Source organism: Ochotona curzoniae, unplaced genomic scaffold, assembly GCF_017591425.1.
Source record: "Ochotona curzoniae isolate NIBS_2020 unplaced genomic scaffold, NIBS_Ocur_1.0 scaffold_4937, whole genome shotgun sequence".
Taxonomy (NCBI): Eukaryota; Metazoa; Chordata; class Mammalia; order Lagomorpha; family Ochotonidae; genus Ochotona; species Ochotona curzoniae.
Genome location: NW_024467126.1, coordinates 971101 through 1081248, shown reverse-complemented (window position 1 = coordinate 1081248; position 110148 = coordinate 971101). Strand labels below are relative to the sequence as shown.

Here is a 110148-nt window from a genome sequence, read left to right as displayed (position 1 = left end):
AGCCCTGCTTGCTCTTTCCTATGGCGAGGTGTGTGTGGGGGTGTCACCGCTACCTGGAGAAGGCTGAGGCTGTTTTGAAAAGCTTGGCTGATTGGAGAAGCTGGGCTGGGAGTCCCCTAAAGGTTCTGAAGGACCCAGCTCTGAGAAGTGGGGGGCCAGAAGAGGGGTGCGTCCCAAGCCCGGGACTGTCCACAGCAGCTATGGGCTTGTCCTGCAAAGGTGGAGACCAGGGCACCCCAGCTCCTCCCTAGAAAGCATAGATTCTACAATACCCGTCAGTGGCCTCAGATCCACATAAAAGCAGCACCTGTCCAGCTCAGCCCGGACCCCACTCCCTCAGCCCCCCAGTTCTTGTTTCGGATGGCCCCCAGCTCTGCTCCCAATGAGGTATCAACTGCAGCTGGTCCCCCTCGTGGCTTCCCCAGGCCTGTCCCCTCAGTGGGTTCCCTGCTGTGCCCCTCTGGTCCTCAGCCCCCTCCTGCCCTTCCCCCTCTTGAGGCTGTAATATCCATTTCATGATTTGGGGGCTGAGTTGCTATAACAACAGACGGCGATTGTGTTGTGAAGAGCAGCTTGCTCCTGCACGGCCCGCCTCCCGCACTGCCTCTGTCCCTGCCTGCAGCCCGGTCAGTCGGCTCCCGGCCCCACGGCCCCCTGCCCCCGCCGCCCCAGCCTGGCTTCTCCCTGGATGTGTGTGTCCAGGACTGCCCCAGCTGGCATGTGACTGCCTTTTCATGGTTGCCCGAGTGAGCTTCACCTGTGTGGTACGTGCATGTCTGTGCACAGACACGCATACTGTGTGTGCACATGGCAGAAGGGAAGGTATTCAGCTCGTCACTCCAGTGTCTCCAGTGGGTGGGTGCCCCTGTGCATGGGGTCGGGGGTCTCTCTAAGGGGGAGGTTTCAGCTGCATCAGGGGTCTGAACCTTGGACCTGACAGGGGCTGGGGGAGGGGCAGCACCTGCTAGGTGACCTTCCTGCCCTTGATGGGCAAAGCTGGGGGTGGGGCCGGAAGCAGGTGCATCCCCACACCTTGTGCAATCCCAGGGCATGCCTGAGTAAGTCTCTTTGAGTCACTGCACCTGTGTCTGCCTGCCTGCGTGCTGGCACTTGGATGGACAGTCGGTGTGTGTGTAGGCAGTGAGAAGAGGCGCGGTAGGGGGTGGGCAGGGCAGCGGGCTGGGGTGGGGGTGGTAGGCCAGCGAGGCAGTTTCATGTCCACAGGCCCTGACTCAGCAATTCCGATTCTTTGGCTCCTCCAGTGGCCTTTGTGGGGATGGTCTCTTCAAGGTCAGTGTGAGCCCCTAGTCCAGCACCTGGTTTGTGGTCCCCCCTTCTCAGTCCCTGCCACCTGGCTCCCTCCAGGCACCCCGTCACATACTGGGGAAGGAATCCTTGCTCCCCGGGGCTGGGGGTGGGGCAGAGAACAGCTGTGTTTCTGCCCTTGGTGACTGACCACCCTGGGCAGGGCCTCTGGGGCGGGTGCCAGACTTGATCCTGTGTGCACAAGTTGTGTATATGTGTTCTTGGGTCTTCCTATGGGTGTCCTACCACAGTGGGGACATTTCTGGGTGTCCCTCTGGGGGACATGCAGAGCTGTGCATGGCTGTGCGTGGGTGTCCTCGTGCGCACACGCGTGGTCAAACAGACACGTCCCCACCTATTGCCTCTTGCTGAGGAAAAGCCAGCTCCCAACAGCTGTGCAGATCCCAGACCCTGTAGTGGGAGAGAGGGGCCGGGAGGAAGCCAGCAGAATACCCTGGCACCCCGTGCCACCACCCCACCCCTCCACACACACCCTGCCTCCTTCAGAAGCCCAGTGGCCAACTTTGTAGGTTGGTGTGGGGTGCACCTTGCTGAGGGAGTGAAAGGGTGCCCTCCCCCACACACACCCCTACCAAGAAGAGCTGTACCCTCATCCTACACAGTGAAGAGAACACAGGAAGGGGCTGCTGCTAGCTTCTCTCAGCGACCACGCATGCAGCTGCAACCCATCCCCAAATCTACTCCTACCCCAGCCCAGGGTTACTACAGGTGGCAGGCTGACTACAAACCTGGATTCCCACGGGGTATGGTTGGGAAGCCTCAAGCTCCCAGGTCAGTCCCATTGGTCTTTCCCCCAGCAAAGCCCTAGCTCTGCTCGGGACTGGAGGCCTGGGAAAAGCCCGCCCCCGATCGCCCCCCAGCAGTGAGACGGGTGTGTGTGGGGGTCTTGTTACTCAGCCTCCTCTAAGCCCAAGCCGGCTCCGGGGCGCAACCAGCAGAGGGCACTGCGCCCCCCCCACACACCAGTCCTGCTCCCTCGGAGCCCCAGGTCTGAGCGCACAGCCTCTGCCATGGTTTGTCCTAGCCCTGGGCGCTGCCACACGGACCCGCCACCGGGGCGGGAGGGAGGTGGTGCGGGAGTCAGGGCCCCGATCTGATGGGCGACGGGCTAAGGCGCTTGGGTTCCGGGAGAAGACCCCGAGGCTGGGGTGGCGGCGGCCTGGGCCTGGTTGGAGAGTCGGGGCGACGGGGCTCACGGCCCTGGGGAGGCGGGGAAGGAGCTCCATGCCCCGCGGCCCGGACGCCTGGGTTTCGCACGGGAGAGGGAGGAGGACCCGGGGAGCCGCTGGGCTGGCGGCCTGTGCGCCTTCCCATTGGCGGCGCCGCTCGCCCGTTAGCGCCGCGTGGCCCAATGCGCGCGTGCGGGGGGCGGGCGCTGGTGCTGATGCTGCCGTCAGTCGGTGTTGCAGGGATGCGGCGGCGGGAGCAGCCGCCCTGACTCGCGCGGAGCATCCTCCTCGGAGCGGCACCGCAGCGGGGCGGGCGGGGACGCGGCGGGGAACGAGAGAGGCGCGAGGCGGCCGCCGCCGCCGCTGGCCCCGGCTCTGCCAACCCGCCGGAGACGGGACGGCCCTGCGGCTCCTATTCTCTACCCTCCAGCTCCTGACGCCTCCAGAACCAGGTATGGGAGAAGGGGGGCTGCGGCGGAGACGGGCGGGGGGCGGGAGCCGATCGGGGGAGGGGAGCGGATCGGAGGGGCGGGGGAGGCAGGAAGGTTTGCGGGGGGGGGGGCGCCGTGGTGAAAGGGCTGGCTGGGTGACAGCAAGAGGTGAAGGGGCTGAGGGGCGGGCAGTGGGTGGGTGGTCGAGGCTCCCTGTGGAAGGGGCATTAGTCCTGAGCTGGGGCGAAGGGAGGGAGGGTCGTTGGGGGGAAGGGATGGAGAGAAGGAGGGGCATCCGGAGGGCTGTGAGGGGAGCACTGAAGGAGGTCCCCAGTTTGTGCTCGCTCCCCACCCCAGGGTGGGGGCTGCCAGATGTGCTGGACCGAAGGTCTGGGGAGCTGTGGTGCGAGGGAGGGTCCGCGAGGGAGAGAGACCTGCGAGGAACTGGGCTTCGTGGGAGGAAGAGAAGAGGAGGCAGGCGAGGAAAGGAGTGGAGAGGAGAGGAGAGGAGCAGGGGCCAGGCCAAGGGCCGAGCATCAGGCTTCCCTGGGGGAGGGGAGCCCAGGGAAGGGGAGGTTAGAGGGAAGCAGCGAGGGGAGGATGCCCAGGGGCTGGAGACAGAGATGGATCTGTGAGGTAGGGAGCTGGGCAAGATGGGGGCCGGAGAGCAGAGGGAGCCTGCGGGGTCGGGGTGGAGGGAGGCTGGGATGAAGACGGAGGGAGCCTGGGAAATCCGGGGGAGGGGGTTTGGGGCAGAGGTGTGGTGTGTGTGTGTTCGGGGGTGGTTGGCGACACGGTGCTGGTCAGGGCGTGCTGCAGGCAGAGAGGAAGCTGCAGGGCCCTGGACCGGCTTCCCCCAAGCCTTGCCTGGGAGGAAGGGGCTGGTCCTTATGCCCATGGGCTCTGTGGGTTGGGGCACAAGCTCCTGACTCCTTGGCCGGGGTGAGGGGATGGTGGTGGTGGAGGGGGGGCTACTGGAGGTAAAAGGGACTCTAGGGAGGTGTGAGGGCCTGTCACCTCCTGTCCTCTCATGCCCCTGCTGGGTCCTGGAAGAGGGCATTGGGTGCCTCGTGGAAGCACCAAGGAGTGTCTGGAGTGCCGACAGAGGCTGTGTGGACCCTGGGTGATGGCATGCATCCTGGGGGCTGCGTCTCCCCATCCTCTGTGCTGCCTCTGGGGCTTCCGTACACTGACACCTCCCGCCCTCCATCTTTGCCTGCCTTGGGAGGTGGGCCGGGCCAGGACCTCCCATGCAGCCCAGCTCCATCCTCTCGCCCACCTGTCTCCCAGGTGGGCAGAACCTTTGGGGGTTTGCATTCTCTGTCTTTGCCAGACAAGGAGGGAGAAGGGAGACAGAGAGGAGGGGCACTGGCTGGGCTCTTAGCTGAATGGAGCCTTCAGTTTGATGGGTCTTAGCCTCTGGGGTCCCTAACTCCTCCTGTCCCCAGGAGTGGCTCTAAGGAATGCTGGACAGATCTGGGGCTGCACCGGACCCTCTCCATTCCCTACCTTTCCCCACTCTGGGTGTGCGTGTGCATGTGGGAGGAGGGGAAGGAGCAGGGAGAGGGGACCTGCTAGGGGCTTCCTGCCCACTAGGGGAAGTCTTCTCAGACTCCAACTGTCCTGAGATTCCCCCCAGGTGGGCGGGACTGACCGGCTGGCAGAGGCTGCCAGTTCTCTCCAGGAGCCCAGGCCTGGGCCCAATCCCTGCATGAGGGACGCCAGAGAGGAGGGGCAGGATTCCTCTGGAGTTCTGGGGGACCTGGCTTCCCTGCCAGGCTCTCAGTCTGCATCCTGGTCTAACTGCTCTGTCCCATCCTTGCCAGTGACACAGACATCTGACATGGATCTACCTGCTCAGCGGCACCCACCTAGACACACACCTCCACAGGCACACACACTCGCATACACAGTCCACGGCCCATGTGCCCCGCCCACAGAGACTGCCACACCCCTGCCTGCTCAGGATTGCTTCCTCCTTCCATGAACACAGCACACACTCTGGTCGTGGCCGCTGCCTGCCCCCAGAGCCCCCACAGGGCGCTGCAAGCCCTCAGCCTCACCGCTACAGCCCCCTCTTCACGCATTCCCTCCCCAGGCTGACATACCTGTGTCCCTGCTGCTTCACTCTCCGGCACCCCCACCCTCCACCCCAGGCATACAACTGCATGCACAGACTCTTTCCCCAGGGCACCTAGCCACTGCCCCCTTGCCACCCATCCTGAAGTAGCATGTGCTTGCCTGCACCCTCAGCCTTTGCGTGTGCATGCACGCTGGCGGCACACATGTGCACGCTGACATAGCCTCCTTCATTCCTTGTCTCATGCCTAGTCCTCTCTCCCACTTCCATTCTCTGTGTCTCTTACTTTGGTATCCTCAGAAACCCTCCAACCTCCTCCCCCAAATCAGGACTGTGGCCCCATCTGGGCTCAGTCACACTTGATCTCCCTTGGCCACCTTTTAATTTGCAGGTGCACACAGCCCCGCCCCCACGCCTTGACTCCCCTTTCCCTGGTATTAATCTTCACTCGCAGGCTCGTGTTGGCAGCACAGACACCCGGGTGCATTCATTCCAAGATCTCAAGCCCAGCCCCTGTGGGGATGTCCCGGATGGGTCCTCCCCGCGCCGTGCACCACCTACGCTCCTGCTCCATCTGTCGGTGTGTCTCCCCTGCCCAGCTCTGCCACCCCCACAGGCCTGTGGGCTCTTGGAGGCTCATTCACGGATAGTCCAGCACACATTTCCTGGTGCCTCATTATCACTGACAAAGCGGTTGCATTGCCGCCTCCACCATTTAACAGGGTGCAGGGAGGCAAGCACTGTGAGCCCCAGTCGTCTCATCTGTAGGAGGGGCGTCCTCGCACCTACCTTGTGGGGATGTGCGGACGACTGGGTGACATGGTTGTGATGCTGCTGATAAAACCAACAACATCTGTATTTCTTGTGCACCTACTGTGTGGCTGGCCTGTGAACTTCATTTCTTCTGATGTATTTGTCAGGCTCACAGAGCATCTTCCTTAGACACACATACACACACACCTGCTAGGACTACCTTTAGGAGCCTGTGCTGGCACTTCCTGCTTCCTTACAAGGCTGCTTAGAAGCCATCTGGCTCCTCGGCACTGCTGGGGTGCCCCAGCTGTGCTGTGGGGGACACTTGGCACACGCCACACTCCCACCGCTGCTCCCTGCTCTCCCCTCCCATCCCACCACACCTGTGCTCTGGCCCTCGGGCTGTGGAGTCAGGCTGTCACGTCCATTCCCAGCCCACTGGTTCTTTCCACCCCACACACCTGCAGTGGCATCCTGCCTCATCCCCTGCAGCCTCCACGTGTTCATCCGTGCTCCTGCTTCTCTGCACATACACACAGGGGACCCCCAGGCATTCCCGCTCACACCCGTTCGCTCTCCCAACCCTGTTGGTGCAGTTGCAGTTTGTCTTCGGCCCCTCTTATCTCTGTTCGCTTCCCTCTGGATGGGACTGGATGGTGGGACTGGGCACCCAGCAAATGGAAGACTTTGGGGTGGGGAGCGGATAGGTTCCACTGCACTTCAACCTGAGCCCCAGTTCTGAGTGACCTTGGGCAGAGCTCACAGCCCTCATCCAGTCCAGATGAGGCTCGTGGAAGCACGGGGCACGTGTGCTCTAGGTCAACTGTGAGAGGGTGCCAGTGAGGAGTTTTCAAAGTCATGGCTGGCACACGCAGACTTGTCCACACTTTCGTCCCTGCCGGGCACCGTACTAAGTGCTTGACACACAGTCTGACTGCTCCCTCTGACAATGCAGCTGTTACCTCTTCCACATCTGGAAGCTAGGGGGGCTAAGTGCCTTGCCACAGGCCCCACAGCCAGAGCTGGCATTAGGGCCCAGGTGGCAGAGCCACTGCCTCTGCACACAGTGAGGCTGTGCCAGTGGCTGGGTGTGGACCTGCTAGGATTTTCCCTGCGCTCTGCTAAGAGCTTCACAGCTGGAAGGCAGGAACAGGAAAGTGAGATGGGAATGAAGGGGGTACCCCCCCAACCCAACCCATCTGCATCCAGAAGGAACCTCAGTTGGCTGTCTCTCCCTCACTCCTTATGATGTTGGGCCCCCTTCCTGTACCCCTCTGAGCAGTGCTCATCCTACATGGCTTGAACACCTCCACACACGGGGAACTCACCCCCCGACACACACCCTGAAGGCAGCCTACTCCACACTGTGGGATGTCCTGGATTGTCAGCAAGTCACTCCTTAAGTTCAGCTGAAAGTTCTCACTTCCCTCTCCCCTAAGCCCTCCTCCCCATATTACGCCCTTCTCCCACCTGTCCACTGGCTGCCTGCTGGGGCCACCAGAATGTGTGTAAACGCAGCTCTTCCTCTCCAGCACTGGGGCGGGACGGGGGGGGGGGGGCGGGCTGTTGTCTCACTCCCAGCTGCCATAAGAGGATGCCGGCTGCTGGCGTGAGGAGAGGAGAGCCAGAGCGGGGAGGCTGGCGTGGGTGTGAAGTATGGCCCTGGACACAGAGGGCACCATGCCAGGAGAGGCCTGCGGGCCAGGGGCGCAGCTGGGGAGGGCCTGGAGCCACTTGCCCCACTACCTCACCACTGCTCGGAGGGGCCGGCTGGTGTGGCAGGTGCGGAGGCCTGTGGTCAGGAGGCACGGAAGCTTCAGGTCTGGACTAGCAGGTGTGGTGGTTTGCAGAAGGGGGACATCTATGGCCTTGCTTTTCTGGTGATTCTTGGTCATTAGTGCCCCTCTCTCGGATTCATTTTCTGCCTCTCGAGCTTTGTGGGCTACAAAGCGTCTGTCTTCAGGCCAGAGCCCCCGTTGCTGCCAGCTGCCTGTGGGCAGTGCAGGAGGACGAACAGGCAGAGACCCAGGGGCCAGCCGACCTTCTCCACTGGCACTGTGACCTTAGGCAAGTGCATCTGTGGCTGTTAGCTTCCTCACTGTAAGACTGGGTGATAAAGGCTTCCTCTAGAGTCCAACAGTGCTCGGCGGGGGTGGGGGCTGGGGCAGCCTGGTGCCTGACACAGAGCGGGGAGCCCCAGAATTATCTGGAAGACAAGGAGGAGGTTGTTGCGCTCAGAAGGACCCAGGAAGAGTTTGGGACAGAGGCCCTGCAGCCACTCTAGTCTCCCCGTCCTGGTCCCCTTCCAGCGGCACCAGGCACAAGGCATGTAGGGGTGCTCTGTGGGTAGGGGGCGCCAGACAGCAGAATGGGTACAGAATCGCAGAAGGTGGGGTCTTCAGGGGCTGTGGCGGGTGGTGGGTGGGGGCTCTAGTGCTGGTGCCAGTGTGCAGCAGGGTACCCTCTGCACTAGGCTTGGGTGCTGGGGAGACACTGTGGGTCTGGGAGTGTGTCAGACTGTCTGGACTCTGGGGATCCAGGGGGACTTCTACCCCACAAGAGTTTGGGGTGGGGGTCAGGGAGTGAGTGGAGGAAGACTGGGTCAGCAGGAACCCTGGAGTGCGACCCGGGCTGGGGGTGGGGGTGGGCATGCAGCGAAGAAGACAGGGCAGGGAAAGGAGTGGCAAAGAGCAGCAGGTGTCCTGGGCACCACAGGGCGGGGTTGGGGGGGAGGACCCAGGTGTCCGCTCACAGCTCCCTTGGGGGATGTTTCTGACTGTGAACCTCCAGCTGCCCCAAGAGTCCCCAGGGAGAGCTCCGTGGTGGGCTGACCAGCCCTGTAGCCCCTGTGCCCACCGGCACCAAGCCAGCTGTCCGTGCTGCTGCAGAGCCTAGGGCTGCGGGGAGAATGAATAATGAGCTGGAGGGGCCCTGCAGCCCAGACCCTCCCCTCGCTCCTTCCCGAACGACCTGCCAGCAGTCGGCCTGGGGCCCCACAGCCATTCTCAGCCACGCAGTGGTGGCATCCACCACTCTCTCCACACCCTAACCAGTGCAGTGTTCACCCTCCTGACTGTCACACCCCTCTCCCAGCTCCCCACTAGGTAGTGGTCCCGTTCCTGCTGGCTCTCAGGCTATGGCCTCCCAGCCCTCCCCTGCCCAAGCTGCTCAGGAGCCCCTCTGCCTGCTGTGCAGGCGTGGCGATGTGAGTATGACAGGAGGAGGGGGCGTGGGGGTCACAGGCCCCACTCTGTCCCTAGCAGGGGGATGAGTGGTCAGTGGCATGCAAGTCTATTCCCTCCACAGAAGAAATCAATAGCTAATTAATTCCCTCCCCAAATAGTGTCTGGAGTTGGGGCAGGGCCTGAAACGAGGCGGACAAAGGTGAGGCCAGAGGGAGATGGAGACCCCACAGGGGCGGAAGGAGGGCCATGGGTGACCCCCTGGGCTGAGCCTCCTCAGCAGGCGACAAGGAGAGGATCTCTGGCTACTCCTTTCGAAAAAAAGAAGGGCTTGGTCTTTTCCTGCCTGAAAGCTGGGGTGTGTATGGGGGGTGCGCGTGTGTTGGGGGGTGAGGGCGTCAATCAGGCTGGGAGCAGGTGTTGCATTTAATTTGATTGGCTAATTAGCCCGTGCATGTTAATTATCTCCATTACCCAATGAGGAGCGGCAGTGGCAAAGCTATATATAACTCCGACAGTGTTTGTAGGGAATGGGGGTTGTATGCCTGGGCCTTTGTTGCCCACTGCCTTGGTAAGGTGCTGGGGCACGAGACGTGGGTCTCCCAGGTTGGGGGGCTATTAGTGGGAGGGCAGGGGTCAGAAGCAGCCCAGTGCAAGGACCCAACAGGGGCCGGCTGAACTTTGGGGATCTCTTGTAGGTGGCTTCTCAGATGGCCCTCTCAGGCGTTTTCTGCCCCACTTGCTTCAGCACTCAGGTCCCTCCAACCCAGCGCCACCCCAGCTAATCCCCACATTGCCCTTGGTTCTTCCCCCTTCTCTCTCATCCCCCTCCCCCTCAGCCCCAGCCCCCTGCCCCTTAGCTCCTCCCCCTCCTCCAGGTCCCAACTCTCTGAGCTGCACCTGTGGTACCCAAGTCAGGCCAGCTAGGGACGGGGATCTGGCTCCCCGCTGAGTGGTTTTATGACCTTGGGCAACTCCCTACCCTCTCTCCATGGATATCCCCAGTGGGCAAGTGGGGGAATCAGAACTTCTCAGAGCCATTCAGTAAAATAACATTTGTAACAATGCCCCAGATGGGCTGCTTGGAGTTGGAGCTGATGGTCCCTGCCGTCTGGCCGCGCTCCCCACTGGGCCACCCTTTGCTGGCTCTTCCAGCTTCCCTTGATAGAGCGGCCTCCTTTCCTTACCCCTACCTCCCCCTCCTCAAGCTTTCCTGTCTTTTCCTCAACTCCGGCCCCTCCTCGCTTCTCTCCCAGCTTCTCGGCACCTCTTTCCCTCTCTCCTTCCCCAAAATAAAATCAATGCAATATTCAGGAGGGTTGTTGGATATAAATAATTACGACTTGGAGTTTAACGAGATGCAAATTCCCCTCCCCGGCGTGGGGTATAAATTGCTCTCTGACAGCCCGTTACAAGGGTAATCATTTCAGAAAGGCAATTTTATGCTAATGAGTTTGCTTGCCTCCTCCTGGTGGATCCCCCAAGACCTGGATGGGGGCGCACCCTGGGGAGGAGCTGAGAGCCCAGGTAGTGGGACCAGTCCTGAGACTGCCAGAACAGGGCCTGGAGACTTAGCTTGACAGGAGCCAGGATCTGGGCTGCAGAGCGGTGAGGCTGGGCCGACAAAGGGGCGCTGTGGAGCGAATCGGAAACCTGGAGTTGGGTCCCAGGGGTTGGTGGGAGCTTGGGTCTTTGAGTCTGGTGGCTGGCTGTTTTTCCTTGCCCCCTTTCTGAGCCCAGCTACTGTGTGAGGCCATTGATGAATTGGCACTTAATTAATCCCAATGAATTATTTAGCAACTTCATTATCCGTCCTTAAGAGCTGATGAGGGAGTCAGACTTGTGGCTGGAGGTGGGAGCTGGGCATGGCGGTGGGGCGGCTTTGCCCCCCAAGCTGTTGCGCTCGGAGTTCTGAGGCAAGCCCCGCCCCCGGGGAGCTGGCCGTGGCCCTGACGCCTGGCTCCTTGGCTTGGGGCAGGCCCAGGGCATCACAACTGGCTGCTTTTCTTTACCTGTCGGTATCCCAAGCCAATCACGCCCCCACCAAGAGTCCTTTCCCCTCCGACTCTGGGCCCCCCGTATGTCCGTCTCTGGTGGCCATTCTTGCTTGGAGACACTGTCTCTAGGTCAGGGCGGACCTCTTACCTGGCTGGGCACTTGGACATCCGCCAGAGTCCCTCATTAACCCTTTTCCTTCTGTTTCCTTGCAGGTCTCCCTATCCCGTCTTCCATCGGAACCCACGGCAGGGGAGGGGCGCTCTGCAGTCCCCGCCTAGGGGGAACCCAGCATCTGGCCTTCCGTGCACCTTGCGCCCCTCGGCCCGGCCCCATGGCACTGTGAGCCCGCGAGGGAGCCCCGCTCGGCGCGGGGGGCGCCCGGCCCCCTTCCCCGCCCCATGTGCCCACGGCTCTGAGGCCTGAGCGGGGCCGGGGGCCGGGTGGGGCGGGGGCCACCGGAGGCATGGCACCCGGGGGCCGGTGGCAACCGCCACCCTTGCTGCCGCTGCTGCTGCTGGCGCTGGCGGCGAGCGTTGGTGGCTTGGAGTTCGGAGGCGGCCCGGGGCAGTGGGCTCGCTATGCGCGCTGGGCGGGCGCGGCGAGCAGTGGCGAGCTCAGCTTCAGCCTGCGCACCAACGCCACGCGCGCGCTGCTGCTCTACCTGGACGACGGCGGCGACTGTGACTTCCTGGAGCTGCTGGTGGTGGACGGGCGCCTGCGGCTGCGCTTCACGCTCTCGTGCGCCGAGCCCGCCACGCTGCAGCTGGACACGCTGGTGGCCGACGACCGCTGGCACATGGTGCTGCTGACCCGCGACGCGCGCCGCACGGCGCTGGCGGTGGACGGCGAGGCCCGCGCCGCCGAGGTGCGCTCCAAGCGGCGCGAGATGCAGGTGGCCAGCGACCTGTTCGTGGGTGGCATCCCGCCGGACGTGCGTCTCTCGGCGCTCACGCTCAGCACGGTCAAGTACGAGCCTCCATTCCGCGGCCTGCTGGCCAACCTGAAGCTGGGCGAGCGGCCTCCGGCGCTGCTGGGCAGCCAGGGCCTGCGCGGGGCCGCTGCCGACCCGCTCTGCGCGCCCGCCCGCAACCCCTGCGCCAACGGCGGCCTCTGCACCGTGCTGGCACCCGGCGAGGTGGGCTGCGACTGCAGCCACACGGGCTTCGGCGGCAAGTTCTGCAGCGAAGGTGAGAGTCCTGTGCGCGGTTGGAGAGCGAGCAGGTGGAACTGCAGCACTTCCAGGCCCGGGGCGGGTTGGAGGCCGGTGGGCGTGACCAGAGATGCGAGGGTGGGGCTGATGGCGGGTGGGTGTGGCCTGTGCAGGGGTGCCACAGCGTGAGTGGGTCCTGGGAGAAACTGTGGGCGGGACCGTAGGCGGGGCTTAGAAGGGATGGGTAGTGATTGGCCCTGGCCGCAGTCTGAAGACTGAGTAGGAAAGGGCGGGGAAATGGCTGCTGCCTGTGGGCCCTGACAGGATGGCGGCCGTGGGGCCTGAGGCGCGAGGATGGTGGAGGTGAGAAAGGCGGGTGACTCCACAGATGGTGAGGGGAAAGTGAGGGAGCGCCAGGGAAGAGCCTGAGGCGGCCTCTTGGTTTTGACGAGGAGCGACAGGGTTGGTGGTCTCTCCTCAGGAGAGGCAGTGGTTGAAGGCTTCTGCTTACAGACATCAAGACCCTGGCTGGTGCCGGCTGGGGTAGGGGTCACCACGCGCTGCTTGGGACGGGGGTTGAGTATGGAGCAGGGATGGGGATGGGGGTCTTGTCTGGGCCTGGGCTGCAAGGATTGCTGGGGAAAAGAGAAGGAGGCTCATGAAGAGGCGTTTTCCCTTTGGGTCTGGCTGTGTGCCTGCGGGGAGGGCTTCCTTCAGCTTGGGGGTGAGTTTGAGCAGGTGTATGGGTGGGCTCAGCAGGGATGCACCTGTCTCCCTCCCTGGGGACGTGTGTGGCCACTGGCTGGAGTGGCCTGGGGAAAAAAGGGGACCACCTAGGCTTTGGAGAGCATTTTGATCGCTTCGCTTGCCTGGAAGTTGTGGAAGATGAACACGTTAGCTTTGATAGTGTCTTGGGAAAGGTGTGTGTGTGTTTGGGGGGGGTTCTGTTTGTACAAGGCTGTGAATCTCTTCAGGAATTGTGTGTGTTAAGCTCAGCCAGCACCTTCTCGCCTTTTCTCTGAGGAGTTCAGGTGCTCCCTAAACTGTGATATGGGTGTCTGTGTGTTGCCTGCAGGCAGGGCTCCTCACATCTAGCCATCTAGCGGCGTGGAGTTTATGTACGAAAGGGGGGCCGGGTGCGGTGGGAGCAGTAGTGTTTGTGTGGAATGCCGCGGAGCTGGGCGAGTGTGTGGCACATACGTGGCAGTGTGAGTTCCCTGAGGCTTCCCTGAGGCGAGACATCAGGAAGGGTCTTTGCAGGACCACCAGTTAATTTCCGGGTTCCCATGGGGGCGGCTTCCCTCCCCAGTCGGACCTTTCTAAGCCAATGATAGGAACCAGGCGATTAAGTGGATACTGGTGGGGGTAGGAAGGTTGAGCTATGGAGAGGCACACCGCCTGGTCAGGATGTCATTGGCTCACCTGGGCCTGGGTGTGTTCTCTGGAGAAGCGTTCATTCATCAGTCACCCCGCAAGCTATTCAATAAAGGGTGTGCTTTGGAGTGAGGGTTGTGGAGTTGTGTATTAAGATGTGTTTGAGTAAATGTGTGTGTGAGGGATGGTTGTGTATATCAGAGAGCTGTGCCACATGTGCATCAGGTGTTTTTAAAAAAATCAATTTTCTTTATGTGAAAGACAGAGAGAGGAAAAAGAGAGCTTTCCCATCTGCTGGATCACCCTGTGGATGCCCACGACCGGCGGGGCTGAGCCCTCCCTGGGAGCCTGGGGCGGGGCGGGAATCCAGCGACATGCTCTGTTCTCTGCTGCTCCCAGGTCTACATCAGCAGAAGCTGAATTGGAAGTAGCGTGAGATTTGAATTGAGCACTCCTGGATGTGGGATGCAGGTGTTCCAAGTGTGTTTTTTTGTTTGTTTGTTTTTTTAAAGATTTATTTTTGGGGGCTGGCATGATGGCTCAACAGGCTTATCACCTATCTGTAGCACCGGGATCCCATATGGTTGCTGCTTCGTGTCTCAGTTGCTCTTCTTCCCATCCAATTCCCTTCTTATAGCTTGGGAGAGCAATGGAGGATGGCCCTTGAGTCCCTGCACCTGCATAGGAGAACCTGAAGAAGCTCCTGACTTCGGATCAGCTCTGAAGCCTTGGGCCGTCCTCCACTGCTTTCCTAGGCCACAAGCAGGGAGCTGGATGGGAAGTGGAGCAGATGGGACATAAGCTGGCACCCGTATGGGATCCCAGTGTTTGCAAGGCAAGGATCTAGCCACTGAGCTATCACCTTGGGCCCAGGAGATTTTTTTCTTTTGCTTGGAAAATCAGTTACAGAGTGAGGAAGAGAAATGAGCAAGATCGTGTCCATCCACGGATTCACTCTCCACATGGCTGCAATGGCCAGAGGTGGAACAGTCCAAAGCTGGGAGCCAGGAGCTTATTCCAGGGCTCTCACTTGGGAACAGAGTACCAAGGACTTGAGCCATTCTTGGCTGCTTTTCCAGGCCCTAAGTGGGAGCTGGATGGGAAATGAAGCAAATGGGACAAGAATTGTTATGCATATGGGTGCCACTGCAGATGGAGGATTGGCCTATTGTACCACTGCACCGGCCCCCAAGTGGTGTCTTCACCACTGGGTTAACACCTGTCCTCCAGCTACGTGCTGGGAACTGTGAGTTCTGGCTGAGTGTATGTGTTTGATGCAGTGTGTGTGTGTAGACTTACCAGCTCATGTAAGAAAAGAAGGAAAAGCAAAGTAAGATAGTAAGTGAGAGTTAGACAGCTGAGGCAGCAGGGTTCCCCGTGCACGTGACATACACACACGATCCGTCACGAGAGGGGTGCTTTGTCTGTCACCCGAGACAGAGAGGTGTCTTCGTTCATTTCTGCCTTCCCTGTGCTTAATATAGCATCAGGTGCTTTGTGGGTGTTTGATAAAGATGTGTGGAATGAATGAAGATATTAATAAGTATTGGAGGGAATAAAGGCTTGGGGTAAGGCTGTGCGAGTGTTGGGAAAGGTGGATGTGTGGATTTTCAGAGGTGTGTTGGGGGTGGCCAAGGGAATCACAGATAAACTGGCATCCAGAGGAGACAGGCAGAGCTACACCGCCACGGCTCACCCCCCTCGCCCCACCCGCAGCCTCATTCCCTCTGAGATTTGCTGTTCTTAAAGTGATTTTGAAATGTTTATTACAAAGGGGAGGTGGTTACAAACCCATGTGGCCACTGATTCAGATAGTGGGAACCGTGTCTGTGGTGGAGGCGGGTGTGTCTCTCCTTGCTGTCAGCCTGCATGAGTGCCAGTGGATGGAGGTGGCCGCTTGATGTCATCTCAGGGACCCCGTGGGCGGGCGGGGGGAGGGAGAGGATGTTCTGGAAAGTGTTACTTGAGTAGTAGGCAGGTAACATTGATACATTTGTTCTCTGTTTTCCCAGTAGTTTGTAATGTCCTGTACTCATGCTTCTAGTAAATTCTCATCCAGCCAAAGGGGCCAGGCATGAGTCCCCACTGTTCCTGGGGGTGGGAAGAGGAGGAATCCAGGATCAGCCGGAGTTCCTAAGCTTCCCTGGAAATGATAGCCACTTTATTATTCTCTGCTTTGAGTGGCTTCTAACTTTCTGCAATTGAGGACTTAAAAAAAAAAAAGATTTATTTATGTTTATTGGAAAGGAAGAGTTACAAGAGAAAAGGAGAGACCGGGAGAAATTTACCATCCACTGGTTCACTCCCCAAACAGTCACAACTGCTGGAGCTGATCTGATCTAAAGCCAGGAGCCAGGAGCTGCTGGGTCTCCCTCTGAGGTGCAGGGGCCCAAAATCTAGGACCATCCTCCACTGCTTTCCCAAGTACATTAGAAGGGAGCTAGATGGGAAGTGGAATGACTGGGACTTGAACTGGTGCCCATGTGGGATGCCAGCACCCCAGGCAAAGGCTTACCCTACCACACCAGCCCTGAGGACTTTTTTTAAGTCAATATGTCATGCTACCCCTTCCAAAGAAGAGTTATTACTTTTATATCTGTTTTTGTGAAAATAGATGATGCAAAGCTACTATGAATTCAAAAAGCTTTTAGATGACTTTGATATTATATTTGGCATCGTGGTGAATAAAATATACATTAGGAAAAATTGCTCTAGTTTTATATGCAAGACACATTAATCTGCTTTCTGATGTCTGATGTGCAGATGGGTTTGTGGATCCTGGGGAATCATGGCTTCCTGGTCTCTGGTCTTGCTCGCTGCCTGAAAGCCTCTCTGCTTGGAAATTTGTACTTTTTTCCCCTCTGGGGGCGGAGCCTGGCCACACACACACACACACACACACACACACACACACACACACACACGACTGAAGACAGAGCTGAGTGTGAGTGGCCGGGGGTTTGCCTACTCACTGTTGATTCTTCGTTCAAGCTGGGGTAACAGAAACAACCCATGACCTGGTGTCATCTCTGTGTGGCGAAGAGGCTGAGATGTGACAAGGGAAGGCTGAGCGGGCAGGTGTGTAGGGGACATGCCAGGTGGGGACAGGATTTAGATGTCGAAGACAGAGTGGCAGGTCCACACTTGGCTTGGGAGGAAAATGGGAAATCAGTGGTCATGCCCAGGCTGGCAGGGCAGCAGCGCCCTATTTCAAGAGTTGTGTGTATTTCAAGCATTTATTAGTGATTTGATTCGATGGTTTGTAATCAAAGCCTCTCCTGTGATGGGCTGTGTGTCGGGGGTTGGGGTTCTGGGAGAGTCAGAAATAGAGACAGACTCCGTGCTGGGAGTTGGTTATTTAGTTGAAGAAGCAGAGAGAAGAAGCTAGTCCAGTGTGTGTTTAAGAACACTGGTTCTGTGCCCAGCCAGCCTGAGCAGCAGCTTTCTTTCCGTTATCTGTAAAATGGGATGATATTAGAATTGCCATGAGAATTAAATTAGCTAATTCGAATAATGGGCTTTGAGCAGTGACTGGCACAAAGGAAATGTTTAGTAAATACAGGTTGAAAATCTTTAGGGGAAACTCCAAAATACTCCAGGTGTGAAATTTGACACCTGGCCTAACTCAGTCAAATTTTGTGTAAAATTACTCTCATACAATGTGTATAAGGTGTACAGAGAGCATGCGTGGCTTTTGTGTTTAAATTTGGGAAAAAGGGCCCAGCATGGTAGCCTAGCGGCTAAAGTCCTCGCCTTGAATGTGCCAGGATTCCATATGGGAGCCAGTTCTACTCCTGGCAGCTCCACTTCCCATCCAGCTCCCTGCCTGTGGCCTGGGAATGCAGTCCTGGACGGCCCAAAGCCTTGGGACCCTGCACCCATGTGGGAGACCTGGAGGAAGTTCCTGGCTGGTTTCGGATCAGCACAGCACTGGCCGTTGCGGTCACTTGGGAAGTGAACCATGGAAGATCTTCTCTGTCTCTCCTCCTCTCTGTATTAAAAAAACCAATCTTTAAAAAAATCAGAAATTTGGGGGAAAAATAATAAATTTTGGTTCCAGTCTCAAAGCGATTTCATGATGAATATGTAAATAATTTAAAAATTAAAAAAAAAATCTGAAACACTCTGGTCCCCACTGGTTCAGGTAAGGGACACACAGATGTCATTGTGAAAATTCAGCCGAGTCAAGTGTACAGTATGCCCGGGGTACAGTTGGGCATGCAGCGTGGTGATCCGCTGGGATCCCTGGGCTTCACAACCGGGTTTATACTTGACTTTGCTACTGTGGCAACAGGTGAACACCTAACCATAGGCTTTCCTTATTTACGAAATGGATGTAACCATGCTGATCTGATCTGTTGGTTTAAGATTTCAGTGAATGTCTAGTTCAGATTTAGTGGTGAATCAGAGGTCATTGTTATTATTATATTATTATTTCGAGGATGGGGACCCAGAATGGGTCTAGGAAGGCCATGCTGACCATGCTGTGGAGGTCACTGGTAAGAACGAAGGAAGGGGAGGGGGAGATGTGGGTAAAGTCTGCAGAGGGGCAGCAAGAAGTGGGCGGCCAAGAACAGCATACCGAGCAGGAGAGGCAAGGTGAGGCCAGGTCTTGGAGAGTCAGCTAAAACCTGCCAACAGGCCTTAGTGGATGCTCACTGCGTACAGCACGTTGGCAAATAGAGCTGCCGAAGGATTTTGAGCAGGTACCTGAGAAAGGTTAAGAGCTGTAGGTTTAAGGAACTGGAGGATACATGTGTAAGGATTCTAGGAAGAGGCAGAGTGAGGCGGCAGGAGAGATAGCTCAGGTAAGATATGATTGTTTTGAGGGAATGGCAAGGAGCACTGGTGGAAGCTGACATGGGTGGAGGGCATCTGTTGCCGAGCTTGAAACTATGGGTCTTGACATCTGGGTGGGTGGAAGGGGAAGTCAGAGATGGTGAGGTTTCAGGTCTGTGGGGTTGGAAGGGCTGAGAGGGAGGGAGGGGTGGGCATGGGGGATGGGTTTGGAACCACATACATGGCTTCTGGGACGCCCTGGGGATTTTGGGGGCCCTGGGTGTCCTTCCACACAGATGTCCAGGATCCTGGACATGTGAGCCAAAGTGCTGAGCATGGGGGGGGGTCTGTAGATGGAGCATCCAGGGAGCTGAGCTGGAGGAAGGATGAGACTGAGGGCAGAGGTAAGAGGGCCAGCCATGGAGCATCTACAACACAGAGAATCAGATCCCGGGCAAGGGAGACCAGAGGGAGAGCTTACACCTCTGGCCATGGCTACAATCTTGGATGTTTCTTTGCTTTTTTTTTTTTTTAAAGATTTATTTTATTATTAATGAAAGATCTTTCTCTCCCTATCTCTCCTCTCCATAAACCTGATCTGCCTTTACAATAAAACTAAACAAATTAAAAAAAAAAATGGAACATTCCAAACTAGAACTGGGCCTGATATAGGATACTGGTGCTTGCAGGTGGAGGATTAGGCTGTTGAGTTACTGCACAGGCTCCAGGATGTTTCTGTCTTTTAATCCTTGGGATGACCACATAATGCTAACTCTCCTTTTCCTGGACAGTATCCGGGGGGCTCAGAGAGGCGAGAGCTGGGGTCTGAGCCCCGAACTGACACTGCTCAGTGCCCCACCTGCCTCCAGAAAGGACAGCTGTCTACTGACCGCCTGAGTTTGGTCATTGGGGCTTCCTAGGGATTGGGGGTGTTTCATCAGAAACCAGTGACCACCCTCAATGCCCTGGGCTACAGCTTGTCTCTCTCCCTCTCTCTTTTTTTTTTTTAAGATTTTTTTTTTATTATTTTTTTTTATTGGAAAGGCGGATATACAGAGAGGAGAGACAGAGAGGAAGATCTTCCGTCCGATGATTCACTCCCCAAGTGAGCGCAACGGCCGGTGCTATGTCGCTCCGAAGCCAGGAGCCTCTTCCGGGTCTCCCACGCGGGTGCAGGGTCCCAAAGCTTTGGGCCGTCCTCAACTGCTTTCCCGGGCCACAGGCAGGGAGCTGGAAGGGAAGTGGGTCTGCCGGGATCAGAACCAGTGCCCATATGGGATCCCGGGTGTGCAAGGCGAGGACCTTTAACCACTTGCGCCACCGTGCCGGGCCCATCTCTCTTTCTTTTTTAAAGATTGATTTATTTTTATTGGGAAGGTGAATATACAGAGAGGAGGAGAGATAGAGAGGAAGATCTTCCATCCGATGATTCACTCCCCACATGATCGCAACAGCCGGTGCTGTGCCGATCCAGAGTCAGGAGCCAGGAACTTCCTTCAGGTCTCCCACATGGGTGCAGGGTCCCAAAGCATTGGGCCATCCAGGACTGCTTTCCCAGGCCACAAGCAGAGAGCTGGATGGGAAGTGGAGCTGCCAGGATTAGAACTGGTGCCCATATGGGATCCCGGTGCGTTCAAGGCAAGGACCTCAGCCGCTACGCCACGGCACCGGGCCCTACAGCTCCTCTCTTAAGACAGCCTGTGTAGAGGCTTGCTTGAGTTTGTTGGTCTGCCATCTTAGCACAGAGAGGGGAATGGAAGTGGGACAGGGACAGGAGTCCTTGGGGGTCCCTGGAATCCTCCAGGGCTTGAGAGAATCACCCCCTGGAAAGCTGCCACACATCTCTGCGGGGACCTTTTTCCAACAGGACTCAGCCCCTCTGTCACTCCAAGCACAGCCTCTGGGATGGGACTTGGCTTGTCGCGGATGACTGAGGAGCTCCTGGTTCCTTATCAGGGACTGCTGCGGTGCTGCTTTGCTAAGGTGGGGTCCTGTCTGGTATAATGCCTGCCTGCTCTACCGTGCAGTCATTATGTCAGCTTCCCCCTGAGGAGGAGATGGCAAGCAATGACTGGCACACTCCTGGCTCTGGTTTGGATTTTGTGAACTTGGAGATCAGCATTGCCAAGCATATTAGAATCACGGTCGCTAGCATTGAGTGATTGATGGGGCCTAAGAGGCTCTTTTTTTGAGAAAGCAGTATTTTTTAAAAAGATTTACTTATTCTTATTGGAAAGGCAGATTTATAGAGAGAAGGAGAGACAGAGAGGGAAAAATTTTCCATCCACTTGTTGACTCCCCAAATGGCCACAGTGGCTGGAGCTGAGCTAATCCAAAGCCAGGAGCCTCTTCCTGGTCTCCCATGTATGTGCCGGGCCCAAGCACTTGGACCATCCTTTGTTACTTTTCCAGGCCATAAGCAGGAAACTGGATTGCAAACGGAGCAGCTGAGATGTGAACCAGCATCCATAAGGGATGCATTACGAATGCTTGAAGGTGGAGGATTAGCCTGTTGAACCATGGTGTCAGTCCCAGAAAACAGCAGTTTTAAACTTATTAGGGGCCCAGCACGGTAGCCTAGTGACTAAAGTCCTTGCCTTGCATGCACTGGGATTCCAAATGGGTGCTGGTTTCTGTCTTGGATGCTCCACTTCCCATCCAGCTCCCTGCTTGTGGCCTGGGAAAGCAGTCCTGGATGGCCCAAAGCCTTGGGACCCTGCACCCATATGGGAAGAAGCTCCTGGCTCCTGGCTTCAGATTGGCTGAGTTCTGGCTGTTGCAGCCACTTGTGGAGTGAACCAGTAGATGGAAGATCTTCCTCTCTGTCTTTCCTTCTCTCTGTATATCTGACTTTCCAATAAAAATAAATAAATCTTGAAAAAAGAGATAATGGGGCTGTTCAGCTTTGAATTCAAGCTTTGTTGATGACTAGCTGTGTGAACTTGGCGATGTCTTTATTCACATTGTCCTTCAATGGCTCGTTTTGTAAAGTGGAGGTAGTAACATAACGATTGAATGACTTAGTGTATGGAATCCTCTATAAATGAGCCAGGTAGAGTTTCAAGTGATTAAGAAATGCTACTGTGGTCATGAACGTTAATGGCCAGGGAACCTCTCAGCGAGGAGGTGGAATTTGGCTATGTTTTGAAGGATGGCTCCTAGTTACAGGGACGGAAAGCAAAGGACAGGCTTGCAGGGTGGAAAGGGGATTTGAATTGAGTGGGTGAGGGCATGGTGTGCCTACCAAGTGGGTTGTACTTTCTGGGAGTAAAGTTAAATCCATAAGGGCTGGTTTTGTGGCATAGTGGATAGAGCTGTTGCCTGTTACACAGCCTCCCCTTTGGGCAGCAGTTCATATCCTGGCTGTTCCACTTATAACTCAACCCTCTCTGTTAGTGGCCTGGGAAAAGCAGTGGTAGATGGCTCAAGAACTTGACCCTGTCAGTCAAGGAGAACCTTGATGAAGCTCTTGGTTTCTGAGTTCTGCCTGATTTAGCTTCAGCTTTCACAGACATTTCGGGAGTGAACCAGCACATGGAAGCTGCCTCTGTGTTTCTTCCTTTCTCTGTAACTTTGACTTTTTTTTTAAAAAAAAGATTTATTTATTCCTGGAGGTCCCCCTGGTGGGACCGGGTCTCGAGGTGTGATGGCCACACAGAGAAGAATTTGAGAATCAGGGGCTGCAAAGGCGAGTTGAGCCAATGCACACGTTATTGAATCTTACTGGGCAACTTATGCCATGATGTTTTTGCAGGGCAAGCTGACAGATGAAAGTTACTAGTTAACTAAACAATAGCGTTCAGACTGCCCTAACAATAGATCACAAGGGATTTGGAAAACACTCACCAGGTCTCAGGCAGCAGGATAAGCAAACATGAGATGCAGCAACCAATACTGGTAAACAAACAGAATCTGACAGAACTTGGTTTGTACTCAGATACATTCAGGCACAAGCACTGAAAAAAGGAAATGGCAGTGAAGACGCCTCACACCTCTCCAGGCACGCTTTGTCAGTGTGCTCAGAACGTCTGAGATTCAGGGTCCCTTGGGCTTCTGGTGGTCTGGTTCGGGGGAAAATCTCTACAATTAGCAAATCTCAACAATTTATTTTTATTTGAAGGGCAGAATTACAGAGAGATTAAGAGAAGTTCCAGCCACTGGTTCATTCCCCAAAAGGCCGTAAGAGCAGATGCTGAGCTGAAGTCAGGAATCAGGAGCTTCTTCTGGGTCTCCCATGTGGGTGCAGGGTCCCAGGGCTTTGGGCTGTCCTCCACTGCTTTCCCAGGCCACAGGCAGGGAGCTGCATGGGAAGGGGAGCAGCCGGCGAACCAGCGTGCATATGGAATCTCAGTGTAAAGTGAGGATTTAGCCACTGAATTACCTCGCTGGGCCAGGTTCCTTGCATTAAAAAAAAAAAAAAAAAAGATTTACTTTGTTTTAAAGAGTTACAGAGTAAAAAGGGCTCGGGGGACAGAGAGAATAATATTTTGTCAGCTGGCTCACTCCCCAAATGACCACAGTGGCTGGGGCTGGCTGGCCTAGGGGAAGTCAGAAGCCAGGAGGGTCTTCTAGGTCTCCCACAAGGGTGCAGAAGCCCAGCGATTTGGACCATCTTCTACTGTTTTCCCAGGTGCACTAGCAGGGAGTTGTATTACATGTGGAGCATCCAGGACTTGAACCAGCACCCAACATTGCAGGCAGTGGCTGAATCTGTTAACACCATGATGCCGGCTCCTCTCTTCTGTTTTTTTTTTTTTTTAAAGATTTATTTTTTTATTATTTTTTTATTGGAAAGGCAGATATACAGAGAGGAGAGACAGAGAGGAAGATCTTCCATCCGATGATTCACTCGCGATATACAGAGAGGAGAGACAGAGAGGAAGATCTTCCGTCCGATGATTCACTCCCCAAGTGAGCGCAATGGCCAATGCTATGCTGATCCGAAGCCAGGAGCCTCTTCTGGGTCTCCCACGCGGGTGCAGGGTACCAAAGCTTTGGGCCGTCCTCAACTGCTTTTCCAGGCCACAGGCAGGGAGCTGGAAGGGAAGCGGGTCTGCCAGGATTAGAACTGGTGCCCATATGGGTTCCTGGGCGTGCAAGGCGAGGACCTTAACCACTGCGCCACCGCACCGGGCCCATCTCTTCTGGTTTTTTGAAACAGAGAAAGAGCTTATGTCTGCTCTCACTCGGCTCCCCCGATGCCCACACTGGCTAGGTCCAGGGTTGGAGCCAGGAGCCAGGAGTTCAGTCCCAGGCTCCCACGTGGGTGGCAGGGATCCAGTTACTTGCGCCATCACTGCTGCCTCTGAGGGTTTGCGTTTAGTAGAAAGCTGGAATTTGGAGCTAGAGCCTAGAATCAAACCCAGTGACTTTGGTTGTGGGACGCAGGTATCTCCTGTTTTCCTCATCTGTGCCTAGGATTAACGGTACTGTCCACTGATAAGGGGGCCATGGCGTGTGGACGAGACCTTGTGCATGAAGGGCAGGCACGCCTCTCGTTCCCAGTGCCTGGCAAGTACTGTTTTTCATCGAACAGACACAGGGACGCCTTCTTCTGAGCCAGGAGCTGTGTGAATAGCTGGATTATGGAGACTTGAATGAGGCACTGGCCTAGCTCATGGATATTTTCTTTTTTTTTTTTTTAAAGATTTATTTATTTTTATTGGGAAGGCAAATATACAGAGAGGAGGAGACAGAGAGGAAGATCTTCCACCCAATGGTTCACTCCCCAAGTGACCGCAACAGCCGGTGCTGTGCCGATCCGAAGCCAGGAGCCAGGAACTTCCTGCTGGTCTCCCATGTGGGTACAGGGTCCCAAGACTTTGGGCCTGCACTGCTTTCCCAGGCCACAAGCAGGGAGCTGGATGGGAAGTGGAGCTGCCGGGATTAGAACCAGTGCCCATATGGGATCCTGGCGCTTTCAAGGCAATGACTCTAACTGCTATGCTATTGCACCAGGCCTGCTCTTGCATATTTTCAAAGACCTGTCAGAAGGCAGATACGAAAATGTGGTTACGGTATAGGTTGGGTTGGTGAGAAGATGACAGCACATACACGCCCAAACCTGGCACAAAAAAGGATGCCTGTGTTGTCCTGTGGTTGACACAGAGAGACATAACAGTTTGGGTCTCAAAACCACCTGCTTAGGTGGCTGTCTGTGGGAAGGGTGTGTTGGGCTTCAAGAACTAAAATGTGCAGACATGTGGCCTCGTGGGAAAATGGGAAGAAATTGGGGGTGGCTGGAGCCCGGGGTTGTTGCAGGAAAGAAGTTGGGAGGGAGGCACAGCCAAACTTCAGCTGGACTTTCACGGGAGGCTTGGACTTGATCCCCTGGCAATGGGGGATCTAGAGTCGTAGCTCAAGAAATGTCGGTCAAGAGCAAGGCCTGTGCTGACCACCGAGAGATGAGTGCTTGGTGCCGGAGAGGGGTGGGAGGTACAGGGCCAAGACCTCAAAAGTGGAATCAGGATGTCGCAGAATTGAAGAGACCTGAGACATTGCAGAGCGGGAATGACACTTGGGCATGAGACGCCAGAGCTGGAAATTCGGGGTTTGTGAGTCCCTAAGCCATGAAACGGAGCAAGTGCTAGGAGAGTGAGGAAAAGCCAGAGTGAGGAGGTGAGGAGGCTAGAGGATGAGCCTGGAGGGGCCGAGGCCAAGGGGCGGGCCGCAGGGCAGTCAGCAGAGAGTGAAGCGAGAAGAGGCGGATGCGTCTCTAGGTGCTGTCTTTGGAAGCCTAAAGCAAACCCAGCTGGTGCATTTTCCCTCTCCGAGCACAACCTGACACACACTTCTGGCAGGTGGACATTCTTTTGGAAATGGCTGCCATGTTGGGTCATCTGGGTGCACTGTATCGCCTTGTTTGCACAGGTGCTGGCGACCAGGGATTCGGTCCTCTCCTCCTTACCCTTTAGCCACAGAAATGCTGACATACTACTGCTCACCAGAGCTGAAGGGTTTATCCTGAGGGGGTCCCCTGAGTAGTCCTGCTCCCCTGATCAGTGCACCCCCATGAAAGTTATAATATGCATAAGCTTTGGGGGATGCAGCCGATGTGTGAAAGAGATCTGGGGGTACAGAGTTTGTGGCATGTGGGGATGTGGATAAGCTTGTGCATTTGTACATTTAGGAACTGGGAATCAGTTGTGAGGTAGACATACAGGTGGGCGGGTGGAAGGGTAGGTGACAGGTGGACAGACAGGCAGAGAAGATAGCTGTGTTTGCCGCAGGAGTGTGCCTGTGGGCATGGCAGAGAGTGTGGTGTGGCAGTGGGTACACAGGAATGTTGGCACCGGTTTCTGCACAGCCCATGTGTGTGCATGTATAGTAGGGAGAGGTGTTCAGTTTTAGAAAGTGTGGCCATCCACTAACCCTCAGTGCAAGCAACAGGCAGCTGATTGGAGTGGGAGACTGCGTGTGCTAAGCAGCAGTCTGTATTTGCGGGGTCTGGCCCCGTGTGTCTATCTTCCCCGACTGGGCTGTGTGCTTGGAAGCGCCAGCTGCACTCTCCCAGGTGGTGGGTGTTTGGGGGTCGCCTTGGTCCCCTGACACAGCACAGCACAGCACAGCCGAAGCGGCCTGCTGGAGGCGTTGGAGCTGAGCTGAAGGGAGCACCTTCCCCTCCACCTCCCTCCCTCCCGCTGTCTCTCCTTCCCTGGCCGTCCCAAAGCAGGGTCCTGCAGGGTTGCAGAAGGGCAGGCCTGCGTACACATGAGGTGTGGCATGATTAGTTTCAGGGGGTGGAGTTCCTGGAGCCCATTACCACTCCAGTGGCTATCCTGCCTGGGGACCCCATGCCTGGCCCCTCCAATGAGAAGGCATTTATTCTAGAATTACAGAGCCAGAGCCACAGGGGCCTTAGATGCACTCTAGTCTAGTCTATCCCACTGTTTTTTTTTTTCAGCTTTTTTTTAAAATTGCATTTTATTTTATGACATCATTTCGTAGGCTCTGAGGTTCCCCCAACCCCTCCCCGTGCCCTCCCTCCTTGGTATCCCACTGGTTTTTACGGGAGAGGAATGATGTGTGCAGGGAGGTAAAGGGACAGACATCGCACTGCACACCGTGGCAGGCCCTCTTCTCTGCTGGGTGCTGGGGGACCCTGGGAGTGGTCGGGTCCTTGTGTGCCAGGCTTTCAGTGGTGAGGGGAGCAGGGCGAGTTCTGTGAGCGACCATCCGCATCGCTGCCTTGCTGTGTGCGCCTATATGTGTCAGTGTGTCAACGAGCGCGTTGAGTGTGTCTCTGCTGAGCCCTGCCAGGCAGTTCGTGGTGTAAGCAGTGTCCCCGTGTCCCCGTCTGCCTGGCAGACGTAACGCGATGCAGGGGAGGAGCATGTCTGGGGGGAGTCGGAAGCGTGAATGCCCCATTCTCCCGGTGACCTTGATGGGTCTCTTCCCTGCCCCAGTCCTCAGTTTCTGGAAGTGTCCTGCAAAGTACAGGCATGGGAGGCTGGCTCCAGGACTAGCTCTGTCTCTGTCGGGTGCCCAGCAGGGCTGTCCCCGGGGGTTCGACCTTCCCGGCTGGGTGGCAGGGCCTGGGTGGGCACAATGGCTCCAGACTCCTCACTCCCCTCCGGCCCCTGATCTGTGGTACCCTTGCTAACAGCGCTCCCTTCTCTTCTCTCTCTCTGCCTCCTGCCTTCTTGCTGGCTGTAGAGGAGCACCCCATGGAAGGTGAGTGAAGCCTGTCAGTCGCCATGGGGGTCCTTGTGAGGGGCTGTCACTACTACCCCAGAGACCCCCTCTTCCCTGACCACACTTGGGGCCCCTTGTTGGCGGGAGGCTGCTTCGGCCCCACCTCTCCCAGCCCCCACTATGTTGATTTGGTCAGGGAGCTGGCAGGTGAGAGACGTCTTTTTGCTTGGCCCATGTCACGGGACCCTGCCCACTTCCTTCAGGGTAGGGAAGGAAGGGGACTTTAGGGGAGACTCAGAGAAGAGGGGTGGAGGGACTGGGTCTGCAGGACTCACTCTGAAATGCCCAGAGGTGAGGGTGTAGATACTGTTTTGTCCGCCGCAGCTTGGAGAGGTCACACAGGGTGGGAGGTTAGGCTGCCACCTTCACGCTGTGCTGGGAGAGGACCTGCTGCTTTGGGGGTGGAGAGCACAGGGCTGGAGCAGTGGAGGACACAGGCAGATGGGGGCCACCCCGGCGAGGACGTGCAGGGTAATGTGGCATCTTGTGTGCCCTGAACCCTGGGCCACGGTAGGGAGGACGAAGGCCAAGCCCGGGGTGAGGGCGGGAGGGAGCTTGTCTGTGGGCGGGCTCTCTGATAATTTCTCTCCGTCTTCTGTCCTGTCTGCCTTTTCTTTCTGGCTGGCTCTTGTCTTTCTCCAGGGCTGTGTGTGGTTGGACCTCTCTCTCTCTCTCTCTCTCTCTGGCTTTTCCCTTAGATTCCTTTCATCCTCTGGGATTGGGCCAAGGTCAAGGAGGTCCAAGAGCAGTGGAAGATGCCCCAGCCTGGCCCAACCGGGGGAGCGAAGAGGAGCGTGGTGGGGGTGTGGGAGTTTGGGGAGAGGAGGCAGCCGGGGTGTGGAGGGGGGCTCCTGGCCTGAGTGTGGACTGGGACCTATTGTCCTGTGGTGTCTGCGGTTTATCTTGTCTCCCTGGATATCTTGTCTCCTTAGGGAATTCCCAGATGCCCTGGCCCATGTGTATGAGTGTGTGAGTATGCGTATGTGTAAGTATGTGCGTGCGTGTGTGTGCGTGCACTCACAGGACTCTGTGGTTCTGGGGTGACCAGCCCCTGCATGTTTGTATGTGTCCCTGTGCTTGGGGCAGCGTCTCTGTGTCTTCCCTGATGCAAACCCCATCTCTGCGTGCCATGTCTGTGTGTGTCTGATCTGTGTTTGCATCTGTCTGTGTCAGTGTTTACCGGAGAGAGAGAGAAGGAGAGAGAGAGAAAGAGAGAGCCTGTGTGTCTGGGTGAACGAGGCCTTCTGAGGACTAGAGATAAGATTTAGTGCTGCTGTGACTTTTGCTCTTGATGTCATGTCTGCTCCCGAACAAAGGAAGAAACAGGGTCGGGGGATGAGGGATGGCAGGGGGTGGTGAGGAAGGCAGCAGCCGACAGACAGGAGGGAGGAGGGGGTGAGTGAGGAGGTGGGCAGAGGGGCGCAGAGGAGGGAGGAGACCCAAGGAGCTGGGCTGTGGTAGGGAACCCTGGGTGGGACAGGAAGGGTGGTTGGCTTTCAGGATCACTCCCTGGATGGCAGGCTTGGGTGGAGCACTGTGTGCGGCTGTGTTTGTGGCTGTGTAGGGTGTGTCCCCCAGGCTGGGTGATGTGTGTGACCCATCTCGTGTGTCTATTTGCCTGCCTTGTTCCCCTAGGGCCTTCCCTCTCCCTCCCGGGCCTTTGGTGGGAGAGTCAAGAGCGTGGGTGGGGATGGGGAGGTGACACATACAGGGCCTCCCGTGTGGCCCTGTACTCTGTCCCCTGTAGTAGCCCTGGGCCTGCCACCTGCCCCTCCTCCCAGCTCTGCCCGGCCCTCCTCCCCGTGTGGCACTGTGCCGGAGGAACCTGGACATGCTGCTCCGGAGCCACTCACTGGGCACCCCTTCTTTCCTCCCTGCATCTTGTAGCAGAGAAGGGAAACTCAGAAGCCGCCAGATAAAGTGCCCTGTGAGGGGACCCATGGCAGAGCCATCCATCACTGCCAGTCTCTCCTCCCGTGGCGAAAGGAGGGATAGAAGCCACAGGTGGATGTGCGGAGTGGAATCGCCTCTTCCGGCCCCCCACTACCCCATGGGGGGCCAGAGGCCAGAAGGAACCCAGCAGGCTTCCACCAGGGTGGGAGGGAGGAGGCAGGCTTGAGGCAGAGAGCCCTTGGGCCAGCTGGGGCTGAGCCAGGGCCTCCCCTCACCAAGATGGCCGGTGCTGTCACGCCTGAAGGAGCCGAGCAGCTGGTTGCCGTGGTGACAGAGGGAGAGTGCCGCATGCTAATGAGGCAGGCGGGGAGCTGGGCAGCGCAGGGTCTGCAGGAGGGAGTCGGGGTTGTCCCCCACCGCAGGAGGGACAGAGGATGGGCTCCCATAGCACCTGGAGCCTGGACTGGGTCTCCATGGGTGGGGCTCTGGGCCTGGGTCCAGGGGCTTTATAAGAGGATCTTGGTAGTTCCTCGTGAAAGGGCTGGTGACAGGGCAGGAACATGGGGACACTCTTGATGCCTGGGTCCCTCCCTGTGGTGTGCGTAAAGCCTTCCTCCTCCCAAGAGCTGTCCAGAGGCTGCCTTGAGCAGCTTTGGTCTCCTGCCACTGCCGGCCTCAGACCCCAGGGAGCTGCAGCCACCGGAGCGGTGCGTGCCTATCCCTGAAGACCTGTCCTTCAGGGGCCAAGGTCTTTAACCCCGTCGCTTCCGTCCTGGCTCCAGCTGTCTCTCCCTGGGCCTCCCATCTCTACCACAGCAGCTGGGATGCTTCCCAGGGTGACAGCGGTCCTGTAGGGCTGTTCTGTCCCTGACCTCTTCACCACACACCACTGCAGGGCCGTGAGGGGAAACAGGCTTGGTGTGGGCCTTGGACTCCCAGCCCAGCCCAGCATTGGGGCCTGGTGCTGCCAGTCAGTGTGGGCAAGGGTTTTCCTTACTGGGCCCTGTGGGAAGATGTGGGCGGCTAGGGTCCTTCATGGGGGGCCTCCCATGAAGGCCGAGTTGGAGGGTGTAATCCTGGGGGGAAATCCCAGCTGATTGGGGTCTCACCTGCTTGCCATTTTTCAGCCCTGGAAGCTGGGCCTCCCCCTGCCCCTCGCCGTGCTGTCCACACCCCTCTCTCTGGGGGTCTCTAGATTCCGTCTTCTCCATCAGTGTCCTCTTAGAGCACTGGATGTTGGAGGGCGGGGTGGAGAAGATTGCCTTGACAACAAGCAAACTAGCCCTTTTGGGGAGCACTCCTTCTAGACCCAGGTCCCTCGTGCCCCGTTTCTTTGCCAGGGTCATAGGGGTAACCAGCGTGGGGGGAATGTGGACGGGGGGGGGCTTGCAGACCCCAGTCCCACGCTAACAGGACACTCTTTCTCCAGGTGGCTTTGATTTTTGTGTTGTGTTTTATTTTTTCCTCCATCCGAATCGTTTTTTCTCGTTGACCGTTTTTTTTTTTTCTCTCCATCTCCTGGAAGAGAAAAAAAAAAAAAAGAAAAAAAGAAAAAGGAAAAAAGCAGCCTCCTCAGCCCGTGCTTCTCCTCCTTTTCCTTTTTTTTCCTCCCCCGGCAAGAAGAAAAAAAAGAAAAAGAAACCAAAATCTCTTCTTCCCCCTTACAGCGGCTCCTGCCCCGTTTCTCCTCCTGCCCCGACTCTGCCCCAACTCTGGAGCCCCCTTCTCTCTCTCTCTCTCTCTCTCTCTCTCTCCCTCTCTTGTGTCCCTATACCCTCCTTTTTCACATCGGGCCCCTTTCCCTCAGCTTCTGGGCTGGGGGTTGTTCCCCCCGATGTCTGTCACAAGTTAAATTGTTTTTAAATTGTGGCAGCAAAAGCTGTTTTTCCTCCCTTCTCTCTGACTGATTTTCATGACTTATGTTTTCTTTGTTTCTTCCCCCCCTTCTTTCTTTTTTTCTTCTTTGTCCGCCACCCCCACCCCCACCCCTTTCTTTCTTCCCCTCCCCTTTCCAAGGTCCGGCTCACCTGACGTTAAACAGCGAAGGTATGGTTTGAAGTTTTGGTTTGGTTTGGGTTGGATTGGATTCCCCCCTCCAACCTGCTCCTGGATGGTTCTGTTCTCCCCGTGCCTTCCCTGCCCGCCCCCTCCTCCACCTGTCCTGCCTCCTTCCTTCCCTCTGCCATTTCTTTATTTGGTTGGGGGCGCTGGGGAGGGGCGGGGTCATTCCTGTCTGTTGTCCTCCTGCCCGCCCCGCCTGCTCCATGCTCCATCTGCCCTGTCTCACCTTGGTTTCCGACATCAAGAGATGTTTGAACTCCTGCCGTTGTCTCCCGTCACCTTTTTTTCTGTTTTTCTTGGCAATGTATCTTGCTTTTTTTCCCCCCTTCTCATAGTGGTTGGTTTTTTTGTTTTTTTTTTTTTCTTTCTTCCACTCATTCTGATCATTCTTTCTTTTTCTGTGAGGATTTGAGGCAGCCTCAGTCCCCGTGCCTGGCTGCCCTGGCAGTCCTCTTCCATCTGCAAAGGGGGTAAAGGGGGTGCAGAGGAGCAGGATCTCTCCCTTTGCCCAGCGTCCCACTGTGTCTTTTTTTTTTTTAATTTAAGATTTATTTATTTCTATTGGAAAGTCAGATATACAGAGAGGAGGAAAGACAGGGAAGAAGATCTTCTGTCCGCTGATTCACTCCCCAAGTGGCCGCAATGGCCGGAGCTGAGCTGATCCAAAGCCAGGAGCTTCTTTTGGGTCTCCCATGTGGGTGTAGGGTCCCAAGGCTTTGGGTCCATCCTCAACTGCTTTCCTAGGGAGCTGGGTGGGAAGTGGGGCTGCTGGGATTCAAACCAGTGCCCATATGGGATCCTGACACATGCAAGGCGAGAACTGTAGCCACTAGGCTACTGCGCTGCCCACCTCCCCAAATGTGTCTTTTGAACATCTTACATCTACCTGACAAGGGAGGATGCTGAGGACCAGGAGTTGAAGCGACTCAATAGTGATCACCCATGGCAGGGTTCAGACTAGCCATGTGCCTGGAGCCTCCTTTCTACCAAGTCCCTGCCATCTTGAAAAAATATTAATAATAATAAAACCAAACTCTCTTAAAGCTACCCTGGGGCTGCACTCAGGAGTCCTAAGCAATGGGCTCTGGCTCAGGCTCCCCTGTCACGGGTCTCTCTGAGCTCAGGAGTTTGACCTGCTAGACTCTTGGGTGGTGCCGCACCTGCCCGGTGCATCCTTCTGTTGGTGGTTATCTCACACGGGAGCTGTGTGGGGTCCCTAGTCACAGAATCAAACCTGGGCAGCAAGAGTTGGGGGGTGAGGTGGGAGGAGCCTCCCCAGGTCTGAAGTTTGGGATGTGTTTGGATGTGGGGAGACAGGAGCTTGACCTTCTTGCAGGGATGTGGGATTTGACCAGAGACACAGGGAGAGAGGAAGTGTCAAAAGGGCGACTGGGACAGGTTCCCTTACCTGCTGCGTGCTGCGCAAGGCCCGCTTCTGGGACTGCTGGGCTGTGGCTCCCACAGAACCCTCAACAGCTGCCTTCCTCCCCCCACCACTTTCTAGAAGGTTGCAGAGATCAGAGTAGGTGTCTGTACTCTGGTTTAGTTAGTTTGTTCTGGGGCGTTTGGGATTGGAACTGGGGAAATTGCCCAGACCAGGGCGTTTCCTCCATTCCTCACATCCCCTCATCCTGATGCCGACTCAAGGATCTGCTTAGAGGCATGGATGCTCAGGGGCCAAGCACTGGAGGGCGGGTGGGGAGCCAGGCCGGCCTGGTGCCCAGGCATGGCAACGGCGGCCTGCAAGGCTGTGAGGGAAGGTGTGCCAGGTGGTCAGCTGGGTAGCAGGAAGTGAGAAAGAAAACAAGCCCGCCCACTTCGCTAGTGTGCCTCAGCCAATCAGGACCTCCCTTGGTGGGCGTAGCCCTTTGTGGGAGTGGGATGGGGGAGCCCTGGGAGGTCCTTGAGGAGCCCCTGGGTCTGACTGGCACAGCAAAGGGCAAGGGAGGAGTGGGAGCTCTCACTGTTGCGAGGGAAGCCTGCGCAGCTGCGGTGCACGCGGCGGCGAGGGCCCCCAGGACAGGCACAGGTCTTCTGTGTGAATGCCGGGTAAGGGTAGGGCGCCTGCCCACAGTGGGTTTTGGAAGGAGTTGAAGAATGTGAACCCTGGCCCAGTAAGGGTGCCGAGTGAGGAGGAGGATGGGAAAGGGGTTGGAAGCTGGGCCGCAAGCATCTGGGTTCTCCGAGTGGCCCGGTCACCTGCAGCTGCCCCTGCAGGGAGGCCCCTGCTCCTCCACGCAGCCCCTCCACTCGAGGCAAAGGGCGGAGGTCAGTGGTGGTGAGTCTCAGGGTCCGTGGGGCCCTGGGTTTGTCAGCTGGCTCCATCCTGAGAAGGGTCCTCAGAGAAGCCCCTCCTCACACCTGCACTTCCACGCTCACCCCAAGGCTTGGGTGGGACTGGCTGGCAACCTCCTCCCCACGCCTGTGCCTGACTCCCCAATTCTGCTTCTCCAGTAGGGTCCTTACTGTTCTCCGAGGGGGGGGCCGGGAGAGGAGGAGCCGGAGATGTACACCAGGCAACAAAAGGTCAGTGACACCACGGTCCCCAGTGAGCCCGGCCCTCACCCCGCAGCAGACTAACCGCACCTCCGGGGGAGCTGGGGCACACCCCTTGGTACCCCTGCTCTGAGCCCCGTGGGAACTGGTAGGCCTGAACCCTGTTGCCATTCTGAGTGACCCCCTTTCTAGAACATCCATTGCAGACCCCTCCCTAGAAAGTGTGGGTTCCTGTGTCAGATGGAGCTGTGGGGAGCATGTCCCCCATTGAGTCATGAAATCTGGAAGCCTGCTAAGCAAGCCCAGCCTAGGGAGTCTTGGCATCTCTGTGGTGTTAGCTGACACTGGCCAGGTTCACCACACGGCTTCTTAGCCGGTCCGGGGCCTCTAGGTTTTTAATTTGTTTGTTTTGTTTTTGCACAGAGGCTACCTTTCTTAGGAACGTTTCTTTTCTAAGAATGAAATTGATATGTCAATTTCACTGCCCCACGAGGGCACTCTGGTGGGGCTGTTGGGTCCCCATCCCTCCATTCCGTACTTCCTATTCTTGTGTCGGCCTGCATGGCGGCCAGTCCTGTCCTGTCCCTCTCCCACCTGCCTGGAATCTCTTTTAAGTCTTGAGAAAGCATCTATGGAGGTGGCAGGCGGGGTGAGGGTTTCCGCATGGGAAGTCTTCCTGAACTCCCCAGGTGAACTGGGCTTTTCCTGGGGCTCCCCTCGCTCTCTGCCTCTGGGCAGGTTCCTCACACACACACCTCCGTCGCTGTCCCTATGGCCTGGCCTGCTGAGGACAGGCCCGGGCTGTTTTCATCCGTGTACGCTGGTGCTCCACAAAGCCCCTGGTACACGCGCAGGCGCAGTGAGTCACCGGTCCCTGTGGAGCTTGTTGATGGTCCAAGAAGTAACTCCAATATGACGCGGTCCACGGGAAGCACACGGGAAGTCCAGGCTCGGCTCGGGAGGGTTAATGTATTCATTGCCCGCAGCACGCGAGCGAGCACGCACATACACGAAGTCAGGTCCTCGCACAGAAGTCATTCATTCGCGGCATAGCTTACAGTTTAGGAAGCTGCGCCCGTGTGGTTGTCTTTCTAGAAGCGGGCAGCAGCCCGCGAGGGAAGCTCCTGATTAGCTTCTTTTTCCGGAGGAGAAAGCCGGGGCTCAGAGCCGCTGTATCTTGGCCAAGGTCACAAAGCTGGTGGCGGAGCCAGTGCCCAGGTCTTCTCTCTCTCGCACATCGCGCTTCCTCTCCCGGGAGCAGTACAAGATGTTACTAGGCAGTAAGTGCCAAACGAGCAGAACAGACAGCTGTAGCGCCGGAGTCGGGAGGGGCCGAGGGGCTGGAGACCTTCCCAGAGGAGGTCTTTGAGCTGGGCTGGAAAGCACGCAGCTGCTCTGTTACCCCCCAACCCCCAGCTCCCCAACACACATCCGCTTTTCATGGTCCTCAGAAACCCCGGGCCACGGCAGCCACTGTTGAGCCACACCCGCACCTCCGCCGGGCCACAGGCGCGACAGGTGTGGGAGCCATCACATCACAGCTAGAACACCTCTTTGCATGCCAGGAACTGGACTTGGTTGTAGTGGCCCCCAACCACCCCCCAACCTCCTTCCAGACCCAGTGTTGTAAGGGGAGAGCGCCCCCTGGTGCTCGTCCCAGACCTGTGACTGTGGCCCTGAGACCCCCCTGAGGGAGAGAGCTCGGGTTGTTCAAAGTGAGGCCACCCGACGTGCGTGGCCCGCCCCTGCATTCTGCCATCTTCCTTTCTGCGTCTCTGCCCGCGTCCTCACTCAGACCATCCCGCTTCCCTTCCATCCCCGAGTTTTCTTTCCCACAGTTGTTCATCTCTCAAAAGCCTTTGCAGCTTGCCTTTGGCTGCCTGGACTCCCCCTACATCCCTGACAGCAAAGGGACTTGGGGCCTAGAGTTTGGGGCCACAGTGTGGCTGGTTGTACCTTCTCTCCCGGGAGGCCGAAGCAGGGCCAAGGAGTCGGGCCGTGGCCTCATTTCTCTGATCTGCCTTGGCAGAGCGGGCCAACCCGGACCCGCCTCTCCCCTTTCTCCCGGCCCCTTTTGTTCTGTCCCCGTCACTTTTTTTTCCCCCCTCACGTGGCTGCCTTATTCTTTCCTTCCCTTCTGTTGGATTTCTCTGTAATGATGTTGCCTTTGACTGCAGCTGAAGGTGAGGGAGTAGGCGGTGGAGGCCTGGCTGCTGGGAGGGACTAGCACATGTGGCAAACTCAAGGTCAAACACATTCCCTTTTCTGGTCCTTGAGCCCCCTGGCTCTGCTGGTGCCTGGGCAGCTGGCCTGGTTGCTATGGAAACAAAGTAGGCCCTGGAAAGCTATGGCTTTCGCTCCCTCGAGGTCCCTGTCCCCTTTCCTTGCTGGCCCTCATCCCATCGCCCTTACCTGTCCCCCCAGGGTTTGTGCCTTCTCTTTATCTGTCACCTCTTGTCCTCTCACGGTCTGAGCCATCTTCTCCTTGTGCCCGGATGTCCCATCTGTCTTCTTCCCTTCCCTGCCCCTCCATCCCCATCATCTTTCTTCCCACGCTCCGCTTCCGGTCTGCCGGCTCCCTCCCCTTTGTGTCTGCCTGCCCGCTTTCCACTGGCACCTGGGGTAGACAGACAGGGAGAGATCCAGAGTGTCCCAGTGTGGCCCAGGCCTCCGCCAGCCTCACTGCCCTGTGGCCTCAGGACACTGGGCCTTGCCAGCTGCAGGGAAGGCTGTGCCAGGCACTGGGATGGCAGCTGGTGCCTTGGCATCCACAGGCAGAGAGGGCCGAGGCTGTGGGCAGCCTGCCCGGAGGAAGAGACACAGGCTGTGTCTGAAGGGGAGGGGCTTTCAGAATCTGCCCTCAGAGACCCCCACAGCAGTCACACTTAGCGCTGCTGCTGGGCCCTTTCCTGCCTGGGCATGAAGAGGGGCACTGGCCTCGTGGTGACTCCCGGTGGCTGCTCTCCTGGGCCTGGGGGCCATCTCCTGAGCATGCTGGTACTTAGCTCAGTCTCTGCATAAAGACCCTTACAGACTCGGCCTTGCGTGCCCTCTGGGAGGTGGCAGGACCAGCTGTGGTGTCACCAGGCACGGGCCAAGAGAAGTGAGTTCCAGTGGTGGTCCAGGCCCTCCGGTCTCCCCGGCTCCTGCCTTCAGTTCTCGTCCCTCTGCTGGGCTCTGGCACCAGAGTCATTATCCTGTTATTTGTCAGCCACTCCTTAAGCCACCAAGCCCAAAGGCTCTCCCTTTGCTTCTGCTTAAATCACACCTGTGCAGGGAGCCATGCCTTGGCCACCTGTGTGTCCATCCACATGTGTGAGCACACATGTGCACACACGCATGTGTGAAAGCAGGCTTGCCCTTGCATCCTTATCTCTGCTGCCTGCCTGGCACATACGCTCAGCCCTGGGCACCCCTCAGAGGCTCCTGCTCAGGTTGGAGTGCAAACCTGGGAGTGGGGCTGACAGCTGGCATGGTGGCCACCCACAGGAGTTCCATCCAGCAGCCTGCTGCTCCTGGTACATCCCCTGTCACCTGCGTCGCCTGCCCTTCCCCCTTTCCCACCTTCTCATTCTTACTTGCTCCATACTGTGTAGTAGGTACCTGTCCCATCCTGTGCCGTGCAGTCTGGGACTTTCCCTAGGTTCTGAGGGGCTGTCACAGCAGAGGCAGGAAGGGGCAGTAGGCTGCCCTCAGGAGACCCCTTGGTGCCCCAGCCTTGGGGGAGGAGTCCTGGGCATTGTCAGCCTCATTGTCAGCCGTTAGTGTGAGAGCCACATGGTAGCCTCCTGGTGTGGAGGGGACCTGGCGGGAGGGGAAGTTGACAGCCAAGTCGGCAGGGACTGAGAGAGGTGGATCACAGCTTGAGGGAGGGGAATGGGGCTGCAGAATGGAGTTGGGAACCCAGGGCTCCTGGGGGGCAGGCCTGGGTTGCTGGAGGGGGAGAGGACGGCTCGGGCATGCTGCCTACCCCCTGCACGTGCGCACACACCCACACACACCCACACATACCCACACACACACTCACACACACACACATACTCAGCCTTCTCCTGTTTCCCCACACCACGGTGTCCAGGCAAGGAGGAGTTTGTGGCGACTTTCAAAGGCAACGAGTTCTTCTGCTATGACCTGTCCCACAACCCGATCCAGAGCAGCACGGACGAGATCACGCTGGCCTTCCGCACCCTGCAGCGCAACGGGCTGATGCTGCACACGGGCAAGTCGGCCGACTACGTCAACCTGTCCCTTAAGTCCGGGGCCGTCTGGCTGGTCATCAACCTGGGCTCTGGTGCTTTCGAGGCCCTCGTGGAACCTGTCAACGGCAAGTTCAACGACAACGCCTGGCACGACGTGCGGGTCACCCGAAACCTGCGCCAGGTAGGGGAGTGGGGAGGGCTAGAAGAAGGGCAGTGGGCAGAAGTTGCCTGCTGTGTGGAGGGGGAAGGATCAGGGTGGATAAGGAGGCGTGGTGTGGACAAGAACAGGACTGGGCGCCTTGAGGTCCTGCAGTGCGGTGACAATGGCCTGGCGGGCTGCAGACACCCATGGGGCCAGACCCCATGGGGCCAGACCCCCAGGGAGGAGGGTACAGAACTCAGGTTGGTGGGAACAGCTGACGCTTCAAGGTGGGGGCTCAGAAACCACGCAGTCTGACAGGAGGAGGCTTCAGGAGGTGGGAAGAGCGAACTAGCCTTGAATGGGTGGGTCCAGGTGCTATGGGACAGGCAGGGGTCCTCTAAGCAGGGCAGGCTGTGGCCCGGTGGAGCAGGTGTGAGGTGTGATACTGTCAAGCAGGCCTGTGTTGTGTGCAGGGCTGGATGGGGTCTGCCCACAGTGGAGGTTCATCCACAGCAGGGACAGGGATGGAGTGAGAATGAGGTGGGGACAGCAAGTGAGGGTGGGGTGCAGCTCCAAAGAGAGGTGAATAACCCCTCACTGCTTCATTGGGCAGGGCTCGCCTTGCCTTCTCCCTGCAAAGAGCCATGTGCCCTCAGCCCCATGTTCTGCTCTGGCTGCCTCCTGGGACAGCTGAGCAGCTGCTCCAAGATGACCAGCCCCTGCCCTGGGTGGGCCGTTTTGTCTTCATCTGCTTTCTGTGGCTGTCACAGAGTGCCCAAGGCTGAGATACTTCATAAAGAAGAGGTGTCATGAGCTCGCCATTTGGGAGGGTGTGGGATGATTTGTGAGGGACTCCTGGCTACATCACAACATGGCAGTGATGTGGAGCGTACAGCTGCACCTGAAGGGGCCACGCCCATGCAGGTCTGCGAGAGCTCCCTCCCCCTCCCCCCATGGAGATGCTACGCCCTCCCCTCTTCATCTCCCACCTCTTAAAGGTTCCACCACCTCAACACCAAGTTTCCGGCACAGGAGTCTTACGTAAGCCCCTGCAGACGGGAAGGGACTCTTCTGGGCAGCATCCATTAGCACCTGCTCCTGACATCCCCTGCTGGACAGGTGCCCTTCAGAGTGGCTGCTGGCCCTCTTCTCTCACAGGACTTATGGCAGGATGTGCCATCTTGTGGCTGGGCTCTGATGGACAGAAGCCCCAGAAAGTCCTCTCCTCAGGCAAGGGTCCCAGCCTGAGGGAGGGGTCCCCCATCTCCATCCCTTCCTGCCCGGTCATTCTGGGGTCCCTCTCTGTGGGGGCCACACCTTTGGGCTTGTGGCAGGGCCGTGCTTCCGGCTCCAGCCGTCGGGAAGTAGAGGGCAGCTCTGTGTGCTGCAGCCCCGTTCTGCTGCTATCCTCTCTGACTTCCGGCTGCACGGTGGCTGCACTTGGCATCGCGTGCCTTCTTTGTCCTTGCCTCTGTCATCCTCATTCTCTTCCTCCTCCTGAAGGGTTCGTCGTGCGGGGCTCCGATGCTGGCTGAGCCCCCCCTTGCTGCACCTGTTCTTGGGGAGTGCCAGGGAGCTATACTCTAATGGGGCTTCCTCCTCGGCCGCTGGCCTCCCCCTGCCATGACGAGGCAGTGACTAACCCCGCTGCTCCTCTGTGAGCCTGCTGCCACCTGTGGCTGTCCAGCTCCTGCTGCTGTGCCCGTTCTTGGTGCACCCCTCAAAGAGTGGCATGCTTAGGGACCAGCTATTCTCTGCATATGTCACATCTGTCCTGGCCAGAGGGGCGCTCTGCACACCCTAGCTGTCAGAGGGTGCCACGTGCCTCTGGGATACCTCCAGGTGCCACACCCACGTTAGCGGGAGGCACAGGAGTTACCTCTGATGCATCTTGTTGGCTGGCCATCCCTGGGATCTCAGCTGGCACTGCCTTTGCTTAGATGCCTCAGCCCAGGGTCTCTGTCCACCTGCTGTGTGGCCAGAAATACCCGGCACGTTCATACCCTGATCCACTCAGGACTTCAGCTTCACATCTTCTATTTTTCTTTGTTTGAAAGACAGAGAGAAAGACAGTGAGACAGAAAGAGATCTTCTACATTGTTCCTTCAGTCTCCAAATGTTCCTAACAGCTGGGGTTGGGCCAGGTTGAAGCCAGGAGCAAGCCAGGAGCTCAGGACTCTATCCAGGTCCCTCCAGCAGGTGGCAGGGCCCCTGAGCACCTGAGCCAGTGCCTGCTGGCTTCCAGGGAGTGTATTAGCAAGAAGCTGGAACTGGAAGCTCCTGGCCAGGACTGCAGCCCGAGCACTCGGGCAGGGCACGCACGCCCGCCTCGCCAGGGCTTCAGCAATCGAGACAGAAGGCGTCTGTGAACAATGATCACAACAAGGCCAGGGCAGGAGCAGCAGAAGCCTGATGCATTCCAGGACCCTGAGAGAAAGCGCAGAGCAGAGCGCGGGGTCTGTGGCCCGGGCAGAGGATGACACAGAACTCGGCCTGTTCCAGATGCAGGAGCGGTCAAGCCAGACAAGTCTAGGATGTATTACAGAGTCTGTTAACTAGCTCGGCAGTACCAGTGCCCGCTAGAACTCAGCAAAATGTAATTGAAAAGTCAATCTAGCCTGAATCGAAGCCTTGAGAGGAACAAAGGGTCACACCGGGAAACCTACCTGTGCCCCCGGTTCCCCAGCAACAATAGTTCTCCTGAGGGACGTGCAGTGAACAACCTGGACACACGAAGCTGCAAAGACTCACCTTTCCACGATTTCTTCACTACTGCTAGGCCTCACCTCTCCTGGAACTCTTTGTTTTTTGTTTGTTTGTTTGTTAAGATTTTTTTTATTATTGAAAAGTCAGATATACAGAGAGGAGGAGAGACGGTGAGGAAGAAGATCTTCATCGTTGATTCATTCCCCAAGTGGCTGCAATGGCCAGAGTTGAGCCAGGAGCCAGGAGCTTGTTCTGGGTCTCCCACGTGTGTGCAGAGTCCCAAGGCTTTGGGCCATCCAGGACTGCTTTCCCAGGCCACAAGCAGGGAGCTGGATGGGAAGTGGGGCTGCCAGGATTAGAACCGGCACCCATATGGGATCCCAGTGTGTTCCCAGAGGACTTTGGCTGCTAGGCTATCGCGCCAGGCCCTGGAACTCTTGAAAGTACACAAATTAGAAATACAAGTCACCCTAGGATTGACATCTTCACTCTCCCGCCCTAGCAGTGGACAGAGGGTGAGGAGTACAGACACAGGGCCATGTTCAAGGGCTACCTCTGTCCTTGCGGTCTGTCTGTAGGAAGCCAGAGAGCAAGCTGGCGAAGCCAAGAGTTGGAATGCAAGCGCAACAGAAGCACAGGACTGAGAGAGCGAGCCCCTCCCTACCCGGGCCTTTATGGGGGCCTGCGAGGGCAGTGGTCATGCGACAATACCTCCCCCTTCATGTTCCAGGTGATGATCCGGGAGGTCACAGGTGGGCAGGCTGGGGGAGGCGTGGCTTCCAATCTCCTGACCCTGAACCAGCTGCCTGAGCACAGCGGACAGTGCGGGGAGCTCGCAGGGGCCTGTGGGTCCCCCTCCCGGCACCAGGTGCGAACCATGCCCTACTGGACCAGCACACTGACCCAGAAGCAGGGCCACAAAGGGACTCTGATCAGTGGCTTTGATTGAGAACCTGCTTTCTTGTTTTCTTTTTTATTTAAAAAAAAAAGATTTTATTTTATTTTTTATTGGAAAATTAGATTTACAGAGAGAAGGAGATACAGAGAGAAAGATCTTCCATCCGCTGGCTCATTCCCCAAGTGGTCACAATAGCCGGAGCTGAGCTGATCCAAAGCCAGGAGCCTGTAGCCTCTCCTGGGTCTCCCACATGGGTGCAGGGTTCCAAGGCTTTAGGTCATCCTTAAATGCCTTCCCAGAACATAAGCAGGGAGCTGGATGGGAAGTGGAGCAGCCGGGATATAAATCGGCGCCCGTATAGGATCCTGGTGCATGCAAGGCAAGGACTTTAACCACTAGGCTACCGCACTCAGCCCTATTTTTATTATTAAATTTTTTTATTTTTATTTTTATTTGAAAGGTAGAGTTACAGACAGAAGGAGAGACAGAGATAGATCTTCCATCCATTGGTTCACTCCCCAAATGGCCACAATGACTGAAACAGCCGGAGCTGAACTGATCTGAAGCTGGAGCCAGAACTTCTTGGTATCCCATACAAGTGCAGGGTCCCGGGCCCAGCACGGTTGCCTAGCAGCTAAAGTCCTTGCCTTACATGCACCAGGATCCCATATGGGATCCAGTTCTAATCCTGGCTGCCCTGCTTCCCATCCAGCTCCCTGCTTATGGCGCGGGAAAGCAGTCCAGGACGGCCCAAAGCGTTGGGACCCTGCACACACATGGGAGACCCAGAAGCTCCTGGCTCCTGGTTTTGGATTAGCTCAGCTCTGGCCGTTGCAGCCACTGGGGAGTGAATCAACGGACGAAGATCTTCCTCACTGTCTCTCCTCCTCTCTGTATATCTGACTTTCCAATAAAAATAAGATAAATCTCAAAAAAAAAAAAAAAAAAAAGCCAAGTACAGAGTCCCAAGGCTTTCGGCCATCTCACACTGCTCTCCTAGGCCATAAACAGGGAGATGGATTGAAAGTGCAGCAGCTGGGACATGAACCCAGTGCCCATATGGGATGCTGGGACTGCAGGCAGAGACTTAGCCTACTATACTAGGGTGTTGGTCCCAAGAGAGCCTTCTTTCCAAGGGCTTCTGGGGGCATTTCGTGGACCCTGGTCCATGTCCATCAGCGAGAGGAGCAGGTGCTGCATCCCAGCAGCCCCCCTCTGATCTTTGTGGTTGTTGAGAGGGCCAGCCTTAGGTCCAGGCGCTGGGTTCACCCCCCGGTCTCAAGGCCCAGTCTGTGACAAGTCCATCCTGCCCAGGCCCTTTGCCTGCCTCGTTTTAGAACACCAAAACTCCAAATTTCTGAGGTCCTGTTGCTCCCAAGGCAGTTTTGCCCAATCGCCTGGTCCTACCATGCCCTCCAGCGGACGGTGGTCATGTCTTGAGGTGCTTTTGTTGGAGATGGCACTCCAGGGGTGCTGCTGGCATCCCGTGAACAGAGCTCAGGGTGCTGTCTGTCTGTCTCCAGTCTGCAGGACAGCGCCGTGACAAGGACTCATTGTCAGTCGTGTCTATGGGAAGAAACCCGCCCCAGCCATTTTATACTGCGTCCGAATGATGCTCTCCCATTGGAAAATGCCTCTGTGAGCTGAGGAGTGCTGCTGAGTGGGGTGACTTGAACCCAGGGCTCTGCCCGCCACCCCCGCCCCCTGGTTCTGTGGGCTGTGTAGGAAATGACCCCCGCTCGCAGCTTTGCGGGGTATGTGACCAATGTGGCTTCCGTGGTATTTTTTCTCACGTGATTTGAATGGCCGGAAAGACGGCCTGCTAGGGAAGACCTGTCCAGGAGCCAGTCCCTAGGGGAGTGCCTTTCAGGGGTGTGGCTTTGGCTTCTGCGGCCGTGGGAGTGGGCAAGGCCAGCCCCAGGATCTGCTTCTCCTCCCTAGAGTGACTTGCCTCGTGGGTCTTAGGACACCAGGATCCCAGGTGGCCTGACTGAGACAGTGCCAGCTCTTGGGACCAGTGTGACCAACGGTGTCTGTTGAGGAATCTTAGCAGGATTGAGTCTTCTGAGGATTCCCTGAGGCCTATTTTTAATCCTGGGCCCACTCTCCTCCCATACCCAGTGCGTCTCCCAACTGCCACCCACCGCCCGGTGAGCTGAATGTACAAACCCACGGCATCATTAGCCAGCACCAAATTTGGAAGACGAGCCAGCGCCCAAAATACACCACTGCTGCTCGCCGAGCCCTGCGCACACCTCTGCTCCCTGCACGCCTTCTGGAGCCTCCCCTGGGCTTCAAGGCTGGAATCCACCCCTGCTCCCCCCACCGACTCCGCTAAGGACAAGGATCCCCGAGGGATGGAGTCAAGGATATGGATCCCACAAGGACACAGTTGTCAATGATGGAGTTTCTAGGGCCCCAATCTCCACAACCCCGTCTCCAAGGATGGGGTCCATCAGAAATGTAGGGTTCCTCTCTCCCTTCTTCCTGCCCTGGCTCCTCCCTCCTGGCTCCGCCCACACTCTGCGTTAGGCCCTCGCGGTCCTTCTCTCCCCCGCCCCCCACCTGCCTCCCCTTCCTTAAGCTCTTCCCTTTCTTCCCCGTGGGGCTCCTTTTCCGGCTGGTGAAGTGGCAGCCTGCCACTGGGAGCTGGAGGTGCTGAATTCAAATCCCAGCGGTGCCACTAAGTTGTCTGAGTGACGAAGCACTTCACAACCCCCTGCGCCCCCTCCCCCGCCCAGCCTTGCCTGCCACGTGCGTCAGCTCCTCTGGCGGGGACAGACTGAGGTGCGTGGCCTGTCGCACGCAGTGTCGTGGCTGGCAGGACGCAGTCCTGCCGGAGTTGCTGCTGCTGCTGCGAGTAGCAGTTGTATTTTTTTTGCTTTCAGTCCGTGGTGTCTACCAAGCCTTCCTGCATCTATTCCCCCGTGCTCCTTCCTCTCTTGGCTGAGATCTTGGGGCTCATTGGATCTTGCATTCTGGCCCTGGCAGCACCTTGCGGCATCTGTCCGTCTCCGCTCCTTCCCTCAGTGCGGAGGGCGTGAGCACGCTGAGCCCTTCATACCGGCTGCTCCACAGTGGGGTGCGTTGTTGGGAGGTTTTTCTGTTTCTTTTCTTTTTTCTCTCTCTTTTTGTTATTTTTCTAAGAGCTGAAGACCCATGCCCGAAAGTCACAGACCTAACTCCTTCACTGAACATGTAACTACCTCCAGGTCTGCCAAGAAAACCCCAGCTCCTTGTCTGGGTCCATCAGAAGAAAGCCTCTTCCACTCCCTCTGGCTCAGTGCCCTGACCTTGGTCCCAGCATCTCTCAGACTGCACCCTGACACTCCTCCACTCACTCCAAATTGCAGGGGCTCATTTTTCTTCTGTATTTCACCTTATTTGTTAAAAAAGAAAAAGTCTTATTTAGGCCAAGCACGATGGCTCAACTGGTTAGTTTGCTGCCTGCAATTGTAGAATCCCATATGGGTGCCAGTTTATATCTTGGCGACTCTACTTCCCCTCTAGCTCCCTGCTTATAGCCTGGTATAAGCAGAAGATGGCCCAAGGCCTCGGGATGCTACACCCGTATGGGAGACCTGGAGGAAGCTCCTGGCTCTGGGCTTTGGACTGGCTCTGCTCTGGCTGCTGCAGTCATTTGGAAGTGGACCAGTGGATGGAGCTAGATTAGAAATGGAGCCTCTGGGAGATAAACCAGTGCTTCTGTGGGATGCTGGCGCTGGCAGGCAGAGGACTAGCCCACTGATCTGCTATGCCAGTCCCTCACCTAATTTCTATGATATTTTTGTGAGGTAAGACATATGATTTCCATTCTGCAGACATGCAATCTGCAACCCAGAAGGTTAAAGAACTCGCTCAGAATCTTTTCCAGTTAGGAAGTGTTGGAATCAGCCAGCAGTCTGATTTAAGTCACTCCCTTTCTCTGCCTGTCCTCGTCATTGGTGAAGATGTGCAGGAAGCAGCAGTCCATCTTGTGGTTCTGTCATTCTTGCTTGTCTTCAAATCCCAAACACTCTAGAATATTCTGCCCAGAACTCTGAAAACTGGGCTGGCTCCGTCTTACTTCTGTGCATGGTGGATTCCTGTTGCCTTCATGCCACGTGCATCTTTGGAGCAAGTCACCCCTGTCTGGATTTTCCTGAGGGAAAATCCACACTGCTCAGCAGCAGCTGAGCTCTGCAGCCATAGCCCCTACTTCTGTCTACAGGAGCCCCGACCCCACTGCTTCTCGCAGAGGAGGCCTGGATATGTCAACAAACTGGAGGTTATCGAATGACCAGGCTTGGAACTTTTATCTCTTCCCTTCCAGTCTTGCCTCATCGTTTGCCCTTCTGCTTGCTACAGTGGAACAATCTCTGTTTTTCTTGAGTGCTTGATGGGTCTTTCGCCTCTGATGCCCTTTTTCGTCCTGCCTGCTTTGCCTAGGTCAGCGATGCCAGGCGACTCTGGTCACAGCCTCCCTCTTGTCCTGACCAGTTGGCCTCTTCACTTCCTGACCATCCTGCTTGCCAGCACACATCCTCTTGCTCCCATCACTAGACCTGCTACGTCAACTGCTTTGGCCCACCAATAATTAATATTAGGGGTTCAGCACTTCTTTGAGCTGCTAAATATTGAATTCTGCTGTTTTTAATTATACAGGGCTCTTATTAATTGTCTTACTGAGTTAGCCCTGTGTGTTATAGTAGCTCTCTAACTAATGGCTCTGTCCCCAGAATACCTCTCCTCACGGTCACAGTTTCGGGTAAACTGTGCTTTAAAGCCATCAAGTGCTAAAAAGCCATCAAGCTGACATGGCCCTGTCTCTCTCAGCCTTTTAGGGAAGGCCGCCTCAAGCCCTCTGCCATCTCCTCCCTCAAAGACCAGGGTCACTGTGCAGGTGGTTGCTACTGCGGTCACTGGCAATGAGAAGCTGAAATTCCAGGAACAGGGGGAAGAGGGGAAGGGACTCCAGAGACAGGGACAGACAACACTTAGGAGGACGAAGGGATTGCAGAGATGCACGGCTTTTCCATTGTGGATGTGGGAGAAGTGAGTTTCTGGTGCTGGCTGTGGGAAGTGGAGGCTGCAGGGTCTAGGGGCGTGTGTGCAAGGAGGCCGGGCTGTGGGGGACAGCCTTACTGGTTCCAGTGATCTGTGGGACTAGCAAAGGAAATAAACTTGGTGGGGTAGGGATGGGGGGGATGGACACCCACAAGGGAATAAGAGGATGGGGGTGACTGAAGAATCTGCAGAACTTTTTGGGAAGTGTGGGTTCTGAAAAAGTCAAGGGGGGGCAGGCAGTAGGGAAGGGAGGAGGGGAGGGCTTGGAGATGGTTCCAAGGAAATGTGAAGCTTACCTTCACTCTCTCTAGAAGAGGAGAGAGAGAGAGAGGGGGTGGGGGAGAGCGGTACTGCCCCATCCCCACGTTAACTCCCTGGATCTCTCTGTCCAACTTCCTTCCACAGGCAAAGCAGACCCCACACACCCTCCTAGGCTCCCTGGGGACCCCTTGTTTGCCTCTGGTTCCTGCCAGTTCTTTTGGTTCTCTAGGGGGCGCTGCCCGCCCTTCTGCCAGCCTGAAGCCAGCTAGCCCACTGCCAACCAGTTAACCCATAACCTGAGCTGGCCACCACCGGTCACCGGGTTGGCCAGCGTCAAGGCACTGTGTTAGCCAGTTTTCTGGAAAGCCATCTGTCTGACCCGTTAGCCAAGAAACCACCCGTCCCTGACCAGCGCCCCCGGCTCGGCCCTTCTCACTCCCCTCGTTGCCCGCCCCTCCCTCCCGCTCTCCTCCTAACATTTCAGCCCACAGGACCTACTAATACCGCATAACCGGGTCTGCTTCTTAACCTCCCGCCTTCCCCCTCCCACCCTCTGTTGGAAAAAAATCCCGTTGCCGACTCTGTGTGTGTCACTAACACGCTTTATGACCCAGGGGGACGGTGGGGTGGTCAGGGACAGGTGGGGCAAGGTGTGAATGAAAAAATAAACAACCCCCAAACTAACCTTTCTGTTTCATCTGCGGAATGTCGGCCATCTTTAAGTCTTTGCTTTTTTGGTCCAGTTCTTTTGTTGTTTCTCTACTAACCAAGGTCGCTCTCTGTGCCTCTGAAGACAGCTCTTCTTGGGGAAGGGGCTGGGGGAGGGAGCGGCTGGGGGAGGGGAGAGGAATGTCAAGAGGATGGGGAGGGGTTGGGAGAAGAAGGGGTTGAATTTGTGTGTGTGTTTTCTTTCTCCCTCCCATTATAATTTATTTTAAAAACAGAAATACTTCTGCTGAACCTAAGGTGGGAGGGTTTGAACGAACAACCAAATATATATGGATATATATTTTTCCTCCTTCCTTGAGTTTCACAGTTGGTCATTTTCTTGTTTCTTTTTCTTTTTGGTCTTTTTTTTTTTTTTTTTTGTCTCCGTGGTGTGTTTTTTTTGTTTGTTTGTTTGGACACTCCCCCCTTCCCCCCATATCTCCGGTGAAGCACGCAGGGATTGGACACGCTATGGTAAACAAACTGCATTATCTGGTAGATATCACTCTAATTGTCTTACCGTTTGGTTTGCCGTGGGTTTTTTAACTGTTCGATTCTCCCACTTTTGTTGCCTCTCTCCCCGTTTGGTTTTCGGTTGTTCGCCTTTTTCTTTCCTCCCCCTTGGCGTCCTGAACAATCTTTAGGTTTTGCTTTTCTCTCTTTGAGTTTTCCTCCTTCCCTTTTCTTTGTTGCTGATCTAAATGCAAATCCAAAAGACAAATGGAAATCCAGGAATTCGGCCTGCCCCTGCACTGTAAGCTCTGACTCCTTCTGGCCAGAGAGGCCCGGGGCAGGCCGGCCTCACCAGCCCAGGCTTGGGGCAGCCCCACGCTGCTGATTTCAATTGCTTTCTTTTTTTTTTTTTTTTTCCTCCCCACTCCCTTGTTTTGTTTTTCTCTTTAGTTTCTTTCTTGGTCTCCTGAAAATCCATGGAAAACACCATCCCATGACACGCTATGCCCTGCTCACTGTCAGCTTCCAGAGGTGTCCTGCGAGCTGCAGGAGGGGCATGAGGCACGGCCTCCAATGGCAGCCTCTGGCCAGCTTCACCAGGGTGGGATCTGGGGTGTTGGGGGACGGGGAGCCGCTTGGGGAAGTGCAGATCTGGTCAGAACCAGTCTATATGCCTGTCTGTTCATTGGGGGGGCTGTCCCATGCTGGCTGCCAGTGGAAAAGCCGTGTCCCGTCCCTCTCGTGTCAGCCCTGGGGCTCCCGGCTCTGTGTCTCCCACATTGTGCATGGCATGAATGGTCTATTTCCCCACCAGGGATAGCGTCCAGTCCCCCCAGCCGCTCGCTGCATTGACTAACACTGTGTTTCACACTGTCTTCCTTTCTCCCTCTCTGGCCTCCTCCCCCCGTCCTGTGCCCCTGCCCACTCCTGCATGGCCTCAGAGCAGGGTCTGCCTTCCTTCCCCACTGAGGGCAGTGAGAGGAGGAGGCCCGGCAGGGTGGCACGCTGGGATGGCGCTGGCTGTCCTTGTCTCCGAACTCCCATGTTTGGGTTGGGCTGCTTCCCGGCGAGTGTCCATGTGGGTGTCTGTGCAAGGCAGCTGGTGTGTGCTGCAGTGTGGGTGTGATTGTGTGTAAATGTTAGTGTGACATTTAGGGGGTGTTAGTGGGAAACTGCACTCTGTGTTGGGGAGACTGTTGGTGATGCCGCAGGTAGAATGTTTGATATCAGCCAGGGCGTGTGGGACTAGGTGGGGTTTGGAGCCTGCCAGGGACTTCCGTATGGAGGTGGGAACTGAAGCGGGGGCTCGCCTGGCTGCCTGTGTGCCGTGATGGGCAGGAAGAGGGCGACGGGAGCAGAAGGCAGCTCCTTCACTCCTTGCCGCTCCTGGGAGCATGGGCATGGAGGCCCCGCTGTGCGTAGTCCCCTGGGATTCCCCCATGCCTGCCTGGGCCCGGTGCTGCCGCAGCAGCCAGTTAGTCATCGTCTATTAATAACGCAGAGTGAGGAAGCGCCAGGCTGGGGACCCTGGACGTGCCTCTGGCTGGCGCTGCTCAGGGCAGCTTCCTGGCCCATCCTCCTGCCCAGGGCGTGTGACTGGCTGGCTGGCTGGCTGGTTGAGGACCCCCAGCACGGGTGGCCCTACCTTCCCAGGAGGCTGAGCCTCTACGGACACTCCTGGCGTCTCCTGATACTTTGGCAGGCCCATGTTTCCCTGTTTTCATGCAGGCTGGTGTCCAAGGTCAAGACCATGACAGCCCTCTCCAATGTAAATCTTATATCGCCATTTCTGATCCTCCAAGCCATGCTGTGGTCCTAGCACACACACGCCACAGGCCTGTTCCTTCAGCTGCTGCTACTAGAAGTTAGCTGCTGCTTGCCCTGTGCCAACCAGGTGGTTGAGCACCTGCTGCTCTGCTGGATAGCCATGCCATGGCTTGGGGTGGGGGCAGGAAGGAAGGGTTGGTCTAGATACGTGGCACACTTTAAGTGTCACAGGACTAACATCCTTGAATTGGGACCCAGCAGACTTTCCTTCCAGTCTCAGTTTGGTGACAAACTGACTACATGAGCAGGAGGTACAGAAGCTCAGTTTTCCTCATCTACCAAATGGACTGAGCATAAACCCAGGGCCGGTGAGGATGAAGGCAGCAGCAGGTTCATAAAGCAGAGCTGAGCTTCTGTCAGCTTCAGAGTTAACCAATGTTCATGGCGTTTCTACGGCAGGGATGTTAGATAAAGAAACGGCCCCCTTCCCACAGCAAATTCAGGAGGATGCAGTGGCCCAGGTCCCATCAGAGATCCCTGGTTAGGAATTGGTCCCAAAATAACTGTGTGAAACCTCCGAGCACTCCAGGAACAGGGCTGGAGAGAGCAGGGCTGGGGATACAGATGGCTGGCCTCAGTCTGACTTCTAAGCCAAGCAGCCTGTTGGGGTCCAGTCCTGAGTAGCAGGTGCCTGCCCAATTGTGTCTCTAAAGCCCAGCCTCCCCCAAGTGAGCCAGGGAGCAAGGAGCAAGGCAGCTGGGTGAGCTGATCCCGTTGTCTCTCTGTAGGTCTCCCGCACCTGCCCTGAGGCTCTGCTCTTCCAGGCACCTGCGGAGCTGGGCTTTCACATTTTCTGATTCCCAAAGCCTCCCCCAGACAGTCTGGTGAGCTTTGGACTTGCTTTTGCCAACTCAAGGGAACTTTTGGCATTTGAATGCTGCTCTGTGGGAGAGAGGCCCCCATATAGGCTGGAGAGGCCCAGGCAGCTGAGGGGTGTGGGCAGTGGCCATGCTGGTGGAGGGTTGCTTGTGCCAACAGCGGTGTTTCTTTGCCCATATGCAGGGGACCGGCTATGGCTTTCACATCCTAGATGTCATTAGGACTTGATGGATGTTTGGGTTGCAGGCAGTGGCCAGAGACCATACCCTGTTCACAGACGGGGAACCTGGGGTCCCGGAGGAGGAAGGGAGCTCACCTGGGCTCTCACAGCCCACTTGGACAAGATTAACAATCCTGCTGGTGACAGATTGGGGACCTGAGATTGACAATCCGATGCTCAGAGTAAGCCTGGAAGGAATGGAAGGGGTAGGGATTACTAAAGCCCTCTGTGGCTGTGAGATTGTTCTGGAAGAAGGCAAAGGCTAAACATCAAGCAGGGATTCCTGCGGGAAGCCTTCCCCGTCTCTCCTGGAGATGTCAGGAAATCCAGCTCTCTGGATTTGTGGGAGTGGCTGGATCTGCTAATGAGGCTCCTCTTTCAGGGGTATCTTTCCAGCTGGTTCTCTCCTAGCTTTTCTCCCTGGTACCATGAGCAGCCCTGTAGTTGCTCCTGTAGCCTGGGGGGCCTGGGGAGCCTCCCTTCCCCATGATCTGCTCCAGATCCGCCCCTAACCCCTCTGCCAGCCCTAAGGGAAAAGCAGGAGCTTGTCTTGGGCCAGTTGTTCTCAACCACAAGTTCAGGGATTTCAAGAATTTTTTTCTCAAGACTTATTTTTTTATTGGAAAGGCAGATTTACAGAGAGAAGGGGAGAAAGAAAGATCTGCCATCTGCTGGTTCATTCCCCAAGTGGCCAGAGCTGAGCTGATCCGAAGCTAGAAGCCAGAAGCTTCTTCTGGGTCACCCACGCGGGTGCAGGGTCCCAAGGCTTTGGGTTGTCCTCCAGTGCTTTCCCAGGCCACAAGCAGGGAGCTGGAGGGGAAGTGGAGCAGCTGGAACACAGTGTCCATGGGAGATGCTGGCACTGCCGGTGGAGGATTAACCCATTGAGCCAACACCCTGCCCCCTCCCCACCCCTTCAAGAACTTGATGGCAGCAGTGGGATTCACAACAAAAACACCACCACCACAAGGCCTGTCAGCTTGGGCTTGCATTTGCTGCCCAGCTCCCCTGGTTCCAAACACCTGCCTGAGTCTTACTGGCCTTGGGATGGGCAGCTGGTGGTGGAGCACTGCAGGCCACTGGGAAGGGCTCTGGGTGGGGCTGCAAGATCTCTTTGCTTCTTCCTTCTCCCTGCCTTCTGGGTCACAATCTGCCATGATCTGACTTCACACCTCACCCAGCCCCCCCTTGAGGAAAGAAGCAGAGGCCTGGCAAGGGGTGGGGGGCTAAGGAGTGTTCAGAGCCCATCTAGGTCTTGATGAGCCCATGCCCATTTGACCCCACACTCACCTGTCCCCGCAGTCTCCTAGGAGAGCTGTGAGTGCTGGGTGGGGGGCTCCTCCCCACTTCCCAGGAGCTCATTCCCTTGGCCGTCCCCTTCCACCTGGCTTGTCTGTGGTGAGTGGGATGGTGGGCAATGGGGGTAGTAGATCCTCTGCCAAGGCTCCCCCTACTGCCTTCTGTGTGCCTGCGGTTGGTGATTGGCGGTGAATGGGCAGTGGTGTGAGTTGGGGGGAGCCTGTAGAGAAAGGTCAGGTCTGCTGTCCGCCCCCCTTGCTTTCTCAGCCCCAAAGCGGCTCTGTGGCCCAGCCCTGCGGCCACTCCTCTCTCCTCAGTCAGAACGAAGCTGCTCCTCCTTGCACCTCCACGGCTCTCCCGCCTCCATCTCGGCTCCACCCCTGCCCTGCATGCCTTCTTACCTGCGGCTGCCTTTCTCTGGCCTCATCCGCTCGGCCTGGCCCCCCCAACCCCATTCCTCCTCTAACTCGCATGGGTCCCTGCTGCAGTTGGCTGCTGAGTGTGGCATGGTCCCCCTTCCTGCCCTTCCTCCCCCCAAAGGCCCCACCCCTTCCAGAAGCTGCTGTGTGGGGGGTTGGGGGGCAGGGGCACCCCAAACCCCTGGGGGTGGAGGGACACCTGGGGTGATGATTCCCCTGTTTCCTGCTTTTACTAATGAACCTGCCATTTCTGTGTCTGGACTTGGATCTGTCTGGGGGAACAGTCGGGTTTTACTAATAATCCACATTAACCCTCCCTTCCTGCCTCCCCTCTCTCCGTTCCCTCTGTTCCCAGTGTTCTGTCTACCCCTGCGCCCACCCGGCAGATCCTCTCACACCTCCACAGGTTCCTGCCTCTTGCTGCCCCGGGCCCCTTCCCCTTGGAAACTTAGGCAGCTCTCTTCCACCAAAGGAGGGCTGGGGTGGCACGGTGGGACTCGGGTCCAGCCTGGAGGGGCATCCAGGATGGTGCTCCCAGGTGCCTGCTGTTTGCCTGAGTGAGGTCCCTGTGATTCTCAGGCTGACCAAGAGAGGCCAGTGAACTGGGATGAAGAGAGCCTGTAGCGGGGAGCAGGTGGGGGAGGCAGGACCCAGCAGATGGACTTAGGCCAGAAGAAGCAGTTCCCTCGCTTCCTGGGGAGCTTTGGGGTGGGGAACCCTCCCCTCCCTGGAAGCAGGAAGGAGGGCACGGCTTGTGGCTCTGTCCTCACAGTCACAGCCCCCAGGGTGTTAGTCTGATGGAAGAGGGTACAGGTAATGTGACCCTGGGTCACGACAAGGTGACCTGACATTGGTCTGTCAGGGACCGCGTGCTGAGACCCTGGAACTGTGCTGGGATTGCTAGTGTCTGGGGTGTGTGCAGCTGGCACCTGCCCCTCAGGAGGCAAGCGTCAGGTGGGGTTGAGCGTATGTGGCTTGGGAAGTAGTTAGCCCGATTCCCAGTCTCTCGGGACAGCTGCAAGCAGAGGTCGAGGACAGGATGGAGGCCCTCACTCTCATCTCCCTGTCCCATCCCAGCCCCTTCATCCCCACACCCTCTTCCCTATCTCATCTCTTTTCTCGCATGCTTTGTGACTAATACTTTGCTCCTTCCCTTTCTACCCCAGACCCACACTTCTCACCCTTGGGGTGGGGTGAAGGGAAGAAGAGACACGATCCCCCCAACCCTTGCCTCAGAACACACTTGGCGCTGCCGGCCCATCCCATTCCCTGGAGACGCCCCCTCCCGCCTTCCCTCCATGAACTCAACTCCCCAGCACAAGGTTTGATGGTCCCAGGAGGTGGCTCTCTGGCCCTAGCTTGGCCTAGACTCACCCCACTGTCCCCAAGGAGGCTCCAGGTCTGTCCTGGTGCTGCCCCTGCCCCCTGGCCCACCCACCCCTGTCCTTCAGTAGGAGTTCCCAGCTGCCCTTCACTGTGACCACGGAGCTCTCAAGACAGTGCCTGGACGATGGCTGGTGACATGTGCGTATGGCCTGGAACGGCATAGGGTATAACCTAAATGCCCCGCTCTGCAGATTTGGCTTAGAAACAAGGCTAAGAAGCTCACAGGGGCTGCTGGAAGTGGGCTGTGCTTGGGAGTGCAGTAGGAGCCCCCCGCCCCCGTGAGCCAGCAACACTCTGTGGTCCACTTTGTCCCCTCCCTTGGCTCTGAGCCCCTTTGTTTCGAGCCCCACTTGGGCTGCTGCTGTGGCTACACTGCCCAGGGGCCAGGAGGCCATTTGCATTTTGGGGGTCAGAGTTTCCTGTACGTGCTTTGTCCCCCAAAGTTATTTCTGTCTTCCCCAGGCCGCTGCTAAGCCCGACTGGCCTTCTGGGGACACGAGGCACTGCCCCGTTCCTACCAGCCTGGCTTTCTCACTGACCTGAGCCCTGTGCCCTGGCCTTGACTTAGAGTGACAATAGTGCTGTTGGTGGAGAAGACTAGATAGGAAGCAAGGAAGGGATCAAGTAGCGAGTCACCTTCTCCTGTGGAGGCAATGACCCTGAGCTGTGGGCAGAAGGCTGGAGATGTGGGTGCCCTGGGGACATGGCTGGCAGGAGTGGGAAGTTCAAGTGCTGATCCTCCCTCTGCTTTCCATCTCCCTCCCGGGCTGTTAATGAACCAACAGGATCCCTCGGGGGCCCTGGTGTTCAGCGTTCTTTTTTTTTTTTTTTAAGAGATATATTTATTTTCATTGGAAAGTCAGATACACAGAGAGGAGGAGAGAAAGAGGAACATCTTCTGTCCCCGATGATTCACTCCCCAAGCAGCCGCAATGGCTGTAGCTGCACTGATCCGAAGCCAGGAGCCAGGATCCTCCTCTGGGTCTCCAACGTGGGTACAGAGTCCCAAGGCTTTGGGTTGTCCTTCACTGCTTTCCCACGCCACAAGCAGGGAGCTGGATGGGAAGTGGGAACACTGGGATTAGAACCAGCACCTATATGATATCCCGGTCTGCACAAGGTGAGGACTTTAGCCGCTAGGCTACTGTGCCAGGCCCTCAATGCTCTTTTTTAACATCTCATATGTGTCCAGAGCACTGTTCCCGGGGGAAAAGAGGGAGGGTGCCGTGACCTTGGGGTCCGCTCCTGTTCACAGCACCTTCCAGAAGTTGTCTCTTGGTGCCTTTCGTGGTGAGCTCCAGGCTCCTGTCTGCTGAGCAAGGCAGGCTCTAGGGCAGGTCTTCACAGCCCACCCTGAAACCATCAAATCTTGTGCTGCGCTGTCCCCCTGCTTCCCTCTCTCGCCCCACTGTTCCTCCTCTGAGCCAAGCAGACATAAAAATGGGGTCCCCCCCTTCTGCTGCCCCCCGGCCCCTCCCTTGCCCAGCCGCCGGCTCTTCCCAAGGGGTTGATGCCAGCTGTCTCCTGTCTTTCCCCCTCCCTCCTGGGCTGACCAGGTGACCATCTCGGTGGACGGGATCCTGACCACCACGGGCTACACCCAGGAGGACTACACCATGCTGGGCTCGGACGACTTCTTCTACATCGGGGGCAGCCCGAACACGGCGGACCTACCGGGTTCGCCCGTCAGCAACAACTTCATGGGCTGTCTCAAGGATGTGAGTAAGGCTGGGAGGGAACCTTCTAGATATCTACAGTGGGTGCAGTCTGACCAGGCCAGCTAGCTCTGTTCCAAGTCCACAGCGTAGCCAGAAGCAGCTTCTTTTGACCCTGCCCTCGTCTCTGCAGAAGACCTTTGAAGGCAGCCACGGCTCAGGAGAAAGGGTTGCGGCGTGTGGAGAGACCCCGTCCGTGTCTTCTAGCGTCAGCTCTGTGACCTTGGCTAAGCCATTTGTGTTGCTTTTAGAAACGAAGGGTCATAGGCTTTATTGTGGGGAGCAGATAAGAATAGAAGCAGAAACGTGGTTAATTAAAAAAAAAAAAAAAAACCTCATAGCACTTGGTTGTCTGCCTCGGTGAGCGTGGGCGCTGAGCCTGTGGTGTGAGCTGCCACGCTGGTGCTGGGCCAGCAGATGGGACACACAGGGCGACATACGGGGCGGGTATGTGCCTGGGCGTGGAGTCCCAGCTCTGATCCGGTGGCCCTGGCCAGGCATGGTCAGTAGGTCCCCCTTGGGTGCTGCTGTCCTGCTGGGCAGGAGCGGCCCATCCTAAGCTGCTTTTGTTCTCTGTCTCCGCTGTCCCCTCTCCCGCAGGTGGTCTACAAGAACAATGACTTCAAGCTGGAGCTCTCCCGCCTGGCCAAGGAAGGGGACCCCAAGATGAAGCTGCAGGGGGACTTGTCCTTCCGCTGTGAGGATGTGGCCGCCCTGGACCCCGTGACCTTTGAGAGCCCCGAGGCCTTCGTGGCCCTGCCCCGCTGGAGCGCCAAGCGTACCGGCTCCATCTCCCTGGACTTCCGTACCACCGAGCCCAACGGGCTGCTGCTCTTCAGCCAGGGCCGGCGGCCTGGGACTGGGGCCGGAAGCCCCAGCGCTGCCCAGCGCGCTGACTACTTTGCCATGGAGCTGTTAGATGGCTACCTCTACCTCCTCTTGGACATGGGCTCCGGGGGCATCAAGCTGCGGGCGTCCAGCCGCAAGGTCAATGATGGCGAATGGTGCCACGTGGACTTCCAGAGGGATGGGCGCAAAGGTCAGAGGCCTGTGGAGCACCCCCTCCCCCACTCAGCTCCTGTCCACCTGCCCTGGCATCCTCCTCTGCTCTTGTCTTTCTCTTCCACGTCATTCCCCGTGTTCCCCCCGTGCCACCTCCCCTCGCCGTGTCCCTCCGTCATTGTGCCTTTGGTGACAGGTAGACCTGGATTTGCACCTCGGCATTCCCCCTTGCTGCTGTGGGCCTCAGCTTCCTTATCTAGGAAGGAAATCATTAGGCAAGTGCCCTTGAGGCCGCAAAGCAGGGGTAGTGTTGCCGTCCACCGGGTCAGGCTGCTGCCTGTGGTGCCTGCATCCCATGTGAGTGCCTGTTCCTGTCCCAACAGCTTAGCTGCTGCTGCTTTTTTTATACAATGTTTTTAAAGATTTATTTTTTTTTGAAAGGTACAGTTACAGAGAGAGAGGAGAGAGAGGAGAGAGAGGAGAGAGAGAGAAGAGAGAGAAAGAAAAGATCTTTCATCTACTGTTTCATTCCCCAGTTGTCCGCAGTGACCAAAGCTGGGTGGTCTAAATCTGGGAGCCAGGAGCTTCTTCTGGGCCTCTCACACGTGGACAGGAGCCCCAGGACCATTTGGGCCGTCCTCCAATGCTTTCCCAGGCCATGCACAGGGAGCTGGATTGGGGATGGAGTAGCCACAGGATTCGAACTAGTGCGTGTATGGGCTGTGGTACCTTCAGCTGGAGGATTAGCTTACTGGGTCACACTGCCAGCCCCAGCAGCTCTGCTTCTGAGCCAACTCTTCACTAATGCTTTTGGGTAAGAGGCAGAAGATGGTCCAAGTGCTTGGGCCCCCGCGACCCGCGTTGGGGATCCAGATGGGGTTCCAGGCTCCTGGCGTCCGCTTGGCCCAGCCCTGGTGTGTGCAGCCATTTGTGGGAATGTGTTGGCAGAGGAAGTTCTCGTTCCCTCTGTCTCTGTCTCTCCTTTTCCCTCCCCCATTCCTCTCTTCCCGCTCCCATCCCCTGCTTCTCCCTCTGTAGCTGCCTTTCAGTACTATCTGTGTGTGTGTGTGTGTGTATTTTTTTAAAGAGGAGAAAGTAAAAGCGTTAGTATGGGGCCCAACAGAGTAGATGTTTCAAACCAACAAAATATAAAAATAAAAGGAAAGCAACCAGAAAAAAAATAGATATTCCAATCCCCTTTAGGAAAACGTCTTCCCATCCTGCCTGCCTTCTATCTCGAGCCATTACACACTCTCTTATTCATTCACTGAGCAAGTATTTGCTGAGCCCCATCACAGGCGCTAGAGCCCTACACAACAGCAGAGACATGAGGAGCCCTTCCTTGCTGTCACTTCCCTCCAGCCCTGGTGGTGGAGTGGGGTGCAGTGAACAGCCCCGAGGGTACCCCATGAGGGCCCCTCTTACTTCTAGCCCCCCTGCCTCTCCCTGTTCCCCCTCAGCTTTCCTCTCCAATTCTTGCTTGCTCATTCTCCGCTCTTTACCCTTCCCCATCTTGTTGGACATGAATCACCCGCGAAAGAGAGAATTGATACAAATGAGAACTGACACACTCTCCAATTTAAGCGCTTATCAACATCAGCTAAATTTGCGTGCTCCCCCTGGCTGTCAGCGCTCAGGGCTCCTGAGCCTGCGTGGAGTGGCCGTCCACCCCACCGCCCTGCCCCTGCACGCGGGAGGAGGCGGCTGCTGCGGCTCCTGACACATCAACTTCTCTCCCTTGGACTTGTTCTTTTGTCCGCTTCCTGCTCTCCCCCAGGCTGTCTGTGAAGCAGTTTTACCCACCCCGACCCCTCCTAGCTGTATCCCACCGCTGTCCCATGGGTGATCCCAGAGCTCTCTGCTTCCCACAGGGGTGCTGGGTGGTGCCCCCAGGTTGGCAGAGCATGCCAGATCTGCTCCCTGGTGCCGTTTGGATACAGAGCTGCTGGCCTAGCACCAATCTTGAGAGTGTAGACATCAGGCCTGGCTGGGCACCGGGTTGACCAGCTCCCCGGGACTGCTGACAGCCTGGGTTCATACACACATGTAGCCCCAGCCCCGGGCAGCTGTATCAACAAAGCCCCTGGAGGTTTTTTTTTGTTGTTTGTTTGTTTGTTTGTTTTATAAATGTTTATTTTATTTTTAAAAACATTTACTTGAAAGGTAGAGAGAGGGAGATCTTCCATCTGCTAGTTCACTCCCCAGATAGCTGCAGTATCAGGGCCTGGCAGCTGAAGCCAAGAGCCCTGAACTTTATGCAAGATTCGCACTGCGAGGCAGGAACGCACGTCCTTGGGACCAGCTTCTGCTGCTTTGCAGGGCACGTCAGGAAGAGGCTGGAACAGAGGAGGGGCGGGGATGTGCTATGGCGTGCTGGCCTCTCAAGTGGGATCTTAACCACTGTGCCAAAATGGTGGTAAAACTCTACAGAATATAAACTTTACTGTTCTAACAATTTAGAAATGTAGAGTTCAGGGGGCAGTTAGCATATTTGTGTTTTGCAAGCATTACCAGCGTCCATCCCCACGGAGGCTCCGTCGCCACTGAGCACACCCAGGTGTCCCTCCCCTTTCCTCTCCCCAGCCTCCTTCCTGTGGGTTTCACTGCTCTGGGACCTCAGGTGACTGCAGTCATGCAGTGTCCGTCCTTGTGTGTCTGGCTGTTGCTGTTGGTATACTGTCTTCAAGTCTCATCCCTGTGGTAGCCTAGGGCAGAGTTTTTTGAGATTTATTTATTTTGATTGGAAAGGCAGATTTGCAGAGAGAAGGATCTTCCATCGCTGGTTCATTCCCCAAGTGGCTATAACGGCCACAGCTGAGCTGATCCAGAGGCAAGAACCAGGAGCTTCCTCTAGGTCTCCCACCTTGTCACAGGGTTCCATGGCTTTGGGTCATGCTCTGCTGCTTTCTCAGGCTGCAAACAGGGAGCTAGATGGGCAGTAGAGCAGCCAGTGCACGTATGAGATCCTGGCATATGCAAGGTGAGGATTTAGCCACTGAACCATTGCGCCAGAATTACATCTATATGCTTTTTAAAAGCCAGGTAGGACCCAGCACAGTAGCCTAGCACGTAAAGTCCTCACCTTGCAAGCTCTGGGATCCCATATGGTCCCTTTTCCCCATCCAGCTCCCTGCTTGTGGCCTGGGAAAGCAGTCGAGGACGGCCCAAAGCCTTGGGACCCTGCACCTGCGTGAGAGAACCAGAAGAGGTTCTTCGCTTTGGATCAGCTTAGTTCAGACTGTTGCAGCCACCTGAGGAGTGAATCAGCGGACGGATGGAAGGTCTTCCTCTCTGTCTCGCCTCTTCTCTGTGTATCTGACTTTCTAATAAAAAATAAATAAATCTTAAAAGAAAAAAAAGAGCCAGGTAGTATTCCGCTGTGTGTTTGTCCATTCGTCAGTCTATGGGCCTTCGTGTGACTGACTTCCTTTCTGTGCCTTGGCGTGACGTGGGCAGAACCCTGCCCTCCCTTTGATGTTCTCCTGCTGGTGGTTTCCATCATACACTCCTTGTCCCACCACTTCCCTTCCTTCTCTTCCTTCTTCAACACCATCAGCTGGTTGGTGTAGAGTAGGCACCCATCCAGCTGTAAACAGAGGTGTGGAGGAGCCGGCAGGCTGTGCCTGGGGACCTGTGGGGTCCCTAGACTCCCAGCCCTGGGATGTGGGTGTAGCAGCAAGGTCATGTGCAGGGCACGCCTTGTCAGAGAATGAGCTAGGGAAGGTGTTTACAAAAGGGGACGCAGAGGCAGACGTTGGCTGTGTAGGCACGATGCTACTCGGACATGCACATTGCATGTGGGAAGGACCCGGATTCTTTCTGGATTCCAACTTCCTGCTGCTATAAATACTGGGAGGCTGCCGGAGGTCACAAGTTCTCGAGTCCCTGCAGCTCCTGGGGCTGGGTTAGGCCAAACCAGGAGCCAGGGGCTCCAGCCAGATCTCCCCACACAGGTGCAGGGGGGACCTTTGGGGGACATCTCCTGGGGCTCTCTCACGCAACTTAGCAGGGAGCTGGATTGGAAGCAGAACACCTCAGGGTTGAATTGACAGCCCAGCATGGACGCTGGTGTTGCAAGCAGAAGTTTGGCATGTGCCACTGCTTTAACCCATCTAGGATAGGCGGAATGCAGATTTTTGGGAAAGTTTTTCCAAACATGAGGAAGGAGAATGTTGCAGCGTGTAGTTTCTGCAGTCGTAAGTACTTTGCAGTGCCCGCCTTGTCCGCAGTCACTAGTGGACGGGGTTCACCTGGTAGTCTGCCCCGTGTTGCTCTAACACCCGGTCCTGCCTGGGAATGCACGGAGGGGAGTCTGGAGGCTGGGAAGTCCGAGGACGTGGCAGCTGTGTTTGGGGGTGTCGGCCTGGCCCCGGGTCAGGTCATGGTGGAAAACGGAGCAGGTGACTGGGCGCATGCGCAGGCTTCAACTGGCTGTCCGCTTCCTACGAGTGAACTCACTTGGGAGGAAGGGAAAAAACAAAAATGAAGCCACTCTTGGAAGAAAGGTCTGCATATCTCTTAGAGGCTCCCACACCTCTGAGAGGGCCCGCCTTCCCATACTGCCACCGCAGCCAGTTCTCATTTGAATTTTGGGTTTGTGTTGTGGGGGCAAAGGGAAAAACAGACCATTTCCTTTAAAAATTTTAAAAAAATTATTTATTCAAAAAGTAGAATTACAGAGAGAGAGAGAGAGAGAGAGAGAGAGAGAGAGAGAGGAAGAGACACCTGGAAGGCTTTCATTTGTTGGTTCATTTCTCCAAATGGCCGCGATGGCTGGGGCTGGGCCAGGCTGAGACCAGGAGTGCATCTGTGTCTCCCGCTGGGGTGCAGGGACCCAGGCACTTGGGGAATCCTCTGGTTGCTTTCCCAGATGCAGGGAGCTAGACCAGAAGTGGAGCAGCCAGGGCTCCAACTGGCACTCGCGTGGGATGCCTGTGTCACAGGCGTTGGCTTAACCCACAGCACCACAACAGTGGCCCCTGCAGGACAGCTGTTTCTAAGCTGTGGCACTCTTCTCTTCTTGCAGAGAACCCTTGTGGCTCCAAAGCCCCCGGTTGTCCACCCCCCCAGATACCAGGCTGGTTCCCAGGCCCCAGGTGCCAACCTGCCAGTGGGCACTCCCACCAGTCATGGAGGAGAAGGCAGGGCAGTCAGGCTGAAGGGAGGGGAATGCTCTGAGGTCTGGGTGCCCTGGTGGGCCTCTGGCTCTGTCCCTTTGCCACAGCGAAAGGTTGGAGAGCCTCTCCCTACCTCTCATCTCTGTCAGCTTCATGTGTCTTAAAAAAAAAAAGGGACAACGGAAAGGATGGATTTCATAGTTATTGGGGGGCTCAGGAGTCAAGTTTAAGGGTTGGGCGCCTGGCATCTTTGCATCCAAGCCTCTTTCAGGTTCCCTGACTCCCGATCCTGGGCCTTGGGGCTGACTGGTGAGAGGCTAGCCCTCTGTGGGCCCCAGCTTTTCTGCGTCAGGTGGAGAGGGAAGGTGTGGACTGAGGCATGGACCACATAGTGGCTGGGTTGGGCTGGGGGGCTGCTCACAGGAGCGGCTCCACCTGTCGGGGCCCTGGACAGGCAGTTTCTGCAGCCGGGAAGTGAGGTCCAGCATCTTGAACCTGCGGCGGTGGCAGCATGCAGGACTGGGTACCCGCTGGGCAGAGTTAGTGTGTCTCTGCAGGCTCTAACGTCTGTCCACCCGTGCCCCCTCACTAAGGCAACCCTGTGCCTTTGTCCGCAGGCTCCATCTCAGTCAACAGCCGCAGCACGCCCTTCCTGGCCACAGGGGACAGTGAGATTCTAGACCTGGACAGCGAGCTGTACCTGGGCGGCCTCCCCGAAGGGGGGCGGGTGGACCTGCCTCTGCCCCCGGAGGTGTGGACAGCGGCGCTCCGGGCCGGCTACGTGGGATGCGTGCGGGACCTCTTCATAGATGGCCGCAGCCGAGACCTCCGGGGCCTGGCCGAGGCGCAGGGGGCTGTGGGCGTCGCGCCCTTCTGCTCCCGGGAGACCCTGAAGCAGTGTGCCTCGGCCCCATGTCGCAACGGAGGCGTCTGCCGGGAGGGCTGGAACCGCTTCGTCTGTGACTGCATCGGGACCGGCTTTCTGGGGCGGGTCTGTGAGAGAGGTGAGGCTGGCCTGTACCCCACTCCCCCTCCCGCCCTGATTCGCTCTCCCTCCCTGGGTCCCTGATTCCCAAGGGCGCCTCCTCGGAGGCTGGCCTGAGGCTGGTCAGCCTTGTCGTGATTCTCTGGTCTTCTCTCTCCCTCCACTGGCCTCCTCCTGTTCCCACGGCTCCGCTTGCCGCCACCCCTGGGGCAGAGGCCACGGTCCTGAGCTACGACGGCTCCATGTACATGAAGATCATGCTACCCAACGCCATGCACACGGAGGCGGAGGATGTGTCCCTTCGGTTCATGTCCCAGAGGGCTTACGGACTGATGATGGCCACCACCTCCAGGGAGTCCGCCGACACCCTGCGCCTCGAGCTGGATGGGGGGCAGATGAAGCTCACTGTCAACCTCGGTAACCACCCTGCCCAGGCCCTTCCGGCCCTTTCCCCGGCCCCGTCTCTTGACCCTCTTCCCTCCCCCTCTGTCTGGAGAAGCTGGTGGGGGTACCCTCAACCTGGGTTGGAGCCCCTGAGATGACACCCCTGCGTGACATGAGGACCTGCAGTGTGGGCTTGTGTGTGGGCATGTGGTGTGGGGGGTGGTGGTGACAGTTGCCCATCCAGACTGTTCACGGAGTTTGCAGTGACAGACCTGCACCTGCTCAACCACTGGTTGACCCGTTGGAGAAGTGGCCCAGACAGGGATGGGCAAGAGCTGGCCCCTGCTTGTGGCCACTCTCAGCTGTCCCACCTAAGGAGCCATCCCTGTGTGCATGGCAGGAGCGTACAGATGCAGAGGGACATGCCATCTTTCCACCATTTCCCCTTGTCTGCCACACATGGTGTCCTGTCGGAGTCCCACTGCTGCCCTCTGCAGACGGCTAATCACCAGGTGTCATGATCCTGGCTTTAGAGATTTATGTATTTGAAAGGAAGAATTATCCAGGGAGAGAGGGAGAGGCAGATGACTTCCATGCACTGGGTCACCCCCGATTCCCCAGTTTCCAACAAATGGCCACAATGGCTGGAGCTGGGCCAGGCTGAAGCCAGGAGCCTGGAACTTCATACAGGCTTCCCGCGTGCTGGCAGAGGCCCAAGTACTTGAACTGTGTTCTGCTGTCCCCCCAGTGCATTAACAGGGGGCTGGGTGGGAAGTGGAGAAGCTGGGACTCGAACTGGTGCCCATGTGGGATGCTCATATTAAAGGCCTCAACACTGTCCACTGCACCATAGTTCCCTGCTTTGTTTTTTAAAGATTGATTCTTTTCAGCATTTTTAACTTGAAAGGCAGAGTTACACAGAGAGGAGAGAGCGAGAGAGATCTTCTATCAGAAGGTTCACTTCCCAAATAGCTACAATGGCCAGAGCTGAGATGATCCAGATTGGAGCCTCCTCCTTGTCCCCTATGTAGGTACAGGGACTCAAGCATGGAGCTGGATGGGAAGTGAAGCAGTTGGGACTTGAACTGGCATCCATCCAGCCAAGATATTGGTGCCATAGGTGGAGGCTTAGCCTACTACACCATGGTGCCAGCCCCCATGATATCCATACTTTATGGGTGATGAAATGGGTCTATGAGTATCAATTGGCTTGTCCAACTTTCCAAGGCCTCTGCTGGCTTGGTGAAGGAGCCAGCCTGAGCTCCAGGCCATTGGCCTACAAAGGCCTTTCCCATCACCTCCTGGAGCTGGAGGTAGGCAGTGGCCCTTCTGCTTACCACCCCTGCCTGTACCCAATGGGTGAGGGCAGGCCTGGCTTCCATCACATCACAGTCTCCTGGGTGTCTACCTTGACTGAACCATGTGGCCTATGGTCTCTCTCTGGCCTTTGGCTGTCACAGGGCACGAAGCAACCAAGGGCTCACCCCTCGGCTTACAGGAAGGCACTTTGGAAAAGGTGGTGGAAGAGTGGAATGAAAAGCTAAGTTTATTTTGGCTTACTGAAAAAAAGAAAAGTTGATATCCATGACTAGATTTCAGGGCTTTTTAAAAACTTCACGGAAGGGAGCAAGCCTTCAGCTCAGGGCTTGAGATGCCCGGAGCCCACCCTGTGTTCAGTACCCAGGTGCCCACCCCTGGCTTCCGACCCTGGCTTCCTGTCAGTGCAGACTTGAGAAGGCAGCAGCAATGGCTCAAGTCACAGGGTCCTCGCCCACACTGAGACACCTGCATGGTGTCCCCGGCTCTGGCTTCGCCCAGTCCCTGCCGTGGAGGGCGTTTGGGGGTGTAAATCAGTAGTAGACAGGGGTACCTCCTGTCTCTTAGTGCCTCCCAAATAAACAAATTAGTAAAAAAAAAAAAAAAGGAAATATTTATGGAAAATGTATGTTATGAAAAAAGTGCACACAATAGGTTTCAAATTTGTTTTTACATTAAACACACAACACACACACACTAAAAACCAGCTTCCCTTTGAATTCCATTTTTCAGACTGACTTACCCCTGCATTGGTGGCACACCTTTAAGTGCCAGGTGCATCCGGACTAGGGACCACATCAGTGAGCCAGCAAGGCACTGGGCACTGGGCAGCATCCCGTGCAGGGCAGCCCTGCCTGGGAGGGACAGGTCCTGAGCTGCGCTGGCTGTGGTTGAATTCTAGCCATTTCAGGCCAGCCTCCTGCAGCACATGAGCCCTGCAGGTGTGGGGAGCCCTTGGGCCCCTGAGGGGTGGCTACTGCTTGTCCCAGATGTAGAGGAGAAGTAAGAGGCGCTGAGACCCCCCCCCCCCCCCGCTGAGTTTTGCTGAGTGTCCTGTGGTCTTGCCCTGACCTTGCTCTCCAGGGTGTTGCCAGAAGGAGCTATGGCCTTCTGGGGCCGCATTAACACCTGGGGAACTTCAGAAGCCGTGGAGAGCTGCAAGCAGAGTGACTGACTGTGGTGCAGGAACGTTGAACATTTGCATCCAGGTCTTCACCCAGCAGCCTCTGCATTTGTAGCTTGCCTTTTCCTTGTCTCTTTTGGCTCACCTGGCCTTTTACTCCTGGGGAACAGATTCACCACGAGGGCTGGGGTCTGGAGTGAGAGCTGGGGGGCTGGAGCTGTGCAGGTGATCGGCTGGAGCCTGAGCACCTGTCGGGGGTGTGGGGGGTTCCCTGCAGCTCTGCTTCAACCACAGTCACTGTTCAGAGTGGGTGCCGGGGTGGCAACCCTCCAGGAGCCAGTGGGCCGGGAGACATCTCAGGCCTGGGCAGCTCCTGCTTCTCTGGGACTGTCCCAAGAGGAAGGCACCAGCCCCACTGTCCCACGAGTGGCTCTGTGCCCCTCAGAGTTCCTGGAATGTGTACCCAGTGTGAGACCCTGGCTGCTTCGCCTGGACAGGAGTGCGTTCCCTGAGGGGCTGAGCACAAGGTTCCATGCTTGGCAGACATGCAGCAGGAAGGCAGGGAAGGCAGATGCTGGCAGTGCCCGGGGGCCCAGGAGGAGCTTACATTGCCTTAAAAAAATAAGATTTATCTGAAAGATAGAGCTACACTGATCCCACCCACTGATTCACTGTCCACACAACCACCCCAGTCAGGGCTGGGCCAGGCTGAAGCCGGGAGCTTCATCCAGGTCTCCCACACGGGTGCGGGGTCCCAGGGACTTTGGGCCAGCCTCAACTGCTTTCCCAGGCCACAAGCAGGGAGCTGGATGGGAAGTGGAGCCGCTGGGACACAACATGGCACTCGTCTAGGATGCTGGTGCTGCGGGTAGCAGCTTAGGCCGTTGTGCCGCAATGCCAGCCCCAGAAGCTTACATTTCTTCATACAGAAGCCAGCAGTGTCTGTGTCAACCAGTTTATTCTGGTGAGATCCTTTTACACTCAAACTCACCCTATTCCTCCCCTGGGCCACTTTCTGTCAGTGCCACGTGAAGTCCCTGAAAGTCCCAGAACAAGGAGGCCTCCTGGGAGACCCACTGTGTTAAGACGAGGTCTCCCAGGCTGGCCTTGGCAGGCTGGCCCTCCCATGCCCTGTCAGCCCTGGCCACACCCTGCCCCAGCCACAGAAGCGTGGGAGCCAAGATGCCACCTCCAGCGTAGCTGCTGACAAGCTGTGACCAAAGGCTTGTTGCAGAGGTGTCTGTCCACAGACACTATTGCAGGTGGACCAGAGGCACTGGAGACCCACGGGCGGACTCCTTGTAGCCTTGAGTTGGGAGAGAAACAGAGCTGGCCTTGGTACTGGCAGGCCTGGGCTCTGGCTTTGGAATCTGTCTCTTCGCGGAGCCTCTCTTTTCCTATCTGTGGAATGGAGCCAGGGATCCTCGCCTCGCCTGCTTCTGCATGGTGGTTTTGAAGCCCACATGGGCCAGTGACAGGGAAGAGAGCGTACAGGTGCAAAACACACCTCTGGAGACACCAGCAGCCTCCTCGAAGGAAAATTGCCCCGGGGCGGAGGGAAGCAAGCTATGGATCAGGCATGGGCGTCCTCCCTGCAGCATCGTCCCACCCCACGGTGGAAGCCCTGTCCGTGTCCTTGCCACCCCTGGCCTGCAGGCAGCTATTGGCTTTGACCTGGGGTGACTTGCTGCCTGTCCAGCAAGCAGCCTCGTGGGCGCCCCCTGGAGGGAGGTTGCAGTGATAACGGGCTCACGGAAAGATGCTGACTGGTTGCTGGGCCTGCGGCTGTTGGTGACCACTGCAGGGGGCAGGGCAACCTCCAGAGATGGTCACCTGCAGGTCAAGAAGGGACCAAGAGACCTCTGCCTCCTTCCAGCCAGGGGAATCGGAGAAAATGGATTATTTATTTGCAAGAGTTAACATAAAAGAGAGAGGGAGAGAGAGCTTCTCTATTCACTGGTTCACTCCCCAAATGGCTGTAATGGCCAAGGATCTGCTGGCCAGGGGCAAGAAGCTTCTTCCCAGCCTCCCACACGGGTGCAGGGGCCCAAGCACCTGGGGCCTCTCCTGGTTCTTTTCCCAGGTTTCTTAGGAGGGAGCTGAATGGGAAGTAGAGCAGCTGGGACCCAAACCAGCATCCATGTACAATGTTGGCATTGTAGAAGGCTCTTTAACCTGCCACATCACAGCACCTGCCCCTGGTTTATGTTTTTAATCAGACTGAAGACACATTATGTGCCAAAGCCTTCTAGGGCTACGGGAGTGGGTGGTGTTGTCCTGGTATGGGCAGTCACCAAGCTGTTCCCTGTGTCAGGCTGCAGGGGCACCTGCTCTGAATATGGCTGGTCTGGGAGGTAGGTTGCCACCCCGCGGTGCCACCTCCCAGATGAGATGTGGCCAGTGGGCTCCCAAGGTTGCCTGCCTGGGACCTTCGGCCACTGTCTGCCATCTGGGGGGTGAGCAAGCTCGTGTTCTTTCCCCACCGAGTTCTTTTCCATGCTACTCATTGCCCTTGCCCGTACCATCCCAGTCAAACTGTGACCCTGGGCTGTGCGCTCAACCTGGCCGCGCTGGCTCGGCACAGCCCGCTGTCTGTTCCTGGCAGCCAAGGGTCAGTAGACGGCAGATGACTCTGCAGGTGTGTGCACTGGGATCAGCTTTCTCTTTGTTCTCGGTCCCAACTCATTCTCCTAGCACCTGCTGGTGCAGGGGCGAGGTGGAGGGGGGCAGTCACTGAGGGCTGGGGGTGCTGTCACCTCTTCTCTGGACAGATGGACCCCCTGACCCCTGCTTGCCTGGTGCCCTGTGCTAGCGAAGGGCCAACGCTGAGCTCCGCCCCCCCGGCGGGGATCAGCCTGACCCTCCTCTCCCCGCCCCTCCCGCCTTTTTTTCTTTTTTGGACCCTTCATGGGTGAAGACTCTGCCGGCGCTGAGAGAGCCCCCGTGACCTGTCTCCAGGGCCTGGCACCCTTCCCTCCTGCCACACCTCCTCTGACCAGCCCTCCCCGTTTCTTTGCTCCACACCCCCGTTATTTCCTCCCCTCTCTTTGCCTCCTCCTCTCACTGTGACCTCTGACTCCCCCCACCCCTCCCGTGCCTGCCTCTGACCTTCCCCGCCTCCCTTGCAGCTTCCTTGGTGCCAGGCTGTGGCTCTGGGTCCCGGCTGCTCCCCCACTCTTCTGCTGCGGTTGACAACATGTGTGGAGCTCAGCTGTACTGTCCCGGGGGCCCATGACCCCCTCCCCCCACAGCCACAGGGGGCACCCGGTCACTCCACTGCAGGAACCTTCAGGGGTCCCTAGGTGGGCCTTGGGGACACAGGGGCACAGCCTGTTCTGCCAGGAGCGTCAGGAGGCCTGGCTGGGTGACTCCCCACAGGCCGATACCTGCAGCTTTGCTGAACCACAGAGGGTCAGCCCGAGCATACCTGTCTGTTTGCCAGGTTCCTCTTAAGCATTCTGCTGCTCCCACCCCCAGAGAGGGTGACTTGTCTCTGGGGTCGCACAGTGTTTGTGGGAGGTTTAGGTCTGAGACGGCAGCTGCAGCCAGGCCCCTCTCCTTTGAGTGGTGTTGAATCTGCTGAGAGCAGGTGCTGGTGACTTTAAGGCTTCAACCTGCATGACATTGCCACCTGTGCAGTGGTGTCCAACTGCGGGATGGCCAAGGCGTGCGGGGCCTGGCGCTGCAGGCTCCATGGGCACATCTGCTCCTGGCCCATGAGGGACCCTCATCTTAAGACCCTGTCCTTAAGGACAGCCCATGCCGCTGGGCCAAGTGCCAGCACATTTCTCTCTGGGCTTGTTCCTGACACTCTGAGGTGTATCCCATTTGGGGACCTGGTCCTCCAGCTGTGAGGCCTTCCCCCTGCAAGCAGAGTACCACCATGAAGTCCTCTCCAGGGCAGGGGAGCACCCCGATGCCCAGCAGCAACTGGGCATTCCCCCCAAGCCCAGGACAGGGCGGAGGGAAGGAAGGTTCCTGCAGAGGTGATGCCAACCCCTGGGGCTCTGGGAGGGCATGGCCTTGGTGATGGGGACCCTGGGGCGGACTCCTCCGTTAAGCTCAGAGCCCCAGAGGGCATGGGAATGACACACCTGGGCTCTGAGCGGGAGTCGCCCCAGCGTAGGGACAGTAGGACACTGGCCGGCTGCTCTCACCTCTCTCCTAAGACTGGGAGGTGGGGGAGGTCGACCAAGCCCTCTGTCCCTCAGTGATCCCCCGTACGGCTGGGATTCCCAAGGTGCCTGTCTCCCTGGGCCCCTCCAAAAAGGGCATCCGAGCCCTCCCATGCCCTGGCTGTCCTGCCTTCTCACTCCAGGGCGAGGCTTGGAGCCCTCTTGGGGGGCAGGAGGGACTGGGGTCCAATGGAGGAATGGGAGAGAGCACCTGGACACGTGTGGTCCCCAGAAAGTGGTCCTGGGGAAACCCTTGCCTGCAGACACCCCTCCCTGTGAAGGATGTAAAAAAAAAAAAAAAAAAAACTTGTTCTGCCTTTTTGTCTCCCCTCCCCCTCCGCCCGCCCCACGGCCCCCCCAGACTGCCTGCGTGTCGGCTGCGCACCCAGTAAGTGGCTTCCTTCTTCTGCAGAGGCCCAGGGACGGGATGCAGGACTCTGGGCTTAGGGGAGGGCTGGGAAGGAGAAGGCTTCATCACTGGCATGTGTGTGTGTGTGTGTGTGTGTGCGTGTGTGTGTGTGTGTGTGTGTGTGTGTGTGTGTGGTGCGCTGTGGGTGGCAGGAGGGGGGTCAGGAATGGGGGGATGAGTGGAGGCGGAGGTTGTGGAAGACAGGACAGGTACCATGAAGCTGAGACAAGGGTCAGGCGTGGACCTGGGTCCTGGGAAGGGACCAACTAGGAAACTGTGACCAGTAAGAGGATGATGAGGAGGCAGCCTAGGGGTGCTGGATGGCCACTTCACAGCCTGGCAGCCAGGGATCTGTCACTGCATCCCTAGAGATGGCCACAGGGGGGCAGGCGAGGCACGTGGGAAAGACAGCGAGGGGGCTTGTCCCCGGCTTCAGTGTGGGCTGCTGCAGGGAGGGGCTCTCAGTCCAGGTCAGCAGGTGCAGGCACTCCGGGGTGTCCCAGCCCTGCTTGAGTCCTGCTTCTGTGCTGGCAGTGCAGTTGTGGGAAGCCCCGGTCTGTGGGTATGCGAGTATGTGGGGCCTCAGCACATACGACTCTTTTGCCAGTGACTCCCACTGAAGTCACACAGAGTGACAGCACTAAGTGCGTCTGGCTTGGGATTGCGGGCATGGTAAAAAGGTCTGGTCTCCAGGTACAAGGCGAGGCCGGGGGTGTGTGTACGGGTGTGTGTATGGGGGCATGGCTGTAGAAGCGGCTATGGGTCCTGTGTACACCCACTGGGGCCATCTGGGAGTGTCTGCATGTTGGGGGGCATGCTCACTCCCCCCTTGGTGCTGCAGGGAAAGGCCCCGAGACGCTGTTTGCGGGCCACAAGCTCAATGACAACGAGTGGCACACGGTGAGAGTTGTACGGCGTGGCAAGAGCCTGCAGCTCTCTGTGGACAACGTGACGGTGGAGGGTAGGTGGGCCTGGGCCCAGGGTACAGGGCGTGGGGAGGAGGCAGACACGTCACTGGTGACCTGCCCTCAGATCCAGCCACTGGCCCCGGGGAGGCATTTCGGGGGGTGCTGCTGTTGCCCTTCTTCCTGGGGCAGCAGGCTGTGGGGTCTGGACCCCATATTTCCTGCTGTAGGGAGCTCTGGGGACTCCTGCCTCCCCAACTCCTGCTCCCCACCTCCTGCCTTGGGAGCTGTGGTTGGGTGGTTGGGACTGTGGTGTGAAAGGTGTGGGGCTCCTGGGGGCTGCCCTGAAGCCAGTCCTTCACTTGAATCTTGGCCCCCCGAGCAGGGCAGATGGCGGGAGCACACACGCGGCTCGAGTTCCATAACATTGAGACGGGCATCATGACCGAGCGGCGCTTCATCTCCGTGGTGCCCTCCAACTTCATTGGGCACCTGAGCGGGCTGGTCTTCAACGGCCAGCCCTACATGGACCAGTGCAAGGACGGCGACATCACCTACTGTGAGCTCAACGCGCGCTTCGGCCTGCGCGCCATCGTGGCCGACCCAGTCACCTTTAAGAGCCGTAGCAGCTACCTGGCGCTGGCCACACTGCAGGCCTACGCCTCCATGCACCTGTTCTTCCAGTTCAAGACCACGGCCCCTGACGGGCTTCTCCTCTTCAACTCCGGCAACGGCAACGACTTCATCGTCATTGAGCTGGTCAAGGGGTGAGGGACTGGGCTCCGCGCGGCTGGCCAGTAGTGACCCCTTCCCCTGCCGACCCGGATGTAGTTTTGATGCAGTTCCCCAGCCACTGAGTTCCCCCAAACCACAGGTCAGGATTCAGGTTCCTAGCCACAACTCCCCTCTCGGAGGCAGTCAAGATGGAGAAGCGATGCCCACACATCTGTAGCCCTCCCCCCTCAACCCTGGCCTGCCTAGGCCTCCCCTCTCTAACCTTAGAGACTCCTACCCTAAGGCGGACGTAGTTCTGGCCCTCTTTCTCTTCTACACCTGTGCCACCTTTGCCCCCGTCTCTCCTGTTGCCCCACAGCCTCTCTCACTGAAAGACGGGGGTCCCCTCCCCTCCCCAGGCCCTTCTCCCTCCCCGGACTCTTCCCTCCTCCCTCTGTGCCCTCCGCCTCCCCGGCACCACCCTACCCAACCCTGATCCTCTGCCTCCTTCCCACGGCGGGACAGGTACATCCACTACGTGTTCGACCTGGGGAACGGCCCATCCTTAATGAAGGGGAACTCAGACAAACCCGTCAATGACAACCAGTGGCACAACGTGGTGGTGTCCAGGGACCCGGGCAACGTGCACACGCTCAAGATCGACTCCCGCACTGTCACGCAGCACTCCAACGGCGCCCGCAACCTCGACCTCAAAGGTGGGGTGAGGGCTTCTGCAGAAGGCCTGGGCCTGGCCCGTGTCCCCCGGCCCATGTCTCCCTCCACGCCCCCTTCCAGCGCCCATCCCTCTTGCCTGTTCTCCACAGGCTCAGCTCTGTTCTTCCCATGTACCCCTCAGCCCTCCTGTGTATGCACCCCTTCACACAGAATGTGGGGGCACTACTCAGAGACCTTGTTCTAGAGCTGGGAGGAGAGTGGCCTCTTGGGTCTCCAAGGCCGAGACGTCAGCATTGGCAGAGGATTGCAGAAGGAGCAGGTGGCTTAGCGCCCTTGCCTGCACAGACTTGGGTGGGGTAAATGACCCAGGCCAGCGACGGCAGAGGCCGGAATCCAGAGGCCTGTACCTGCAGGTATGGGACTCCGGGCTTCTCTTTAGTTGTCATTGAAGTCTGGTGGTCTGTGCCTGAAAGAGTAGGAATGGGAGGCAGGCTGAGCTCAGGGGACCTGGCCATGGAGCAAGGTGGCCCGTAGTGTCCCTCAGAGCCAGCAGGAGGCGCTGGGAGCCACCTCCTCGCACCTGCCACGGCAGCCCTCAGCTCTGCCACTTTCAGTCTGACTGCAGGAGGACTTAGCCCAGGGCACAGGGCTGCAATGCTCTGTGCTTCCGGGAGGGGACGATGTGTGGCAGTAAATCTGAAGGGGTTACCTTGGGTTGAGCAGGTGGCCAAGGCGGCAGATTGGTGTCTTGGCAAAGCTCAAGGGGAGCTGGACTTCATGTGAGGGGACCAGGGATCCCATAGTGGGCCCCCACCTCAGGCCAAGCTCTTAAGGGAGTTGGGCTTGGAAGGCCCTGGGAAAGAACCGGAGTTGGGAGAGGCCTGGAGAAGCCGTGGGACTTGAGGAGGGGAGGAGTGGGAGAGAGTGGAGGATGGGGCTGGGCAGCTCTGAAAGGCTCTGATTACAGGCCGGAACTGGAATCCAAACGCGTGGGAGCATGCGGCCTCCTCTAGCTGCCCCCGCCCCCACTCCTCCAGGCATCTGGACTCCTCCAGGAGGGGGGCAGACAGATGGCAAAGTGGGGGGAGGAGAGAAGGAGGAGACAGGGGTAGGGAGGAGCACCTCAAGTCTGAGACAGCCCTGTGGGAGGTCCACATCTGCGGCCAGTGATGGGGGTTGGTGCATGGGCACCACGCCACGCCTGCACGCTGACCCCACGCCCTTCACAGGGGAGTTGTACATTGGTGGTCTGAGCAAGAATATGTTCAGCAACCTGCCCAAGCTGGTGGCCTCGCGGGACGGCTTCCAGGGCTGCCTGGCCTCAGTGGACCTCAACGGGCGCCTCCCGGACCTCATCGCCGACGCCCTGCACCGCATTGGGCAGGTGGAGAGGGGCTGTGATGGTGAGTGCAGGTGGGAGAGTCAGATGTGGCCTTGCTCTGGTTGGCTGCAGAAGACAGGACAGGGTCTGTCCCTACCTCTCTGTCTCGCGGGTTGGGAAAAAAGGGTCGCTTGCCCCACTCCGTTGCTTCCCACTCCGACCCCTTATATAGTTCAAGGCTGAGCCTGGGAGTCAAGTTCTCCACTCCTGCCATCCTCCCCTGTGTGTAAAGGGGAAGACCTCACCACCTGCAGGGCCCTGATGCCTCCAGGCCTCCTGGGGGTGGGGAGGGAAAGGGCTGGGCTGAGCCGGGGGTGCTCCTCCCTCCTGCCCCCTCCAGGCCCCAGCACCACCTGCACCGAAGAATCCTGTGCCAACCAGGGCGTCTGCCTGCAGCAATGGGATGGCTTTACCTGTGACTGCACCATGACTTCCTATGGCGGCCCTGTGTGCAATGACCGTGAGTGCTGGGCAGGGCCGGGGCTGGGGACGGGGATGGACTGGGGGCGGGGCCGGGCCGGGCCAACAAGGCCAAGGGCTGGGTAGTCCTGGAGGAGATCCAGGCCCATTCCCAGGACTGCCGGGAGGAAGGAGGGCAGGCCCAGATGCTGTGCTCCTTCTGTTACTTCCTTCCCTCTGGTTCTGAGCGGCCCTCACCCATAGTCACCTGAGTCAGCGCCCCCATGCCATGAGCTTGCTGCTGCCCTGTGCCATCTGGGCAATGGCCTCCATGTTGCACCTGTACTGTGGCACTCAGAAGGGGGCTCTCATTCACCTGTGCCTCCTTTTCCCTGGTGCCCAGAGAAGCCTGTGATGGGAGCCGGTTCTTTCTGACCCATAGATCTCTGGTGGGGTGTACTGGGCAGGCTGCTGGACAGCCTGGTGTCTGGACACAGGCCTGCTGTTCCCCCTTTATGTCCCTCAGGAAACCCAGCTGCAGGTTGTCCTCATGAGCCCCAAGGACACTTCCCAGCGTCCTTGCCCTGCGTCCCCTCCCTGTCGGGGCATCTGCTGCCTCATGTGTTGGTAGAGGCCGTCCCCATGGAGGACAGGTTCTGCATCAGGTTCCAAGTCCCCAGTGGCTGGGGGCCAGCAGCTGGTTAGAGCCCGGCAGAGGGAGGACAGCTGGGTCCAGGGGCTGGGTGGGGAGAGGCAGCTTTCCACTTCCGATGAAGTGAGATGATTGCTTCTTTGGTATGGCCCTGGGACAACTGGGATGAGCAGAGAACTTAGCCTCCTGGGACACACACACACACACACACACACACACACACACACACACACAGAGCCATGAGAGCTGCCAGCACAGGGCTCTGGTCTCCTCATTGCTTTGGTGGTCCTGCCACCTGAGTGGGAGTCCAGGACCTGGGGACCAACTTGCTGGGTGCTGCTGTTTCTGTCCCATCCACCTTACCCTGCACGTCCGTGCTGTCTATAGGCCTGGCCAGCCCCGTGCTACCCGCCACACTGACCCCAGGAGTATCCTGCCTGGACTGGCAGCTCTGTGATTCCCACCCCAAGCCTCCTACTGTAGGGGGGCTGGGGCCTCTTCCTGCTAGGCAGCTCAGCTTAGCAAACGCAGAGAGGATGCTAAGGTACAAACCTTCAGTACCAGTCCTTTACGAAGCTTGGATGTTGGGATAGACAGGATGTGGGGCCGTCCCTGCTGTGTGACAGGTGAGGAAACTGGCCTCATGGAAGTGGTGACTTGCCCCGAGTCCCTTCAGCTAGGAGGACTCCGTTCAGCTCTCTCACTGAGTTCTAGCAGTGGGGCTTTGGAGGTGGCCACGGTGGTGGAGGGAATGCAGGGTGGAGAGGCATCGTCACTACTTACCTGCCACTGGGAAGGGGCGTGGGAGGTGGGGAGGGTAAGGACTGGGCTTCCAGGCCATGGGGGGCTGGGGAGTGGGGTTGGTCTTGCCACATGTTGCTGTCCCCAAGCTGTGGCCCTCAGGCGTGGCCTGAGCCCAGCTGCAGAGCCACAGATAAGGTAGGTGCAAGCTGGGGGAGCCCCCAGGGGACTTGGGGAGCTATGCCTGTGGGAACCCAGTGTGGAGACACACTCAGCTCTCCTGGGAATGAGGCTCCTGGCAGGCCCGGTGGCAGGGGAGGAGAGCTGGGCAGGGAGGCTGTCCCCCGAGGGCTCGGGTCAGGGCGTGCGGTGTCTCGGAGCGAGGCCTGAGCTGTAAGAAGAGCTGTTCCTCGTGTAGGGCCTTGGTTCTCTCCATCCTTGATCCCAGGGTTTCTCTCGGGGATGAGGAGACTGCCATGTTCCCTTAAGCCTGGACAGAGAGAAGAGTGAGTCCAGCAGGAGATGGGGACCACAGGGGTGAGGGGATGGGGGCCGAGGGTGGGCTTCCAGGAGGGGCACTTCCTGAACTCCCTGCTTGCGACCTCTCCCAGTAGCGGCTGGTCCTGCGCCGTCATCCCTGCCGCCCTGTCTCCCTCCATCCCTCAGCCTCACTTGTATTGATCTCGCACACACCTCTGTCGCTCCCTTCCTTTTTACCCTCTGTACGCCCCCCGCCCTCCCGGCATCACCCCCTCCAGCTCGCTCCCTGATATTGATTGGCCTCTAGGCGGCTTTTCTTCCTCTCCTCCGGCCGGCGGCTCCTCCCTCCTCCCTCTGGGACCAAGCATTTTCTGCCTGCTCAGAGCTCTGGTGGTCCATATTCCAAAGCCAGGGTGCAGGAAGCGGATGGAGTGGGCAGAACAAGGCCCCCCGGGGGGCCCTCAGTCTTGGGTGTCTCCTTCCACATGGGGCCCTGCAGCACCCCAAAGCCTCCTCTTGGGGCTGCCTGAGAGATCCCTTTCCTCACTTCTGAAGGGCTGGGGCATCTGGTCCTGGCATCCAGCTTGGGGGTGGATGGGGTGGGTAGGGTGGGCAGACAGACCCAGGGAGCTGTCCCCGGTACCAACCACATGTGCCTGGGGAGCTGTCCCGCGTCCTGACCACAATGGCCTGGGACAGCCCAAGATTTTTGTTGTTCTTGTTCGAAGTGGAATTCGGGGTAACCAACAGCATGGCAAGTTGGAGTGGGCTCCCCCCCCGACCCTGTCCCCTTTCTCGCTCCACATGACCCTGCCTTTTGCTTCCCCTCTCCCTCACCTCTCCCTCTTGCCCTGCCCTCCCCACCACACCCTCTCCTGAGCAGAGTGGAGGTATCTGCCAGGGAAGGGAGAAGAAAGTCTCCTTGCCGTCACTTGAGGGGTCATGATAAGTGCTTCTTGGAGCCCCCAAATAGGGGAGGCTTTCCCCATTGGGTGAGGCAACAGGAAGGACAAGTGGTTTCCTCAGCTGCCCATGAGTGGCCCAGGATTTTGTGTTTCTATGGGACGCTCAGTGGACGGGGTGGTAGAGAGAACCTGGTGGAGGGAGAGGTTGAGGCTGGGGAGGGGCGGGGGGGGGTGAAGAGGAAGGACTGAGGGGGCAGGCCTTGTGCAGATGGTAGGAGCCCCCATGGGGTCGAGAAGAGACTGTGTGTATTCATGTGTGTGTGCAATGCGTGTGCTCTGAGTGTGTGTGTGTCTCTGGTGCCTCTGACATGCTGGCTGCGTTGAGTGTGTGAGAGACCCTGTTTTGTAGGGTGGGCATGGGGTTATACGTGTTTCCATGTGAGTTAGCTTTGACCATTCATCACCTGCGACCAGGCAGGTCTGTGTGCACACACGTGTATGCACGCCAGCAGAGGAGTGATCAGCTATGCCCATGTCTAGAAGCACATACGTGCATGTATGTGACATGAGTGCACATGTGTGTCTGAGCTGTGTGCTTCCGCACAGGCTATCTCCCTACACTTGTCTCGGCCACCTCCCGGCGCGTGCGTGCGATCCGAGGGCAGGGCTGCGTGCGGAGGTGGCAGTGGCCCCATCTCCTACGCGCAGGACCTGCGGGCACTATTGGGGTTCGTCCAGGTGGGGGAGGGGAAAAGGAGGAAGACAGCGGGCTCCCTTGCTAGCCTCAGTCCTGTTCAATTATTCAGCAGGGCCCCTTTGGAGGGGGGGGTTGGATGGGAGCACGCGCGCGCCCGAGCGTGGGGGTGGGGCGCGCGCGCAGAGACGAGGTGGGCGCGCAGTGGGCCGGCAGGTGCCGCGCGGTGGAGCTGCCCAGCGCCGCCCGCAGCTCGGGTCCCTCCGCCCTGCCCCCTCCTCCTCCCTCCCCTCCCTCCCTCCCGGGCTCTCGGCCTCCCTCCCTCTCCCTCCCAGCCCTCCAAGCCTCTGCAGCAACACTCCGCTGCCTCCATCTCTCCGCCGGAATCTCGCTCGCGCCTTTCCTCGGCTCATTCCCGCTCCCCTCCTTTCCTTTCCCCTCCTCTCCCTTCGTTTCCCCCTCACCCGGATTTGCTTCTCTCCTTCCAACCCCCTTCCCTGCTCCCGCCCCCTCCCCCGGCCGCTCCCTCCTTTCCCGGGGCCTCGGACAGACAGGCGGGCAGCGGCAGCGCGGCGCGGCCGTCCCTAGGCTTTCCGGGGAGCCGGGCTCGGTCGGTCCCTCTCCCCTCCTCCAGCCCGCACCCCATCCCCGGTCGGCTCGGTTTTTCCGCAGGATTCCCCCGCCGTCCCCTCCTTCTCCACCCGGCACCATGCCCCCTCCCCCGGGCGCTCCCCCGGGTTTCTGACGGCCCCGCGCGCGCCGCCGCTCCGACCCCGCCGGGATGCGGGGAGACCCCTAGCTCCTCGCCATGGACCCCGGCGTCCTGGACCTTGGCATTGCCGCTCCGCCGACCCTGGATTTCCCGGCGGGATCCAGTTGATTTCGTGGGCTCCGCGGAAGGAGGCTCGGGCGCTGGTTTTTCCTCCTCGTCACCCCCCTACCTCCGCTGCGCCCCCCCTCCCGGAGCTAGGAGCCGGAGGGGGGCTTCGCGGGGCTGCACGGCCCCGCGTCCCCGCCCCCGGCCATGGGGCTGTGAGGCGGCCGCCCCCGGGCCGAAATGCACCCCGGGGGGAGCGGGCCGGGGGGGTGCCCGCGCCGCCCCCCCGCCCTGGCCGGGCCCCTGCCGCCTCCGCCGCCGCCGCCGCCACCGCCTCTGTCGCCGCCGCCGCTGCTCCTGCTGCTGCTGCTGCTGCTGTTGGGGGCGGCCGAGGGGGCTCGGGTCTCCTCGAGCCTCAGCACGACCCACCACGTCCACCACTTCCACAGCAAGCACGGCACTGTGCCCATAGCCATCAACCGCATGCCCTTCCTCACCCGTGGCGGGCACGGTAAGTGGCGCCGCCGTGACGGGTTGGGCCCGGGGCCTCCGCAGGCCGCACCCCAGCCTTGCGCTGCGCCCCGCCCCGCCAGGAGCCCCCTCACCTCGCGGCTCGCCTTCCCATCAGCTCGGCCCCACCCTGGCCTCCATAACGCTCCCCTCCCCCACCCCTCCTCCTGGCTTCCCTGGGCTCCCTTGCCTCACCTTCACCCCTTCCTGGGGTGTGGGTTATCACCGGCTTGTTCTGGCAGCCCGCCCTCCTGCCTGTCTCCTGTCATCCCGCCTCCATGGCGGACCCTCATGGCTGGGTCTGTTGGCCCCTCATCATTTTTCCATCTGTCTAACTTCCGTAGCTGCCTCGCCCTCACCTTCCCCCCAGCGCGGGGCAGGCACCCCCTGCAGCCCCCTCCCACCTCTGTCCCATCTGTCATCTCTGCCTTAGACGTGTCCCCCTCCTTTCGCCTCCGCCTGTCCGTTTTCCCTATGCCCTCTAGAATCTTCCCTTCCTGGTCCATCACTGGCGGCTGTCCCCTTTGAATAATCAGCTCCCACTCTTGTCCCACAGGCCTCCCTTCTCCATTTTTCACCTCCCTCCCATAGCCTGTTATCTCAGCTGCTTTCACCTCTGGTGCCTGGCCACCTCTCACCTCGGCACATCTTCCCAAGCCAATTCTCTGCCTCAGACCCATGCTTTCCACTCCTGACTCCCGTAGCTTTCCCCATCCACCTGCCATCCCCTCACTTCCTCTGCAGCCGCCTGAGCCTTGCCACGTGCAGCCTCCACCTGCCACCTCCCTGTTGGCCTTGCCATCACCTCTCACGGCTGCTGAGGCCTCTCACCTCCCATCTCGGTTCATCCTTCGTGTTCTAGTACATTGCCCTGTCACCTGCCTTTCCAGAGAACCCCTTCCCTTCCCTGCATCTCAACCCCACTTTCCTGGGCACCCCCATGGCATTCCCCTCTCTGCCTTGCTGCTCCTCTGTGGCCCTGTCTGGCCCTCTGTCACCATCCCTCTTTGCCGTCCCACCCCCTCCCAGCCCCGCATGCCCACCCTGTCTCTGAGCCTGGCTGCCTCCCATCTGGGTGTTTGGGCCATCTCCTGGGCCCACCTGCCACCACGGTGCTGGCTTCAGGTTGTGCCCTGCAGCCCTGTGGTGGCCGCTGGGGCCCTCCCTTCATCCATCCCTGGCCCTGACCCTGGCCTTGACCCTGGCCCTGACCCTGGTTGCCCACCACCTCTCATTTTGATCCTCTGCTTTTGTTCTTCCATTGCTGTCCCCCTCAATGTCTCCATTTCCCGCCGGTGCCCCTCACTACCCCCCATTTCTACTGGTACCCCGGCCTTCTTATCAGCATCCTGCTTCTGTCAACTCCACTCCCCAGTCTTCCGGCCTGCACCCCCTCCACTCTTTCTGTTCCCTTTCTGCTTATCTTCTCTGTCCTCCTTCATCTGTGTCTCCCTTTTCATGCCTCTACTAGCTTTTCCAGTTCCCGGGAGCAGTCCCCCAAACTCTTCCTCTCTCGTCCCTCTTCCCATTACTGTCCTACCAAGCTCCTGGGAAAGGTCCTCCTTGCTCTTTCCCTTCTCCACAGCCTCGCCACACACCTTGCTCTGAGTGGGAACTCACTGTCCCTCCCCAGGAACTGCCTGTCCCTGGTCGGTACCTTCCTGCCCCAATTCATGGCTCCTCTGCCACTCCTGGAGGCCTAGGGTGGCTCCCCAAGGTGCACAGACAGGCTGTGGTCCTTCTGCATTGCTGAAGGTGTGGGAGAGGAGAGTGGAGCCAGGGATGCTGAGGGGAGAGCCTTGCAGGGCAAGGATGGAGAAGAGGTGAAAGGAGAAGGCAGAGGAGAGCAGAGCTGGCCTAGCACCGAGTAGGCTGGAGGGAGGGCGGGAGCTGGCATGCTCGAGGAGAGCTGCTCCGGAGCACTGCGGGATAGCTCAGTGTCTTACCAACCCAGATCTTTGGGAATTTTTCTGGAATGCAGGTATGTGGAGGATTGTCTTGGCCTCTGCCGTTACAGAGACACCCATAATCACAGCTTTTGAGGAGAGGGAGGCAGGAACCCATGGGACTGCTTCCCAGATGGCCGCACACAGGGTGGGCATTGCCCGGCAGCTCCTGCAAGCCAACCATGGCAGGCAGCCCAGGATGGGCCAGAGAAACCTGCAAAGGGTGGGCAGCTGAGAAGGAAGGTGGGTCAAGGAAAGCTAGAGTGGGGGAAGGCCACCTGCTGTGGCTGACCCTTCCCCTCTGTCCCCGCAGGCCCTGGGGGCAGATCTTGGGGTCCACCCATGGCTGGAGGAGCAGGCCAGCTGGGGTGTCTTTTTAAGCCAGGCTTCCTCCGTGTGCCCACATCTCCCTCAGTGCCTCCCCCCAGTGCCTCCCCATCTCCAGTGTTAGGTAGGTTCTTGCTGCACCTGCTGCTCCACTTTCTTCTCTCAGCTCCCCTCCCCCTTCTTCTCTCTTTCCCCAATTCACCCCCCCCCCATCTCAGCCCTTCCTGTCCCATGCCGTGCCTACCCACTGTGGCACTTCTGCAGTCAATGTCCCTTTGGGCAGGAATAAAGCACATCTGGGTCCCATTTCTGGGGGCTGAGTGAGGGTGACACACTCTTGACCCCCTGCTCTGTCCCTCGCCATTCTGGTCTCAGAGTCCCCAAGCATCCCTTCTGGCATTTTCCGGAACCAGGATGGGAGAGCTCAACCCCAGCGGAGTTCTAAGTCAGGAGCTCCCAGGAGTTCAGGACTGACTATGCTGAGCAGTTCAGGGGGATAACCATGTACTTTGATTTTGGTTGCGAGTCTGTGGACTTGGATTCTGGACCGCCCAGTTGATGGCCAAGAATGGGCTTGCGCACAGGGGGTTCTAGAGAGCAGAGTGTAGGAGTGTGGGAATATGGAGCTGTTCCCTGGGGGACAGAGAGGGTAGAGATCCTTCTATAGAAAGACCTGGGCCTGCCCAGGAGCATCTGCACAGAGCCAGCCAGGAGGGGGATGGGGTGGTGTGTGTGTGGCTAAGGCCCCAGCATGGTTGCATGGCTGTTTTTTTTCTTTTTTTTTTTTCTTACCTGGCCTGGTTGGATTTTGCTGTTTGGGTCTGGATTAGCTATCCGTGGTTCATGGTTGCTTGGGCTGTTTTGTTATTTATTTTTCTGGAATGCAGGTGTGTGGGGGATTGTCTGGAAGATTCTTCATCCTCTAGAGTGTATCAGTGCATTCGTGCTCTGGAAGGCACAAAGGGGACTGTGTTGGGTGTGGGCAGACGGTATTAGCCCCAGGCCTGTGGCTTCTTGAGCCTAGCCAGAGGCCCCCCCTAGGCCTGGCCTTTGGGGGGCTGGTGGTGGGGTGCAGGCCTCAGGGACATGTTTGGCAGTATATAGCTCACCAGCACTTTCCTGGGGAGGTAAAACAACAAAAGCAAAAGAGCAGTCTAGCCCGCTGGCGGGCCCCTCTGGAGCCCGGCAGAAGGCCTACACTAGGGACCACACAGGTATTCTGGGCCCCTTCTGCTCCGGAGCCTGCCTGGCCCCTGCCTTTCCTGCAGGAATGGGAGGTGGGATGTGCCTGGCTAACTGGGAAGGGGGAGGCTGGCCAGAGCCCTGCCTCCTCCACCCAGCCAGAGCCTTGGGCTCTGAGGTGCTGAGGTAGCCGGGAGAAATGTGTCCCCAGGGTGATCAGTGGCACCTTAGCCCAATAGACCATCCATTTTTCCCCTCTCCGTCAACACCCCAACCCTCACTGTCATAAACAGCCTCAGGTCTGGCAGTGTCATAGCAGCTGGGCAATGAACCGTGGTGGGTGGGGAGCTGGAAGAGGGTGGTGGGCAAGGCATGCAGTATTTTCCCCACCCCGCATGCGTTCCAGCCAGCTGTCTGTCTGTCCTTCTGTCCTGCGTGGAGCAAGCCCTGCCCGGGGGCCTGTCTTTGTGTGGTTACCACCATGTTTCCGGCTGCCGCGTCTGCAATCTGGGGTCCGCCTCGCCACGCGGGGTCTTTGTGTGCAGCTGGCAGCAGCAGCGTCGTCGATGTGTGGGCGTGGGGTCGGCTGTGCGTCACTGGGGATGTGTCTGCTGCCCTGGGGCTTGGGTGGTGTGCACGTACCTCGCTGCTCCGAGGGGTGAGGATGGGGGAGCATGAGTCCTGACTGCTCCTGCAGGACACCCTGCACAGGTGGGGGCTCTGTCCGTGGTGCTGAGCTGGCTGGGGTCCCACCAATAGGTGGGGAAAGAAGAGCCTCCTCTGCCCCAGGCAGGGGCTGGGAGTCAGGCTCCAGATAGAAGGTTCCGTCTCCCCTCTTCTTGGTCTGTAGGGGCCTGGAAACCTGCTAAAGCCCTCATGTGTACCAGGGTGTGTGAGTGGAGGAGGGGCAACATCTCAGCCCCATTCAACCCCACCCCCAATTCAGACATGCAGCTTGGGAGTAGAGGGGGGAAGGGGGGACACTGGGTATTATGGTTGTCATGGAAACAGCCAGTTTTCCAGAGTGCTGCAGCACTGGGAGTGTGGAGAGTACAGGCCAAGCAGCCTCTAGGCCCTGGCCTTTCCAGGCAGGTGTCCTGCTGGCATAGGGGTGGGGTCCACTGTGCATCCTGAACTTGGGGCTCATCCTGAGGGTTCCACCCTCACTGCTCTGCCTCTAAGACCTCCACGCTGACTCCACCCCAGGCAGAAGGGAACGTCTGGGGTATGGAGGGAGTGGAGTCAAGCCCCCCAGGTTGCTGAGGAGGCCTCCCTGGGCATGGGGCTAAGGTGAAATGACAGATGCTAGGTAGCAGGTACCTTGTCACCTTGCCTTGACTGGGGCACTGAGGGGGCTCTAGGCCCCAGCTCCCTGCTGGCCTCACTGTCTCTCTGGACCTAGGTCCAACTCCTCAGCTTCTCCCTGGGCCTGCAAATGAGATACCAGGAGGCCTTTGCTCTTTTTTTTTGGGGGGGGGGTGCCCAGGAATACCCTTTCCCTTGATACCTTGGCTAAACTGGGTTCTCGGGTGCCTGAGATGAGAACCCACAAGACGAAAACCGTCATCTTGGTGGAACAGCCTTGCCTCTTGGGGAGGTCTTACCCACAGGGTCTTGGAGTCCACCACAAAGCTGGCCACTGCTCTCCCAGCCCGAGGCCAGCAGCCCTTCTGTTCTGTCTACTCCAGCAGGGTTCTGCCCTCAGAGCCCCCACATCACCTCTCTCTGGTATCCAGCTAAGTCTTTGCTTGAACCCCTCTCCCTCCAAGAAGTGCTCTGAGAGAAGTCATTAGCAGCTAATTATTTAATTAAGCATTTTATGAATCTCATCTGCTCCAATGGTGTTCTAGAGACATGCAGGGTCGTTTCCCCCTTCTCCTGCCTGTCCTGATTCTCCAGCCTCCCAGAGCAGGTGCCCTTCCTGGAGACTTGGGGGACGGGCCCCCACCCCACCTCCAGGGAGCTCAGTCAGCCGCAGGAGGGAACATGGCGACTAATGGGGTTTATTTTGGGGCTGAGATTGTTAGGGACCTCACACCCGCCCCCGGCAGCCGGATGGTGGATGGTGAGGAGAGAGAGGGAGAAGGAGAGAGAGGGTGGGGTGGGGGAGGGCAGGAGAGGGAGCCTTCATTACGGGCACCCACCCTCCCAGCTCTCTCACCTACACCCCTCTCTGTCCATCTGTCTCCCTGCCCCCTTCCCCCTGCCAACCGTCCATTCCTCTTCCCTGTTTCTAAACACGGTTCTAGGTGTTCTCCGAGATGGAACCCAGGCAGCCCCCTTGTTTGGGGTAGAAGCAAGGAGGGGCTGGGGAAGGGGCTGAGATGGGGGCAGGCAGGAGGCAATGTTGGCCAGGCACCAGCGATGGGCCATGACTCAGAGCTGCCCACAGCCCTGCTCATCTTCCCGCCATCGCCTGGGGCCCTTTTTTTATTTTGATTGATTTATTTTTTGCCTTGGTGTTTGCCAAGCTCTGGTACTAAGGAAATGTATACCTTTAATCTATCACTGGGACCTACCCTGGAGAGTCAAGCTGGTGAGCACCAGGCCCCTGGCTTCTTCCCGCCCAGAACACTCCTGTCTTCTCTCCTGGCAGCCTCTCTCTGGGTACTCTCTCCCTCTCTCTGTTACCTCTGTTTTGCTGTAATTAAAGCTGGAATTCTTGATGAGGCAGCTACATCTGTCTGTGCGCTCACACAGGCTCTTGCCCGGGTACCCATCTTGCCAACTGTTCCCAAGGGTTGCGGGGCTGGTGGCTGCTGAGGGCGTGGAGTAGGGTCACAGCAGAAGCCCCACCCCTTCAGCTAGTGCCATACTCCCCTGAGGACCCCCTGAGCCCAACCGCCTCATCTCTCTCTGTCCTTCTCTCTGCAGCTGGGACCACATACATCTTTGGAAAGGGGGGAGCCCTCATCACCTACACGTGGCCCCCCAATGACCGGCCCAGCACGAGGATGGACCGCCTGGCCGTGGGCTTCAGCACCCACCAGCGGAACGCTGTGCTGGTGAGGGTGGACAGCGCCTCTGGCCTCGGGGACTACCTACAGCTGCACATCGTAAGCATCCACTCTACAGGCATTCGCTGTCGGTCGTCACCCCCTTCCCAGTTGGTGGGGGGGTCCTCACAACCTCTGTGCCTTACCTCTGGAGCTTCTGGCCAAGAGCTCTTGGCTGCTTTGGAGACCCAGCTCTCCTCTCCCTCAACACAGCGAGCTCCTGGAGCTGCATGGTCTGATGGAGACAGTCCACTGCCTGCTCCTGGACATACCTGTGCCTGCTGGCAGACCTCAGCTAGAACGGAGGGCCCCCTTGGGCCTTCCAGGCTGCACTCAGCCTTCAGCGCTGATCCTGCATTGTGACGGTCCCTGGCTGCTACCTGCTCAGCTTGGAGACCACTGAGACAGCCACTCTTCTGTCCCTATTCCTGGCCCCCTTCTCAGACCTGCCTGCCCCAGAGAAGACTCTCCTTGCTGATTGTACCCCCAGATACTGCCCTACCTCTGTCCCCAGGACTGCCCCACCTCTGTTCCAAGTACTGCCCTAACTCTGTCCCCAGGACTGCCCCACCTCTGTCCCCAGGACTGCCTCACCTCTGTCCCCAGGACTGCCTCACCTCTGTCCCTAGGTGCTACCCTGGCCTCTGCCCCCAGGTACTGCCCTGGCCTCTGTCCCCAGGTGCTGCTCGGGCCTCTGTCCTGCCTTTGACCTATTTTCTAATTGCTGTAATTAAAGCCATGGGACTGTGTCCCCGAGTCCTTGCCTGCCAGGGCGGGTCTCTGTCCCTGCCTTCTTCCCACCTGTGGGGCTGTGCATGCGTGGCTTTGGAGCAAGTTCCTGAGTCTGTTTCAGCTCCCCGCTACCCGCCGTCCGATCTTCTCTGGCTTTATCTGTGCCTCTCTGATACACATTCCTCCACCCCACCCCATATCTTCCTTCCTCTGCTGGTGCCACCTAGCCTCCCTGTGCCCAGGCAACACGTGCACTGTAACCATGGACTTAGCCCCTCCCCATGTCTGCCCCCTCCCTGCCCCCTGCCTCCCTCATGCCCACAGCTCGTGACCTCCGTCCTACCTTATTCTAGTCTCCAGGCCATCTCTGCTCTTTCCTGGCCTCCAGCCCCGCCCCCGCCACATCTCTGGTCCTGCCCCACAGCCTGTCCTTTGACCCCTGGCCTTGGATCTATTTCATTTCTGGATTGATCTTCTGCCTGCCCTCTCCTCACGTCATAAATTCTGGGCCTCTGACCTACGCCACCATCTCCACATCACTGGCCCCTTTAGAGCTGCCCTGTGTCCCTGGTCCCACGTGCTGGCCCTGACCAGTCCCCCCCGAGCTAGCTGTGGGCGGAATAGACTGATTAGCCTCTGTGTGTTTTGGAAAAACCTGGCTGGGGCCATTGTGCTTTGGTGAGGGCAGGGTTGGCAGCAAGGGTGTGTATGTGTGTGTGTGTGTGTGTGTGTGTGTGTGTGTGTGTGCGCGCGCGCAGAAGGTTCTAGAACTGAGATGCCACCCTATCCTGTCTGCTTGGGCACATGGCTGCCAGCTTCCCTCACCCAGGCACTTGTCAGCATGCCAGGTCCGAGGGCCAGAAGGCGGGGAGGGGGAACATGAGGGACGACGTCTTATGGACAGAGCAAGGCTGGGGTGGACGTAGTGGCTGATGGGTGTGGAATGTGTGAAGCCACATGCGAAAGGGACCCAGAGGCGGGGTGTGGATGATTCCCGGGAGGCCTCCCTTGTGTCTGCATGTGAGCACAAAGCCATGCGTGGTAGCTATGTGTGGCAGCTTGGCGTGCACAGGACAGTGTGGCAGAGTGCAGGGTGGCTGTGTGTCAGGACAGCAGCCTCAGCTGTGACCCTAGCTGAGGAAGAGAGGCTGGGTCGTGTGCTCCCTGAAGCAGCACACAGCCACCCATTTGTATCCATTCCCTATGGAGTGCTGTTTGCTGTGATCTCGGGCCCCCAGCCATGGGACTGTGTCCCCGAGTCCTTGCCTGCCAGGGCGGGTCTCTGTCCTTGCCTTCTTCTCACCTGTGAGGCTGTGCATGCGTGGCTTTGGTACTACACTTTATCTTAGCCAAAAGGCCGAGAAGCGATATGCATGGCCTTGGAGCAAGTTCCTGAGTCTGGGTCCGAATCCCAGCCCAACAGGGTCAGTTCTTGCGGGGTTGGGGGAGGCAGGGGGTGACTCATTTGAGGACAGGGGGCTGTGGGGAAGGTCTAGAAGTGAGTGTGTGTATAAAGCACTGAGGTTCAGCCTGTGGCACTGAGCCCCACTGTGTGAGCTGGTGAGGGTGGTTGTGGCTGGTGCCAGGTGGCAGCGAGGGTAACAGGTGGCCAGGGGCCAGGAGAAGGGCCCCTCCTCTTTCCTCTTTCACCTCCTCAGACCTGTGCGGAGAGAGGAGACTGGTACCTGGGTGTTGCTGGGGTGTGGGGTGAGGGGCAGTGGAGAGGGGAAAGCCTGGCCCTGGGGTGAGGCAGCCTGGTGGAATGGGTGGCGATGGGGTGGGGGAATGGGAGAGACCTGGGCAATATACGGGCTGAATTCCCTTTGGGGCAACCCCCCAAAATCCCTCTTCCTCCAGTGACACATCAGCTCCCACCACAGCGTCATTAGCAGCTCTCAGAGAGTGGGGAGGCGGCAGGAAAATAAGAGAAAAGCAATTTGACGTTTCTAATAAAGCGTCGCTCCACTTTGCCAAATTAATTTTGACTCCCATAATTATTTGCTGTAGGAGCGGCCGCGTTCTCCCCACCGCCGCCTAATGAGGTAATTGGGGAATTAGGAATTAATGACTTTAACAGAAGTGACAACTGACTTCACATCGGGAGCAGCTCTGGGGAACTGCCTCTCCCCGCCCACCCCACCCCACCCCACTCGCCCTGGAGTGCCACTCCCCACCAGGCTGCCTCCTAGGAAACCCAGGTATTCTGTCTACACCTGCTCCCATGGCTGGGGCTCTTGGCCCACCCAGCCATCTTCTGCAGTGCCCGGCCCCTTGACCACCACTCCAGCCCTGGGCGGAACCTTATCAGATGGGAGAATCAAACTGTCAGAGGCACCCAAGGGACTGATGCTATTCCGGGCCGTATTATTACTAACAATAGTAACGAGGAGGTTCGGCTCTTCGGCACGCGCGTGCGTGTGTGGGGAGCAGTGCTGAGCCCATCTCCCTAGGGATGCTGTCAGCCTGTGGGTGGTGTATGGGTGGGGCTCACTGAGACTCCTCCAGGTTAGCCTGGCCTCAGCTTCCCTGCTTCACTGCACCGGAGGCACACGTGTGTGTGTGTGTGTGTGTGTGTGTGTGTGTGCGTGCGTGTGTGCTTGTGTGCAAAGGTATGAGCCTGCAGATGTGTGTGACTGCCCCAGGTGCTGGGAGATGGACAGCTGGGTCCTGCAAGTGGAGAGGGGAGGGACACGGCATGGCTTCCCAGCTGCTTAGCCTGCCCCCGACTCTGTCTGCCGACCCCCTCCCAGTACCAACTCTTGGCTCATGTGGGAAACAGCCCTGTTCCCTCCCCCAGTGCCAACAGGCCTCTTGGCTCTGTCTCACACAGGAAGTGACAGCCAAGGGCTTCCACCTGCCCAAGCTGGGCTGGGGCGGTCTTGCAGGAAGATCCTGGGAGAATAGTGTGTTTCTGTGACAGATCCCAGGACATATGTGGTTCAGGGTGCTGAAGGGACCCCCTCTGTGTGCCATGGGGGCACGAGGGGTTCTGTTCAGGATTGCTGCTGGCAGGCAGGTGACCCAGCGGCCATCTGCTGGCTTAGCTGGACATCTGTGGTCTTCACAGCCTCTCAGAACACCCCCTGTGTCAGCTCTCCGAACCAGAGACTTCCTACTCTGCAATGCAAGGGGGCGGGGCATGAGCCAGGCCAGTTGGGGAACACAGTGTAAGCCCTGTTAGGAGGTGTGAGGCCCCTCGTCCTGCCTCAGTTCCTTCCCGCATGGGACTTGTGTGGGTCATGGTGTGGGCGTGACAGGAGCAGGGCTTGTGGCCTCCACGGGGCCTGGGGTGCCTGCCTGGGTTGGAGTGGTTTGGGAAAGATTTCTCTCTCTCTTATTCCAGTACTGCATCTGAAAAGCACTGCTTGGCCTGGCCCCTGGGCAGGGCGCCCCATGAGCCTGGGCAGGGTGCCTCACGGGCCTGGGCAGGGCCCCCCATGAGCCTGGGCAGGGTGCCCCACGGGCCTGGGCAGGGCCCCCCATGAGCCTGGGCAGGGTGCCCCACGGGCCTGGGCAGGGCCCCCCACGAGCCTGGGCAGGGCGCCCCAAGGGCCTGAGCCCTTCCTTTCCTCCAGGCCTTGGTGTCTGTCCTCTTGCTGTACCTCTCCAGCCCTTCACCCCACCCCACACTCCCAGGCACCCCTTTCCTTAAGCCTGTCACACCCTGGCCCTCACCTCTTCCTCTGCTGTCACCCCTTAATCAGTCCCCTAGGGCCTCTCCAGTGTGCCTACCTTTATGGACGAGATCTGGGGAGGGCGGGATCAAGCTTCGCAGGGCTGTGGGGGCACCTGTGAAGTGCTGGCAGTGAGTGTGTGGCTGTCTCATCCTGCTGGCTCATCTCTGTCCCCTGTCCCCAGGACCAGGGCACTGTGGGGGTGATCTTTAACGTGGGCACGGATGACATTACCATCGACGAGCCCAACGCCATTGTGAGTGATGGAAAGTACCACGTGGTGCGTTTCACTCGAAGCGGTGGCAATGCCACGCTGCAGGTGGACAGCTGGCCGGTCAACGAGCGGTATCCAGCAGGTAGGTAGGCGGCTGGGGCGTTTTGGAGGGGGTGAAGCGGCGGGGCGGAGCCTCTGATGCCAGCCACTTTAGCACCGGGGGTGGGCTAAGTGCAAAGGCGGGCCTAAAGCAAGGTGTGGGTGGGGCGAGGTGGAGTAGGAGAGGTGAGATGGTGGAGGTGAGAGTACACCAGTGAGGGGGGAGGTGCTGGGAGGAGATGCGGGGCTGCCTGGGAATTATTCACGGGCCGTGGGAAGAAAAAAGGGAGGGCAGAGGTAGGGGAGCCTGACGCGATGGAGGGAGGGATGAGCTCAGAAACCGAAGGACAGGCGGAAACAGGGAGGGGAGAGAAAATTCGGAAGTAGCAGAAACAGCATTTTTGGCAAGGAAGCAGTGCTGTTCCCAAGGACAGAACCAAGGTCTTTAAAAAGAGCCAGCGAGGGGCCCATCTGCAGACTTGGAGGGCTGGATCAAGAAGCAGCCCCAGGCACCCAAGGAGAAGGGCCCCCTGGGATTTAAGAAAGTCAGGGACAGGGGACAGCCAGGGCAACTGAGGACAAAGCAAGGACAGAAGGAGCCAGAGGAACCCAGAGGGGAAGCAGCTGGGGCAGCGGAAGTGGTTCCTGAGACCTGGGTGGGGACAGCCGCACAGGGAGAGGAAGCAGCTGGGGCAGCGGCCGGCACAGGGGTGCCAGCATGGAGGCTGTGGCCAGGCTCCTGCAGGGTCCAGCCGAGAGGCGGGGTGTCTGCCGCTGTCCTGGGGTGAACCAAGAGGGGTGTGGGCAGGACAGCATGCAGACCTTCCTGGGTGAGCTTAGCTAGGCTAGGGTACAGAAGCAGGTACACGCTTATGACACCCAGTCACACAGGTTTGTACCTGAGCATTTTGGGGGCAGCCCCTGAAGATAGAGCCCTCCCCCAAACCCCAGGCTGATAAACACACAGACCGACCCCAGACATTGGGTGGGGACTTGGGACGTTCACACGTCAGAAACACATGTGAGGAGAGAGTTCTCCAGAGAGGGATGCAAGTGTACAGTTAGGCCCCAGTTAGGTACCAGCCCTCCCCCAGGAAACCCCATCCTCCATCCCTGCGAGCTGACACTCACCTCCCAGGCTCTGTGGCCGTCAGACAGGGGACACGCACCAGGGCCATCTTTGTAGGATTGATGACGTGGGCCCGTGCCGCATAGGGCTGAAATTGAGGTCTGGGGTGGACGCACGAAGGCCTCCTTGTGTCTAGCCAGGCCTTGGATCCAGAGCTTCACTGTACTGAATCCAGCAGGCCAGTGACTGAGGTGTCACACCTGTGACTCTGGGACCTCTGGTTGTCAGGTGCCTCCGTACCTGCCAGGCAGGCCTGTGGCTGCCTGTGTGCCATGGGCAGGGAGCCAAGCCCCCTGGGGGGTTAGGGCAGCAGCACACAGGGCCCGGGGCCGGCACATGGCTGACTCTTTCCAGCCCTTGGATTCTGAATCAGCAGGCCCTGTCTACCTAATCCCAGGGCTTCTCTGGATAAAGTGTGTGACCCAGGATGAGTCACCTTCGAGCCCCTGGAGGATGGGGGAAGGTACTGTGAGGAGCCCCGGAAAAGGCCAAGGAGGGCTCAGCCGCCCCCTGGCAGAGTAACGACCTGTCTCCATCCAGGGAGAAGTGCACCCACCCCCCTTTTCTTCCTTCCGGGACACACACCTTGGAATGAGTCAAGTCAAAGCAAGGTGTGCTGAATCTGTAGGGAAAGCAGGGAGTCAGTCTTGTGGTAGGGTAGGCACCGCCTGGGCACACACAGACATGTGGACACACTTGTGGGAGTCATGCGCAGGTGGGTCTGGGCCTTGGTGCCTGGCCCCGCCACCACCCTGAACAGCGTGTCAGTGGGCTGTGCAGGGGCAATGGCCAGGTTCCCAGAGGAATTCCTTCTCTCCTGTCTGCTACTGCAGACCGTGATGGTCCGTGCTGCCCAGGGGAGCACACGTATGCCCTGGTACTGACCAGCCTGTGTCCACACACAGAGTCCATACACTCACACACATGTGTATATATACACACAAGCCTAGGACCTTCCTTGTCCCCACAGGTTGCAGACTGTGGACCCAGAGAGGACCAGGTGGGGTCTCCACATGCACAGGTGCAAGGGAGGTTGGAGAAGGGGCAGGGCCCGGCAGGGCCAGGGGGTGCCAGCCCGGTGAGCTGAAGTTGGGTCCCAGTTCCCTGGTTCTAGCAGAAAGGTGCTGAGTATCTTGAACGAGGGGTAGGGGCTGAGACAGGAAAGGCACTGGGCAGAGCAGGGGGCGGAGGAGGGCAGGGTGCTCAGGGAGGAGGGACGGGGAAGCAGGTGCCACACTTGATGTCACCCTAAGTGGCTGTGACCAGGTGGCAGCACCTGCAGGGATCGGGACCTGAGAGGGCTCAGGAGGAAGGCAGGAGTCAGGCGTGGGGTGCGAGATGGGAAGCGAGCGGGGAGATGGCTGTGGCTAACTAAGACAAAAGGGGTTGCTTGGGAAAATGGTTTAAAACCCATCATGAAACGCCGTGCCGGGTGACCCCCTAAATGCCGCATAAACCCTGCTTAACCTGTCCCTCCCACTTCTAAACCACCCTCTAAACAGCAGTAACCAGCTGGGCCATGATGCCTGTCCCCCAACTTAAACCTGCTAAATGCCCACCCCGCCCTGCTGCCTCGGGAGGGGGAAGGAAGCGGGCCTCCTCCACAGCTGGTCGGTGGCGACACCTGCTTAACCTCTGCCCTTTGGCCTTCCAGCTGCCTTCCTTTACATCCCTTCCTTTTTCTTTTCTTTTTTTTTTTTTTAATTTTTTGGGGGTTGCTGCCACCCCAGGGTGGGGCAGGCTCCTGAGGGGGAGCCTAGGGAGGGGTCCCCCACCCCGGGCAGAAGAGGGCCCCAGCTTTGCTTGCCAAGCCTGCTCCTCTTTCTGTTGGATGTTGCTGCTTACTGTTGAGTCTCCTGAGAAACGCAGAAGTAACTTTTCTAACTAACGCCTTTGGACTTCGCCGCCTGAGAAACCTACTGTCTTTCTAAACTTTTCCAAGGAAACTTTGATAACGAACGCCTGGCGATTGCTAGACAGAGAATCCCCTACCGGCTTGGTCGAGTAGTAGATGAGTGGCTGCTCGACAAAGGTAATTAACCAGAATTAATTAATTAATTAATTAACTTTTAAAAACACTATCTTAAAGGTGCAGAGCTCCCCCTGAACCCCTCCCATGCCTTGGCCAGCACCCACCCTGGCCCCCCTTGAAGGGACCAATTGTTGGGCCAGGACACCCCCTCTCCCCCTTGTAGTTAAGGGGTTGTGAAGTGCAGGGTGGTGACCTGAGGTGGGGGGATGAGGGATGGATGAGGGGAGGGGTGCCGCCTTCTCTTTCTAAACCTAGAATAGGAGCAGAGCAATCTCTGAGACCAAGGGCCACCCCAAGCAGGCGGGAACAGGCTCCGGAGAGGCACTTGCTGCCAGAGGAGGGTCTTGGTGGGAGGTCCCTGCAAGGGCCACTTAGGGGCAGGAGGGCAGGAAGGACCGATGGGAAACCCTGGAGGTGGTTGGGCAGGCCTCAGCAGGGTGAGTCTAAGGGGAGAGGTGGGGGCCTAGATCCTACAGGAAAGCCTCCCCCAAATGTGGGTATGCCTCCAGGACCCCATCTTTGGAATGGGCCCTCCGTAGGGGAGGTAAAGGAGAGGTGACAATGGGACGGGGCGGGGGGGGGGCAGGTGTTGGGGCAGTTAGGGGCAGTGGCCTGCAGGCTGATGAACAAGGCAGAGGGGGCCCTCGCTGAGGCCTGCAGGTGGTGGGTGAGAGAGAAAAGGCATCTTGTCATCAAAGGAATTTGGGGGCCAAGGGCAAAAAGTCTCCCCATTTTTTCTGGAGGAGGCCAGGAGGGGGTGAGCTCTGTACCTCTAAGGCTAAACTCTAGGGGGGAAACAGACTGTTAAACTGCCACTAAACCAGATGATAACTGTGTCCTTAACTGTCCACTGGGGCTTTCCCCAATAAAATCCCTGATGTAACGCCTAAACTTGCTGCTAACCAGGTGTGATAAATCCAAAACAGAACAACAACAAAAAAAAAGTTAAAGGGACTCTAACTGACATCGCTAAAACCTGCAGCCCCCAGCCGCACTGGGCTGCCCTCTCCAGCAGGGGGAGCTTTAACCCTTTGAGGAGTTCCCGGCAGGTGGAGGTAGGGGCCACGTGGCTTTCTCTCCATCACCCACCTCCATTTCCTACAGTCAGAGGCCGAGGGAGCAGCCTGGGCTGGGGATGGGACAACTTGGGACCCCCACCAAGGGTGAGGGGGTGGCACACTGGGCAGGCCCTGTTAGGGGGAAAGAGTTGTGACTTAAGGGTCAGGTAGGGGACGACCACAGGCTGTCCTTGCCAGGTGGCAGGTCTGCATTTTTTTTTTTTTATTGGAAAAGCAGAGTTACAGAGAAAGAGAGACAGAGAGACAGGTCTCCACTGCACTGCAATAGCTGGACTTGGGTTAGTCCAGAGCCAGGAGAAAGGAGCTTTTTCCAAGTATCCCATGTGGGCTTGGGCCATCCTCTGCTGCTTTTCTGAGATCATAAGTATAGAGTGGATGGGAAGTGGAACAGCCAGGACCGGAACCAGTGCCCAAAGGGGATGTCAGCACCTCAGGCAGACGCTTAGTATGCTGTCCCAACATGCTGACTCCTGCACCTGCTGTTCAGAAAGCAACAGGATGAGACATCTCAAAGTGTGCAAGGAGGAACCCACTTTGTGGCCTTGGTTTGAACCCCAGTGCTTCCTCGGGGAGCCAGGGGCAGCAGGTGTGGCTCAGCCCACCCTCTAGGCACATCTCCAGGAGGAGAAGCCGTGTATCTGAGAGCAAGTTCTGAGCGCTCTTGGCTTCAGACTGCGAGTTCCGCAGCCACAGATGCAAACAACCTCACACAAAAAAACGCTCGAGACAAAATTCACATCTGGGCCGAAACCGTGCAGACGGTTTTCTGGTCGTGGCTCTGTAAGCCACGCAGCGTAAGAACCGTTTACATGGCGTTAGTGTGGTTATGTGTTGGAGTCATCTGGAGAGGAGTTAGTGCCTGCAGGAGGGCAGGCACAGGTCCTGTGCATCACTTACGATTGCACCTGCTATGGGGGGGCGGGCCCAGAGTCACCCCCACTGTTGCTCACTGTCAGCACCTGACATCTGGGAGGTGCTTGATACATATTTATGGGATGGATCCAATTCCCAGTTGCAAAGCACGTGCCAGCAAAAACAGTCCCACGAGAGACGCTCAGTCATAAAGAGGTTTACGGCGCAGCACGCTGGGAAAGTGCTGATCCTAGTCCCTTGTCTTGGGGATGCATGTGGAGGAGCTGCCAGCACTTGGCCACTTATGGTTGTGAGTGCTGGCTCACGGTAGGGAGCAGCGAGGGCAGCCACAGCAGTGGCCCTTGAGGGTTGGCCAGAGGCTAGTCGGATGGCAAGGCATCCCAAGGAGTGGTTCCCAAGTCGGACTGTCCTCAGCCCGGGTTTTGGGGCAGGGTGTGCAGGCATCTAACTTTTAAACCAGATCTTTAACGAGGCACTAACCAGATACTAACTGAGCTAAGCCAGGTCTTAAATCCCCAGCACGAGTAGCTGAAGGGCTGGGTGGGAGAACGGGACCACAGAGGTGTCCCTCTGCCCTGCTCCTCCCCCCAACCAAAAGGCACCAAAACCAAAGCTAAATCTAAACTTAAACATAATAAATATCTTTTCTAAAAACCAAACCAAAAAACCAAACCAAACCAAAAACAAAACAAAAAAACACAACAAACTCAGAGGGTTAAACCGACCCCCAGATGCACTAAAACAAACGGAAAAGCCAAAACCCCACGCAGGTGGGCAGGTGTCGCTGCCAAGTGCTGAGCGCGATTGGAGCTGGAGCGATTTTTATATGGCTGTCAGCGAGCGAAGCGAGATCCCTTTAACATTTTCCATTTCTGATGGGCTCTGGGGGGCCGGGGTGGGGCTCCAGGCTGTGGCTGGGCCCTGGCAGGGGAGGAAGGGTAGCGGGGTTGGTCCGAGGGCCAGGGGCCCCAGTAGGGGACCCCCATGCCCTCCTTCTCTGCCCTCCCCCTAGGCCTGTCTCTGCCTCTTGTCTTTGCTGCTCTCCAAGGCTTTCTCTGGTTGGGGGATGGCGGGAACGGGCTGTTGACATGAGGGGACAAGATGGAGAAGGCATGGGGTGGGCAGAGGGGGTGCCTGGGCCCCCTTTCCCAGCCCTTGATGCTTTGGGGACTCTTCCCTGCTGGGCCTGGGGGGCAGGGGGCCGTGGCTCACAAGGCCTTTCCCTTTGGTTGTCTGTCCCTGCCCTGCCTCCGCTTCCCACCCCAATACTTGCTGCTTTCCTCTTCCTCCTGCCTCTGCTCTGCCCATCCCTGCCTGCCCCTCACTGCCTGCTCCTTCTGTGTTGTCATCCCATCCCCTTCCTCTCCCCCTCCCCCCTCAGGCCGCCAGCTGACCATCTTCAACAGCCAGGCTGCCATCAAGATCGGGGGCCGGGATCAGGGGCGCCCCTTCCAGGGCCAGGTGTCTGGCCTCTACTACAATGGGCTCAAGGTGCTGGCGCTGGCCGCCGAGAGCGACCCCAATGTGCGGACCGAGGGGCACCTGCGCCTGGTGGGGGAGGGGCCCTCCGTGCTGCTCAGCGCGGAGACCACAGCCACCACTCTGCTGGCCGATATGGCCACCACCATCATGGAGACCACCACCACCATGGCTACCACCACCACACGCCGGGGCCGCTCCCCCACGCTGAGGGACAGTACCACCCAGGTGAGACCCCTCTGGCTGATGGACAGGTGACAGGAGTATGGTTGAGGGCTACTGGGATGCCCTGGGGTGGGTCTGGGTGGGCCCGGGCTCTGCTGGGATCCTGAAGCTTCCATCTGCAACTGTCACGGTGACGGTCTCCGTGAGGCGCGCCAAGGTCACCCTTTGCTCTGGTCACCACGGGGACAGTGGGTGTTGGGGTAACTGCTGTTTCTGTTTCTTTTTAAATCTCTTTCTGCCATTCCTCAGCTGTGGTCAGAACTCTTCTTGGAAATAATCACTTAGTTTTAAAAAAAAAAGGATTTAGTTATTTCATTGGAAAGGCAGTGTTACAGAGAAGGAGAGACAGAGAGAAACATCTTCCATGCACTGGTTCACTCCCCAAATGGCTGCAACAGCCAGAGCTGAGTCAATCTGAAGTCAGGAGCCAGGAGCTTCTTCTGGTTCTCCCATGTGGGTGCAGGGCCCCGAGGCTTTCAGCTGTCCTCTACTGCTCTCCCAGGCCACAGGCAGGGAGCTGGGAGGAAGTAGAGCAGTTGGGACTTGAACTGGTGCCTTTAAGGGATGCCGATGCCCCTGGTGGAGGCTTAATGTGCTATGCCACGGTGCTAGAGGGAATCATTAGCAGGGTGGAGGGGGAGTTTTCTGCCCCAGCTGGTCCAGGAAAGACCACTCCATCGAGGCAAGGATGCAGGCGGATTGACCCCTCTACACAGCTATCCCTGTGTTAGCCATGCCCTGTGTTGTGTGGGCACCCATGGGAGGTGGACAGAACCCGGCTAGCACCGTTGAGGTTGGAGCTGGTGGATGTGGGCACGTAGTGGTGGACAGCCCTGGGCGGCTCTAGGCCAGGGACAGACGCTCCTGGTGGGCTGCAGGTCTTGCATGGGGAAGGCCCTGGCTGCACTGTGGCGTCCTTGTCAGTCTCTGTGTGATCTCATGCTCTGGGTGCCCCAGGGTTCTTCTGGGTGCCTGTGTCTTCTGTGGGTCTGAGGGTGGCCATGTTGGTGTGGCCTCCCACCTGCTCAGGTATTCCGCAGGGAAGAGCTGGAGGGGGCAGCCAGGCTCTTCTGCTGGTGCCAGCAGTGCCTACTTGACCACTGGCCCTGGGAGGGTTCACGGCTGGCCACGCAGTCCCCACCCCCTACCTTACCATCTCCAGGCCCAAGGAACCACTGCACTTCCAGGGTGAGGGAAAGGGCTGGGTGGCCTCTGCTTCTCCCTCCACCAAGGAAGTGGGATCCATTTACTCGCAGTAGTCTGTGCTGCGAGCCTGGAGCTGACCTCGCCAGACTCACCCATGGTAGAAAGACCAGTGTCTGCCCCTACCCTCCCCCCAAGCCCCACCATGTTCATGACCAAGAACGCAAAGGCCCTATCCCTGGGATGTTGGGGCTCAGTGCCCCTGTAGGTGGTTGGGGAGGAAGCTGTCCAGGCTCAGGAGAGACTGTCTGGGTGAGAGGTGGACCCCAGAATCCAGGCTGGGGACGAGAAGCACCTGCAAAGTTCTCCAGTGGTGACTGCCAGGGGGGCAAGTCTGTCACCCTGTGCTTGACCTTGGCACTGGCCCTCTCCTTCCCACTCTGACCATCTCCCCAGCCCTTCTGCCAGGTGTTTTGGGTTTCACTTTTTCGCTTTCTTCCCTAAGAACCCCTTAGCATCGTGCCTCCTGTTCCCCTGCCCCTACTCCAGCCCTTCACACTCGCTCATCTTGGGGATTCTCTTTCTTAGCAATCAGAGGAGAAAATGCTGACAAAATTGACTGCTGTTGTCATGGCAACCGCAGCCCTCATTATAGTGTGTGGCCCAGGATCTCGTGGCTTTGGGAAGGGGGTTTGGGAGAGAGGTAAAGGGCTGATAGGGCAGGTAAAGTGGGGCCAGGAGCCATCGCCCTCCATTCTGCCCCACCTGTGCTGGCCTCCCAGCATCCCTGCTGGACTGAGTCCTGCCTCTAATGACCAAGGCCTGGCCCGCAGAGCACCTTGCTTCCCAGAAATCCAAAGCACAGCTCCTGCTGTCTTATTGGTCCTCAGGAGCCGCGGGGGCTGCGGGGCTGGTGCTGTGACATGTCCCTTGCCCAGCAGAAAATGAAACTCCAAGGCCACCCAGCACATGGCAAGACGGCCGGCCTGGGAACAGGGCTGCCTGTCTCAGCCATGATCTGCCCCTGACCCTCATGAGGCAGCCATGGGGGTCTGCTGACCCCCCTGGAACCGTGTCTTTCCCCCCACCCCACCCTTCCTCCTGCCTCCAGAACACAGATGACCTGCTGGTGGCCTCGGCCGAGTGTCCGAGCGATGACGAGGACCTAGAGGAATGTGAGCCCAGTACTGGTGAGTGCCTTTCCCCCCTCCCCTGCCCCGGGCCCACTGCGACGCTGCGGGGAGGGGGGCGACTCCCCGGCCACCTGGCCCCGGCCCCAAGGCCCACACCAGGCCTTAGCTTTCCCTGACAGCATCCCTCCCCTCCACACTTCCTTGCTGAGAGGCCCCTCAGTGCCCTGTGGCAAGGTGCATTTTGGGCTGCCCAACCCAGAGGTAGAGAGGTCCTTAGCCTGGGGTCCCAGGGTTGACGACCAAAAGATTCTGGGAAGGAAAGGACAGGATAAGTAACTGCAGCTCCCATGAGTCCTTGGGGTGGAGGGTGGGGAACTACAACTCCCATCAGCTCTTGGGTCTGGACTGTAACTCCCATCAGCTTCGAGAGCCAACTGCTCTCCTGGCCACAGGTAGAGGAAGTCTGTCCCAAGGAGGTGTGAGGAGGGGAATTGGGGTGGGCGGTTGACGCTTCCTGGACTGCTAGGTCACACGGGCAGTTAGCTGCACACAGCTCTGTGCCCAGCTCTGTGCTGGGTATAGGTGCTTCCCGAGCAAGACCTGAGGCCTCCTGGGCAATTAGGGTCAGGGTTTGACACATTTCCAGTGTGGGGAGGGACCCTGCAGGAGGAGAACAGGATGGCTGGCAGGTTCAGTGGGGTTTGAGGGGCTCCCTGGAGGCATGTGCCTTGAGGGCCAGCTGTGGGGCTGAGGAGAGGGAGGCGTGCAGTGGAGCAGGGCTGCCAAGATGCTGGGTTGCTCATCTGACCAAAATGACAGAGCTGTGTGACCCGAGGAGGATGGCAGCGACTGGATGTGGCCAGGTACCTCAGTGGGGAGCACGGGCCTTGGGAGGTAGAGTGGCCACCCAGGGACACTGCTCATTACTGTGCAGTGGTCACACCTGTGATGTTGGTGCCTCCGGGCTGGGAATGGGGGTTGGTGCCTACAGGTCAGGCCAGGGAATGGAGCTGGAAGGTGTGTAGTGTGCCCTGGGAGCCAGGGTTGGGGTTGCCCTATCAGACCCGGAAGAGACAGTAGAGCTGAGTGGAAAAAATTGAGGGTCCAACCAAAAGGGAGTGGGACCTGCATAGAACCTTTGGGCTAGGGGCCAGAGAACACGGATGGCCTGGTTGCCATGGTGTCCTCCTGGGCAGTAGGGGCAGCTGTCAGCTGCTAGGCTGGGAAGTCACCTGACTCCAGAGCCCCAGGGCCTGTGCTCTCTGAAACCAATACTGGCTCATGGATGTACAGGCTACCTCACCGTGCTCTGCGAGGCTCGGGGCCTCCGGCACATCAGTGCCCAGAGCCATCAAGAAGTGGCCTGGATGGTGCCCTGGGGAAGGAGGGCTGTGAGGGCACCAGGCTGTGCCACCTGTGTCCTTGTCTGCACACTCAGGGGTGGGGACTCTTGGTGATGGGAGGACTCTGCAATCCTGGAACCTTACAGTGGGCTGGCTAGACCCAGATGGTCACCACCCAGGGACCTACAGTGCTCACTGGCCCCCCACCAGGGCCATACTCTGTCCCCTCCTGACGTGTTAGCCTCCCGGGCCTGGCTCAGAGTCTGGTCAGGACCCTGGATATGAAGCTGAGCACATGGGCTGGCCACCTGAGCTCTTCTAGGCTCAGGTGCTGGGATGGGAAGGAAAGGAAGAGCTACGCCTTTTCCCCGAGTCAGGGCTCTGGATCAGCCTCCTGTGAGAGGGGTGCTACCGATATGAGTTGGGGCTGGAAGAAGACAAAAAGCTAGGGTGGGGATATTGGGGGATGGCCCCCAACACATTATTTGAGCAAGAAGATCTGGAGGAGGGGCAGAGTGGCGCTGTGAGTCTCAGGAGGATGCTGGCGGAATCTACCTGCTGTTCCTCCAGTGCTGGGTAAGCCTGTGGCCTCCCCTGGTGCCCAGGACAAGGAGGAGCGTCTCCCTGGCAGAAGGCCAGGCTACCTCCTGGCTCCAGGATCATCGTCAGGGATGGAGGCAGCCTTGGCCTCAGGCAGTGGCTGCCCCAGTGCCTACCAGCGCCTTCACATCCCTTCCCCCTCATGGCTTCTCATTCCCAGTCTAGGTGGGGGTTCTTGGGTGATCCATGCAACTCCCCACTCTTTTGCGTATCCCAGGTCTTCAACAGACTCCTCCCTGACTTGGGGAGACCGTCCTCTACCGTGGTAGTTCTGGAGGTTGGCAACGCAGCCAAGGAAAGGGGTTGTTTACATTAGAAGAGGAGCGCCTTTCAGAGTTGGCAAGGTGGCCCTGGCCCCTGTGGTCCCAGCTGGCCTGTGAGAGCTCACACCACAGGCTTCCTTCCACACTCACACACACACAGGCCAGCAAGGTACATGTGTGTCCTCAGACCTGTAGAAGCATGTGTGTTCAGACATGTCCCACTCTGAACATGTGTACGCACGTGTGCACATGTGACTGCAGACTCCAGATTCACGCACATTTGTGTTCAACCTGGAGAGACACGCTCATGTATGCAGAGCTCTACACACAGGCTCCGGCTTCCGGCCACTCACGTGCCTCCCAGAACCATAGAGACCTGTGTCCATTTATGGTCTGGCTAGTACACACGTACCCAGCCCGGATCCACTGAAGTCTGAACTCTCAGAAGTGTGTGTCTACGCTGGGTGCCCAGGGCTGTGCAAGCACACACACACCATGACTCACCCACACAGCTGCAGAGAGCAGCCATGCCCACGTGCACACAGGCACATGTGTGTGCATCCACAGGGATCCGCGTGCACACACACACGTCCACCCTGCTCCTCTCAGGGGAGACCCTCAGGAGCTCCTGCTTCGATGCCCACTCATGCTCAGGCACACACATATTTAAACACCTTGAGGCGTGATGCATATACTTGGTTCTCAGGCCGTGTGCACCCAGGCACACTCGCATTGCTGTAGGCACATGCACACACAGACTTGTGCCTATAAAAGTGCAGGTACATGTAAGGCCACACACACACACACACACACACACACACACACACACACACACACGCAGACGCAGGAGCGAGGCCCTCAGGGGCAACCAGTGGCTGGATCCCACAAGACTCAGTCACCTCGGCTCAGACCACAGGTCCGCGGGTGAGAGTGCAGAGGCCGTCCAGGCAGTGCCTGCTGTTGTCACACACAGACTCCGCACCATCTGTGCCATGCCCCACGCTGCGCAGTCACCGTTTTTTCCTCCTTGGGCGTTCGGAATGAGCGCCCCTGATTGGCAGGCAGCCCTCTGCAAGCGGTGACTCAGGGCCTGGTTGCTTTCCCTTGTGTAGCTGCACCATCTCCAGGCGTGCCTGCCCCAGTTGTGGTGGGAGGAGGCTGGGCTGGCCCTGGCAGGGGCACACGTCACTCCCACCGCTTTTTGCAGCCCTGAGCTCTGCCATAGGAGCAGAACTGGCGGCCAGCTAGTACATCATTTGCACTCAGCTCCCTCTAAGAGACAGCCCCAAGTCTTAAGCAGCCAGGGCTTTCATGTCACAGGAGGTGGTGGCCACTCCTGCCTCCACAGCCAGAAAGCGGTAGCAGGATGGCAGCCACTGGCTCAGTCAAACCTACTGGGAAACAGGCCAGGCCAGGCAGCACACGCATGGCTCCTAGCCGCTGGTGCCCAGGAGAACTGCACCCGGCAGCAGGCAGGGTTCTTGCTCAGACGCTGTCTGCCACTGCCCACTTCCTAACCCTTGCCACCCCGTCCCACCATGGCCACCTCCAGAGAGGCCTCGGGAGAAGGAGGCACCACAGTGTTGACCCTTCCTTCACGCTCAGCGGCCCTGGAGGACCCGGAACTTGCCTCACGCAGTCGCCATAGCGAGACCAAGAGTTGTCGCCTGCGCGTTGGCTGGGCCCCAGTGCCTCTCTGCGTGTGCCCACCGCCCTTCCTTTGTCTCTTTAACGGGGATGTCCTGAGGACGTTTGGAGCAGTAGATGGGGAGGGAATATATATTAAATCTGAAGCTTGCCATGCCTGAATTCCTGGTGCAGGTGACAACGTCTGCTGGCCACTGTCCCCCAGTGCCTCTCTCTTTTTGAGTTCTCTCTCACTGTTTTGGGGTTTGCAAACTTTTGCAGGGCCCACAAGTCTAGGATGTCTCTGGTTTAGTTTTGCTTGTAAACCAGTCACTTCTGACCGACTGTTGTGTGTTGTTAAAAGCAAAGGTGAACATGGAAGGCATTTGGCACACTTTCCCTTGGTGCCGCAGCCTCCAGGTGGGCACGCTTCGTGTGAGCCAGCCTTCCCCTGCACACCCGGGGTTGTCGTCCCTCTAGTCTCCACTTCTGGCTCCTGGGATTGTCCCGGGAGCACACAGGGGTCTCTCAGTTTCCCTAAACCCCAGGGTCTGTGTCAGCTAAGGCCGCCTCTGCTCCTAAAATAGGCTATCCTTAACTCTCAGTAGTTAACTCAAGTTTCTCACTCAGGTGCCCTGGTGCTCCAAAGGGTGCCTCAGAGCCTCACTTCTTCCACCTGGAGCTCCTCTGTCCTCGGTTATGGAGGGGAAAGCATGGAAGCTGGCACCTGGGAGGCTGCGGCAGCCGGTCCTGGCAAGGACCCACTGCTCGCTCTACAGCCCTGCTTGTTGTGTTGCAAGGGATGCTGGGAGATGTAGTTAGCTGCTGGGAGAAGCTGAAGGAAGCTGTGTCTGTTTGTGGCCCGTTACTGCGACACAGCAGCTGAGGCCAGCTTGCTTGGTTCACAGCTTTAAAGGCTGAAAGTCCAGGAGGCTCTTGCAAGGGTTTCCCTCGGCTATGTTCCTAACACTGGCAAGTCCCGAGGCGCACAAGGCAAGAGGCAGGCGCCCACCTGTGTGTTTCTCTCTCGCCCTGTGCACATCAGGCCACCAGGATGCAGCTGTCGAAAAGCTCTGCTTTGACCCCTGAGCGTAGGCAGGATGTCCTACTCCCTGAGGCCTCATAATGGGGGTTCAAAATCAGCCTTGCAAGCACAAACTCACATCCACACCATGCCCTGCCGTGTTAACGAGGGTGACTGCATGGCATGTGTTCTTGGGAACACGCACATATTCATGCGTGCTCAGGACCCAGGCTCATAGTCCATGGCGCCCACAGGGCCAGAGTGTGTGTGTGTAGCTCACTTCTTGAGTCCACCCTGGCGTCTGCCCTGCCTGCCTTGGTGTCTCAGGGTGGGCACAGGGGCACCACCCACAATGGTACGAGTTGTTTTCTGCCCGACAGGTGAGTAAGGGTGAATGCCAGCTGACGCCCTTCTCTCCCAGCCGCACCGGTCCTGGGCCCTGGCATAGGGTTATGTCTACCAGGAGGAGAGAACAGCTCGTTGTTGCTGTGCACGGAGGGGCTGCACCTGCTGGCTGTGTCCGTGACCAGGGTCCGCGTTTCCCTTACTCACACCAAATGACCATGAGAACTGTGGCCTTCTTGCCCTGCTGGCCCCAGGGCAACCCCCGGTACCGGTGGAAGGTGTCTCCTCCTGCGTCAGTCTCGGCCACAATCTACTGCAGTTCTCCGTTCCGCCTTGGGGAGAGGGCAGCATATCTTGCTTGGATGGGAATGGACCGTAAAGGCTCAACATTTCAACATCTCCCGAGGCAGCAGAGCTGGCCAGGAGGGGGTGCTTGTTTGGGGCTGACTGCTTTGGTCAGAGTAGAATTCTCTGTCACTGGTAACTGACATGCCAGTCCCCTCCCTCTGAGCACTCAGGGCAGGGGGCTGCACCTGTGCTGGGTGTGCGCCTGTGTTTTCTGAGTGCCACAGCTGCCTGGAATGGGGAGCGATGGAGGTTGCTGGGGCAGGGGTAGGGCCTTGTCAGGCTCTGATGGCTCCTGGAAGGGGCACCCCCTGCCCAGTACACACCCTTGGTTTGCAGCTGCTGGGGTAGGACCCAGGAAAGCCTAGCACCCTGTTATATGGTCTGGTCACATGACCACTGAGTCCTGGCCATGTTGAGTGAGTGTGAGGAAGGAAGGGTGTTGGTGGTTTCTCTTGTCTGATGGAGGGAGGGAGCAGGTACAGGACCCAGAAAGTGGTGTGGGTGAGAGAAACCCCCAGAAAAACCCCCTCCCTGAGGCAGAGTAACAGTGGGGTGGAAGATGGGGAGGACAGGGTACCCCCGGAGAGCCCCACCTAAGGGGAGCTGGGACTGTGAGGATGACCCACCCAGGAGGACTGTGGGAGCTGGTGGGGGGACGGGAGGCAGCGCGAGGAGAAGCAGGGAGCCTGTGAGTCAGGGCAGATGGTTGCAGGGGCTCAGGCTGGACAGGACTTGTCCGTGGACAGAGGCCTGGAGCCCTGACAGGCACTTGCTCTGCTGGCGAGTGAGCAGGTGGTACCAAGCTAAGATCCGTGCCCGGCTCAGCCTGCCCAGTCCCCTCCAGGGCAGGCTGTGCCTCAGCAAGGGCCTCCGGTCTGCTCTGAAACCCAGGCTTGGCACTTGGCTGTAACCCTGCTGTGGCCAGCTGGTGGTGGAGAATGAGCGCCTGGTGACCTGGTCTAAGATGGAAGCTGGGATGGCAGGGGGCTCCTGTGAGGCTCACTCAGCTGCCCTATCACGGAGGGGGACCCAGCTTTTTAACCTGCCCCTTGGCAAAGTTGAACGGCAGGACAGGGAGGCTGGGTGTTAGGGAGATGGACATTTGGATCTTTGCGCTTTGCCTGGCAGTGAGTCCAAATCCACGCCTGCAGGATAGGGTAGGAGTGAGACAGGGAGCAGCCTCGGATGCCTGCTTGGAAGAGGAGGGGCTGGGCTGGACTTGGGTGCATGAGTGAAAGAACAGTTAGGGAAGGTGTTCTGAATTAGAAGGAGAGGGCTGGGTGGGGACCTGTAAGGAGCACCCCAGGGTGCTGTGAGGGAGCCCAGGATGGCAGCACTTGAGAGCTGACAGCTCGTGGTCCCTCGGTCAGGGAGCAGGTTAAGGAGCTGTCCTTCGGTGGGGCTGGGAGGAGCTGCTAAGCTTTCCCACAGAGTGAGAGGTCTCATGGGAGCCAGGCGTGGTTCCCATGCGCCTCACGCTGGTTTTATGAGAACAAGCAGCGGTCCCAGCGAGCTGGGATCAACTTTCTCCGGGTCACACAGGAATTGGGTGATGGAGCAGGGTTGTGGCCTCCTGGGTTAATGTCGGAGCTGTGTTAGGCAGCCTTCCAGGAGGCATGGTAGTGCAGGGGCTGGGAGAAGGAAGAGGTTCAGACTTCTCTGGGCCCCTGGTGAAACCAGGCCATTCCCTGGATTCTAAGAGACGCATGAAGTTTGAGACCTGGTGACCAGGGGAAGTCCTACCCACCCCAGGCCTCAGCATTGTCATCCCTATGAAAACACGGGAGGGTCAGCCCCGGCTTCCTTGCATTTGGGACCCAGCCGAGGGGAGGCCAGCAGCTGCAGAAGGGCTGAGCAGGTACGGCAGCAGGGCAGACCTTGACTGCAGTCCTCTGGCCTGCTCAATGACTGGACACTGAGACCTGAGGGGCCAGCAGTTGTGTTTGGGGCAGCCAAGGCCAGGCCCGTGGGCTCGAGGGCCTGAGGGTGGAAGGGAATGGACAAGGCCCAGTAGGCAGCAGTGGGCAAGTGGTCCCTGGTGCTGGAGACCCTGGGTTGATGGTGGTGCTTGTGGGTGTGGCCTGTGAAAGACCACACCCTCTAGAGGCAGGGCAACCTCCAGCTCCCAGCATCCCTTCAAGAGGAGCCAGCTCTCCCACCAAGCCCCTTCCCCAACCCAGCAGCCCAACTGCAACTCGCTTTCCTCTGCCCAGGCCAGCACTTTGAGAGGAAGTGCAGAAGGCTGATGGGAATTGCCAGTTGTCAACCTAAGGACTGATGGGAGTTGTGGTCCACACACCCCTCCAAAGTCTAGCTGGGAGTTGTAGTTCTCACCCTTCAAGGGCTGATGGGAGTTGCAGTTACTGTACAGGGAGCCCCAGTTATCAGATCTAGAAAAGGGGTGACCTTACCTTGCCCCACAAAATCCTTCCCACTATTCCCTCAGGGCCCTGTCTTAGCAAGCGCATCCTCCCCAATGGCTGTGTATTTTCTTTTCTTTTTTTGCTTTCTTCTTCTTTCCGTTGTTTTATTATTGTTTTAACAATAATAAGAAGGCCAGAGGGGATCAAGCCCTGGCCAGGTCCTGGCGGCCCATGGGGGTTCTGGGGGAGGGGGTGAGGGAAGCAGTGGGGGTCAGAGATGGAGGGTGAAGAAAGAGGAAGGCAGGGAGTTAGGTTGAGTTCAGAAAGCTGAGGGGCCCTGCCCACCTCCCTGCCTCTGCACCAGCTGGTTTCCCAGCATCCTGTGGAACAGACCCCCTGATCCACCGTTCTGCCCTGCTCCCCTACCCACTCCCAGTAGCCATTAGCCTCCCAGCAGCCCTGCACACGGTCACTCCCTCCCCAACCCTGTGCCTTTACAGTCTGACCAGCCACCTGTCCCCTGTCCATTGCCTCTTTCCACTCCCCCCTCCCCTACACGCGGACACCAAGTGGCGGTAAGAGCCCGGATCCCCAGCCAGCCCGCAGGGTGCAGATTCCAGCTTCGTGATGAAGGAGGGGGAGAGGGCACAGGAGAGGGAGGACCGACATTCTGGAGAGAAGATACCCAGCGAGGACAGAGAGAGAGGGAGAGAAAGTGAGCAAGGGAGGGAGATACCAAACAGGAAACGTTGTACGGAAAAAAAAAAAAGTTGTTTTTTCTTATTTTTTTTCCGGGAGAACCCGCTTACACAGCTCTGTTTGTAATTTTTTTCTTCATGCTAAAATCACACGGCCTATTTGTTGATGTAAGTTGCCTGAATTCCGTGGTATGCTATCTTCTTTTTTAAAACAAAAAAAAAAAAAGCAAAAAAAGAGAAAAATCTGGAAAAAAAATCCTAAAATATGTTGTTGTTAGGTATGTTTAAATGCTGCTGTTATATCTGTTTTTTTAAAGTCTTAAAGCAGTAGAGTTTTTTTTTTTTTTTTCGTTCCTTTTCAAGTTCCTTTTCTTTCTGTTCCTTTTGGTTTCTTAAACTAGAGGAAAAAAAAAAAAAAGTAACCCAGAGAGTGGCAGAGCCCGAGCGTGCGTGGGGTGCCCCGGGCATCCCAGCCGCCGCCCGCCGCTTAACGCGCAGCGCGGGCTCGGGCAGGCTGGCGCGCGGGCCCGCCCCGCTCTTAAGTCTCCGCCAGAAGCCGATTTGGAAGCATTTGGGTGTGAGGCTGTTGTTCGCTGTGTGCCGGCCCCCCGCACCTCGGCCCCCGCTGACGCCCCATTTCTCTGTGTTCTCTCTGTTGTTTTAGGCGGCGAGCTCATTTTACCCATTATCACGGAGGACTCCCTAGACCCCCCTCCCGTGGCCACCCGCTCCCCCTTCGTGCCCCCGCCCCCCACCTTCTACCCGTTCCTCCCGGGCGTGGGCGCCACGCAGGACACGCTGCCCCCGCCCGCTGCCCGCCGGCCGCCCGCCGGGGGCCCGTGCCAGGCCGAGCGGGACGACAGCGACTGCGAGGAGGAGCCCCTCGAGGCCTCGGGCTTCGCCTCCGGCGAGGTCTTTGACTCCAGCCTGCCCCCCACGGACGACGAAGACTTTTACACCACCTTCCCCCTGGTCACGGACCGCACCACCCTCCTGTCCCCCCGCAAACCCGCCCCCAGGCCTAACCTCAGGACAGATGGGGCCACGGGCGCCCCCGGGGTGCTGCTCGCGCCCTCCGCCCCCAACCTGCCGGCGGGCAAAATGAACCACCGCGACCCGCTGCAGCCCCTCCTGGAGAACCCGCCCGCGGGGCCCGGGGCGCCCACGGCCTTCGAGCCGCGGCGACCCCCTCCCCTGCGGCCCGGCGTGACCCCGGCCCCCGGCTTCCCCCATGTGCCCACAGCCAACCCCACGGGGCCCGGGGAGCGGGGCCCGCCGGGCGCCGTGGAGGTCATCCGGGAGTCCAGCAGCACCACGGGCATGGTGGTGGGCATCGTGGCGGCGGCGGCGCTCTGCATCCTCATCCTCCTTTACGCCATGTACAAGTACCGCAACCGCGACGAGGGCTCCTACCAGGTGGACCAGAGCCGGAACTACATCAGTAACTCGGCCCAGAGCAACGGGGCCGTGGTCAAGGAGAAGGCCCCGGCTGCCCCCAAGACGCCCAGCAAGGCCAAGAAAAACAAGGACAAGGAGTATTACGTCTGAGCCCCTTCCCCCTCGACCCGGCAGGGCACCCCAATGCCAGCCGGCCCCCCACACCGCACACCTGCCCGCCCACCGTGTGTGTGTGTGTGTGTGTGTGTGTTGGGGGGGCGGCCAGGAGGAGGACCGGGTCTCTCCCTGCCCTAGGCTGTGGGAGGACTTGGGGACCCTCTCCTTGGCTGCCTCAGGCTTTTCTCCGGAAAAGGAACCGCAAAAAAAAAAAAAAAAAAAAAAAAAAAGAAAGAAAGGAAAAAGGAAAGACACCCCCTCCCGCACTGGCTCACCCCCTCACTCCTGCAGTCAGCAGCAGGTGCACCCCCCAGCGGACAGGGCACGCGCTCACACACAGCCCCCATCGATTTATTTTTTTAAGGGGTGTAGTCTTATTTTGGTGGGGTTGAGTGGGAAGGAAGGCTGGGGTCGGGGGGAGTTGTCAGGTGTCCACCTGTCCATTTTCTTCCGTGTCTCTGCCTCCCGCTGTCTCCCCGTCCCCGCCCCAGGCTTGCTGTGGGCTCCTTCCGCACCCCACCCACCTTCCCTACTTTTCTTTTCTTTTCTTTTTTTTTTTTTTATTTTGTTAGGTAGATCTGTTTTCTCCCTTGCTTTCCTCTTTTGGGCTTCAGAGTTGGTGGGAGACAGAGTTGGTGGGAGACAGGGTGGGAGGGAGGGCCGGCCAGCGAGCAGTGCAGTGGATGCGGTAGGGCGGACAGCAAGCGGGGCTGTTTCCCAGCGCCCCAAGGAGGTGGTGGCCTCAGGCTGCCCAGGAGAGGGGCTGCTGGGCTCCCTCCGCAGGCCTGTGTGTGTCAAGCAGGGGGAGAAGCTGCTGGAAGGGCAGGGTGGGGGCGGGGGGAGGGAGAGGCA

At 58.1% G+C, this 110148-nt stretch overlaps 1 protein-coding gene across 9 annotated transcripts; it reads left to right on the top strand.

Annotated features, from left to right (window-relative positions):
* The first annotated feature begins 2721 nt into the window (after positions 1–2721).
* On the top strand, positions 2722–109912 carry NRXN2 (neurexin 2). Of its 9 annotated transcripts, none has more exons than XM_040970721.1 (23): positions 2722–2947; positions 11152–12126; positions 26898–26915; positions 30846–30875; positions 33348–33416; positions 37465–37766; positions 47797–47820; positions 55326–55487; positions 56085–56523; positions 62221–62607; positions 62802–63005; positions 69949–69975; positions 70838–70957; positions 71287–71668; positions 72141–72331; positions 73520–73693; positions 74012–74131; positions 85199–85380; positions 89911–90082; positions 93111–93200; positions 96534–96859; positions 99111–99189; positions 108986–109912. In XM_040970721.1, the coding sequence occupies exons 2-23, from the start codon at positions 11403–11405 to the stop codon at positions 109288–109290; spliced, it is 4527 nt and encodes a 1508-aa protein (XP_040826655.1). In that variant the 5' UTR covers positions 2722–2947; positions 11152–11402; the 3' UTR covers positions 109291–109912. The 9 variants fall into 9 exon arrangements, with proteins under 9 accessions (XP_040826655.1, XP_040826654.1, XP_040826651.1 ...); XM_040970720.1 differs by having other exon boundaries at positions 33345–33416; XM_040970717.1 differs by having other exon boundaries at positions 33345–33416; positions 108407–109912.
* The last annotated feature ends 236 nt before the right edge of the window (positions 109913–110148 follow it).

Excerpts from the sequence above, each read along its gene's own strand:
- NRXN2 (XM_040970716.1), top strand. The coding sequence starts at position 11,403 with ATGGCACCCGGGGGCCGGTGGCAACCGCCACCCTTGCTGCCGCTGCTG. Across the intron at positions 90,083-93,110 it reads CAACGAGCGGTATCCAGCAG|GAAACTTTGATAACGAACGC; the intron begins GTAGGTAGGCGG and ends AACTTTTCCAAG. Across the intron at positions 96,860-99,110 it reads TGAGGGACAGTACCACCCAG|AACACAGATGACCTGCTGGT; the intron begins GTGAGACCCCTC and ends TCCTGCCTCCAG.